This window comes from Dreissena polymorpha, chromosome 3 (assembly GCF_020536995.1).
Source record: "Dreissena polymorpha isolate Duluth1 chromosome 3, UMN_Dpol_1.0, whole genome shotgun sequence".
Taxonomy (NCBI): domain Eukaryota; kingdom Metazoa; phylum Mollusca; class Bivalvia; order Myida; family Dreissenidae; genus Dreissena; species Dreissena polymorpha.
Window position 1 is genome coordinate 76,785,072 of NC_068357.1, and position 144,179 is coordinate 76,929,250.

The following is a 144,179-nucleotide window of genomic DNA, read 5'->3' on the forward strand; positions in this document are numbered from 1 at the left end:
ATTTTTAATGCGTTTTTTTATTTTTTCAATGCGTAAATACGCAGATACGCCTTTTATCTAGAGCTCTGTTCATAGTGCAGTTTTTATTGACAATCGTACCAGAGGTGACATTGGTTTAAGCAGTCAAGATCACGCTAAACAAGGTGCGAAATTAGCTGTTTTATATCAGATAACTGTGCAACATGTGGCGAACGTCGTACGATCAGGCCATATACACTTCTCACGTCTTGATTATGTGACAGACTTTAATTATTCATGAAAAACACGATAATCATAAGAGCACGAATCGTCCTCGATATCTATTAATAGGAACATGTGAAACGGTCCCTCTGAGACTCGATTAGACATTGAATAACTGATGACGTTGTTTGCATTCAATTCGCCGAACCACGTGGCAGTAAGTCACCTGGATACGACGAGTGCAAATATCATGTACGTACGCCATATTTACATATAGATAAACCATGTACACGTAATCATGAATTCGTCAAGATGACTATATTTTCTTATTTGATTTGTCGGTAAAAAAGACACAGAATAAATATACGGAAAGTCACCGTATCTGCTTATTGGACAATATTAAGTCCCTATAAATATGTATTTATTTTTATATATCATCATCCAACTGTCTTACTTGTAATATATTAAACATTTTACCTATTTAAGTAAGTATTAAGACATCATTAATTGTTAAATTTATTTATATATTTAGTTTGTATCTAATTATTATTGCATTAACAATTACAAAATGTTTTTGTCCTGATTAGAATAGGCAATTTGGATAATGTTTTGCAGTATGGGTTATTGTTCAGAGGAAAGTAGGTTTTACACATTGAATAATGCTTTGTTGACCATGCGAATCATTCAAAACAACGCATGATCCTGTAGATGCGACTTTTAATGATGCAGAGTTTCTTGTTTTAGAAATAAAGCCGTTTTTATTCAAACAATTTTTATACCAAAGGTTTTCATTTGTGCTTTTTTTATACTGATATGTACAAACATACAAGGATAAATAGCACGCTAAAAGTGAAAATACTCATTTTCTATGACCTCGAGGGGATAAAACAATATACTTTTATTTTAGAAACCAACAACACATTTAGTTTGAGTCCGTTTTTGTTGACAATCTGGTTCATTGCTGTATTAATTCAAGAACCAGGGGAAGGGATCAGAAAATAAAAGTGATGTCAAAGGTTTAAATTATTTGTTAAAGTCCAAATGTTACATCAATGATAGTTATAAGCACGACAATAAATGATACAGTAATAAGTTACATATCTCTTTTTGAAACAACTTCTTGGGATAAATAATATAAAAGAAAATATATTACCCTGAACAAGCCATTTAAAAGGCACTTGACACAGTGAGGTTTTAAGCAACCATTTGTCGTAGATTTACAGAGACGATTAAATGATGATTCGGATAAATATCATCAATATCGCAGTCTGCTCCTCTGAGAGACGTCATCATTTTCGAGTTATTGAATGTTAACAATGGGTCATTATCGCTTTGTTCATAACGTATAACGGCAATACAAAATGGAACGTGAGTCCAAGAGAACCAGTCCAAGAGAACCAAGCTTATATGTGCTTTAAGATCATGTGCATGATTTCATTATAACTAGGTTATGTATATCGCTCATTTCAATTGCCACAGGTAAAACAGCTGGCCTAAATAGTGTGTTCTAGTACAATAACAAATAACATTATATGCGTTTCAAGCACTTTCGGTTAGTTCATGGAGGTTATATTCTTTGACGCTCGTGTGGTCAATGTATTGTCCATTAGTATAATAACTGTAAGTAAAACTTGATACGACAACGAATGGTTTGCATTTGCATCTTCTTGTACCACGATACCATCACACTTCCAATTTTATCTGTATTTATCAAAATAATGTATCTGTTAAAAAAACATAAATACATGTTTAGCGTTTAAGTGTGCATTTTCCTGAGTTGAGTAAAGCAAGTAGTTTTTAGAATATAAAGTACCGTAGTTATATTCATGCCATTGTAAAAAAGATAATATGGTGTATTGGATTGTGTGGACACAAATACATAAGGTTCGAAACCTTGTTAGTTTGTTTCAAATAATATTAATTATAAAGAGATGCCACACATTTTCATAAATCTAAAATTTGAAAAGACTAAGATAACGCTCGAATGTGATTTGTACATAAATATAAGAACAATTTTTAAGGTATGGAACACAGGTTGGTAGCAATGGTAAGCATGATTTCAATAAAAACGTTTGGTAAAGTAAGATTATATTTTATTCTTAACCATTATAACTAAAATAGTATAAATAGTATATTTTTATCTGAAAATCATGATTGAGTAGTTGTTCATTCAAAACACTTACCTCTGTGAGTGTCTTTATTTAAACAAAACTTTGCTATAGTATTGTTTCTTCATAAGGGCAAGTTATTTTGTACCACTAAAGGAAGTTTGTTTCTCTATTATGCAACGGTTTGATACTTTGATTATGTTAAAACGACATTTTAACTTAACCGATTGTGAAAAAATATGTATCATGGAAAAGTATACTATTAGAAATAACTTTACCGGACGAACGGCAATTTCGGAAAAGCCCATCTTCAAATATAATGCGACCTAAAGAATGGGATTTTAGTAATTGTAACTTTAGGTTGCGAATGTTTTATTCGATTTCGATATCTTTTTATAAAACTATAAACTAAAATGTGAACATGCAACTGTTGGGAAAAAATTACAATGGAAGAGAAAATGATTGATGGATAATCACACATCTGTTTGTTAACAACTCTCCGGCCTCTGAGATATATTTTGCTAATTTGTTCCTTGTCATGTCCATTTTAAATTGGTCATGAAGGCAAGAAACTACACTTTAGTATGCTGGACAAACGGATGTTCATATTGTTAAATGAGAACGCATTTGATCGGACATTCGAAAGATACATTCAGCAGGCTATAGATTACTCAGACCTTACAAACAATGTATGCATACCAATAGCCATTATTTCATGTTTATGTACATTTTTGAATATCCTGTTTAACTATTTGTATGTTTTTATAACCTGGAAGTCCATTGTCAGTATGAGTGAACTGTTTGAAATTTTATAAGCATGACTTGACAACAGAGATTGTGTACACAGTTAAAGTAGCCATTTATGTCAAAAAGACAATCGGTGTGGTACAATATTATTTCTGTAGCTGCAAATCTTTGCAGCTTCACTGTATTTGTCCGACATTAATAAATCATAGGCCTTCTTATTTGCAAAAAAGATTCCACAAACAGACTCACACAAGTTAAAATTATACAATATATTATTAAAAAATAAAGTTTTTTTAATAAACCAGCAGGATTAATTTGATACAATTATTTTTTTTACAAATCCATTTAAGAGTAACAATTAGTTAAAAGATCCTTCAAACTGGTTTTAAAAAGGGACTTGTGAATATATTTTTACATGGTGAGGTATGAAGTTAAATTCCCATAATTTTACAGATATCATCAAAATTGCTCCAGTGAAATAAAAATAAAACAATTAAATAATAGAAAAAGAAGTAAAACATTTAGATAATGTCGGGATTCCATGTACATAAGACCTTTGGTTAAGAAGGCTATCGCCGTAATCTCTCGGCCATCCGAACACTTTATTATTCAGAGGTTTCCCTCTTGTTTTTTTTTAAATGTCGGATAATGATAACTCATTACGAAAATGTAATTGCAGTTTGTGACTATGTCATTACTGAAATAAAACTCCCTAAAGTAAAGTTTTGTATTTTTATCTGCGGCATATAGTTGAACAAAATGTCATTTCGACAATCTATTCACAAGCCGCTTTATCAATTAATTGTGAGAGTGTGGAAGTACAATATTCAATCACGTCATAGATGCAGACAAATCCAGCGCGTGCGTTTTTTTGGGTTGCTTTTAAATACGATATTAACATTTGCATTAGAAAAATGACGTTTACTCCAGAATTCCGAGACGATTCTCACTGCAATGTGAAACTTGGGGTTTCTCAATTTCAAAGATTGCTTTATGCAGGACTATTGTTGTTCTGAAATAGTCTAGTTTGTTAAAAAAAATAAACATTCCGTCCGATACTAACTGCAAAACACATATCAGCATTCATTTCGACACCTGTTTTACCAGAACAGCTTCAAGTGCCTTTGCAACATTTAACACCTTCCCAAATGTAGCTAACAATTGCATACAGCTCTGGACAAACATAAGTCCATTTCATAAAGAATCTAAAGCCGTCACATTATGAAACAACGGTACCCTGGTAACGTAGTGTCCTGCATGGAATGTCGAGTGTTTTAATCGACGTCTCGATTGAATAGCAAACAGAACAACAGTCATATTTGAAACTAAGTCTTTCATTTATCACTATTAATCGCGGTCTTACGAATATCATGAACATAATAGCGCAAAACTCGTGGAATGTTACGTTGAGCATAAAAACGGAACGTGTTGTGAAATGCTGACGAGGACTGCTCAAGACTTGTTGCACTGATTAACTCCTATACAAAGTGTTCGTATGACGATTTTCCGGACTGGGAAAGGTTGCAATCAGATAAATGTGTATCTCTACAATGACAATTTGGAACAAATAAAATGCGGTCACAAGTTTTTATTCTAGAACATCCCAAAGGTGGTACAAAAAAGGACTGATCCTACTTAAATAATAAATCTATTGTAACAACAGCTGTACTGGATTTAGCTTGTTTAATCCGCGTGTGTTAGATTTGATCAATTGTCGCAGATGCTCTTTGTTTACCCGTAAGCAAGTTGATTTGATTTAATGTGATATGGTTAGTTCTTTGGGGCAAAGATATAAGTAGCAAATCATTATGTCGAATTAAATATTTGGATAAGATTTTTTTTTAACACACTGTCATTCTAGAGATACATAAAATTACACAATCAAGATACAACGTCAATATAAAAAACCACCTTACCCACCTTAATTATATCGGATATATTGCAGCCGTGGCAAGCCTAATACAATTCTTTACCATTTGCATTTCTTAATCATGTACAAAAATTATGTTGCTATCTTTATTTCTTCCTTTAATATGCATAATAAATCACACAGTGAATGTCGAAGTAGGATATTTATGGCGTTAACATTTATGGTACATGTAATAATATGCACCAATTTCGTGGTAATAACAGATTAGTGTTCAAAACATTAAATAATGTAACCCTTAAGGTTGCCATTGACACAGTTTCATATCGAATTTGCATAATGTAATGTTATTGGAAAGTTCGTACTGCCCACAATTGACGTAGCAGGTGCCATGGTGTTTTGTATCTAACAAGATATTATTGATCACCACCAAAGTTATATTCAGATTAATTAGTTAACTTGATTTTGCCACAAAAGTTAAACAGTTAAGCATATGTTCGTAGCTGTCGATAAAACATGTACGAAAATATTGAATATTTCTGGAAAACAAGTATGTGACCCGACGTCACCTATATCCAAAAACATGTAAGATCGTGGAACATGAAAGAGACTGTCGAAAATCTCAATGTCACCTAGCCCTAGGTCATACTCGATCAATATATATTATTAGGACGTATGCAAATGCATGCTCAGATCGTCAAACAGATTTAGATGTATAGTTATAATCATCTGTCAATAATAAATTTCTTCATCGATTTCGCACACTATACAATATCGACAAGGAAAAGTGCACACCGCTATTTGGCATTCTTGCCAATCAGTTATCAATTAAGCCGACATGATAGAGCACACACTTGGTAACGCCTGTACAAAGTTCATTGACCTTAGCCGGTTATAAACGCATGTGTCTCAAAACGGGTGCATGCTAGCAAATGTTTGTACTTAACCCATTTATGCCAAGTGGACTCTCCCATCCTTCTAAATTGGATCAATTTATTTTCAAAATTAGGGATGTGTAGTATACTTATTTCTATATTTTGAATATTTCTGACAGAAATTCCTTAAAGCAAACAGCGCAGACCCTGATGAGACGCCGCATCATGCGGCGTCTCATCTGGGTCTACGCTGTTTGCCAAGGCCTTTTTTCTAGACGCTAGGCATAAATGGGTTAAATAAGTTCATGGTCGTGAGAAAGAAAAACAAACGATGTTTCACAAAACAAATACTTTAGATAATTGTATTGTTTACCATACACTATTATAAAAAGAGTATAAACCTAGTCAGAAAATTCAATGCCCAGTGTATTATCCATATGTTACGTATGTTTTTATTCGTATGGTTTCTTTTTTAACTGTATGTTCTCTTATTTGATCAGATGGAATGCTTAATAGACTAATTTCATTTATACTCTTAATGGTATATTTACCTAAAAAACACCAAAATTACCGCATATCCAAACATATGTATATTTACCACAAATACATCACAAATAAACGCATATCCCAAAACACTACGATTATTAATCTACCAAATAGATAAACTTTTACCGATTGAGATGAATTTTAACATGGTGTTTTGATCGACTTTTTGCGGCAACGTATGTTGTACTTTTGGTAACATTTTACAGAACAAGCTCTTAACTTTATTATGAAATAAAAAGTTCAATGAGTTATCAGTTTCTTAATAAGCAACCTTCAGATCACGTGCTTCCAGACCACGCTGTCCTTCATCTGGTCTAAAGCGTGAATAGTGAATGATCCAGTTGTATAGGTCATGTGTATGTACATGTCTGTTTGCAGCGGTATGTGTTTATCTATCCAATCGGGACACCTCGGACAATTCCGCCATATCGGCGAGACGGTGTGGTGTAGCCCACTGTCCGATGCGTTCAGATTGTTTATCTATCCTTTTAGGGCTAATACTTAAACCGCTACTTTGTCAAAATGATGAAATAGTATTCGTACTATACATAATATTTAGGTTTATAAACACACAAAATATACAGATGTCATCGCACGCTTGAATATTGTAATGATATATTCGTGTTGATGATTTTTTTAAAAAACGAGAATAACATTCAAATATACCACAGGATTTATACAACGTGCACTTTCAGTCTATCTTCTTGAAAGGAAATGTCAAACAAGTACAAGAAAGCAAGTGCATTTTTCAACGAGGCATGTGCATAAATGACAAAAGTGGAAAGAAAAAAAATTAATTGTGTATTTTATGTCTATATTGATGCACGATAATGTGGCTTCGAGACGTACAGCCTCCACAGTGTATCCACCTGCATATCTTAAAGGGGCCTTTTCACAGATTGTGTCATGTATTGAAGTTCGTCATTAAATGCTTTATTATGATAAATATTAATATTGGACCCAAAAAACTCCCGTCATACAAACAAGCATACAATTTAAAAAAGAAAAAAATAACCCATGACTGGGCTCGAAACACTCACCCCTGGAGTCCTGGTGTAAAAGTCTTCCGCTTTGACCACTCGGCTATCCGTGCTCATGCTATGAGGGAATGTATTTTTTACTTTATATACGCAATCCTCTTCGTTTCAAAAAATATAACAACAACAACAGAATTTTCCAAATTATTTAATCGTTTCGCGTTGCAACGCTTTATAGTTTTCAGGTTTTCAAATCGTCAAAAGATACACATAATGGATATTTTAGAGAATGGTAAATGTTCAGTATTACTATTTCCTCGCAAATATCATAACAACAACGAAAATTTGCGAATCTGAAACAACGTTTCTTTATTTTTGTCAATTTATCAAAACGTAAAAAGGTCCATTTATTCAAAGAGCTGAAGGTATTTGCGTTATTCGCTTTTGCATAGCATTATACGCAACTCATTTTTTAATTGAATATATCGCTTTTTTAACCGCAAAGTTAAAATGATACAAATTTATTGTGATTGTGTCTTAACGCAAATGTCGCGATGTGTGTGCACTGTTTAGCAACCTATGGATGTAATAGAGATAACTTAGACAATATAACAGTAACATGTCACATTTAAGACTTTCTGAAAGATGGAGATTGTGATGAGTGTTTGGACCTGCAGAATACGGTGAACCTGTGGTTGGATATATGCTTCAACTCATAGACCACCTCTTTTTATGCACAAATGTGTTTATGGGTTTCAATTTAAGATTTTCTTACCTGTTGTGTAAATGTCGATCATCCATTTTCTTGTTTATGACAGAGAGACGGCCAAGAATGAGAGGCAGCATTTTGACAAAAAGGCCACCGATATGCATCTACAGCGTGAAAAGGAGGCATTTGTATATGTAAACATGTCATATGAAAGAAACAAAGATATTAAAATAAATAAAAAGTCAATATTTCTGGTAAACTGGTTCAACGATGGTATAAAACGATTTGACATTTATATAATTATAAAAAATACACATTGTACGTTAAGTGAAATGCAACGCTTATACAGCATAAATCCACTGGAAAAGTTTAATTATTATTCACTACTGCCTGTGATTCCCAAAGAATATCAAACATTATTGCGCACGCAAGGGATTAACACATTAACAATGTCGGAAGAAACTTTAGTTAGGTGATAGAGACAATTCAAGTACATACCCAAGGCGGTTAAAAGTTATATTTGCACAGTCGTTTTGGCCACAATATATCAGCCGCATTCCGTCGTAATGCGTCTTAGTAGAGTTCTGCTGAATATTTGTGTTGATTGTTCTTAAAGAAACGCAGGTCTTATTTGAAAATTATCTTTTTGAATAATCAAGCGAAAACACAAAACAAAAGATTACATTGATATCACGTCTGATTCTGCTTGATATTAATTCAAGACGCAAAATATGCAATTAATTTCAAATGAGGTTACACAATAATTATTCAAATGGTAAAACTTTCAGAGATATTTCAAAGCAGACGTCAATTAATCAAGAAAACACTATATTTCTAATCATTCATAAGTTGCTCCAAAAATACATTTGTTATACAGAGCGTAAAAGTAGCGTTGGTTAAAAGAATCTAGAGGACACCTCCCAAGTACGGCATGAGTTATGTTGCATCAGATTACTGTAAGGACCACCTAACGAATTGATTCTGTGACCGCACTCAATTATTCATGAAAAAACACAAACAGATCATAAGAGTACGAATATACCTCGTAGTGTATTAATGGGAACATATGAAGAAATGTCTCTCTGTAACTCGATAAGAAATGGAATAAATGAAGGCATTCTTTCCATTCATTACGACGAAACTAGAGGCAGTTACGCACCTTGATATGACAAGGTCTAACAGTAAGTGCCTATGCCTCGTTGACATATGGATTTACCTTTTCAAGGCAAATGCATTCGTCGGGATGAGTATAGGTCCTTTTTCAGAATTGTGCTGATTGTTAGATAAAATTAACTCAGAATAGATCTACAAAAGTCACATTTGATGCTTATTTGCCGTTTACATGTGCCTATAAATATTTAAGAATGTTCATACATCTTTAAATACCTCTTGCTGTGTACATGTATAACATTTTACTTATTGCATTCGTATCTAGTTATCATTCATTTTGAGAATATTTATTTCACATGCAACGATAATATATAAATAGTGATAAAATGCCAACTTATTTGGTCCTTATTAGAAAAGGCACAAAGGAGTAATGTCTTGCTTTATGAGTCAATGTTAAACGAAATATCGGTTTTATGCATAACCATAATGTGAAATTGAAAACCATTCAAACACTACACGTGATGCGGTAGATGCGATTTTAATATTTATTTGCATGTTCATATATATCATACAAAAAAATGAAGATGCCGACATATGCAGAATATATTGGTTTTAGCAATAACGGTATGTCAATTACAACAATGTGTATTCTATTTATTTATTTTTGTTTTATGTTGTTGTGTGTGTGTTTTTTGGAGGGGAAAACCAGAATATACTGAGATACAACGATAAAAAAGTAGGAATAAAAACACATGTTATCGTGGCCCAAGGTTCAACAAGAGACAAGAGTACTATGCTGTAAATAAGAACGTACTGACGTCAAAATAATTAATTTAATTTACAAAGTTTGAGTCCATTATTGTTGACAATGGTTTCATATTAAATTAAAGATCCGGGAAAGAGCCAGTAACAATTTAAGTATTGTTAACGGTAAAAAACATTCTGCTTAAGCAAATTAAATGACATATTTAAACTCAAGTATTTTTGCATACACACGACAGCAAATCATTAAATAATTAGTTTCATGTTTTTTTGCACGTAACAACTACCTGAAATGAGGAATTTATAAAACCCGTTTAAAGACAAATTGCACAGCCAGATTTTTAGTAACCACTTGACATTTATTTACAAAGACGATGAAATGATGGTTTAGATTAATTTCGCAGTCTGTACCTATAGTAGATGTCATCAAATACCAGTAATTGAATGTTAACGAATGGTCATTATCGCTTTGTTTATTATGTATAACCGAAATACCAGATGGAACGTGAGTCCAAGTGAACCAAACCTATACACATGTGCTTCAAGATTATGTGCATGATTCCATCATGACTAAAGTATGTAAAGTTATAATAGGAAATGCAACACGTAAAAAAGCTCGCCTGAATAATTGCTCCTAGTACAAGTACAAATTGAAAAAAAATGCGTTCAAATCGAATTTTGTGAGTTGGAGCCCTAGCTGATTATATTGTTTGGCGTTCATTTGACCAGTTTTTGTCGACAAGTATAGAGTGTGCGTCAAAAGAGAACAACAACAAATATATAATGATTATATATTCCTGTTTAAGTATGTGATTAAATATATGTTAAATGCTATAAAGAATAACAATCTTTAAAAAAATGCAAACATTTTTTAATGATATCTCTCTATCCTGGATGAATGCAAAGAAGTCAGAAAAAGTGTTTTGACTACTACTTAGGAGAGGTTTGTTTGAGCCAATATGATAAGTGTCGACGGGTGTGAGTAACGTTTCAGATGAGATTATTGAAAGCGACTTTTTACGATATTATTACTTCTTTAAACAGACACAACTCTAATTAATAAGTAAACTAGAAAAATAGTTCAAAATAAGTAGTTCCAGAAATTAAACCGAAGTACACTTCTATACACAAATGAAAAACAACAATATTAATATATGCACATTCGTTCATAGAACACATTAAGACTATTATTGAAAAAAAGTACCAGTAAACGCATTATTAAAGTCAACAATTGATTGACGGTTCCTTATAAAAATCATCGTTTATTAATTGTATATAATAACCTTTATTCATACTCATCTCTTTATTAAATAAAAAAGCATGTCGATATTAAAACGCATACACTCGCTTTCAAACATTTAAGAGAGGTATTGTGTCTTATATGATATCAAAGGAAATTCCAGTCACGTAATATTGCTGGAAAGAAATTCTTTGATACGTATCTGATTTGGATGACACTGCATAGCACAGAGCTGTGGAAGTTGTAGTTATTATCGTTGTGACTACTTGGTGAGGGAAAAGGGTCTGAAAGGTAATCAGGTGTAAATCATTTGACATTTAAAGGAAATTATAAGTCGTTGTTTTTTTGTATCTCGTCCCGACTAAGTATTCTTTTCTTTTTTTTACACGTGTGTATATATTGCAGAACTTTGTTGCATTATGTATAATTTAATTTGCGTTGTGTTTTGGTATTAATTTTTTGTGTGCGATTGTTTCCCAATATGAATTGACGAATAGAAATGTTAAGGACGTTTACGTTAAAAGCATTTTATAAATAAAACCATATTTCAAGTACTTCAGAAAAGTCTACGAATGGGCTAGGGTGGGCTACGATACAGAACTCGTTGTTTGCGTCTGGATAAATTAGGGGATAACCTGCGAACAAATGGCCGTCGATTCCGATTAAAATGGTTAAAATAGTTTACCTTAATGCCAAACGATCAAAAATTTAAGCGATCAAACTCTTTGGAAATATCACAGTAACTTTGCGAAATAGTCTGGGCTGAAATCTTAATTTACTCATTTTGCAGACCACAACCAAACGATGACACATCACTTAACAACTAAACATGTATCCTTAAGTAAAATAAACGCAAATCTAACTTCCATTATTATTCTAAGTGGAGAACTTAACTTAATATTTACTAGAAAATCTCAAGCTGCTCTCCGAGAAAATACCAAATATTAAACAAAGCCAAGAACTTCCTAATTTAGTAGATGACGATTCTCTCACACAAATCGCAAATAAACCTACACGTTGTGATACAATTCTTGATCTTGATCTTGATCTTACAAACTACCCTGCTATAATCGACAGCTTCGTAACAATACCGCCTATCGATGAATCTGACCATGATATTCCCTTTCTCGATCTTTCCACCTCCCTTAGAAGATGCAAACCTAAACTAAGAGAAATAAAAAGACTTCTCATTAACAGATTGGCTTAAAATTAAAACGGACCTACAAGAAACACAAATTAAATTATCAAATTAAACAAATGATGACCAAGACAAGGAACTATTTGGAATACAATTAAAAACACATTCTAACAAAAGTAATAAAAATACTTGTGTAGCTTAAGAATTAATGACAAAAATGAAAGCATATAAACGCAAATATCTTAAATCTCAACAACAAAACCGTAAAAGCAATAACCTAAAGAAACTAAAACAGAAACTAACAAGAAATGTGTTTGTCCGAAACACTATGTCCCCTTCTGCGCCGCTTTTAATTAGTTTGTTTGACCTTTGACCTTAAAGGATGACCTAGACCTTGACCTTTCACCACTCAAAATGTACAGACATGGCAAAAACAATATGTCGGGGACATAAACATGCAAATCCACATATAGCATCTCCAATCATATTGACAATACATTAAAAATCTCATATTTGACATCCCAATCTAAGAACAAGATAAACAAGCAAACTCCAAATTCCATTAAAAAAACTATTCTCATACATAAAGACTAAAACAACTGTAAGCCCGACCTAACCACCTCTTTAGGAAAATGTCCTCCTCAACATCGGAAACACAAAACAAAGCTAATAACCTCAACAGAAAATTCCAAGATGCCTACACACAAATCGCATCTGTGAAGATCTGAAGCTATTCCTGACAAAGGCCTCAGCCCACCTCCATCCATGCCACACATCAACATCACAAAATCTTAAAATCCATAAGGCCTGATAAAAAAACAATGCAGAGTACTAAAGGAATGCAGCATAGAAAGAACCCAATCCTGACTTCAATCTTGAAAATATTCCTATCTCTTGGACAATCTTGGAAAAATCCCATCTGATTTGAAGCATGAACATGTATGCCCAGTCTATAAAAGGGAAACACGCATAATGATATTGCCAATAAAAGATGACCCAAAATTGAATATTTAAAATATATATTAAAAATAAAAAATAAATTAAAACAACCATTAACATAATCCATACAAATTAAGAAATGTTTTTTACATATGCTCTGAGCGCATGAAATAGATAATGCATAACATATAATACGAATGTCAAATATTATAATCAAATAAATATCAACACCACTTATTTATAGAATACATAAAAACATATTTTTTTTACCTGAAATGATAACCCATTAAAACCATATACATATATATATCAAATAATCCGTGTAATAGAACAGCCAATTCAAATGCGATATATGTGGAACCAACATGTTTGCATTGAAATTACAAATTACATTTTATTAACGCTCTGAGCGCATGAAATAGATAATGCATAACATAAAATACGAATGTCAAATATTATAATCAAATAAATATCAACACCACTTATTTATAGAATACATAAAAACATATTTTTTTTACCTGAAATGATAACCCATTAAAACCATATACATATATATATCAAATAATCCGTGTAATAGAACAGCCAATTCAAATGCGATATATGTGGAACCAACATGTTTGCATTGAAATTACAAATTACATTTTATTAACAATGTGAAACAAACCAAACTATTAATTTAGATTGAAATTAAAGAAATAATTATATTTGGAGATTCAATAAATGATATTTATTTATAAATAAACATATTTATTATTATATTAATGCTTATCATGTAACGTGTAACTAATCGGGTACTCCGGGAATCATTGTATACGGTTCAGCACAATGAATAACAAAATAGTGAAATGCAAATATGTTTCGAACATCGATTTCTAAATAATACGCTATTTTTTCTTTAACCAACTGATTCCGTGTTGCGTGTTTATACTTACATATCACAAAACATGGGTATGTTATTGAAGTATGACAACATTATTTATTTTCTTTTTCTATATTTTTCTTTTCGAAGGACGGTCTGATAAAAACATCAATTCCAATATTTGATTAAAACGTGTGTGAGTGCGATTCATGCGTATACATTTGTCAACCAATACTGGATTACTTTTACAATGGCGGACGGGTCGACCGTAAAGGCCGCCGTGTATTGAACACCAGTAAGTACCGTGCGTTCAAATGTGTATTTAACAAGTCTTAAATCACACATTACGAACGTTTGCTCTGACATTAAATTCACTCGATCTAAATAGGCTTAACGTGTTTGTAACGAGTTGCACATGCATGTATAGCCACGATAAGCAGCCCAGTGTAGCCTACGTGAACCTGAACGGGCCGGTTTTCAAACATTTATGAACAAATCAAAGGCATTCTTCATATATTATGGCTGTTCGGTGAGATAAATGTGTCAGTTTGTAATCAGAGTCAAGAGTTGACGAGTCTGATACTGATCTTAACTGAAAAGAGAATTATTTAGTGTAACTTGAATCATGTTGAAATGTTGACTAACTTTCACTGAAAGAGGATCATTTTATATTGGTTAATTGATATTTGTTTTTATTTAACAGTGTTCTTACTCTTTAAATGTTAAATCATCAAATCACGACTAAATTTAAGAAACATGGTTTATTCGTTCATGTATTAAATTTTGACAATAATCCGTCGATAAATAAAGAGGAATTGGAACAAATATAGTTGTTGCTTTACACGTGTATTTAATTCATATAACCAATGCACATGTAAAAAAACATTTTCCCTAAACAAGATCATGATAAAGTGTGTTGATTTTCTTTCAATTTTGGAGAAAATTGCTAGTAGAAAACGTTATTATGCAGTGTTAGACGGCAGAAAAAAAGGGAAATACAAAGTAATAAAAAAACATTTCAACTAACACGTTTAAATAGAATACAACTAGTAGAATGTTATTACTATACAACATTATGTATTACAATAAACATTGGAAAACAAGCCATTTTAGTTAAAAGACGATACGTATGGACCTCAAAACTTACTATGAACCACAATAAGCGATAAGTGTAACGCACCAAACGAATGTAGAAAAGCAATTTTAAAATTATGAAGCCTTTGAAAGTCCATATACATGGAGGGCTGCATTGTTAATGGATGTCCCTCTCAACAAACAATTGAAAATACATACAATACTCGTTAACCTATTGATAAGGTTAGATCTCCAGTTCTAAACACCTAAACCTTCCTATGGTTTTAAATCATTATACTTGGACGATCGGAAAAATACGTCGTCCGCAAATCGGGTCTCTATTTGTGACTGATGTATTATTCTTTGTTTATCATCGGACGGCGGGCGGCTCTGACGTGTTCAGTCTTCCCGATATGCCTGGAGATCGAAAACATCGGTCGGCGATCGGATCATTTGTGACTGAGGCATTTGAGGCTGGAGAGTATGCGTTATAATATATAAATGCTCGTTAAACTATTGTTTTTATTGCCTATAATTATAATTGTTTTTCTCCTAAACATGGGCGAGCAAACGTGAAGAAAAGCCTATTTGTATTTCGTCATTATAATATGGTTAATGACGCGAGGATGGTCGCAAAACAAGAATGTTCGGTTGTTATATTTCCCCTATCAGTATATGATTGGACATTATTTAAATTATTTATGACTTTAAAAATGGGAAAGGACAACCGATTGCGATGTCTGTGACCAAAATAAGGCAAATCCCTGGCGGCCGGGGAAGAAAAATATTGCTAAATCTAGTTACCAAAGGAACGTTTCCTGTTCGTGGGTGGCTTTAGTTATAAATACCACCGTTACTTGACCAACAAGTAAACAAGGGCTACCAGTTGCATACATTTTAATGATTTAGTATTAAAAGGGCCTTTTCATGTTTTGGTAAATTGACAAAAAATAAAAAAAAGTTTCAGATTCGCAAGTTTCTTTGTAGATATGATATTCGCAAGGAAACAGTAATACTGAACATTTACCATGCTCTAAAATATCCATTAAATGCATATTTTGGCGATTTAAAAACCTGAAAATTATAAATCGTTGCAAAAATTCAAGGCGAAACAATTGAATAATTTGGAGAGTTCTGTTGTTGTCGTTATATTTAAGGATACTACGAGGATTGCTTATATAAAGTACGTATCTCATTGTATGAGCACGGATGGTCGAGAGGACAAAACGATAGACATTTACTCCAGGGGTCAGGGGCTCGAGCCCAGTTGAGGCTTACTTTTTTCTTTCTTAAATTTTATGCTAGTTTTTAACTGGAGATTATAAGATCAAATGTTCACATTCATCAATATAAAGCATTTAATTACAAACTTCAATACATGCCAAAATCTGTGAAAAGGTCCATTTGAGGTTAACAAAAACTAGAGCTTTGTCACAGACGTGACAAATAGTAACCTCCACATGCCGCATTGACACAGACTAGTTTGCATGTTGTCTTCACATAAAACAGCGGACACCCTGCTCAATGTTTAAAACGCACAAAGTGACCCCGTGTCCTAGTTTTTGACCCGGCATAACCCATATTTGAACTTGACCTAGACATCATCTAGATACAACATCTGACCAAGTTTGGTAAAGCTCGGATGAAAATAACTTGAATTAGACAGTGGACACTTAATACGGACCGACAGACAAGCTCATTCCTATATACCCCCTTAAACTTCCTTTGTGTGGGTATAAAAAGTTATTTCCAAGAACACCCCCACTAACACACACGCGAAGGTAAGGTAGGTCATTCAAAAGTTCATTCTGCGAATACGATGAAATGCAGCAAAATGATCTCCAGTTCAACATGGAATACAATTTGAAAGGACAGGCACCACATATTACAACCGGTTGAGTTACTAAGGAGATATCAGCTTTTTATTAAAGGTCTTATCTTCGACGACTGAACATGACAGTGTTGCATCTCCATATAATTTAAATATTGGATTTATAAAATTACCATAGCATTAGAATGAAATGGAGTGTACAAAAACGCAGAAATCGTTATGTCATAAACATTTTTGCAAACATGCGTACGTCAAATTTGTTACATAACAAATCAATTGGGTAACGATGTGGACCCAGGTGTTTTGAAGTTTATATCATAAAGACAGAAGAAAGTCGCGCCTTTTTAGCATACGGACGCCAATTCCTGTAAACGGCAGCTTATTTTCCGACTTTCTGTGGTTTCTTGGGGGCAGAATTATTCTTTATTTTGGATGGATATTTTACTGGACCTATGGGTTATAATTGACACATATCTACTGGATATATTTTTACTGTTTATTATACATCTTCCACAGCATAGACGTTTTACATTTAGGCCGTGCTCTGTGAAAAGATGTGCAGTCCACACATGCTAATCTGGGCGACACTTTCTACTTTTATAACAATTTTCTTTTAAAGAAAATGTCTTCATCGCAAATATCCAGTTTAGGCAAAAAGTGTCATCACTGATTAGCCATTGCCGACAGCACAGTCTAATCTGGTACGACACTTAACGCACATGCATTAAACCCTATTTTCAGAGAGCGCGACTAAATAATTTCGACATTTTCAGCACAGTTACCTTTGTGACAAATCAATATGACGATAACTCCAGGTTGCGCACCCAAATGGACAATTCATAACAGTATACAACATTTTCAATATTTCTCACATTCATTACCATTTAGATGTCAGAATCGACCTAAGTGCCTTGGCAATAATACAATAAAGGAATTCTACATGAATAGGATAGTTTTGGTAAAAGACAACCATGATAATAAGATTTTTTTCTTCGTCATATCACATGCTGCAAAGAAAATGTACCCCTTGAAGGGTATGATGAGCACTAAAATGCACAATCTATTCAACCACAATAACATGCATATCCCAAACACACATACATATAACACGCTTGCAGACACTCTTTACTTTCACTACGGTATGTTCATTGAAACTGGAAACATATGGTTCCAGGCATTTAATTTAACCCTTTCCCACTTAGAAGCAAACAAAAAATGGCTACGTGCAAACAGCATAAAACCAGAACAGCCTGCAAGTAACGCACAGTCTGATCAGGTTTTATGTTGTTTGCTGTTCATCAGTATCTAAGGGTTGAAAATGAATATAAAACTTGAATCTTCTAAGAAAGGTTTTTAATAAAATTTAACTTTCTAAGGGACTACACATGCGTCGAAATGTGTATCTTAGTGGTGAAGGGTTAATACATCACTATTAGTAAAATTTCAAATAATAACCATCACCCCATGTAATAATAAGCACTCATCTTTGGTACTTTACAAGGCCCCAATTTTCTGACATTCTTAAGCTATTTTTAGCTTAGCTTAACTAAGGTCATATTGTAGTAAAAATGAATAATTTCTTTAATGGAATGATACCAACAATAATTAATATATTATATGTTGTTACATTAATTTTAAAACACAGGGTTTTCACTGATGAAACGACAGTCTGAAACTGGATTTCAATAAGAACAGTAGAGAAATCAGAGCAAGATGAAATTACTGGCTTTATCGGACTGAATTTGAACAAACACACGATTGAACAGAAAAATATTACATACAAGAAAAATACACTCATAGATATTTCTTTTGAGATGACCTTCATTTAGATAAAAAGGCGTCATGTACATAAACTTAACCATATAAATCTGAAATATTGTATGAAAGATAAAAACTAGTTTAAATAAGTACCATGTCATTTAATAATGTAATGAAGATAAAAACTTTGTTTTCCATGTAACATAATAAAGCAGCAGATGTATTTTGTGCCAATGGCATAAAACTGATATTTTATTGTTTTTATTCCACATAAATTTCTCATATATCAGATACTAGTTGCAAAACAAATCAATTGAAAGAAGTGTTTTCTATGAACAGGGAAAACCCGTCTTTGGTAACACTATACTTTATATACTTAAATTACCAAAACAAAGCCAACATTCGTAAACCCTGCAGAAGTGCACATATCAAACGACCCATAACGAAGTTAGATCACTGTCATAAAATTCAAAAATAATTTTATATCATGATATTTTACACAAATTTTATCACTAAACATTATGTTATGAATAAAGTAAAAAGCAGTATTAGGACTGTGTTCAACACATGTAGTCTATTTAGCACAATGTGTTGTTGTTTTTTAGTTCACTTTTAGTAATGATAGCATACTTGATACATAAAGAAAAGTTTAAATGTAGACATACCAAAAGACAGAAAAAAACAGTCTAACAAAATGGTCCAAAAATCAATATAAACTACAAACACAATATACTCCAAAGTGCACCTGTACAACACAAATGAAAGATTTCAGTGAACAACAAATTAACTAATGAATACAACAAAATTCACACAAAAATCACACTTCCAACGCTGTTATGACTAAATAGCAATTTCTTATTTCACAACAACAACTGCTCAGTTCACACAGACAAAATTTGATCACACATCATTGGATATTACAATGGACATATCAAATTTATATGGTATTCATTTGTATTTATACATTATTTTTATTGTATGTATTTACCAAAACATTGTTTGCATACAAATCTACATACTTGTATATTTTGTTTATTATTCTACTCTTTTAAAATATTAAAATGTTAGGTAACTTTTGAGACAAAATGAAAATAATTTGATCTTTCTAAATATATTCACTTTCCACCAAAAATCATTTAAACAAAATCTCAAACTTGATTGTCACAATCCTGATTTTAATGTTGTAAAAACATGCTACTGGTTTCAATGTTAAAGTCTAAATGAAAGCTAATGAAATAGCTGTTTTTTTCAGCAACAACATAAGCAAAGGCATGTCCTGTGATATATATGCTAATGTAGCACTACACAAATTAGTATTAGTAATGCCCAGACATATGTTGGTCATATTTCATTTCACTATTTAAGTATTGGAAGAGAACAATTTGAAAGTTTAATATTTTATCCTTAATCCTGTTGTTCTACTCATTTCTAGAAACAGTTATTATGTCCTACAAATATCACATACTACAGGTCAATTATTCATAAACAGCTTTAAACTTCAATTGAGCACATGATTCTATAACAAACCTTAACATGGGCTGTTTGTAAAACATGCATGCCCCCCATATGGGCTCTAAGTTGTAGTGACAGCCATTTTGTAAATATGTTTTTTGTCACTGTGACCTTGACCTTTGACCTAGTGACCTGAAAATCAATAGGGGTCATCTGCGAGTCATGTTCAATGTACCTATTAAGTTTCATGATCGTAGCCATAAGCTTTCCTGAGTTATCATCAGGAAACCATTTTACTATTTCGGGTCACTGTGACCTTGACCTTTGACCTAGTGACCTGAAAATCAATAGGGGTCATCTGCCAGTCATGATCAATGTACCTATCAAGTTTCATGATCCTAAGCATAAGCATTCTTGAGTTATCATCCGGAAACCATTTTACTATTTCTGGTCACCGTGACCTTGACCTTTGACCTAGTGACCTGAAAATCAATAGGGGTCATCTGCTAGTCATGATCAATCTACCTATCAAGTTTCATGATCCTAGGCATAAGGGTTCTTGAATTATCATCCGGAAACCATTTTACTATTTCGGGTCACCGTGACCTTGACCTTTGACCTAGTGACCTGAAAATCAATAGGGGTCATCTGCTAGTCATGATCAATCTACCTATGAAGTTTCATGATCCTAGGCATAAGCTTTCTTGAATTATCATCCGGAAACCATTTTACTATTTCGGGTCACAGTGACCTTGACCTTTGACCTAGTGACCTCAAAATCAATAGGGGTCATCTGTGAGTCATGATCAATGTACCTATGAAGTTTCATGATCCTAGGCCTAAGCGTTCTTGAGTTATCGTCTGACAACCACCTGGTGGACGGACCGACCGACAGACCGACATGAGCAAAGCAATATACCCCCTCTTCTTCGAAGGGGGGCATAATTAGTTAGATCAATATACATTACAATACTGAGAAGACAAAACAAAAAAATAGCTGTATACACTAAGATTCAAAATAACAATATTTCCTAAATGGTGTAGCCAAATACACATATTTTATATGACATTAGATAAACAGATAATTAAATGTTAAAATGTAAGTTCTATAGATAATACCAAAATCTTCATTTAACATCATTTTCTCTCTCACATTACATTCTTTCACACATGGAATCCAGATATCGATGTTTGTAGGCTTTCAATGAAAACATGAACTATGATAATTTAATACTAAAATCTGTGGCAATATTGACCCCTGGCTTCCGTATAATGAGTTGCCCACTGGCAGAATTGAAAGACCATGCTAAGTAACTCTCAACACCTGCAAGAGAAGAAAATGGGAATAATTTAATAATTAAAACCATGACAACAAAATAAAAAGCCTCACAGCCTGCTATTTTATATTATTAATTTGTTATAAAACAGGGTGAAAAGTTAATCATTATGATTGGTCAATCAGGGGATGTAGCAATCAGGTCACGTTTTCTGTAAATAATAAATTAAGAGAGGTTGTGATTCAGCAAACAAGAAATAATTATTGACATTTGTCTGAACATAGTTGTGAAGAGAATTAATCTCACAATCATGTAGAAATAATGGAGGGAAGTTCAGAGTTGTTCTATCATTTATTTCATAAATAGTTGGTTTTTAAATGGCAAAGGTATATCTATAACATCAAAGCAATTTTATCATAGGGTATTACTTTTCCTTTTAGGAGCACTTAAGACAAAAAATGAAACAACCCTGATCTTTAACATTTTTAAATTCCTATCTCATATTATCTTTATAATGAACCCGATACAACAAAGTGATGTTTTCAGAACAAGGCAATGCATTTGTTAGTTTAAAATTATAAAAAGAGTTCACGGTCAGTGAGACAGACTCCAAAGTGACTTCATAAAAACCTACAAAATTGCTTTACAAAACTATGGTTATTTGATTAGTTGGATTTATCGCCATTTCTCTCCACCCACTGAGCTAGGCTGTCTGACTAAACAAGGAGCCTATTTAACAGTGACTCACCTTTAGATCGGAGTGTTACACTCTTAGGTTCTGCTTTGAGACCAACAATTATCACTTTCTCCACCCACTCTCGTGTTGCAGTCTTACCAAACTGATCACCCAATCTAAAACAGAGAAAGTACAGCTGCTTAAAAAGCTGTCCAATAAAAACATACATAAATAAAATATTGTATTATTTGATCTATAAATATATACAATTTTATAAATCCACAGTGTGGTAAGCGAACAAAATCATATTTAATATTCTCAAATTATTCAACTCTTTGATTCTCCCCCTTTACATGTTTAGTCTAACTTGAACTGTCACTTTCTTGATTGAGCTATCATATACCCCACACACACACACCTCAGCATGCCACTTTGCCAAAGGCCATTTGCAGTTTAGTTTCAAGATCTTGTTTCCGCAAGCCAGCTTTAAACCAATGAAGTTTCGCTTTGTTATCTCATATTATAGTCGAGATGTGCATTGGATATAATTTAAGAATTAAAATATCCAAGGACAATAACTGTGAAATTAGTTATGAAAGGTAGGACTTATTGCTCTTGAGCACTGAACTTCCAATCATTTAGATCTATCTATGCAATATAAATTTGATTTATCATATAGTTTGCACGATATTACCCATTTAAAATTTAAATGTTGATACATGAACAAAGGGCAATTATTCTAACAATATGGAATTAAGGGTAATGGTTCTTAAGCACCTCAACTTGTTTTCAAGATATGCTCCCTACAAGAAATCCAATGTCCTTAAAAACAGACCAACAGCTTGAAATTGGATACCTTTCCTCCTTACAATATTGCCGTCAGGGGAATATAAAACTATAACCAACAATATTACGTCTTGGTTCCACATTTAATACCAGGTGCGATTATACTGCCTTGGTAAATATATCTTCAGCTGAATATCACATCACATGTTCTGTCTAACTAGTCAATAACTTGCATGATATGTATAATATTGAAACACTTAGATAACTTAAATTAACCCTTTACCACTTATATATGTATTTTGACGCACTGAAGTCCTTTAGAAAATCATTTCTTAATATATTCAAGTTTGAGTTACTTGATGGCTGTTCTGGTTTTATGCTGTTTGCACATTTTCACTTTGCTTCTGAGTGGGAAAGGGTTTAATTATACTAGAATTTTAGAATAATAAACAATAAAAAGAATGTCATTTACCCCTTTTTGACTATGATTTAACTTCAACAAAATTGGGTTCACAATGACACCCCAATAATCTGCTGTATGTTAACAAACCCTAAAATATCATTGTATAAAAAGTAGGCAAATTCAGATGGATATAAATATAGTTTCATCACTCTAGCAGTGTTTTGCCTTGAGTAACCACTATAATTAATAACTAAACAACTATAATATAACATGAGCACCGCATAACGGATGCCACGCTCGGCTGCGAAAGCTTGTCAGAATTATTTTATATTTTTATTTTTTAGAGGTCACAGTGACCTTAACCTTTGACCTAGTTACCCAAAATGGGTGTGGCATGTAGAACTCATCAAGGTGCATCTACATATGAAGTTTTAAAGTTGTAGGTTGAAGCAATTTGATTTAAGAGCCAATGTTCAAAACCTTGACAAAATGTTAAGGTTTTAGCACGACGCGGACATCGGACGACGAGCTGTCTATGACAATACCTCGGGTTTTCTCTGAAAACACTGAGCTAAAAATTGTATACTTCAAAACTTTGAAAAGCAAAATGCTTTCAAACCAAATTCAATCTCTCAAAATTATTCACTTACTGGCTTAGTAATTCATTATGTTCAAAAGTGAAATATCTCAATATATATTCCCCCTTTCTATAGTTGAATGTGTGATAGTCGTCCACGTATAAACTGCCATTGGCAAAACCCTGAAAGAAAAAGAACAATAGATGTATATTACAAATAAATTGATAATTTGGTGTAATATTATTGCATCTGATGAACCATAATAAAAAAACTGATGAACACCAACATCACCAACAAATTTTTCAGTTAAAATTTTAAATTAATAACTAAAGTTTGTTTAAACACATTTATTTTAGCTTGATTGCATCCAAAGCATAAGGCTAATTGAAACACTGAGTTTGTTTCCTGGGAAGAACCACTATTTTTTTATTTGGTTAGATATAAAGAAGATTTCAACAGTTGGGATTGAACCTGTGATCTCCCATTCGCTAAGCTGACACCATATCCACTACACCATGGCAACCATAAGTTTGAAAGATGTACAACAGTTTCATACGCCACCCACACAAAATCCTGCACTGCTTGACAATCATGCCGTAGAACGGACAACTCATATGTGCATTAAAAAAAAAAAAAAATTTAAACATTCAATTCATACTTTCATATTGAAGCAGAGAGATGAATACACATAAATGAAACATGTACAACCAAGAAGAATACATTTTCACTTAAATTTATTATCAATGCAAACATTCAGTGAGAATGGATTCAGCTAACAAGATATCATAAGTTTACACTTAAATTTTTATTAAGGCAAACAACAAGTATGAATGGATTGTGAACCTTAAGCTAACAAGATATCATAAGTTTGCACTTACATTTTTATGAGGGCAAACAATACATGTGAATCGATTGTGAATTTTTAGCCAACAAGATATCATAAGTTTACACTTGCATTTCTATTAACGCAAACAACAAGTGTGAATGGATCGGGAACCTTTAGCTAACAAAATATCATAAGTATACACTTACATTTTTATTAAGACAAACAACAAGTGTGAATGGATCGTGCACCATTAGAGACGATGAGCGACGGATCCTCAACTTCCTTGGCACTATTGTACCTCCCCTCTGGAACACTGGAATCTGAAATTCAAATACAATGAACAGTGCGTGTTTTCATTCCCAATTGAAAAAAAGTAGTTTTTTTGCCAATTTGGGAGTAAAAAGATAATTTATCTCATCATTTAGCTAATTTCCCTTCCAGCTGTATAACTACAACCTTAGACAAGGGCTGTTTGTAAAACAGTTGTAGTGGCAGCCATTGTGTGATTATGTTTTTTGTCACTGTGACCTTGACCTTTGACCTAGTGACCTGAAAATCAATAGGGGTCATCTGCCAGTCATGATCAATGTACCTATGAAGTTTCATGATCCTAGGCGTAAGCATTCTTGAGTTATCATCCGGAAACCATTTTACTCTTTCGAGTCACTGCGACCTTGACCTTTGACCAAGTGACCTGAAAATCAATAGGGGTTATCTGCCAGTCATGATCAATGTACCTATGAAGTTTCATGATCCTAAGCGTAAGTATTGTTGAGTTATCATCCGGAAACCATTTTACTATTTAGAGTCACTGTGACCTTGACCTTTGACCTAGTGACCTGAAAATCAATAGGGGTCATCTGCCAGTCATGATCAATGTACCTATGAAGTTTCATGAACCTAGGAGTAAGCATTCTTGAGTTATCATCCGGAAACTGTTTTACTGTTTTGAGTCACTGTTACCTTGACCTTTGACCTAGTGACCTGAAAATCAATAGGGGTCACCTGCCATTCATGATCAATGCACCTAATAAGTTTCATTATCCTAGGCCTAGGCGTTCTTCAGTTATCATCAGGAAACCATCTGGTGGACGGACAGAGACCCCACGACACCAGTACATAATATAATCTGCAAATGTGGTCCTAAACTGCATCCGAGAACGAATCACTGTGTCATGATCAATGTACCTATGAAGTTTCATGATCCTAGGCATAAGCGTTCTTGAGTTATCATCCAGAAACCATCTGGTGGACGGACAGAGACCCCACGACACCAGTACATAATATAATCTGCAAATGTGGTCCTAAACTGCATCCAAGAACGAGTCACTGTGGTCTTGACCTTTGACCCAGTGACCTCAAAATCAATAGGGGTCATCTGCCAGTCATGATCAATGTACCTATGAAGTTTCATGATCCTAGGCATAAGCGTTCTTGAGTTATCATCCAGAAACCATCTGGTGGACGGACCGACGGACGGACGGACCGACCGACCGCCCGACAGACGGACCGACATGTGCAAAACAATATACCCCCTCTTCTTCGAAGGGGGGCATAAAAATATAATATTAAAAAAAACTTTTATTCTCCAAAGGGACGCCGCCCCATTCCCAAAGTGGTGAAAAAAAGCACTGACAAATAACCTGGATATGAGTAATTTCCAGTGACAAAGATTTCAGAGTTTGTCAACTTAGGCCAATAACGTGATGTATCCTAACACAAACATATTTGCTATTAACTTCAGCTTCAATTCCCTGTCACATGCGGTATTTGATGTCATATACTTCCTTTTTCTTAACATCATTAAGAGGCTTTCCGCCTTCTACTCAGGAAACCATGTGTTTTATACCCACCAAATAGGTCAGGCTCATTTTTTTTTAAATACTTGGAATTAAAAGAAATTGACCTAATATTTAATCAATTTTCCAGGCATTTGAAAAAACACTCCAAAACAAAAACGCAGATGTGAACACATAAAACATTGTTGTTGTATTTTCACAAACTTACACTGGTAGTTTTTGTTTCATCTCCAAACAAAATTGATGACAAATTAGCAAATCCAACTGATGTGAATGGGTCTATAACTGCAAATTTATGTTTAACTGAATAATATACACAGAATATCTGTGCAGACTTGCTGACAAATGAACCAAAATCAAAATGGTAGTTTTGAGACCTCAAAATTAATGAAGCAAGAATGGAAGCCATTACAGTTTTACAGAAAAATGCATTCCAAATGTAATGGTGGTATTTTAAGGTTGAACTTTTACAATTGACATTTTCCTTTATATATATTTCTTTCTAAAGTACCATCATGATAAGAATTCATATGTTAAAAAGTCAAGAACATCAAGATTATGAAATAATATATTAAAAGGTCAAGGACATCATGATTATTATAAGAGAATACTGAGAGGTCAAGGACATCATAATTATTTTAAGAGAATACTGAGAGGTCAAGGACATCATGATTATGAGAGAATACTGAGAGGTCAAGGACATCATGATTATGAGAGAATACTGAGAGATCAAGGACATCATATTATGAGAGAATACTGAGAGGTCAAGGACATCATGATTATGAGAGAATACTGAGAGGTCAAGGACATCATGATTATGAGAGAATACTGAGAGGTCAAGGACATCATGATTATGAGAGAATACTGAGAGGTCAAGGACATCATGATGATGAGAGAATACTGAGAGGTCAAGGACATCATGATTATGAGAGAATACTGAGAGGTCAAGGACATCATGATGATGAGAGAATACTGAGAGGTCAAGGACATCATGATTATGAGAGAATACTGAGAGGCCAAGGACATCATGATGATGAGAGAATATGTTGAAGGTCAAAAAGACAAATATCTGACTTTAAAAGACAAAAGACATGTATGTGTAATTGCATTTACATTTTGTGATATGATACAAACTGTTGCATCACTGACAGAACAGTTATTTTTCACTGCACAAGCATTTCTTGTAAAATAGAAATGTAGTTTACAAAAACTGAGAATTCACTTCTAAACATAGTAATAAGTAAAACAAACAAGAGCACCACAAAGCGGGTGCCAACGCTCAGCTGCAGGTGCAGTTTTAAATAAATGAAAGCTTGTAAGATTTTTTTTTTTTTAGAGGTCACAATGACCTTGACCTCTGACCTAGTGACCCAAGAATGGGTGTGGCTTGTAGAACTCAAGGCGGACGGCGGACGAGCTGGCTATGACAATACCTCGGGTTTTCTCCGAAAACAGCCGAGCTAAAAATCATTCATAAAACAAATGAGTATGGCAATATTCACAATCCAAAAAGCTGTTTGATATAACACATTAAATGTAGATGTTGACCTGTGATCAATGAATAGTTAGTTAATTGTTTTTTTTTATTTAGCATTATTAAGTGACAAAAAAATAAAGTAAAAATTAATACATTTTAAACAGGACCTAACATATACTTTGTAGACATAATAACTGCATTTACTATGTAATGCTAGGAATTGGGACAGAATATATGGGGAACTTCATCAAATATGCAGTGGGTTTTTGTTGGTTTTTGGTAGATTATAGATTTAACTCTTCACAAGTGTTCAGACAAATTCAATGAATTTATTTTCATGAGTGGTGCACCCTCCATAATCTTCCTAAACCAACACATTTTCTTTTAATGTAAAGCTTTTGTACCCTTGGAAAACCTTTATAAAAGGGTCAAACTGGAGAATTTCATATCATGATGTAATAAACCACTTTGTTTGACAATAAAACTGTGAAAACTGTATATAATTTTTAATATTTTTTTTCACTGTTTGAGACAGTAAATTATCAATTTAAAATCACTTTTATTTCACACTAAACCACAGAAAATAATTGAATATAATACATTATTCACATAATAAGTATATGTATTACAACATGCTTCACAAAATAAAAAGTATGGCCTTGTTATTTGAACTTACCTTGGATAAAGGCGCTTCTACGTAGGTAGACTGACCACCCTGGTAGGCTTTGTACGTATCTATATCATACCAGACCTGTAATCAAAACAATACTGGTCACAACATTTCTTTTCTCCTAGTTTTCCAGGAAAAATAATGTGTCACCATTGAATAATTACTGTCATTTTGAATTATTCAAAATTAATTTTGTAAAGTAGGAACTTGCTAATTAAATGTTGATGCAATGCTACCTTAGTCTGCAAGCATCTGTAGCATATCAGAGCTTGGGAAACTAATCTGTAAACCTATCAAGCATATGTTTTTGTTTTTTTTCAATTTGACATGATTTTTATACTATGCTTTTTGTTAAACAAAGTGCCATGATGAGCCCTCAAAGTGCCATGATGGCCCCTAAGTGCTCCTCGGAGTTTACAGACACAGATTGTTGATGACTTGACAAGCTGATCTTGTGTTTGACCAAATCTGACCAACATTCAAAAAATGATCTTCAAATTGTCAGGATAAACAGGACTGAGTCATTTAAGTGGCCTTAGCATGGAAACAAGTTTTTAAGATGTGCCCTGGCGACCTAGTTTTTAAATGCCACTGACCAAGATAAAATTTCGGACCAAGTTCATGAAGCTCAAGTCATAAATGTCGACCCTCGATAGGTAGGATTTTTTTTTTAAGAATTGATCTACTGCCCTAGTTTCTAGACGAAAGTTACCAGATTGAACTTGTTTAAGTTATTGTCAAGATAAACATTCTGAACAAGTTTCATAAAGGGTCATAAATAAGGCCTCTAGCGTGGTAACAAGAGTTTTGTAAGATTTGACTTGGTGACCCACATTCAAACTCAGCCTAGAAAATGTCAAGATAAACATTCCATCAAGTTTTATCAAGATTGAGTCAATAATACTTTTTTACAGAGGTAGCAAGGTTTCTTTCACTGAGGAGCATAAGAAAAGTACCGGTAAGCTACACTGCATCTTCTGATCATGCTGAAGTATAACTCTTGGTCCAATCAAAATCCTTGTCCGGCATTAAAAAGACACAAAAAATTGGTCTACCATAAAACCTGATCGGACATTACACCATTAAAAACTACCCGTGAAACACAGATGGACAGAGAGTGCAGTTACTTAATGCCCTCCTTTGGAGACTGGAATGCAATTTGGCCATGTTCTGAGAAAAGGGGGTTCAATGCATGTGCTTAAAGTGTCATACCTGATTTGCCTATGCAGTTCGCATAGGCTAATCAGGGATAATACTTTCGGCTTTTATAATATTTTTTTTTTAAAAGAAAGTCTCTTCTTAGCAAAAACTTAAGATAAGGCTGAAAGTGTAGTGCCTTATTAGCCTGTGCAGACTGCACAGGCTAATAATGCATGACAATTTATGCACATGCACTTAACTACCTTTTCACAGAGGGCAGCCCAATTATAACAAATAATAAAACATCTCCAAGAAAAGTGTACTGGTCAAGACAGGAAATGCTTGAAACCAGTCGTACCCCGTCCATATCCGGAAAGTAGACTTGTGTACCAGTCTGGCCTGGCTCCGTGATTGGCTTTACAAGCAGAGCTGAACCTGCAAGCAAATGAGTATAGATGTTATAAAAAACGACCCATGTTGTGTGCAAATGGGTATTATACCATATGAAGCAAGCGCAGCGTAAGACAAGCCTATGAGTTGTATTGGGCTGGTCTGGAGCTACTCTGTCCGCTATCATGTCGTGCAAGATGCAAGCTTTCGCAGTCTCAATAGTAGACTGAGAATACTAAGAGTATATGGAAGCAGGGGCATATCTTGAGCTGTTCAAATATGTCCCAAGACTGATGTTCCCACCATGCAGCTTATATAATAGGTAACAGACCTGATCACTCTCATTTTTACACTAATCATTTATAATGTAGTCCCAAACAAAAAACATTCTACAAACACATATTGAACCAAAGGCTTTAATGAATACAGAAAGATCAATATTCCCATATGAATGAAGAGACATGATTCCCAAAACTGATGCTTGCTTATGAAGCACGCTGGAACAATACACAAGAACAACGCCGCCTTATTTACAGACAAAGGGCAATAACACACATTCTATTGAGAACTATGCCATGCACTGTTGATTTCCTTGCAATCTCAACAGTGCAGGTTTTCACAAACATATGAGCCTTGTTCTGGGAAAATGGGGCTTAATACATATGCGTAAAGTATCGTCCAAGAATATCCTGTCCGCACTGGAAAATCAGGGACAACATTTCTGCCTAAACTGGATTTCCTAAGGAGAGACTTCCTTTAATAAACCCTTTACCACTTAGATACGTATTTTTACGCATTTGTAGTCCCTCAGATAGTTAAATTTTATTAAAGACCTTTCTTACTAGATTCAAGTTTTAAAGGCTTCATTTCCAACCCTTAGATACTGATGAGCAGCAAACAGTATAAAACCTGAACAGACTCTAGTTACTCACAGGCTGTTCTGGTTTTATGCTGTTTGCACATAACCATTATTACTTTGCTTCTGAGTGGGAAAGGGTTTAACAAAACATTCCATGAGAGCGTAAATTGTCGACCCTGATCCCTGATAGCCCGTGCGGACAGCATTTTAGGCACATGCATTAAGTCACATTTCCCCATATTGCCGCTAAAATAGTGATCTACATAGGAAGGGTTTAGAGCATCTTCTAAAATCTAGGTTAATTGTGGTTATTGTACTTTGCTGTAACACTCACCAAATTTGTGTATTAACTATATGCTTAATCATTTAATAGCATTCAATATAGCACTTACAAGGACATAAGGACTTTTTTAAACCCACAAAATTAATTTCACTGAAGTCATCTACACAGGAATGAACAAATACTGTATACCGAACCTTTCACCAATTGTTTTGGGAATCCATTAATAGTTCCAAGCAAAGAAAGCATATATAAGAAATTTTAATTTGAAGTTTAAATTAAGAATTATGATGATATAATAAACAATACCCTTAATATGAATTCAACTTAAACTTATACTAAATTCAAACCAAAAATTACAAGTTACCTAATAAATACTCATCGTCCATAGTAAACGTATTTGGGTCCTTTGGAAACTCCACCCATAAGGGCCTCATTGGTGGAACACCTTTCTGCTCTCCCTCATAGAAGAGCGTGTACCAGAAGGGCAGGTAGGAGTAACGGGCCCTGATTGCGTCTCGAATGATCTTCATGTTTTCCTCGGGCTGCACGAATGGTTCCCGGCGTTTGGTGTCTACATGGGCATGGGCTCGGAAGAACGGCTGATAGGCGCCGGCCTGGGGGAGAAAAACTTAACTTTGTTTACTTGAGTCACATTCTAGGAAAACTGGGCTTATTGGAGGTGCATACTGTGTCAAAGATTAGCCTGCGCAAGAGGTGCATACGGTGTCCTCACAGATGAGCCTTTGCAAGAGGTGCATACGGTGTCGTCACAGATTAGCCTTTGCAAGAGGTGCATACGGTGTCCTCACAGATTAGCCTTTGCAAGAGGTGCATACGGTGTCGTCACAGATTAGCCTTTGCAAGAGGTGCATACGGTGTCGTCACAGATTAGCCTGTGCAAGAGTTGCATATGGTGTAGTCAGAGATAAGCCTGCGATAGAGGTGCATATGGTGTTGTCAGATATTAGCCTGTGCAATTCGCACTTTCAGATTTTATGGGTTTTTTTGCTTAATTTTGGTCTCTCTTAAATGAAAATCCCTTGTAGGTGGAAAGTGTCATCCCTGATAAGCCTGTGTGGACTGCATGGGCCTATCTGGGATGACATTTAACGCACATGTGTGGACTGCACGGGCCAATCTGGGATGACATTTAACGCACATGTGTGGACTGCACGGGCCAATCTGGGACTGCACGGGCCAATCTGGGACTGCACGGGCTAATCTGGGATGACATTTAACGCACATGTGTGGACTGCACGGGCCAATCTGGGATGACATTTAACGCACATGAGTGGACTGCACGGGGCTATCTGGGATGACATTTAACGCACATGTGTGGACTGCACGGGCCATTCTGGGATGACATTTAACGCACGTGTGTGGACTGCACGGGCCAATATGGGATGACATTTAACGCACATGTGTGGACTGCATGGGCCAATCTGGGATGACATTTAACGCACATGTGTGGACTGCACGGGCCAATCTTGGATGACATTTAACGCACATGTGTGGACTGCACGGGCCAATCTGGGATGACACTTAACGCACATGTGTGGACTGCACAGGCCAATCTGGGATGACATTTAACACACATGTATGGACTGCACGGGCCAATCTGGGACTGCACGGGCCAATATGGGATGACATTTAACGCACATGTGTGGACTGCACGGGCCAATCTGGGATGACATTTAACGCACATGTGTGGACTGCACGGGCCAATCTGGGATGACATTTAACCCACATGTGTGGACTGCATGGGCCAATCTGGGATGACATTTAATGCACATGTGTGGACTGCACGGGCCAATCTGGGATGACATTTAACGCACATGTGTGGACTGCACGGGCCAATCTGGGACTGCAAGGGCCAATCTGGGATGACATTTAACGCACATGTGTGGACTGCACGGGCTAATCTGGGATGACATTTAACGCACATGTGTGGACTGCACGGGCCAATCTGGGATGACATTTAACGCACATGTGTGGACTGCATGGGTCAATCTGGGATGACATTTAACGCACATGTGTGGACTGCACAGGCCAATCTGGGATGACATTTAACGCACATGTGTCTACTGCACGGGCCAATCTGAGATGACATTTAACGCACATGTGTGGACTGCACGGGCCAATCTGGGAGGACATTTAACGCACATGTGTGGACTGCACAGGCCAATCTGGGATGACACTTAACGCACATGTGTGGACTGCACGGGCCAATCTGGGATGACATTTAACGCACATGTGTGGACTGCACTGGCCAATCTAGGACTGCAGGGGCAAATCTGGGATGACATTTAACCCACATGTGTGGACTGCACGGGCCAATCTGGGATGACATTTAACACACATGTGTGGACTCCACGGGCCAATCTGGGATGACATTTAACGCACATTCTATGAGCCCAATTTGCCCAGAATGAGGCTAATGCGGACTGTTTGCCTTCTTTAACAGTATTTCACAGTTTTATTTAACAGTATTTCACAGTTTTATTTAACAGTATTTCACAGTTTTATTTTACAGTATTTCACAGTTTTATTTAACAGTATTTCACAGTTTTATTTAACAGTATTTCACAGTTTTATTTTCCAGTATTTCACAGTTTTATTTAACAGTATTTAACAGTATTTCAAAGTTTTATTTAACAGCATTTCACAGTTTTATTTAACAGTATTTCACAGTTTTATTTAACAGTATTTCACAGTTTTATTAAACAGTATTTCACAGTTTTATTTTAACAGTCCATTCCCCTTTGAAAGTTTTTCCCAATTTGGCAATTTTCCCAAACAAAGAATTTTCCTTGCACATGTTAACTAAACACAAGAGCTTGTCACAGTAGTGCCAAATCCCCGCCAAAATGTGTTTGCTTGTATGACAACATTTGTTTAAGAGAGTAGAATAATATTTGTAAAACATGGCAGCTGTGTCATCTATTTATATATCAAGGATCTATAAGTTATAAAGTTTTGGAATTATGCGTATATTTCTTGTTTCAAGTAAATCCCTTCAGTAGATTTAAAGTTATGCTCGGGACAAAAATTTACTTTGAAATTAACTAAAGGGAGATAATTCAAAACCTAAGGTAGAAAGAGTTATGGTTCTTACTTCTCCTACTTGCCATCTGTTTATATTTAAAGTTTCAAGTAAATCCATTCAGTAGATATTGAGTTATGCTCTGGACAAAAAATAACTTTAAAATTAAATAAAGGGAGATAATTCAACAAGAGATGTGTTTGTCAGAAACACAATGCCCCCTATTGCGCATTTAAAGCCATAAATTTGACCTTTGACCTTGAAGGATGACCTTGACCTTTCACCACTCAAAATGTACAGCTCCGTGAGATACACATGCATGCCAAATATCAAGTTGCTATCTTCAATATTCAAAAGTAATGACAAAACTTTATCGAAGGTTAAAGTTTTAGGAAAGAAAAATACAATGTTTTTTTACCTTTGACCTTGAAGGATGACCGTGACCTTGACTCACCACCCAAAATGTGCAGCTCCATGAGATACACATGCATGCCAAATATCAAGTTGCTATCTTTAATATTAAACAAGTATGCAAAATATGAAAGCAATATGTCAAGGGACAATGAAAATAAATGGGGTAGTACGAAAAGTTAACATTTGCACGCTAACGGAAACGGCACGGAAACAGAACGCCAACGTGAGTAGGGTAGCTCCACATATATATATAATTCATATATAATACTCGAGCTAAAAAGACCATTGAAATCCAAAACTTACAAAGCCAAAGGCACCATTTGCAACCGATTAAGCAAATTAATAACAAATAAACACAAAAGTGTGACGGAAAGACGGACAGACGGACGGACTGTCCGAGCACTATATGCCCTCCTTCGGGGACATAAAAAAAGAGCTGTCACCATATGCCACCTATAAATGCTTTGATAGAAGTTATGAGCATTTATCCAAACCTAAACGCAGATTTCGAAACCTAAACACGGACCCTAAGTTCAAGTTGAAGGTCACAGGGTTAAAAATGTGTGTGCGTATGGAAAGGCCTCAGCATACCAAATATGAAGGTTATATCTCAAGGGACATAGAATATGAAGGTTATATCTCAAGGGACAAAGTTATGAGCATTTTTCGAAACTTAAACGCAGATTTCGGAATCTCAACGTGGACCCTAAGTTCAAAGTCAAGGTCACAGGGGTGAAAATTTGTGTGTGTATGGAATGGCCTTGTCCATATACACATGCATACCAAATATGAAGGTTATATCTCAAGGGACATAGAAGTTATGAGCATTTTTTCTAAACTTACACGCAGATTTCGAAACTTAAACGCGGACCTAAAGTACAAGGTCAAGGTCACAGGGGTGAAAATTTTTGTGCGTATGGAAAGGCCTCGTCCATATACAGATGCATACCAAATATGAAGGTTATATCTCGAGGGACATTATGAGCATTTTTCGAAACCTAAACGCAAAGTGAGACGGAAAGACAAACGGACAGACAGACAGACAGACAGACGGACAGACAGACAGACAGACGGACGGACGGACAGTCCGATCATAATATGCCCCCTTTCCTTCCAAAGGAGGCATAAAAAACTAAGGTAGATAGAGTTATGATTCTTAGTCACTGCACTTTTCCTACTGGCCATCTGTTTACATTTCAAGTTTCAAGTAAATCCCTTCAGTAGATTTAGAGTTATGCTCCAGACAAAAATTAACTTTGAAATTAAATAAAGGGAGATAATTCAAAAACTAAGGTAGAGTTATGGTTCTTAGTCACGGCACTTCTTCTACTTGCCATCTGTTTATATTTAAAGTTTCATGTAAATCCCTTCAGTACATTTAGAGTTATGCTTCAGACACAAATTTACTTTAAAATTAAATAAAGGGAGATATTTCAAAAACTAGGGTAGATAGAGTTATGGTTCTTAGTCACTGCACTTCTCCTACTGGCCATCTGATTGTATTTAAAGTTTCAAGTAATCCCTTAAGTAGTATTAGAGCTATGCTCCAGACATAAATTTACTTTGAAATTATATTTAAGGGGAGATAATTCAAAAACTAAGGTAGATAGAGTTATGGTTCTTGGTCACTGCACTTCTCCTAGTTGCCATCTGTTTATATTTCAAGTTTCAAGAAATTTCTTCAGTAGATTTAGAGTTATGCTCCGGACAAAAATTCAATTTGATATTATATAAAAGGGGAGATAATTCAAAAACTAAGGTAGATAGAGCTATGGTTCTTGGTCACTGCACTTCTCCTAGTTGCCATCTGTTTATATTCTAAGTTTGAAGTAAATCCATTGAATAGATTTGCAGTTATGCTATAGACGGACATACGGACGGGACCAATTACTATATCCCCTCTGAAACAAATTTCGGCGAGGATAATAAAAGCCTCTATGGATAAACTCATACATTATTTGCCTAACAATCATAATGCTTTTAGCAAGCTAAACATTACCATATCAATGTGCATGGGCTTTTTTCAAGTTCAGTCTATTTGCATAGAAAAAACAATTGGCAATATTACTGTTTGAATGATGTTAATTGCTAACATGGTCTGATTTATATATCAGTGGATCTCTGTATAGCAATATTCAAATTCATATCCATTATGTTTGTCACTTCATACATTCTTCTGTAATGGCATTAGGGCTTCTAATGCAACTTTTTTCCGTATAATAAAGTCCGGCCTTTTCCCAAAACGCAAAAAAATACAAATTACAACATGTGTATTTACCAAAATTTACCATACAATATAATTACTTACCAAAATTTACAATTCAGTATGTAACTTTACCTAAATTAACCATAAAGTACTTGCCTGGTACCACCTGGTAAGCAGTTCCGTGTCTGGGTTCTTGAAGAAGCCCCCAATATCTGCCCCTGAGTGTGTGATGCCCACGAGGTTGAGGGACAGCATCATGGGGTTGGACACCTTCAGGTGAGACCAGTCACCCATGTTATCACCCGTCCAGGCAGAACCTACAAGGGTATACACACACATCGCAGTTTATCATACCTTAAGATCTGAAGCAAAATAGAAGAGTGCCAAGACCAGTTCTTTTTATCAATCCCCCTAATGTCCCTCATCACTGCGGACTTTCAACACAAAAATGTGTTAAATTTTTGCTACACTACAATGGCAAATAAGACAACTTGGCTAAACAAGAGCACCGCATAACAGGTGCCACGCTCATCTACGGATGCAGTTTTGAATAAATGAAAGCTTGTCAGATTTTTTTTTTTTTTTAAGGTCACAGTTACCTTGACCTTTGACCTAGTGACCCAAAAATGGGTGTGGCATGTAGAACTCATCAAGGTGCATCTACATATTAAGTTTCAAAGTTGTAGGTGGAAGCAATTTGATTTTAGAGCCAATGTTCAAAACCTTAACAAAATGTTGAGGTTTTAGCACGACGCAGAGCGGACGACATGATGAGCTGGCTGACAATACCTTGGGTTTTCTCCGAAAACGCCGAGTTAAAAATAAAAAGCCTTTATCACAAGTGTCAAAGTAACTACAGGGGCACACACACACACACACACTCTTACATGAGATAAAGTGTCTTTTAAGCTTTATTTTTACAAATTATTTTACTAGACGGAATTAAACTGTTTTTAATAGATATCTTTGGATATTTGTGGACTGATTCCAGCAACATTTCTTTATAATATTCACTAGTACATTAAAAGTGGCTTTATGCAGTATCAGCTATTACCTGCTGAGATAATGCCACCAGATTCGCCTAGTCATGACCAAAATCAATAAAGACATACATCTTTCTTTTATGTACTTATTTTATTTATTTATTTATTTCCATAGATGATATTTAGGATTATTAACATTAACTTCCTTACTGTCAAATGTTCCACAAGTTATTTAAGACTTTTTATAATAAAACAACACTTAATACTGTACACCTAAACTTGCACATTGACATCCATTAGTACTTTGTAAGATGACAGAGCTTGTAGGAGAACAGTTATAGAGGCAATGAAAATGCCAATAAGCGTTCTAAAAATCCTACCCCATCTCTGTGATCCAGCAAAGAAGGCACGAGTAAGCACAAAGAAGCGCTCCTGATTGTTACTACGCAGTAACTGGCCCTCAGCAGTGGCTTGTTGCTGAAAAGATGACAAAGAATGTTATCTTCTTAAAAAACTGGGCTTAAAGCGGTCCGCACAGGCTAATCAGGGACAACACTTTCCGCTTTTATGACATTTTTTGTTTAAAGGAAGTCTCTTTTTAGCAAAAAATCCAATTCAGGCGGAAAGTGTTGTCCCTGATTAGCCTGTGCAGACCGTACAGGCTAATCAGGGACAACACTTTATGCACATGCATTATGCCCAGTTTTCTCAGAACATGACTGAAATCCCCTTCAACTCACCACATAGAAGCCATACATATTATGTAAGTCTCTGTTCTCAAAGCCGTCCATGTGTTTCACGTCCTTGTGGAAGGTGATCTCAGGCCCGTTGAACACGGACGGCTCATTCATGTCATTCCACGTGAACAGACTGGGTGTGCTGCCCTTGTACTCCTCAAATAGGAACTTCGAGGCCCACCACTTGCGTACCTCCGGGTTGGTGAAGTCAGGCCAGCTGGAGGAACCTGGCAGGGAAACAGAAGCAAGTTTAGTTAACCCTTTACCACTTAGATACGTATTTTACACTTTACCACTTAGATACATATTTTACACTTTACCACTTAGATACGTATTTTACACTTTACCACTTAGATACATATTTTACACTTTACCACTTAGATACGTATTTTACACTTTACCACTTAGATACATATTTTACACTTTACCACTTAGAAACGTATTTTGACGTATTTGAAGTCCCTCAGGGCAATAAGAGAAGACATGTTCCGCTTGTATGGAACTTTCGTTTAAAGAAAGTCTGTTCCTTACGAAAATCCAGTTTAGGAGGAAAGTTATGTCCCTGATTAGCCTGGACAGACTGCACTGGCTAATCTGGAACAACACTTTATGAACCTGCATTAAACCGGTTACACCTCACTCACCAGGCCAGCACCACCCGTCGTAGTCTCCCCCGTCCTTGTTCTTGACGTTGTACCCCTTGTCGCGGGCCTCCACGTACACCCCGTAGTTGGAGTCGCTCTTTAGGTGGGGGTCCACTATGGTCACCATCTTGCGGCCCTTGCTCGCCACGTTGTTAATCATCTCCTCAGAGTTTGGGAACTTGGCCGGGTCCCACGTGAAATACCTGACAAACGTAAATTCCTGAATGTTAATTGCTATTTTTGATATACCTGTCAACATACAATACTAAAAATTAAATACTGCTAGTTAATTACTATACAAGAAATACCTGTCAAACATTAAATACTGAACGTTAATAACTACAGTAGAAACCCTCTAAACCGGATCCTCTCTAAACCGGAATCCTCTCTAAACCGGACACATTGTCCGGTCCCAATTTTTTTCCTATAAAACCATGAGTAAAATATCTCCTCAAGACCAGAATCCCCTCAATTCCAAATACCAGTCATTCTTTGGATCAACATTAGGTTATTCCATACGTAATTGTACCTCTCTAAACTGCTCAGGGTTGGTTTATTGCACCTCAGACCTAGTGTCAACAAGTTGTGAATAGCGGATTAATGACGCGTGAAATTAATAAAGGTGGTCGAAAAATTTGGGAGCTGTAAAAATCGCAAAACAATTTAAACATACTTGCCCTGTGATGTTCATATTGATCAATAGAGATGTTAACACTGATTATAATTACTGATAACAAACAAGGAGTTCTTTAGTGTGTTTTGTTTTTGATGTAGGACGCCGTGCTAAATTTTAATAATCTTAATGCAATTTAATTTTGTGTTGTTTATTACAATTGCTAATTTAGTGTCATATAAAAAGGGTGATTAGGCTATGTAATTGGCCATCTGAAAGTACAATAGTCAATGTCCCCTCTAAACCGGAATCCCCTCTAAACCGGAATTTCCCCTCAGTCCCGGGGGGGTCCGGTTTAGAGGGGTTCTACTGTAGTTTGTGATATACCTGTCAATATACAATACTGAATGGGAATAACTATTTTATGATATACCTGGAAAACATTAAAGGGACTGTCAACCACGAATGACGGAAAAACAAAAGTTGTAAAATACCGTATTCTTTTACAATTATTTGTTTATATTGATTAAAATATCACGACTGGTACATTAAATTACTTGAAAAAAGTTCATATTTTCAGTATATTTGGTAATAAAATTTCGCGATATGAAATTGAAAGAACGTCGCGAAAATAGGTGACATAACGGTATACACACTATAAATAACGCAAGTAGATTGATCATTTTCTGTATTAGATATATACAATTAACTAGCATGCACAATTTGCATTCCTGGGTTTACCACATAACGATGATGATCAATCTACGGGCGTTATGTATAGTTAACTAATAAGTTACCTGGTAGACATACCCAGTAAAATTTATTACCAAATATACTGAATATTTTAAGACTTTTCAACTTTTTTCAAGTAATGTTATATACCACTCGTATAATTTTAATCAATATAAACTAATAATTGTAAAAAAATACGGTATTTTACAACTTTTCTTTTGTACGTCGTAGTGGTTGACAGTCCCTTTAAATACTGATGTTATGTTCATAATTAATTTCCAATATACCTGTCAACATTCTTTTAACCATATGAATAATTCTAATTTAAATGGATACATTTCACCATTTTGATTGCTAAATGCCCACCTTTTTCCATTTGTGTGCTCAATATCAAGCCATATAACATCATAAGGAATGTCATATACATCAAAGTTTGCATCGACACTGAAATAGAAATGATAACATTCACTACCAAATCAGAACTGGCAAATTTTAATATCAATACTTAAAGCGCAATATTTGAGTACTAGATGCCCATCAGACACATGTAAAGCCACTGGTCAATCATGCCTATAATTAACAATCTGCACCATGCAAATGTTAACCTTTGCCCTTAAATGAGTCTTGACATTTGAAAATGGGGCACTGGAGTTTTGTAAGTCAATTGTGTAGTCAATGAATTTACAGTCCACACAAACTGTTCTCTTATGAAACATATGACCTTTAAATGTTACCTTGACCTTTGAGCTAAGAGACAGGTCTTACAGGCCACAAACCATCTGCACATGGTGAATATTTGTGGTAAGTTATGTATAATATAGTGGTATTAAAATTTTCAATGATGAATGATTAAGTTTCTGTCTGGACCAGCTGTGTGATCTTGATAATGGAGATAGAAAAATGCCTTATAAAGATAAAAGATAAATGATAAAGTTACACTCTTAACATAAAGTTTTATGGTCAACTTTAACATTGACATTAAAGTAAGACCTTGACCTTTGAATAAGGGACACAGTTATTATAAGTGACAGGCTGCCTCCATATGCATAAACTTTGAAATATATTGTGTTATAAAGTACATCAAGAATCATGACATTGGAGTCCACACAAGCTGTTTAATGGTCAAATTAAATCTTTGACCTCTAAGTGTGACCTTGACCTTTAAGGTAGGTGGAAGGTTGTTACACATGACAAGGCGTCTACTCATGATGGTCTATGTGATAAGTTATTTTAAAATTTCATGGATATTGACAGAGTAACAGTCTGGGCAAGACTATTGCCAAGCAAAAAAAACAAGTCCTCTACCGGTGAAACCAGAATTCTTGACATAAAAACAAAATAAACGAAGTGACGTGCATAATCTCCATATTGCCATCTATCCATGTTTCAAGTTTCATAAAAAAAATATGAAGAACTTTTAAAGTTATCGCAGGATCCACCATTTTCAGAATTTTTTTAGTCTTTTTGTTGCCATAGCAACCAGAATTCTTTATGTAGGAACAAAATGAAATGATGCACATAATTTCCATATTGCCATCTGTCCATGTTACAAGTTTCATGAAAAAATATGAAGAACTTTTAAAGTTATTGCAGGATCTAGAAAAGTGTGACAGACTGACTGACAGACAGAGCGCAAACCATAAGCCCCCTTCGGTTTCACCAGTGGGGGACAACAAGCATTTGTATGGCAAAATTTTACCTTTGTCCACTTAATGACAACTTGACCTTTGACTGGTTAAACTTACCTACTGAATGACAAAGTTTCAGTCCAAACCAGCTCGGAAATACACACACATACAGAGCTCCAGATAAGGTTTTGTGAAATTCTTAATGTTACTACCAGATCTTCAAAAATAATTCTTAACTCTGAAATTTTATTTTTAACGTTACTACTAAGTTTTGGAAAATAATTCTTAACTTTTCCAAACGATCTAAAAATATATAATAATGGTTATTTTCATGCAAAAAATCAAAATAAACATACTAGCAACTTTATTTATACGAGTTCAACAGTGTCTAGTCAGTATTATACAATTTTATTTTTCAAATACCTTCATATGCCCAAACTGTGCTTAGATTGCATGCCTTCGATGAATTTTTACATATTTCACAATTAAAACGGGTCCCCCCTATCAATCTTTTCAACGATTAGCCACAGGAATTGTCCCTTCCACTAGTTCAATGTTTTTTTTGTTTAAGTTTGAACCCGTCGTGTCGCGTTTTTTTAGCTTTTTCCGACTGTGTCGGCAACTGAACATACAACATCGTATAAGATCTTTTCTATTATGTCTTTCTTAACATTCAACTTCGGCTCACTTTGCGTACAATATGTTAAAGCGTGTTTTTGCACGCTTTGCAGTTTTTTAGGACTCTCTCTGGGCGCCGCCATTGTTTTTGACAGAGAGACTGTACAAGCCGCTTTTATTGGAAAAAATGCGCTTTGTTAAACAAACCCCATAACCATTCTATAAAAGCACCGAAAAGATCTTTAATACGCGAAATTCTCTAAAAAAAAATCGAAACGAACCGATGTAAAAATAATATTCGTAACTTGATTTTGTAATTCCTAATGGTACGACAAGATTTTAAAATAAATACGTAACGGACTTGAAAATAATTCGTAATTACGAAAATACGACCCTTATCTGGAGCTCTGCATATGCTCCAATTCACACTAGACCATTATGACAGCTATAACAAACTTTATGCAAGAGAGCATGACTGATATCTGCAGCAAACAGCAGTTAATTATGAATATATTATGAGCCAAATCAGATAATGTCAAACAGTGACAGATTCAAAATAAATTACCTTTTAACATCGTCTTGATCATTGTAGTTCCATCTACATTGGTGATATGAAATTCCAAACAACTGAAACAGAACAAGACTTGTCACTGTTAATTGAACTCAAACAAATTTTGACCTAAGAAAATAGTGACAAATCTTTTTCAAAACACAATTTAAATTATTTGTTGTTTTATTGACCATTTACTTACAACCTCATGTGTTAAAAAAAAGCCATTAATTGAAGTGTTTGAACAGAATACATATAGTTTGACAGTCTCATTGAAACAATACTTCTTACCTAATTATCATTTAAGAGAAATAATCACATGCTATTAAATAATTAATGTTCCAAGCAAAAGGGTATTGACATAACACATTCATATAAACCTCATATGAAAAATAAGGCTTAATGCATCTAAAAAAGTGTCAACCCAGATACGCCTGTGCAGTCTGCACAGGCTAATTAGGGATGAAAAGTTCTGCTTTACTGGAGTTTCTGGTTTAAACGAAGTAGAATCTAAATGAACATGCAGTCACTGTTCATCCGAATTACAGATGATGTTTGTAAATACGCTTCTACGTCACAGCACGTCGTGTTCCATTTAATAAATAAATAATGTCTTTTCTTCTGGTAAGTATGTATTATTATCGTGTTTTTAACCTATTTCAAATCCATATTGTTAAATACATTGCGAAATAAACTTAAATTGTTCAATAAACGCATAGAAAAGCACAGACAGTCGTTTGTTATTCATTATACGGTGCATTGACAACAATCCACTCATAATATTCACTCACCGGTTACATTACATACTACATTGTGTACATTGGCACTGACGAGTATACTGACGAGAAACACGTACAAACGATTTAAAATATATTTTGTTGTTCTTGTTTATAAATGGATACATGCACATTATAATCATTCAGCATATAAACATAACCATACAGCATATAAACATAAACATACAGCATATAAACATAAGCATACAGCATATAAACCTACAGCATATAAACATAAACATACAACGTATACTCTGATACTTTCTCAACCATTCTTCAAGGTCGTAGAAGGCTTTGTAGTCGCTACATCCAGTGTCCTCGAGGAATCATCGTACTTCTTCTAGTGCTTTTCTTGCGTCACTGGCAGTTCCAGGGAGTCGTATGGGCCTGTTGGCGTCTTCTTCTTCGGCGTCTTCATTGTCGATGTTGATTTCTAGATGGTTCCTTCGTTCCTCTTCTTCTCGTAGAATGTCGCTGCATATGTCGTCATCTGTTGGCATCCCATGGCATTCCAGGTGGTCGTCGTGTTGAACACATTCTGCGAAGCTGATGGCGTTCATTGATTCCGGGGGTTCGGCAGTCTCCATTGGTTTCTCGGGCGCGGTCTCCATTGGTTTCTCGGGCGCGGTCCACTTTGTGAACCCTGCTTTAGCAAAGCAGTTCCGGATTGTGACTTCCGTTACACAGTTCCATGCCTTGGTCAGCATGTGCATGGCATCCAGCAGAGTAAGCTTCTTAGCGATTTCCGCTGCTGACATGGTGTTCTGGTCAATGTCTTCTATCATCTTCTTTACCACCTGTCGGCGATATAGGGACTTGAGGTTTCTAATGATACCCTGATCGCATGGCTGTATGAGGGATGTTGTGTTTGGTGGCAGAAAACTCAGTGTTACATTGCTGAGTATTGTGGCTGCGTCATGGGGAGGGGCTGAGCAGTTATCCATGAGGAGGATGACCTTCCTCTTCTGAATCCTCATGTCCTTGTTGAAGGCCGTCAGCCATTGTGTGAATATGGCCCCCGTCATCCACTCATTTCAGTTGCTGTCGTATACGACAGGCAATGACTTCTCCCCCGGAGGCAGCATGGTTGTGGGCTTTTTCTGATGATGAGTAGCTGCCGTTTGTTCGTACCCATCATGTTGCAGGCGACCATGGCAGTTATCCGGTCCTTTTTTTTTGCTTCCGGCCACCGCCTCTTCTTTGCTGACTAGCGTCCCGTCAAGTAAAGCCCTGTAGTATATGCCCGTCTTGTTCGCGTTGTATATATCGTCCTCCTCATAGTTCTTCAGGATGTCTGGAAGAACGTGTTTGATGTAGTGGTCAGCTTCTGATATCCGCATCTTTTTTCTCGCCATGTAGCTTTTTTAATACGATGTTATTTCGCTCTTTCCATCGAGATAACCACCCGCTAGACGGCTTGAATTCGGGCTTGTCCAGCGTCTTTGCCAGGTCACAGGCTTTTTCTTCGAGAACAGGCCCAGACACTGGGATGTCTCTTGACCTGGCATTTGTGAACCAGGTTGTGAGCGCTACTTCCACATCAGCCGCTTTCCCAGAATGATGACATTTTCGTTCCGGGTTAGCATTAGACTCATATTCCTCCATTATGTTGGCTCGATTGGAGGATATACGAGACACTTGACCTTGGGAGCATCCCATCTTCTGCGCTATTTGTGTCTGCGGCATTTTCTGGTCTAGCAGTTTGATGACTTCATTTTTGTCAGCAAGGCTGAGATCGTTGCGTTTTCGCTTGTTTGACATCATGTTTAGATATGATTTACTGTGACACAGTCGTGCAGGTTTATATACACGAACTGAGAATATAGTGTCACATTTCATCACCTTTTGCAAACTGTCGAGCAAGACACGTCAACAGTTTGTTTTCGGCAACACACTCTTTAATTGTTTCTAAGCAACAACAAACTGTTGAAATGTGTTACTCGACAGTTTGCATTCGAAAGTTGCGCCTGACTGCACACCGGAGACTCCAGTGTTTGCATTGTACATGCTCACATACTACATCTGTTAGTCATGTGACGCTAAACAGACGCTGCATACATGCATGGTGTGAAATGAAAACAAAGGCTGTCAATTGAGCGCGTCTGTCAAAATCATCAATACGATTCGTATCCTTGGAGATTTTATGACATTCTTTGCTGGATTATAGTGTACACTAGAAAATTGGCTATTCAATTAACCGAATTACGCCATATTTTCTATCAGAATATGTGGAATATTTACAACGGGAAGAGATGCAAATGGTTTGGTGTTTTCAATTTCTATTCAATTAACCGAATTATTTGATTATCCGATATTCAATTAATGCAGTGCCACTAAAGGTCCCTGCATGCTCTTTTATAGAATTTTCTGTCTAAAAGAAATCCCTTCAAAATGAAAATCAAGCCAAGGCAGGAAAAGTTGTCCAAGACTGCAAAGTCTAATCTGCTACGCTACTTTACAAACACAAATTTTTTAAGTAAAATTCATTTTAATTATTAAATACTTACCTGTTATCTCTAGCTAATCCCTTTCCAGGGAGTTAATTATCCGGAAAACTTTAAGCGCCGGGAATCATCCACCTCCAACAAAGAAAACCAAGTCAGGCTAAACATAGTACAATGTAACCTAACCGGAAAACAAGAACAACAACTCATCTTTCCTTTACAAAAACATAAAATGTCGATGAGCGGGGTGGGAGGTGGGACTAACCGATAACAGGTAAGTATTTAATAATTAAAATGAATTTACTTTTAAAATTTGTTTTAATATCATAAATAATTACCTGTTATCTCTAGCTGATTTTGCAGCTGCGGCGGGAAGATTCGCATATTTTTTCCCATCACAGCAGAACCCATATTTAGGGTTTTTCAGCCAGAGATAGTAGATCATGTCCTCAGATTATCTTCGTTAGTACCATATTGTACGTACTTAATTCTCGGATGGCCTAGAGTACTTACGCCATAGAAGAAATTACAGTTTGAGCCACAACAAGAGGACCCAACATATACAAATTGTCTTGTTGGCACTTAAGAGAACGAAGATAAAAAGAGGAGAAGGTGGTAGGATTCCTCCAGAAAGCAGCTTGAAGCACTTCAGACAGTGGGGTATAATTAATATAAGCCCACGAAGCCGAAAAAGCTCTTAATTCATGCGGTCTTATCTTAAACAGGGATAAATCACTGGATGAAAGAGAAGAATAAGCTTTCTTAATTGTCGAGGCTATCCAACGGGAAATAGAAGCCGCAGACACATCGCCCCCCCCTTTTAATGGAATGAAAAGTCTTTTACGAGAACCTCCAATAAACTTTACTCTCTTAAGGTAGAACTTCAAAGCCCTTACCGGGCAAAGGAGTCTATCATCATCTTCATGTCCACAAGTTCTAGAAAGACTTGGAACTTTGAAGGGTTTGGAAACCATAGAGGGAAGTTGATTTTTATCAAGAAATCCTGGCTGACATAATGAATTTCACTTCTCCGTTTGGACGAAGCCATAGTAAGAAGAAAAACGGTCTTCCAGGTTAGGAACTGTAAAGAAGCCTGATCAAGAGGTTCATAGGGAGCCTTAGTAAGCGAACCAAGTACACAAGCTAAATCCCATTTAGGAGCCAGTGTTCGAGATACAGGACGTTTAAGTTCCATAGCTCTAATCAGTTCCGAAATCGCTGGATCAGTGCAGATTTGTGATGACTTAGTAAAAACAAATGTATGCAAAATCATAGATCTGTATCCTTTGATAGAGCTAAGAGAAAGTTTCTTATCATCAAAAAGATAGATGAGAAAATCCGCTATGCGTCTAGCAGAGGGATTGAGGGGATCAATTTTCCCTCGAATACACCAATTAGAGAAGAGTTTCCAGTGAGCATCATAGACTGCTCTGGTGGATTTTCTCCTTGCAGAAGCAACAAGGGTTGAAGCCCTGACAGAAAAACATTTCTTCTGCAGAGATTGCCTGATAATGGCCAGACGTGTAAGTGGAACATTACTGGATCCGCATGTAGTCTGCCGCTTTGAGATAGAAGATCTGACCTGTGAGGAAGTTTCCTGGGATAATCGTACAGGAGACTGAGAAGATCGTTGAACCAAGATCTCCTGGGCCACCAAGGGGCAATCAGGAGTATCCGGCATGAGCTCACCCTGATTTTCACCAATATTTGGGGAATTAGAATGGGTGGGGGATAGGCGTAAGCTTCCAGTTGGTTCCAAGCGAACGAAAGCGCATCTATTGCCCACGCTGCTGGATAGTAAACTGGACTCACATACAGAGGTAGTCTGTAGTTGTGTCTGGTCGCAAATAGATCGACCAGGGGATAACCGAACTTGAAAAAGATCTGGTTGGTCACTTCTTGATGAAGTGTCCATTCCGATGGAAGTATCTGGTGTTTGCGAGACAACCCATCTGCCAGGGCGTTGAGGCGACCTGGTATGTATTTGGCCAGAATAAAAATGTTGAGTGTTTTGCAAAAAACAAGTAATTTCTTGGTTTCCAGATACAGGGATTGAGAATGTGTTCCCCCCTGTGCCTGGATGTAAGCCACCACCGATGTGTTGTCTGTTGACACCATCATACAAGAGTCTCGAAGATGTGACTGGAAATGAGATACAGCTAGAAATACTGCTAGCATTTCTAGATTGTTGATATGAAGGTGAGATTCCTGATGAGACCACAACCCTGAAACTATTAGACCGAGAGGTTCCAGGTGAGAACCCCATCCTTCCTTGCTCGCATCCGTGATTAGATGTAATGACGATTGCTGAGGAAGAAGTGGTACTCCTGCTAAGAGAGTCTCCTCGTCTAGCCACCACTGAAGATGAGACACTAGGGAAGGTTGGATTGGAATCTGTTTTAACAGATTGCCCGGAGACGATTTCCAACAAGCTGAGAGATAATGCTGAAGAGGTCGTAGGAATAGACGTCCCAACTGCACAAAGTCTGCTACTGAGCTCAGGATACCATTGAGAGATAGGAATTCTTGACCTGTTATATGAGATTGGGACAAAACCCAGTTGACCTTTACCAGAAGGTCTGATACACGTTGACATGACACTCTGACCCGATTGATGTGTGTCAAGAAATTCATTCCCACGAAAGTGACGTCCTGAGAAAGAATGAGGTCTGATTTGTCTGCATTGAGAAGGAGTCTTAAAGAGAGGAGTTCTTTCCAAGAGAATTCTAGGTTGGTCAGAAGTAAATGACGATCGAGCTGGTGTAAGAGCCAGTCGTCGAAATACTGAAGAAGAACAATCCCGTGAAATCGGAGGTGAGCTCCGACTGCAGCCATTAGTTTGGTAAAAACTCGTGGGGCAGTCGCCAACCCAAATGGCATGGCCCGGAACTGGTAGACTTGGCCATGAAAGGCGAATCGAAGGTACTTCCGAAAGTTGGGATGTATAGGAACATGGAAGTACGCATCTTCCAGATCCAAAGACACCCCCCAGTGCAGGGGTTTGATGGAGTTCCGTATGTAGGAAGGAGTCTCCATTTTGAAAGTTGGTTTGAGAAGGTACATGTTTAACACTTTTAAATCTATTACTGGTCTCCAGGAACCATTTTTCTTTTGAACAAGAAAAAGACGACTGTAGAATCCTGGAGAATAAGGATCTTGAACCCTTTCTACTGCCTGTTTTTCCAAGAGCCCGAGAATGGACTGTGGAATATGTGGATGCTGAGATACCAGTTCTATCGGAACGCGAAAAAGTGAAGGCCTTTTTTCGAATTGAAAAGTCAGGCCTTTTGTAACCAGAGAATGAACCCATGCGTAAGAAGTAATTTGAAGCCATTGGTTTGAAAAATGGAAAAGTCTGGCCCCGACTGGTATTTCCGGAGGTTGTGGAGGTAGAAAGGGTAGGGGCCTAGGGCTGATAAGGAGGCGGTACGCCCTTGCCAGCAGAAGGTTTGAAATTCCTCTGATCCAGCTTGGGTTTGTTCTTTTTCCCAGAATCTCTACCAGAAAACTTCTTAGAAAAAGAAGGTCTGTTATAGGAAGAAGGCCTGTTAGGACCCGACCGTGGATTAACAGCAGGTCTTTTAGAGAAAAGATTGTTTCCTTCTTGGGTGCTGGAACTGCTGGTGGCCTAAAAGAAGGCTGCTTAAAGGCTCCTTGGCATTGTCCATAATTGTTTCTAGCTAAAGAAGCATGAAGTTGGTCATCCTTGTCAGCTGTGATAGCTTCTTGTATCCTTCCACCAAAAAGGAAACCTGGTGTGAGAGGAGCTGTTCTGAGCGAGTTCATACCTGGTTCTAAGAGAAAATCTTTAGGTAAAGATGAAAGGATAAGATCTCTACGAATCCTTAACATCTCAGACATTGAACAGCAGCATTATGTGAAAGGGATAATGCTGTTCGTGATAGGTGGATCAATAAATCCAGAAGTTCTTCCGGAACTGAATCAGACCAATCACAAACCAAGTGTAACAAGGTTGCTAGCATTAAGTCTACCTGGTTGGATAGACCTAACGATCTTCGCTCTCTACTTTCCCAATGTTCTATCATGGAAAAAGGGACAGACACTGAAGTAGATGAACTAGGCATCGTAAGCAACAGCTTATTGATGTCTGGATCCTGCGATGGTAATTTAGAACAATCTAAACCGGAAGTCAGATCGGGTACTGGTGGTTTGTAGTTACGTTCCTGAAGTTTAGACTCCGCAAAATCCTTCGGTACTTTCCACATATCTCCTCGTTTAGGAATTGTTTTATACACTGATTCCAACGATTCAAAAACAGATAAGACAGTAGTACCAATCGAAAGGCGTGTATCCAAGCGGGAACGCGCCTTAGTAACCATGGTGGGATCAAATGTACGAACGAGTTGTTTAGTGATCGAGATTGTCGAATTAGAAGAAGTCTCCACAGGTCGTGGACACAACTCTTCACCCAGAGTCTGGAATATCAGCTCAGAAATTTGATTACTGGAAGCCAAAAATTTATCCGTATCAATGTCCGCATCCGATTCAGCTTCACTCTCTACAGGAACAGAGGTGGGTAGAGAAACAGCAGGAACAGGAATGAAACTATCTTGTGCCAGATTGTCTGGTAAAGATGAATGATAATCCACTACGTCAGCAATTTGATAATGCTTATCAGCATTGACCGGTACAAAATGACCAGACGCATTCTGTACCCATAGAACATAAGGATTCGAATGGGTAGCATTAGGGGGTATATGACTAGATACGGTCGAAGACACCCGTGGTGCTGATAGTGTAGCAGTAGGTGTTAGCTGCGCTCCTGAAGTTCCAACATGTGTGGCTATTAACATGGGAGCCGACACATGTGGTGAGGAAACATGTGATTCCATAAAGGAATAAGACGGTGTTAGACTATCCGAATGGTAGGTACGATGTCTACGTGAGGTTTGTCGACGTGCTCGTTTTCTGCTATGTCGCGATCTGGATCAGCTGCCATGTCAAGATGTAGATCGGCTGCGATGAGACCGGGATCTTCTGGAAAAGCGCCTCCGTGAACGACGACGTGATCGCTTAGGCGCGTAGCGGCGATGAGAATCACTCAACGAAGATGCGCTTGTCCGATGTCTACTCCTTGATGACGAAGATTCATTCGTCGATGAAGAGTTGGAAGAAGAGTAATCAGATGATGAAGATCGATGCCTTCTTCTGACTGTTGACCGGTGACCGGACCGGTGAAGGTGACCGGACCGGTCACCGATGACCAGACCGGAACGGTGACCGGACCGGACCAGTGACCAGACCGGACTGGTGACCGAACCGGTGACCGGGCCGGACCGGTGACCGGCCAGTCATATCATGACCGGACCGGACCGGTGACCGGCCAGTCATATCATGACCGGACCGGTGACCCGCCGGTCATATCATGACCGCTTACGTCACCGGCCAAAGACTGTAGAATGGTGGCTGCAATTTGGTCAGACATTGATTGACCCGTAGGTCCACGATCAATGTCGCCGGTATGTATGGTGGGAGTCATACGGTCAGATGATGACCGACAGACAACACCACCATCGTGCCCGGTATCCGGTGACTGAAATGTCAGCTGGTCATCCGTGACCAGTGAAGTCACCGGATAATCAACGTCCGTTAGAGGTTCGTGGCATTTGCGGCTGATCGACGTCCGACGGCGACCAGCTTGTGTCCATATGTCGTAAGACCATACGTCGCACACCGCACACTTTTTAAGTAGAGTACAACCGGTACATGCCAGGCAAGTGTCGTGAAAATCCCACCTTGCCTTGATGTGACCACACGAACCTCTCTTTGGTAAGTTCATTTCTGAAAACAAAAGAAACAGAAAGAGCCTACAACAGACAAAAACCAATTGTTAAATTTAAAGCACAATGTTCATAAACAAACGCTGTACAAATGCCCTCAATTATTTATTGAGGAAAAAGGCACGAAGTCCTCGTGGATTACCTATAGAAGGAAATGGAACGAAAACCTCGTGGTGCACATGCTCATGTACATGAGCACTATAAACAACGATACCCAGCAAAAGCAGAATTATAACAAAAAACTGCAATAAAAAGTATAAAAAAGTAAACCAAATAATATACAGAAAAGATAAATAAAATTTATCCCTCAAACTTCGAAAATAAACACGATTAAAAGAACGAAAAAGTCCTGAGCCAAAATAGGCGTGCCCTCGCGGTTATCCAGAAAGGAAAGATGAGTTGTTGTTCTTGTTTTCCGGTTAGGTTACATTGTACTATGTTTAGCCTGACTTGGTTTTCTTTGTTGGAGGTGGATGATTCCCGGCACTTAAAGTTTTCCGGATAATTAAATCCCTGGAAAGGGATTAGCTAGAGATAACAGGTAATTATTTATGATATTAAAATGCATTAAGCCCTATTTTCCAAGAGAGCAGATCATATGATTTTTATAAGTACCTAAACACCCTTCATATGAGCACGTTCATTATTTAATGGCATGTAATAATTTCCATTAAATTCAAATAATAATTAATATTTCAAAAAAAAGGGGGAAATTTAGAAAGATTATATTAAAGATTGCTGGATGCCCTACCGGTGGGAGGTTGGTGGTGCCGGTGAGCTGGGCGTACTGATAGAACACGTCCTGGGCGGTGGGGCCCAGCATGATGAACACGTCTACCACCCCGCTCTCAGAGATCCAGTGGGTGTCAGTCTGGGGCAGCTCCTTACTGCCACCACCCACCATGTCCGCTATCTTGGACAGGAAGTTCTGAAATAAAGTGAACGGCTGATGAGGCAGGGCTAAGTCAACAGATCTTGCTTTAAAGCTGCTTTTTTTTAAACGAGTTAAGAAATTTTTATGGTATGTGAGCCATTTGGCGTGGGTTTTTGTTATTTCCAAGACAATTTAAATGTGTAATAAAAAGCAGTAAAAATCTTTTTCTTTTTTTTTTTTAAAACAAAATCAAAGACGATTGCATGATGATATGATAATTTTAGAGATTGGTAATTCAAAGAATGAGTAACAGATTTAAAAAGCACATACCTTGTCAGCTGTGTTTGAGGAAATGTCGATCCACGTCTCAGCTGCATTGTGCCAGAATATGCCTACTGTGCGTTTCTCACTGTAATATGACTCAAGTTCTGAGAAAACTGGGCATAATGCATGTGCGTAAAGTGTCGTCCCAGATTAGCCTGTGCAGTCCGCACAGGCTAATCAGGGACGACACTTTCTGCCTCAATTGAATTTTTGCTAAGAAGAGACTTCATTTTAACAAAAAATTTCATAAAAGATTAAAGTGTTATCCCTGATTAGCCTGTACGGATTGCACAGGCTAATCTGGGACGACACTTTACGCACAGGCATTTAGCCCAGTTTTCTCACTATTATATTATCGCAAAGGGAGCGGTGGTTATTTTATTGCAATTTTTTTGTTTTTAACTATACAAGGCCTTAATACATGTATTGACAAATTCAAGGAATTTTAGGGCCCATTTTTGCAGTTTCAAATTCAAGGTTTTAAAACTTGCGCACATAATTCAAGGACTTTTCATCCAAAGTGCAAACCCTGTATACAGATACACATTTTACAAATGAACAGATAAGAAAATGCCATTTTCATGCTTCCTCGTTGGATGTCAGGGCCCATTGTTATTTAACATTAACCCATTTATGCCTAGTGGACTCTCCCTACCTTCTAAATGAGATCAATTTATTTCCAAAATTAGGGATGTCTAGTATACTTATTTTTATATTTAGAACAATTCTTACAGAAATTGCTTTAGGCAAACAGCGTAGACCCAGATGAGATGCCACATCATGTGGCATCTCATCTGGGTCTACGCTGTTTGCCAAGGCAATTTCTAGACGCTAGGCATAAATGGGTTAACAGGCATGTTTACATTGAAAAACAATTTTCAAACAAGCATTATATTCCAAGTATCATCATCTATGATTTCTCATTTCAGTGATTGTATTCCATTCCATGATAATCTTTTGCATCCATTATTTTTAGAAACATCTAGATCAAAAGCATTAATTTTTTAACAATGCGATTCAATTGATGAAGCAAAATACAATTTGTAAACCAGTTGCATACAATTTTTGAAACACACAATATTAAGTTGCTAGCATCACACTGGCCTACGACAAATTGTTATTCACAAATGAGAGCTTATTGCAACAGTTTTCTCGAAGGTCAATATTTTTTATAGGACAAAGCCCAGTTATAAACAAAGGCTGTTTGTAAGCCATGCATGCCCCCCATATGGGCTGTCAGTTGTAGTGGCACCCATTGTGTGAATACGTTTTTTGTCACTGTGACCTTGACCTTTGACCTAGTGACCTGAAAATCAATAGGGGTCATCTGCAAGTCCTGATAAATGTACCAATGAAGTTTCATGATCCTAGGCCTAAGTATTCTTGAGTTATCACCTGGAAACCATTTTACTGTTTCGAGTCACTGTGACCTGTTCCTTTGACCTAGTGACCTGAAAATCAATAGGGGTCATCTGCCAGTCATGATCAATGAACCTATGAAGTTTCATGATCCTAGGCATAAGCATTTTTGAGTTATCATCCGACAACCATTTTACTATTTCGGGTCACTATGACCTTGACCTTTGACCTAGTGACCTGAAAATCAATAGGGGTCATCTGCAAGTCATGATCAATGTACCTATGAAGTTTCATGATCCTAGGCATAAGCGTTCTTGAGTTATCATCCGGAAACCATTTTACTATTTCAGGTCACTGTGACCTTGACCTTTCACCTAGTAACCTGACAATCAATAGGGGTCATCTGCGAGTCATATCAATGTGCCTATGAAGTTTCATGATCCTAGGCATAAGCGTTCATGAGTTATCATCCGGAAACTATTTTACTATTTCGGGTCGCCATGACCTTGACCTTTGACCTAGGGATTTCAAAATCAATAGGGGTCATCTGCAAGTCATGATCAATGTACCTATGAAGTTTCATGATCCTAGGCCTAAGCGCTCTTGAGTTATCATCCGGAAGCCATCTGGTGGACGGACATACGGACGGACATACGGACCGACATGTGCAAAACAATATACCCCCTCTTCTTCAAAGGGGGGCATAAATATAAAACCAATCTCACACTTTGCATTAACCTTTACTGCTTATACATGTACTCACTCATGATGTGTTTGTAGTCCCTTAGAAAATCAAATATAACCTTGCTTCCTAGATTCAAGATTTAAAGCCTTAATTTCCAACCCTATGATACCAATGAGCAGCAAACAGCATAAAACCTGAACAGCCTGTGAGTTACTAACAGGCTGTCCTGGTTTTATGCTGGTTGAATATATAGCAATTTTTACTTCGCTTCTGAGCAGAAAAGGGTAAAGACTCACTTGTGGGCCAGCATGACTGGAACGGATCCATACAGGGCCATGGGGTTATAGAGCTCATACTCAAACACGTCCAAGTTGAACAGGCGGTAAGGATCTCCACTCCTGTAACAGGGCGCCAGCGCATAAGGGTGCAAAGGCGTAGAGTAAACAGCAGAAAAATATATTTGAGCGCCACTCAGGGAAAACATGGCTTTATTCCTGTGTGTTTGTTGCCCCTTATAAGCTTGTGCAGTCTGCACAGGCTTTTTTAGGGACGACACCTTCACCTACATTGGATTTTGCTATGAAGAGGGCCATTCTTCATCTACCTCTGTAAGTAGGTCACTTTTCACAAATATACGTAGCTTTCTTTCGCTAAACTTGCTTTATGCAACTTAAGGCTGTTAACCCTTTACCACTAAGATACGTATTTTGACGCATTTGCTGTCCCTTAGAAAGTAAAATTTTATTATATAAGTCCTTTCTTACAAAATTCAAGTTTTAAAGGCTTCATTTCCAACCCTCATATACTGATGAGCAGCAAACAGCAAAAACAAAAAACCTGAACAGACTGCAAGTTACTTGAAGGCTGTTCTGGTTTTATGTTGTTTGCACATGGCCATTTTCAATTTGCTTCTGAGTAGGAAAGGATTAAATAAACAAACGCAAAATACTGTCATAAAAGGTGAAAAAGGTGAAAATGCAAATAAGCAAAAACAAATTAATGCCCTTACTTGGTGGTTTTAAGGGCCATAGAATCTGCATGCTCTGGGATTCCATAGACATGTTCAAACCCTGGAAATGAGATGTCTATACCGACGGAAGATGGACCTACAAAGTAGTACTCTATAAATATCATGTTACTTTTAAGATTTAAAAACATCATATATGGAGTCATAGAAATATCATATGTTTTAATACAGTATGGTTTTAATCATGGAAATACATACATGTACGATATAGAGACAGGGAATTTTGACAGATTTAAATGCAAACTTAAGAAGTGTAACTACACTATGGTTTGGAATCATGGACATTTCAAATGATTTCAAAGAACTGAGAGACTTTCTGGTAGGTTTAGAATCACAGAAAAATTTCAAAAGGTTTTCTAACCTATGGTTTCGGTTTGGAATCATATAAATATTTGAATGATAGAAATTTTACAAAATTAAGAATCAGGGAAGTTTTAGTTCACTACCATGTGGTTTGGAATCATGGAAATGTAATAAGGTATTTCATAACAATGGACATGTTAGAAGGTTAAATATTAAATGGTATCAACTAATGGTATCTTTGTAAAGTTAAGAAACATGGAAATTGCGTAAGTTTTAAAACCATAATTCTTTGGTTTAGTTTCACATATATTTAAGAAACTTTCTATCATGGAAATTTTTACTACCATATGGTTTGGAATCATGGAAATTCGATAAGGGATTTAAGAACCATGGACATATTAGAAGGCTTAATACCATATGGTTTGGAATCATGAATATTTTCAAAGTTTTTTTTAAGAACCATGTAAATATAAGAAGGTTTAATACCATGTGGTTTTGAATTATGAAATTTAAATGAGGTATTTTTTAACCAAATAAGTATATTTGAACCATTGAAGTATTAGAAATGTTAGAAGGTTAAATACCGTATGGTTTAGAGTCATGGAAGTTCTTGAATGTCTCCTCCCACATGCCAGGCTCCTCCTCCTCCTTTGGGGGCATGTCCTGCTTCTTCTCCCCCGCCTCTCCACCCTCACCAGCCTATCACATACAAAATACTTGAGCCTTGCTCTGGGAAAACAGGCTTAATGTGCATATGCGTCAAGCAGTCCGCACAGGCTAATCAAGGACAACACTTTCCGCTTGTATTGCATTTTTGGTTTAAAGGAAGTCTATTAGCAAAACAAGAGGGCCATGATGGCCCTGAATTGCTCACCTGACTAACCTTGCTACATCAACTGAAATTCTATCAGACCCATATACAACCCCAAGCCAGATTTCATCAATTAATACATTCTGACAAAATTTCATTAAGACGTGATGAAAACTGTGACCTCTTTCATCTACACAAGGTTTTACTAGAATTGACCCGGTGACCTAAGTTTTGACCCCAGATGACCCATATACGATCCAAAATCAGATATTATCAAGATAAACATTCGGACCATATTTCATTAAGATCAGATGAAAACTATGACCTCTATTGTCTACACAAGGTTTTTCTATTATTTGACCTAGTAGCCTAGTTGTTGACCCCAGATGACCCAAATACAATCCCAACCCAGATTTCATCAAGATTAACATTCTGGCCAAATTTCAAAAAGATTGAATGAAAACTGTGTCCTATATTGTCAACAATAGGTTTTTCTATTATTTGACCTAGTGACCTAGTTTTTGACCCCAGATGACCCAAATACAATCCCAGATTTCATCAAGATATTCATTCTGACCAAATTTCATTAAGATTGGATGAAAACTGTGATCTCTACTGTCTACACAAACAAATTGTTGACGGACACACGCACACACGCACACACAACGGACGCCACACGGTCACATAAGCTCACCATGTCACTTCGTGACAGGTGAGCTAAAAAACAATTTAGGCGGAAAGTGTTGTCCCTGATTAGCCTTTTCAGACTGCACAAGCTAATCTGGGACAACAGATTTCGCACCTGAATTAAACCAGATTTTCCCATAGCCATAAGGCCCACTTTTTATACACAAGCTGACTATTCCATGCAAATGCAATCCAAAACATTGCATAAAAATCTTAACATGTTATAATTGTATTGAAGCCGAAAATCAGTCTCAAACACTTCTTAATTACCTTTTCATTAACAATATACAGGCTTTTTCACCAAAATGAAGATGGTATTCATACAAAACCTTGCGCATTTCAATGTCATGTACAGCATTGAAGTCATGTGACACTTAGATCCATAAAGCTTTAAACAAAATATGTCTATTCCATACTCAAAGCCGCCGTTTCATTATTTCAGAATTTGCCAAAAAATCCTTATTTATATTCCCAAACAGATATTTGAGTCTGCAATTTAATTATATTGATCATGTAGGTGCTTTTTTGTATATTTCAAAGGTTTCCACCATGGCAGCCGACATCACATATTTTGGTTTAAGCCTAAATAATTTTGTCACGCCATTCTTAAAACACAAGTAAAAACGTCTTATTATAAAAAATTCCATGAACACCATTACCAAAATGGCATTTTCCCCTTTGAAGCCTTTTGTTGAGTGATGAAAACAACATTGATAGTAGCAAATTTAAAGTCAGACTGTCATGATATGATCGTAATGTTGAAAGCGGCATAACTTAAAATCCAACCAACCAACCAAATGGTTCTTAAAGAGTTCAGTTTTCATTAAATTGAACTTATTTAATACTATCCAAATATTTGCCATATTGAATGAAAAATTTAAAATTGAGAATTAAGTTATACATTTGCTGTTTAGATATTTTGCATTAATTATTTACCATTAACAAATTATTTTTAAATCCATTACACACAACTATAAATGTTTTGTTTAATTCTCAAATGAGCATAATGAAATTTGTAATCAGAAACAGGCTTCCGAATTTGAATGTTAATGCGACATTAAGAATTCTATCTTCAACTAAACAGTGCTTATGTATTTTGTGTATTTCATGCTGTTCTATTGTCTCAATAAAAAGCACGTGAAAATTATGCAGACGAACAAAGTCGTACGGAAAGTGTGCATGTATTTATTGTTTTATAAAAAAGGATACAGCAAATCAGGCGATTACACATGTTCAGTGAGAAAATCCCTGTCCCGATTCAATGTTATTTCATCAAATCTTTGAATAGCCACATGTGCCAAAATTCATTTAATACTTCAGAAAACTGGCATATGTTTGTGTTTTTTAAAGCACTTTTATCCTCAATATTTTCCAGAATTTGCCCCCTATTGCACCGCTTTGAAATAAAATTTCAATAAATCATTTGGCAGGTTTAGAAATTATTACCCTTTTGAAGCTTATTACTTCCCTTGGATTGTATTTTTTTACTTTTGACATTGAAGGATGACCTTGACCTTTCACAACTCAAAATGTGCAGCTCCATGATATACACATGCATGCCAAGTATCAAGTTGCTATCTTCAATATCGCAAAAGTTATGGCCAATATCGCAAAAGTTATGGCCAATGTTAAAGTTTTCAGACGGACTGACAGACGGACAGACAAACAGTTCAAAAGCTATATGCCACCCTACGGGTGGCATAAAAATGGAATATACTAGATAATCAGTAATTGATAGTCATGCAGGTTCATATGTATGTATTGGAGAATCGATCCAGTTAGGTCTCAAATTTTTTTTATCAATGAGACTTTATAGCTGTTTTTCTGGTGAAGAGTCATAACGCACCAATTAACGTCATAAATAAATGAAAACAAAAACTAACTTATGGCGGTGTCTGCCCTCCCTAACCCAAATAGCCCCGGGGCGTCTGAAAAAATTCCTGTGGAAAGCACTGGTCCACTGCAACCTGGACCTTGACACGAGTGATATAGTTGACTATGCAACACATTTTCTTGGTATCATGATCATTTGTGTACATTTATCTTGGAATCCCATCATGAAATTTTCCACACAAACAAAGAAAGGCGGACAGAGGTAACACTGTATGCCCTTCCGCCATTTTCTTTGCAGGGGCATACAAATTATCACCCCATTATAGATACAAAACATGAGCTGTAATTTTTACACTATACATTATTTGTTTCACTTTGACACTTTACAAATATAATACAAAAGATTAAAAAATTCACAAAATGCTACCTCCACTTACCATCTTTTTAATTTCCATTTCAACCACGTCACCATTCGCTTGTTCCTCTGGTTTCTCGTCCTGATTTTCTTCGGCTGGTCTGAAACGGTTGGAAAACCATGAGCTAAGCCCTTCTATCCAGCCCCTACAAGAGGAACACACCACACCCTAGCTAGGCTACACTCTACTAAATTACAGCTGAACCTAATAATCTCAAAATTGCAAAAATTGAAACTTATTTTGATATAGGAGCCTGACATATCTTAATAATACTGAATTAAACTATACAATTCAATACCACATTAAATAAAGTTGAGAAGCTCTGAGTTTGACCCTTTCAAGGCATCACTTAATAAAACTTGCCAGTTCTCACAGACTGGACCTATCACTAAATATATTAGCAATTTCATTTGTATCATCCTAAATTGTTACAGGTTACAAAATCAATTTATGGGCAAGTGCTATAAATATATAGTATTTTACTTTGACCTTTGATCTCAATGCATAACCTTGAACTTTGAGAAGAGCAGGTCTTGCATTACATACTGTTTATTCGTGGATAATGTTAATTGTTTGCGAAGGTATTTTCAAATCGTCTCATAGATGGAGAAGTGCACAATTTTTATAATGTTCCATTAACCTTTTACCACTCAGAAACGCACTTTGGCGCATAAAAAGTCCTTTAAAAAATCAAATTAAATTAAAGTCCTTACTTAATATATTCAAGTTTGAAAGGCTTCATTTCCAACTCTAAGATACTGATGAGCATCAAACAGCATAAAACCTTAACAGACTGTGAGTTACTCGCAGGCTGTTCTGCTGTTTGCACATAGCCATTTTAATTTTACTTCTGAGTGGGAAAGGGTTAAAGTGGGACTATGGTTCAGCTTTCAACTGTCATCCTCAGTTGATTTCTGTTGTTCAGATTGTCAATAGAATATATTAAAATGCTGTTTGGCAACTTGTGGTTGGTTACATTTTACCTCTTTTCATGCAAGCATTTGAATTTTGAATTCCTAGGGTTAGGGTTACCAAATTCCACAGCCATTGATTGGCAAAAGTTGTTAAATTGTTCAAACATCATATATCTTCAGAAAACAAGATGTGATCATGAAATACTATGTCACCCCAATATATAACGACCTTTGACCTTGAAGGATGACCTTGACCTTTCACCACTCAAAATGTGCAGCTCCATGAGATACACATGCATGCCAAATATAAAATTGCTATAATCTTACAGACAGACTGACATACACTCGAACTTTCTTCACAGAGCATCACAAGAAAGTGATTCCATTAAGCAACCAATTAGACATGGTAGAGGTGGTATAAGCGAAAAATAAAACGTGCAAATCATTCCTGAATATAAAAATACTTTGATATCTGGATAAAGTAGTACTAAGATTATAGTAAGAATGGCATTGAAATGTGAGTATTTGACATGACCAGAAATATGCAATATAAAGCAACTTCAAGATAACAAAGTTCAGCTGTATGTCTACATGAATATGAGCTGCGCTGTAAGAAAATGGGGGCTTAATTAATGTGCGTAACAAGTCGTCCCAGATTAGCCTGTGCAGTCTGCACAGGCTAATCAGGAACAAAACTATATGCCTTAACTTGATTTTTGCTAAGAAGAAACTTGCTTTTAAAATATCATAAAAGCAGAAAGTGTCATCCCTGATTAGCCTGTGCAGACTGCACAGGCTAATCGGGGATGACACTTTATGCTCAAGCATTAAACCCCTTTTTCACAGAGCATGGCCCATATCTTAACTAGATATCAGGGTATAACATGAACTTAATTTAACTAAACAGCAAGCATTGCTGTTTTCTAAATTCATAAAATGGCACGAAAAGTGTGTTAGAATCATATAGAAATCAATGAAAGCAGGGTGGGTGGTGGATACACTGCAGATAAAGCATGGAAGGGTAAAGCTGGAAAACACAACCATAATTACAAATACAGTTCACCAGGCTAGTTAAGAGCAAGTTTGAGTCATGTACATAATTAAACTTAAATTAATACAAATACGTTTTTGACATATGAAAGCAAATCTTCAACTACAGTGATACAAGAAATCTATACAGATTGAAAACAAACATTGGTTATCGTTTAAATGTAAATGTTTGAATTCTTTGAATTTACTCTTTGACTTGAGATACTGTGAAACCATTTATTTTCGCCAGCACGAACTTTCGTCATTTTTTAAAAAATGACGTTTTCGTCAGCACTTAAATTCAGCAATTCCTGACTTGGAAAAAAATATTTCAGTCAATAACTGATTTGTTTGTAAAACATGTCCGAAATATATCACAGTTGCGGTAAATCGTAGTGGTGAAAGAGGAAGGACACTTGAGAGTCACTTGCAGAAGGTGGGGCCTGTTTGTCACATGCCAATATACTAGTCTCTTGATATCAGGTGATCAGTAATGGGCCCCCATTAGTGTATCATTATTATGATTAGCGGATTAGTGGGACCGAATAACCGTTAACGAGTGTTTAAAACAGAGAAGCCATTTGCAAATGATCTTATTCATTCATTTTCATGGCCAAACTGATAAAAATCTTACCTTTATCAGCGCAAATTAGAGAAGGTGCGAACATTATTGGTTTTAATTACCAGTAGTGTTAGCAGAACAGAACAGAACATATTTTATTCACGTAAACTTTACAGTTTTTTTTGTTATATATATATGCATACATATGATAATTAATATAACAGGATTATACAATGAAGTATGGGTCATTAGTTATCACATCTGTTTAACAGGATGAACTTATGTACAATCTATATTCATGCTTATTTGGTACTATGATTTATTTCATAAGGTAATAAATATGTATTGTTGGAACAAAATATATTATGATGAAATTATAATCTTACCTGATAATAATTTAATCTTATATCAAAGTATAAGATAATTGAATCTAATCTAATAATTTAGCAAACTATTTGGTAAGTTTTCAATAAAGTTTCGAGAGTTTTGCATCGTAAATATTTAATCCCTTTAAAGTAACAATCACGCTAAAAAATATCGAATATTTTGTAAAATAAAACTAACCCATACAAAAATCATTGTTCTTTCTAGCAAAATGCAAAATTTCAACGTTAGATATTGTCTGGTAATATTGATTTAACGAGATACAAAATGCTTGTTTTTATTTTTTTGTGTCACATATAATCCCATTTTTATTTCCCACGAAATATCCGAACATTTACGGGCGAACGCGAGATTGGATTCGCTCAGCGTCGGAAGCATGACGGCAGCAGATTTGTGGGAAAGCTTGTATAAATTATGCAAATGAACGCAACCCGAATGAATCCGAAAGAAAAACGTGTTTCCCGGGGATTTCCTGAAAATCGGGCGAAAATGAAAGTGAATTTCTGTTAACAATTACCGTACGTTTGGATGGAACTTATCGTCGTGATTGCTGATTTCTCTTTATCTGTTACGTTTTCAATTGCTACAAATAACAATGATTTGAAACATATATTGTATAACTTGTCAAATCTGTCAATGATTAAAAAGATCGATAGCCCCAGACGAAACACAAGCTATATTCACCCCTGTATTATAGTTTAAAGCAAACAACCAAACACAAATCAATATGTTCTGTATTAATTTGTAATCAATGGGGATATGCATATCAGTCAGGTGTTGATCACACATCATCATCTTTTAATTTCGTTTATTGTCTTTGATCCGGATCCGCTGCATTGAGGCTGTATACTATGCAACAACACTGAAAGACATAATACACACAATGGGTTACAAAGTTGTTAACAATTAGCGCTAATAATAACTTTTCTACCTAAACGAAGTCAACGCAGTCGATACAGCTGTCCTGCACTCGCGTTTTACAGCTATGTCACGTGTCAGTTAAGTACACTGTGAAATCTTCATCCCTTTGTGTCAAAACCAGATTTATCTTGATTACGAAACAGACTGAGTATGCGTGGGTTAAGTACGTTTGATTTGAATGCCTCATGCCTTCGGTAATTCAGTCTTAATTTTGTTCAAATATGGGAAATAATTGTTTGTTAGGATCTTGAAATCGTCAATCGGTTGACTGATGAAATACGCGAAAATTAATGTCTGACGATTAATAATGGTTTCACAGTATTCAGTATAAACTTTACTAAAAAAACCTGCTTCAGATTTTATATATAAATACATCATAATGCTATAAATAATGATTTATGTCATTCATAAAATATTAATTAATAAATTCTTAAAAATGAAATAAGTTTTTTTTGTGCTTAAAGAATAAAACAGTTAAAGAACAATTGACCTTAAGTGAAAGAAATGATTTGTGAACCCAGGCAATGGTTATTTCTTCTTCCTTAAGTCTCATACTACAAACGCAATCTAACACAAGACAATCCAAGGGACAGCTAAATCCCCTGCCAAGATTTTTTTCATTTTGAAGTGGTGACCTTGAGTTTGAGCCACCATAACTTACTCATACCTTCTTCATATTGCCCTAATGACCTTAACATTTAATCATAACTTACTCATACCTTCTGCATATTGCCCTAATGACCTTAACATTTAATCATAACTTACTCATACCTTCTGCATATTGCCCTAATGACTTAAACATTGCATCATAACTTACTCATACCTTCTTCATATTGCCCTAATGACTTAAACATTGCATCATAACTTACTCATACCTTCTGCATATTGCCCTAACAACCTTAACAATGAACCATAACTTACCCATACCTTCTGCATATTGCACTAATGACCTTAACATTGCACCATAACTTACTCATACCTTCTTCATATTGCCCTAACAACCTTAACATTGCACCATAACTTACTCATACCCTTTGCATATTGCCCTAATGACCTTAACATTGCACCATAACTTACTCATACCTTCTGCATATTGCCCTAATGACCTTAACATTGCACCATAACTTACTCATACCTTCTGCATATTGCCCTAATGACCTTAACATTGCACCATAACTTACTCATACCTTCTGCATATTGCCCTAATGACCTTAACTTTGCACCATAACTTACCCATACCTTCTGCATATTGCCCTAATGACCTTAACTTTGCACCATAACTTACCCATACCTTCTGCATATTGCACTAATGACCTTAACATTGCACCATAACTTACTCATACCTTCTGCATATTGCCCGAATGACCTTAACATTGCACCATAACTTTCTCATACCTTCTGCATATTGCCCTAATGACCTTAGCATTGTGGCAAAACTTGCTGCAAATCCTTCAATTGGTAAAGGAGAAATGAACCAGGCAAGATAGATTAGCTAAAATATTTGACTTTAAAGTATGCCATTTAACTCGAGCAAACATGATCCAATCAAGCCTTCTGCACTTTGTCTAAATGGCCTTAAAATTGTAGCTAAGTTTCCTGAAAATCATTAAAAGGATATAGGAGATATGGACCAGACACGAAAATAGAGGATCAAACTTTTGAATTTGAGTATGATAACGACCTTGAGAAGGCGTGACTGACTAATGCCTCCTGTACATTGTCTCAATGACGTAAACATTGTTGCCAAGTTTCATGAAAATCCTTCAAAGAAATAGTATGTATGGACCAGAACCAAAATATAGACTCAAATATCTAACCTGACTTTGAGCAGGCAGGACTGACAAATGCCTCCTGCACATTGTCATGATGACCTAAGCATTTCAGCCGAATTTCACAATAATCCTTCAAAGGATTTAAAAGATAAGGTGCGGACCTGATAAAAAAAGTCTTAAACCTTTGACCTGGAAGTATGACCTTGACATTCAGCCAGCGTGACTGACTCATGCCTTCTGTGCATTGTCTTATTGACCTTAATATTTGAGGCAAGTTTCATAACAAGGGCTGTTTGTAAAACATGCATGCCCCCCATATGGCTGTCAGTTGTAGTGGCAGCCATTGCGTAAATATGTTTTTTGTCACTGTGACCTTGACCTTTGACCTAGTGACCGGAAAATCAATAGGGGTCATCTGCCAGTCATGATCAATGTTCCTATGAAGTTTCATGATCATGGGCATAAGCATTCTTGAGTTATCATCCGGAAACCATTTTACTGTTTCGAGTCACTGTGTCAATGACCTTTGACCTAGTGACCTGAAAATCAATAGGGGTCATCTGCCAGTCATGATCAATGTACCTATAAAGTTTCATGATCCTAGGCGTAAGCATTCTTGAGTTATCATCCGGAAACCATTTTACTGTTTCGAGTCACTGTGACCTTGACCTTTGACCTAGTGACCTGAAAATCAATAGGGGCCATTTGCCAGTCACGATCAATGTACCTATGAAGTTTCATGATCCTAGGCGTAAGCATTCTTGAGTTATCATCCGGAAACCATTTTATTGTTTCGAGTCACAGTGACCTTGACCTTTAACCTAGTGAACTAAAAATCAATATGGGTCATCTGCCAGTCATGATCAATGTACCTATGAAGTTTCATGATCCTAGGCCTAAGCATTCTTGAGTCATCATCCAGAAACCATTTTACTATTTGGAGTCACTGTGACCTTGACCTTTGACCTAGTGACCTGAAAATCAATAGGGGTCATCTGCCAGTCATGATCAATGTACCTATGAAGTTTTATGATCCTAGGCCTAAGCGTTCTTGAGTTATCATCCGAAAACCATCTGGTGGACGGACGGACCAACCGACGGACCGACATGTGCAAAACAATAGACCACCTCTTCTTCGAAGGGGGGCATACAAATCTTTCCAAATGTTTTAAAGTTATGAAGTGGACACAAAAATGGAGACTGAAACCTTTGACCAAGAAGTACAACCTTGACCTTGAGCCGATATGACTTACTCATGCCTCTGCACATTGTCTCAATTTTTTCAACAATTTAAGCAAGTTTCATGATACCCATCAAAGGATATAGGAGAAATGGAGCGGACACAAAAAAAAATGGAGGCTGAAACAGTTGACCAAGAAGTACAAACTTGACCTTGAGTCCATATGGCTAACTTGTTCCTTCTGCATATCATCTCAATACCCTCATTTTCATTAAAATCATCCAAAAGATATAAAAGGTACAGAGAAGGCACCAAAGAATAAAAAACAGAATGACAAAGGGCAATTCTTTAATTCCCCTACTGCTTTGCAGCGAGGGATTAGTAATCCATTGACCCACATGTTGCATTGCTTGATGCACAGCCACGTATTAATTGACGTTTACACTCTACAAATCTTGTACTCAGTCCTATACCCTAGCTAAGCCCTCCTCACAATTCTTTTGAATGGATTTTTAAGCTGTGATCACATGGGATTAATGGCAACACATGTCGCAAGATTAACCTGATAATCAATTTCTTCCACAACAAAGCCCTCATTATAAATTTACAACACTGGATATATAGACGGTTTTTACTTGTTCTACAGACTGCTGAAAAATTGATTTTAATAATCCAATACTAATCTCAAAAATCAATGTTTTAACCGATTTCTAAAGCGGCCTTTATAACCCAGTTTACTTAAAAGGAAAAACCTCGCGAGTCGGTTCCAGTAAATAAAATGTTCAATAATTTAAACGAATAAAAAGAATTCATCAACTTTTATACTGCCAATAGAAATTCTACCATCAAGAACAAAGGGAATCACAAATACAAAGTTTCTTTTAAAACACAATTTCATATACATTATAACAACATTAAGATACTGATCTAAAAATTCCTAAATTATGAACATTTTATCAAAACAATCATCCAATTACATCACAATCATGCCAAAGTCATACCACTGAAAACTGCATGTTGTTAGTAATTGATATAAATATGTTATAACAAATATGTGATATTAGCAATAGAAAAGTAAAATTAAAAACAAAAAAGTTGTTAATTAAAGATGCAAAAAGGTGATTTATTAACAAATACAATCACCAGAAAAAGGAAAACAAGGGTGGCAAATTCATTTATATAGATGGAACACTTTTTGTAATTATTACTTTTGTGCATGACACTTTAATTGACCTAACATAGTTGTGTAATAAAACTCAAATATATAAGGAAAATAGTGGTTTTTAATATAACAGACGTGTTTCTTAGAGTTGGCTTTAAATACAATCTATTTAACACAAATTTCTTTTATAAAACCTTCAAAAAGATGTCTTATTAAAAATTGATTTAATTGTAGTGTCTTTATTTGGGTAATATTGATTCACGTCAGTTTTTTTCACTAAAACTGACAGCTGGTTTCTATTTGTAAACAAGACTATTGCCAAGCAATATATGTCCCCTACTGGCTCCACCATTGTCAGAAATTCCACCATTGTCAGATTTTTTTGATTTTTTATTTGTTGCCATAGCAACCAGAATTTTTGACGTAGGAACAAAATGAAATGACGTGCATAATGTCCAAATTGCCATCTATCCATGTTTCAAGTTTCATTTTTTAAAGTTATCGCAGGATCCAGAAAACCACCATTTTCAGCAGTATTTCTAGTCTATTTGTTGCCATAGCAACCAGAATGTTTGACGTAGGAACAAAATGAAATGACATGCATAATGTCCATATTGCCATCTATCAATGTTTAGTTTCATGAAAAAATATTAAGAAACTGTTAAAGTTATCGCAGGATCCAGAAAAGTGTGACAGACAGACAGACAGACGCACAGAGTGAAAACCATAAGTCCCCTTAAGATAAGTATGATGTGGTTATTCTTCCAATTTGATGGTATCATGTACATTTGCAGTCAATGACCTAAAATAATGACCCAAAAGATAAAATTGCAGTTTTAATTGAATGTTTAAAGTATTTAAAATGTATGTAAACAAAAAAGTTTACCTTAAAGGGGTACATTTTTGCAATGTTAGAGTTATGTGCCTTTGTCAGTGACCACCAATGACGATGACATGAATTTATTCTGATAAATTGCAAGTCACTGCTTTAGGTCTTGGTCAGGGAATATTTATAAAGATACTTAACGCGTTAGTAGTTTTATTGGAATACCTTAAGTACATATAGAGATACAGAGTTCCAAGTAGTAGATATAGCAAAACGGGAAGCAACACAGTCAGGGTACATTGTAATTATTCCCTAACCCTGCACATCCCTTGTGATAAAATGATATGCACTAATAACAGAATCAATTTACAACACATTAGGTTATCACTAAAAAGCTAAAAAAAAGTAAGCCATAAAACCACTACCACTGTATACCATAAATATATATTCCTTTATAAACGCCCCCAGAAGCCTTCAACATTCTTGAGGGGACTGATTAGACTGATAAGAGTGAGCATCTCATGGCAACACTTCAGTCAAAGATAATGTTAAGCATAAATTTTGTATCGAATGTTGAAGAAGAATAACACATTAATCAGGCATTTAATTTTTTGTTGAAAAAAACATTTTGTTTAATTCGCCAGTTAGGCATTGCAGTTTGTGAGTTATGGAAGGAGAGGGCATTTATAAGGGAATATATGTGTCTTGTTCTGAGAAAACTGGGCAAAATGCATATGCGTAAAGTGTCGTCCCAGATTAGCCTGTGCAGTCCACACAGGCTAATCAGGGACGACACTTTCCGCTTTAATAATATTTTTCGTTAAAATAAAGTCTCTTCTTATCAAAAATCCAATTTAGGCGGAAAGTGTCGTCCCTGATTAGCCTGTGCGGACTGCACAGACGACACTTTACGCACATGCATTATGCCCAGATTTCACAGAACAAGACACATACGATAAATAGGAAATTTTAAAATCCTTACGGCTGTTGCGGAGACTTTTCTCGGAAGTGTTCAAACTTGAAGAGACCCTGGCTGTTGATGCTGATAACGGGCTCCTCATTTGAGATAAAATCAATACGGAATGGAGCTCCAGTGATGCGAATCTTGTTCTGCTCAAAGCCCAAAGTGATGCTTGCATCCGTACGTTCTAGAACTTTGAGGCTGAAAACAGTTAATGAGAGAAATGTAAATGTAACAGTATTAATATATGCAATAAATAAACAATATTTTATATTTAAATTAATGTTATTACAATAAAGCATTTCTAAGCACTGTGAAAAGCTCAACATACTTATTTATTGTAAAAAAAGATAAGTATTTATGCAAAACAAATCTTTGACAGCTCTGTTTAATTTCTTTACACCAGCATTTTCATACATGATGATATCAAAATAAAAGTTTGCAAATGAAAGATCCATGGGCATATTTGGGGGCATGCAAAAGATCTTTTTCATAATGATCAAACACCAGTAAAAGTACTGGCGCTTTCCGGATGAAAATCAGAAGTGTCTCCAAAAAGTCAAACATATTGATAGAACGAAAAAGTCAAATTTATTGTCAACACCAAAAAAGTCAAACATATTGACGACACCAAAAAAAAGTCAAACATATTCACAGCATAAAGTTTTTTAAAGTTCTAAACCTAAAAACATAGCTACTCACTCCTGCTGTTTTGGTTCTCCAACAAGTGCATCCCCCACTGGAATCTCGTAGCGTTTCCGTATCGGATTAAGCTCGTTGATTTTAAATCTTGCGCTGTTAAATTTGAGCGCAGTAACTTGCAAGAGAAGCCGGACATTATTTTTGGTGTTGTGGACTTGCACCTCCATTGTTGTGGGTTGAATCTTTAGAGTGTCCATCAGTACCACATAGGGACTGGCCCCTGGCTGCATGGCTCGATGACGTCTGTAGGTTAGTGTGAACTTGGGTCAACTAATCAACTAATGAATCAATGGCATAGCTAACTGCGCTATGATATTTCAAAGCTGAACTGTTGAATAATTGCAATTGAATTAAAAACGTACGAAAATGGATTAACACGAGTCTAATATTAACTTAAACTAGAACAAAACCTTAGTTTGGTACTTTCTTTCAAATAAAAGTGTGATATTTAAGATACTTTTCTTTACTTATTGGCTTTTGACAATTAAACTGGGTTTGCTATTATACTGAAAGCGTTAACAATCTTTCAATTGATACCTGAATAAAGCAGTAAAAGCGACTTGTTCACAGATTGTAGCGTGGTTGGAAATTTATCATAAAATGCATTAAATTGATAAATGTTAACATCAAAACTAACAAGATGTGTTTGTGAAACACAATGTCCCCCTATATGACGTTTGACCTTGAAGGATGACCTTGACCTTGTCCCTTCACCACTCAAAATGTGCAGCTTCATGAGATACACATGCATGACAAATATAAAATTGCTAGCTTCAATATTGCAAAAGTTACATAACATGAGCAATTTTGACCCATATATTTGACCTAGAAGGATGACCTTGACCTTTCACCACTCAAAATGTGCAGCTCCATGAGATACACATGCATGCCAAATATCAAGTTGCTATCTTCAATATTGCAAAAGTATTCATAAAATAAGCGATTTGGGCCATTGACCTCTGACCTTGAAGGATGACCTTGACCTTGACCTTTCACCACTCAATATGTGCAGCTCTATGAGATACACATGCATGCCAAATATCAAGTTGCTATCACCAATATTGCAAAAGTATTAGTAAAATAAGCAATTTGGGCCACAAATATTTGACCTCTGACCTTGAAGGATGACCTTGACCTTTCACCACTAAAAATGTGCAGCTCCATGAGATACACATGCATGCAGAATATCAAGTTGCTATCTTAAATATTGCAAAAGTATTCATAAAATGAGCGATTTTGGCCACATATATTTGACCTCTGACCTTGAAGGATGACCTTGACCTTTCACCACTCAAAATGTGCAGCTCCATGAGATACACATGCATGCCAAATATCAAGTTACTATATTCAATATAGCAAAAGTTATTGCAAAATGTTAAAGTTGGCGCAAACCAACCAACAGACCAACAGACCAACCAACCAACAGACAGGGCAAAAACAATATGTCCCCCACTACTATAGTGGGGGACATAAAAAGCTCCAGTATAAAACAAGAGCTGTCTTCAGAGGATGACACATGCCCCCAAAAAACGCTTTGATAGAAGTAATATGAGCATTTTTTGAAACTTAAGCGCAGATTTCGAAACCTAAACGCGGACCCTAAGTTCAAGGTCACAGGGGTCAAAATGTGTGTGCGTATGATTGAATAATTTGGAGAGTTCTGTTGTTGTCGTTATATTTTGTGACACTACGAGGATTGCTTATATAAGATACAACATACAACGTTCATTGTATGAGCACAGATGGCCAAGTTGTCAAGCGACAGTCTTTTACTCCAGGGGTCGGTGGTTCAAGCCCAGTTGAGGGTTACTTATTTTTCTTTCTTTAATTGTATTCTTGTTTTAACTTAAGCTTTTTAGATCCAATGTTTACATTTATCAATATAAAGCATTTAATGACAAACTTCAATACATTCCAAAATATGTGACAAGGTCCCTTTAAAGTTTTTAAATCATCAAAAAATACATACAAATAATGGATATTTTAGAGCATGAAAAAAGTTCAGTATTATTGTTTGCTTGCAAATATCTGCAACGAAAGTTGGCAAATCTAAAAAAAAAATCATTTTTGTCAATTTCCCAAACCATGAACAGGTCTCTTTAACATTAGATGCAAATATTAATCTACTGGTGGCTCTAAAACAAAATGGAAAAGAATTTAAGTCATACTTGCAGAATCCACTCTGGTCACACGTCTTGAAATTGTCTTTACTGACTGCACTTGCAAGATGTGTCAACATCAGACCAAGGAGAAGGGCAGATAATTGGGGCATCCTGGTATTCCTACAGCACAGAATGAATGACATCAGTGGGAGGCACATTTCAGTCTAGGCAGGCTATGGGGCTCCAGGAGAATGCCAAAACAGCGATTTTGATTTACTTAGCTACCCTTGTGCATGTTGAAGGCCACTTCAATGTTTAAACATGAAATAATCTGAATCCTCATTGAAATATTGCTAGTTCAATAATAACACTAGAAATGGCGCGGCAGAGGCCGACTCGTATCCCCACGCCGAATGTTTGACCTAGGTGTGCCCCAGGGTTGGTAATGGGGCCATGCATAGCTGAGATTGACCGTATTGTCATAAGAGAAGTTCATCATCAATTAGAAGTGAATTGGTGTAGAAATGAAGAAGTTATAGTAAAAGGCAATTTTGGGTGGGTGTGACATATGTGGGCAGGGCGCCCCAGGGTTGGTAATTGTGCCATGCATAGTTGAGATTGACCGTATTGTCATAAAAGAAGTTCAGTATCAATTTGAAGTGAATCGGTGTAGAAATGAAGAAATTATAGTAAAAGGCAATTTTGGGCGGGTGTGGTCTATGTGGGCGGGGCCCCAGGGTTGGTAATGGGGCCATGCATAGTTGAGATTGACCGTATTGTCATAAGAGAGGTTCAGTATCAATTTGAATTGAATCGGTGTAGAAATGAAGAAATTATAGTAAAAGGCAATTTTGGGTGGGTGTGGTCTATGTGGGCGGGGCGCCCCAGGGTTGGTAATGGGGCCATGCATAGTTGAGATTGACTGTATTGTCATAAGAGAAGTTCAATATCAATTTGACGTGAATCGGTGTAGAAATGAAGAAATTATAGTAAAGGCAATTTTGGGTGGGTGTGGTCTATGTGGGCGGGGCCCCAGGGTTGGTTATGGGGCCATGCATAGTTGAGATTGACCCTAATGTCATAAGAGAAGTTCAGTATCAATTTGAAGTGAATCCGTGTAGAAATGAAAAAATTATAGTAAATGGAATTTTTTGGTGGGTGTGGCCTATGTGGGCGGGCGCCCCAGGGTTGGGATTGGGGTCATGCATAGTTGAGATTGACCCTAATGTCATAAAAAAAGTTCAGTATCAATTTGAAGTGAATCCGTGTAGAAATGAAAAAATTATAGTAAATGGAAATTTTTGGTGGGTGTAGCCTATGTGGGCGGGGCGCCCCAGGGTTTGGAATGGGGCCATGCATGGTTAAGATTGACCGTATTGTCATAAGAGAGGTCCAGTATCAATTTGAAGTGAATCGGTGTAGAAATAAAGAAGTAAATGTAAAATAACCTAAAACAAGGGACAAAATTGTCACAAAACCAGGTTTTCATTGTGAAAAAAAATCTGATAAAGGGAGACAACTCAAACTGAACTTTTTAAATGAACAAACAAAATAAACACCCTTTGTAAGTTTGTTTTAAAATAAATCTATTTTTAGTCGTGGCGACCTTGACATTGGAGATATTGACGTGATTCTTTTGTGCAACACACCGTCCCATGATGGTGAACAAATGTGCCAAATGATTTTAAAATATCATAATGAATGACATAGTTATAGCCCAGACAAGCTCATTTATGGCTATTTTTTACCTTTGAACTCAAAGTGTGACCTTGACCTTGGAGATATCGACGTAATTATTTCGCGCGACACACCGTCCAATGATGGTGAACAAATGTGCCAAATGATTTTAAAATCTGACAATGAACGACATAGTTATGGCTCGGACAAGCTCATTTATGGCCATTTTTGACCTTTGAACTCAAAGTGTGACCTTGACCTTGGAGATATAGACGTAATTATTTCGCGCGACACACCGTCCAATGATGGTGAACAAATGTGCCAAATGATTTTAAAATCTGACAATGAACGACATAGTTATGGCCCGGACAAGCTTGTTCCGCCAGCCCGCCAGCCAGCCAGCCCGCCCGCATTCGCCAATCTAATAACCAGTTTTTTCCTTCGGAAAACCTGGTTAAAAATGAGTGATAATTTCTGACGCGGCCCCACCCCAACCGCTATAACTTTTGACCCAGGGGTCAGATCAAAATTCCAAATAGTGCAGGGTCGCACATATGCTCATAGCTACCATGTGTGTAAGTTTCAAGGTTCTAGTGCTTTTAGTGTAGGAGGAGATAGTGGCCAGGACGGACAGACAGACGGACGGACGGCGGAGATAACCACAATATCCCCACCTTTTTTTCAAAAAGCGTGGGGATAATTATAGAGTTTTAACATCCATACATGCAAGAGTATAGCTTTTGGTCATACAAAATAAAACATGCAATCCATCAAGAAGTAACAATGGAAAAACCTGATCTCGGATTAAAGTAACATGTGGTTGCATTCATTCAATTATTGTGTATGACCAAGGTTCGACACTAAGGCACGTCCGACAGACATTGTCAAGTAAGATCCGTGGTCGGGCTAGTAAAACTGCGGGCTAGCTTGTCTGACTGGTAGTACATAAAAAAATCTATACTGATTTATAGAACTATAACTAAGTGCTGTTAAAACATTTTTTCTTAATGTGTAAAATTACTCTCGTATCTGTTATTTACATCAGAACAAAACTAGCCTATATAAACAAAGGCTGTTTGTAAAACATGCATGCCCCACATATGGGCTCTCAGTTGTAGTGACAGCCATTGTGTGAATATGTTTTTTGTCACTGTGACCTTGACCTTTGACCTAGTGACCTGAAAATCAATAGGGTCATCTGCCAGTCATGATCAATGTACCTATGAAGTTTCATGATCCTTGGCATAAGCGTTCTTGAGTTATCATCTGGAAACCATTTTACTATTTCCGGTCACAATGACCTTGTTCTTTGACCTAGAGACCTGAAAATCAATAGGGGTCATCTGTGAGTCATGATCAATCTACCTATCAAGTTTCATGATCCTAGGCCTAAGCGTTCTTGAGTTATCATCCTGAAACCATTTTACTATTTCGGGTCATCGTGACCTTGACCTTTGACCTAGTGACCTGAAAATCTCTAGGGGTCATCTGTAAGTCATAATCAATCTACCTATCAAGTTTCATGATCCTAGGCATAAGCGTTTTTGAGTTATCATCCAGAAACCATTTTACTATTTCGGGTCACCGTGACCTTGACCTTTGACCTAGTGACCTGAAAATCAATAGGGGTCATCTGCGAGTCATGGTCAATCTACCTATCAAGTTTCATGATTCTAGGCATAAGCGTTCTTGAGTTATCATCCGGAAACCATTTTACTATTTCGGGTCACCGTGACCTTGGACCTAGTGGCCTGAAAATCAATAGGGGTCAACTGCGAGTCATGATCAATCTACCTATCAAGTTTCATGATCCTAGGCATAAGTGTTCTTGAGTTATCATCCGGAAACCATTTTACTATTTCGGGTCACCGTGACCTTGACCTTTGACCTAGTGACCTGAAAATCAATAGGGGTCATCTGTGAGTCATGATCAATCTACCTATCAAGTTTCATGATCCTAGGCATAAGCGTTCTTGAGTTAACATCCGGAAACCATTTTACTATTTCGGGTCACTGTGACCTTGACCTTTGACCTAGTGACCTGAAAATCTCTAGGGATCATCTGCGAGTCATGATCAATGTACCTATGAAGTTTCATGATCCTAGCCCCAAGCGTTCTTGAGTTATCATCCGGAAACCACCTGGTGGACGGACCGACAGACCGACCGACCGACATGTGCAAAGCAATATACCCCCTCTTCTTCGAAGGGGGGCATAATAAACGGGGAGTATGCACATGATTCATCGCTATTTTTAGACGTGTAGGAGGGCTTCCCGCAGAAATTGCTTTTTTCCATTGGTCAAGTTGTCATGAATATTAATGATTTTCTGCAGTGTCGTAAAACTTAACAGCATTTTTGTACGGCTTCTATCGAAAATCAGTATCGTTAATGCAAACATTTTGGCGTAGCAGACAAGAGATTGTAATTTAAAGAATGGCTTTGTTCAAGTTCGGATTTTCGTCCGACAAATCAGTTAATAAAGAAGAATCCGACGGTAAAACTGACAGGAAACGTAAATATGAAGAAAAACAAAAATGTCAATTTTATCCTAAATGGAAAATCGAGTTCCCATGGCTTGAACTTGACGAAGAAGAGCAAAAACGTTTTACTCTTTTCATCAAAATAACTTTCTGGTGTTCACTGATTATTTACTGATAAATCCTGATTAAACAGTTACATAACACAATAGTGCTTATTTGTCCTGTCATTTATGGTCTAGTAGACATCAGATTCGGGCTAGTACATTTTAAGAGGAGCTGGCCCAATGGTCTTGCTGTAAAAAAAGTTAATGTCGAACCCTGATGACTGCAAAAGGTGTGATTCATTAAACAATTGCTTCAAATATAGTGGTACCTGAACATGGCCCCAACTGTATTCATTTGATTTCTGCAGTATCACTGTAATCATGGAAATATGTTGCATAATCAGAGCTCCAGATAAGGTTTTGTGAAATTCTTAACGTTACTACCAGATTTTCAAAAATAATTCTTAACTCTGAAATTTCATTCTTAGCGTTACTACTAAGTTTTGGAAAATAATTCTTATCTTTTCTAAATGACCTAAAAATAAATAATAATGGTTATTTTCATGTAAAAAATCAATAGAAACATACCGTATTTTTCGGGGTATAAGTCGCGACTTTTTTACAGGCAAAAGTAACATGCGTCGTATGCTCCGGAGCGTCTTATGTATGTACAAAATCATTTTTTCCAAAGTCAGAATGTCAAATTTTTAAGTCAGAATTGCATAAATCCGCGAGTTTGATAACCATTTCCGGTATTTTGTTATCGCTGTTTTTGTAACCTTATATTATTTTACACCGAGTCGGTTACACACTACTAGCGATACTATTGGGGTACTATAGGTAGCAGTACACGGTAGGAAGCAGAAATATGCGAATTGGCCCCGGTCAAAAAGTGAAATATTGGGAAAGGGTAGGTTTCCATGTCAAATTTGAGGGTAATAGGTCTTATTGTATCCCCAAATTGCATTAAATCCTGAGAAAATGACCATTTTCAAATGCGAAACTGTGGGGTCATGACCTCTTGTTGTTGTTGTGTTCTTTGTTACTCAGGAAGGAAAACTGGGGTAGGCATATTGTATTTTGGGTTCTTTTTAAGCTGGAATCGCTAGTAGGATCACGCTGTGAAGTATTGCGCGAAAACCACCTGGTTACGTGGTATTTATTCATGGTTTGATGGGTTGTGCTATGTTTTGCGTGTAAAAATATCATTCCAAAAGCAGGCTATCATTTCCATTTCATTCGTCCCCAGCCACTTTCGTACATGGTAAAACGTTTATTTTGAAGCCACTGTTTGCGGCCTTGCAATTCTTTCACTTTTGTCAATAGTATCACCTGTACAGGTTCCATATGCTCTTTTTTTTTATCTTAAATGTAAGTTTCAGACTACTTGTGTGCAGTGAATGTGTTTTTATGATTGCAGGTTCATTGTTTTCTGAATTGAGCGTGGTGGAGATCAAGAAGGCGTCCGCGGCTCCGAGACAGTGTGTGTCTACCGTGGTCTGCTACCTATACAGTACTGTAACATAAATTAAACAACGCAACAAAAAAGTAGTCGTCTGCTAAATTTACTAATTGGCACCCGAAATCATTTAGGATTAACATGTTTAATGTGAAATTCTTCGTGTCTAACTGATAACGCGGCCCGTATCAGCGTTGATTGCGCAATGCAATATACACACTCCAAGAAAGGCCCCGAACTGTTGTTTGTCAATGGGGTGTCAATTAACGACTTAAATTGACTGGCGAATAATAAGTTTCTGTGATCACATTATGAACAGCAATTAAAATGTGTGAATTGCTCAAATTGCGCAATGCAATATACACACTCTAAAAGGGGCCCAAACTGTTGTTTGTCAATTAGGTGCCAATTTAGGGCTTCAATTAACTGGCGAATAATAATTTAGTTTTTGTGATCACAGTTTGAACAGACATTGAACTGTGTGAATTACTCATAATACTAAGACTTAATAAATAAGGAATATTTTATTGTAAAAATGAATCAGATTCATCAAACCAAACAATTTGATATTGGTTAGCCTGTTACACCACACGTCTGCACAAGATTATCACGATACAAATATTTAGCCCTTCTCATAACAGACCTCATTTTAAAGCGAGATTATACGATTTTGTCAAATATTTATTAATTTATATAAAATGTGTAAAAAAACTTATTAAACATATATTGCAATTTAAATTAAAATAAAAGTTAAGAAGAGCATGTGAATCTAAATTTAGTTTAACGGATCATTTTACTTTTCTTTGTTCTGTTAGAAAAGCGCGCGAAAGTTAGCGTGGGTCTATACACTGTTGAAGAAAAAGCAGTGTAGCAAAGAGAATGCTGTATCTTTGACGTTACGCTCATTTAGGTAGTTTATTATTGAAACAGGTAATGTTCTGTGTACTGATTTACAGGAAAATCTGGTCAAGACTGGATTTAATTTTGGCTATTGTGAAATATGATCAGCAGTGTTTAGACTGCGATAAATGGCAAAACGGTTACAAAATGTGCGAATGCAACGGCTTGCGGATATGGTCAATTATTACCGGTAATACATTGTTTTGAATGACGTTTTTGTTTAAACTAATGCTTTCAAATAAATTTAACGGAGAAAATATATAAAGACAATGAACATGTGAGAGGACAAATGAAAGCATCGTTTTAAGATGAATCTTCTTTCTGAAATAAAACACGAAAGAGGATTAAACATTTAATGGATTAACATGAATGAATGCATATTTGGGAATATTTCATGATGATTTATGTGCGTCGTGTACGCCGGAGCGTCTTATGTATGGAAAAAAATAAAAAAATGTTAAAAAATAGGGGGTGCGTCTTACATTCCGGTGCGACATATACCCCGAAAAATAAGGTACAAGCAACTTTACTTATACGAGTTCAACAGTGTCTATTCAGTATTATACAATTTTATTTTTCAAATACCTTCATATGCCCAAACTGTGCTTAGATTGCATGCCTTCGATGAATTTTTACATATTTCACAATTAAAACGGGTCTCCCCTGCAATCTTTTCAACGATTAGCCATGAGCATTGTCCCTTCCACTCGTTCAATGTTTTTTTGTTTAAGTTTGGACCCGTCCTGTCGCGTTTTTTAGCTTTTCCGACTGTGTTGGTAACTGAACATACAACATCGTATAAGATCTTTTCTATAATGTCTTTCTAAACATTCAACTTCGGCTCACTTTGCGTACAATATGTTAAAAGCGTGTTTTTGCACGCTTTGCAGTTTTTAGGACGCGCTTTGGGCGCCGCCATTGTTTTTTGACAGATAAACTGTACACGCCGCTTTTATTGGAAAAAATGTGCTTTGTTAAACAAACACGAAAACCATTCTATATAAGCACAGAAAAGATCTTTAATACACGAAAAGAACTCAATAAAAATCGATACGAACCGATGTAAAAATAATATTCGAAACTTGATTTTGTAATTCTTAATGGTACGACAAAATTTTAAAATAAATATGAAAGGGACATAAAAATAATTCGTAATTACGACAATACGACCCTTATCTGGAGCTCTGATAATGACTTCCGTAAAGTGGCTGGTAAACAAAGCGCCTGATGTCATTTGAAGGAAATACTGAGCAGATAAAATGTAGATTATTGTTTAAATCCCAATTTGCGAAAAGTTGTCACTTCAATATTTTATTAGTTACGATTGGAGACAATGGCGATCAACAGCGAGAACCCTGGTTGTGGGAAATAAATAACTATTGAAATGTGTGTATTTTATGATTAAACGATAAAATTGGGCATTGTTATAGAAACCAATTATGCAGTTAATTGTTGTCATACTAAAACTCAAATATAATTATGTTTACCGTCAAAAAGCAAAAAAGACAATGAACATTGCAAGACAACCAATCCGCTATGTTCCCGTATTAACTGAGGGCTTTGTCTCTGTGCCTTAGCAAAACTCATGTAAGGTGGAGGCATGAGCGCCATGCACATTTGCAATACATATGTGAGACTCATGTGTGATAAATGAGTATAATTTGGAATGGTAAAATACAATTTGACATTCCATTGACTTTTTCCAGAAATGTTATTTTGTTATCTTAGGAACTGCTATCCAACATGGCAGGGATATGGTAGTTTCTTGTTGAGTCGTGGTTTCTTTTTGAGTCGTGGTTATAGAGATCGCGTGAAATTACGTGATTACACGTTTCAAAATTATGCTATATGCTGGTTGAGTCGTGGGTAATTTTCATAAAGTGGTAACATCACACATATTATATAAACTTAAGACAATGAATCATTATAAACGTAATTATTAACCTTTGTTCTTTATATTTGTTGCGTTTTTTCCAAAAGTTTATCATCAGAAATAAAAATAAATAATCGACTGTCTTGATAGTGTCAAACTGCCATCTTGAAAATGTTGTCTTGTTGAGCCGTGTATTCTGATTGGCTATTCCAATATCAAGATCTTTTATGGAAAATAATTGTAAATAAACGATTTTGTGTTACTTAGGAACACTATAAGAACAATTTATAAAAGAGGACATATTTGATAAGAGCTCTGATGATTTACAATAACGACCTGTATTTGTCGCATTTTTGATAAGAAAAACGATGTTGACCTAGTCAAAACTATTTTTCTTATAACTGCATAATTTTGGAACGTGTAATCACGTAATTTCACGCGATCTCTATAACCACGACTCTAAAAGAAACCACGACTCAACAATAAACTACAGTTCGTTGCCCTGTTCCGACAGAATTTTGACATCGACAGGCCAAATTGTATCAAAACATTCAATGATAAAGAATGTTTATGCTGGGATAGGTCGACCAATTACTTGCCTAAATTATCACAAAAGATTAACCTGAAGTTCAAAATAGTATTTCTCAGATTTATAAATATTTACATCGCACTATGTTGCCCTGTTCCGGTGCCTCTTTTCAGTTCCGACGGTTCACCGTTATTTTTTACTAACCCGTAAAAATCACTTAAAGAGGTAAATTAGGGGAATGCAAAACTTCTTAATATGCTGCAGAAATAATATTTGGACAACTATTGGGAAATAGGCACCATGTTTAGGTACGAAATTGAAGATAGCGTTATGAAAGGCTATCACCAATTCAAAATAAGGCCTCCAATGCATACCGAGTTAAATGTGGACTTGGAATATACAAATCTACATGATGAAAATGCAGCATTAGTGTGGATTCCACCTATTGAGGACTTTCCTCCAGAAATGAGACAGAATGTAACAGACCAAAGTCGTTTCTTAATATTGTGTGACATTGCAGGATTGCCCATAGGCCGTGTGCCAAGAGGACTAGCTGGTGCATTCAGAAATATCATAGAATTGGAGGGTAAAATCACTGCTTTAGACACTGGAGAGCCCTGCCCTAGCTTTGCGCCCTGGCCAGCCCCGGAAGCAACAGGTGGGGGTGTGGTCATTCCATGTGACTACATCATAACCTGTGCAGATAATGATTTTAATATCATCTGTGATGCCATAGATAGTATGCCCGAGAAGGAGGCAATGAAGATACAAGAGATGTAAAAAAATGACGCAAAACAAAAGTACATTTGTACATATAATTATGTGCATTGTCCTTCAATAATAAAACATATGAACCATTACTATGACTTTATGTTGGTTTTTTTCGTTATTACAATTATTACATGTAGCTACATTATACAAAGTAGGCTCATTTCTGATACAAGCACTCCAGCTGAAAATTTAACACAACTATGGACACACATTAACAATATCTTAAGCATACAAGACTTGGTGTATATTGTACAATGTCACCGTAAACTATTCCAGCAAAGTTACAACAGTGCATATTTTATTTAATTGACAAACAAATGGCAAAATAATTATACTCCTTCAGAGGTTAAAGCAGTCTTATCATAGTCATGGTCTTCGGGAATACAAGAAACATGGATCCAACTGTCGCATATATCACATTGAACCCAACCATCTGGATCCTCTGAAACTTTCTGACAAATCATGGTTCCTATCCTACCTTTTCCTACATCTTCTATGGCCTCTTTCACTCTAATCAATATACCAGGTGATTCTCTGTATCCCCTCTTATATGTCAAAGTTATTTTTGTAGCTTTTTTACTGTGCTGGGCTCAAATGTTGAGCTTGCTTCCGGGAAGTGCATTTACTATTACGTGGAGTCCTGCAGTCAGACCCACGGTTATAAAGCCTAATTTGTCCCAAGTTCATGTTGAAGAAAAAGAGAATACATTTATTAAAAGAGAAACAGAAAATGATTGAAAAAGCATGGTGATATCGGATGTCAATGCCTGCTTACAGTCAATATTTAGTGTTTGGGCCATAGGAGTCTATATCAACATGTATACCGCCATGTGTTGGAAATATTTCAATAATCTCTTTCATATCAAAATATGGACAGACAGACAGACGAACATAAATGGGTTACTGAAATGTAACCGGAGTCTGAGCATCTGACAATACAACAAAAACTAGTTAAAAAAATTATCAAAAACTGTAAAATTGCAGGAATTTGCTCATTGTCCCTGAGGAGCCTCACCACTCAATGTTACGTCAAATCCATCGGAACTGGCCAAAAGTTATCCATTTATTTTTGTTATAATTTCATTCAGATAACAGATATTGATTTACATCATATTTTTAACATATGTTGTCTGTACCTGTGCAATAACTTCTGCACTATAAAATATGCCCTGCCATGCCCAAGAAAAATTTGACATGAAACTCATTATTCAAAACGTCATTTTTCCGATTTTCAACCAAGTAAAAACATTAACCTGCCATAAAGTATTTGGGATTTTGTTACCTAAGATAAAGATTTCATCAATCATGTACTGCTTGTTCAACAATGGCACGTGTGAGTGTAAAACGAAACAACTTTCGCTTTGTGGCCGCCGCTATTTACTGAAAGTACATTCGGATTCCATCGGAACCGGTGAAACGTCCGAACAGGGCAACGAACTGTACCATAGGGGAATTACAGAAGCATGGTGGGTATGAAGTTGGAGATGTCTTTATAACTTTAAGTTTGAAGTACACCTTAACTTTAAAAAAAGTGTGTTTTGTGCTGTTCATACCTGATGCTATTTTTATTTGACGAACGAGTTCTGAGTAAATAAAAATTGTAATAAAAGGTTAACAAACATTGACTGTGTGTAGCCTACCACACACAAACTGTGACAAAGTGACAGTTTGAGAACACTAATTAACAACAAATTTGATAAAAACGAATACCCTAATGATGTGAATTCAACACAAAATAAAAAATTACGATTAGAAATGTTCACCGTGTGTCTCGTAAGGTATGACAAATAGATATTAAACAACAATAAAATGATTTTTACCGGCGACGAAATACTTCTGCGGACAGCGCCATCTTAACGATGACATTACGTGTACATCCGTAGATGCGCATTATTAGCCACTATATGCATGTATTACTGATTAATACATTTAGAATAAATATCATACTTACATTAATGAAATAAAAGTAATTTGACATTACATTTATTTTCTCACTTTAAATCATTTTATATTATTCGAAAGTATAAATTAAGGTCAAAGGTTACAAACCACTAATAACAATCTCCACGCATTGATATGACTGGTACGTTTCGAATTGCGCAGGGTACAACTTTTGCGCAATCATATTCGCTGACATATTCGCGTCGTCTTAAATTTGTGCAATATCAATTTTGACGAAAACCGTTATATCAAATATGTTCCTGTATTCTATTATGTGCCAAATCGTCGCCTTATTTAACAGGTTCGTACAACACTACAGAACATACCCGCGTACACGAACAGATGGTAAAAGTCATGCTTAGCAAACATGCGCATTTGGGCCCGATATGGGCTATATCAATGCATCTGCCAAATAGATGACTGTACATTACAGTGTTTTACATGTTTTACTTGATGGTATTTATTTTTGTTTTGCAGTTTTAACGTATTTAAGTCAAATCAGTTTTTAATTTGTGACATTATGTTGCAATATGGTGCATTGACTTGGTAGACATGTGCTCCACTGTGTAAATATAAGTGGTGCAATTTATTATTTTGAGATATCCGGAAAAGCTCTATGTTATAAAATATTCAAATTGTATTCTGTTCTTAAAATGAAAAACAGCAGATATCAAAAATGTCAAATTTTATTAAGAAGCAACATTTGAGCCACGTGGGGATTGAGTGATGTGATTATTTGCCATGATTTTCACATCTGTCTTCTGCTTGCCGTCTTGGGCTTGTTGTCAACCGGCATGTTCAATCTATATTATTTAGTCCATTTCGTGTTTCCTTTTAACAAAAGAACTTAAACAATCCCAAAGAGATGGTCATTTTGTGTATTTAAAAAAAAAACAGGTCATGACGGACTTTCTACTAAACTGGCCTCCCTTTGTAACACGTGCTTCGTGGACACTTACGCCATTTTGCTGATACAGTCGAGCACGGCCGTTTATCACCACACGCACGTTGAATTGTATATCTCGCCTGCGTATTTTATCGTAAATAAATCACAATCGTCCTTTTTATACCTTTGCTTGAATATATTACCACATATACTTTCGTACTTTTATTTTCATATCAACCAAGGACGAATACAAAAAAATAGGTCCTTGTATCAACTGATCTTGATTATTCACTAAATTAATTTAAATAAAACCACAATTTACTTAATATATAATGTTAACAGGAGATTTGGAAGATATCTGCATTTCAAGACATGAATAATCAGGGAATCGTATATAAACATCGCAAACGAAAAAAATGTTTCAGCCGACGTAGCTTCCCGTTTTGGCTGTGTAAGTGGAATCTAATGATTCGTTTATTCCTTACGTATATAGTCCACAAGTTGTTCTAGTTGTATCGGCTTCGATATTACTTCAAAAGATTCTCGGGCAGCGAATCCTGATGAAAGCAATATCTTTATGGTGACTTTTTCTATTATAATAATGTAACACTGTTTATTCCAAATAATATATCGATCTTCTTGTAAGTAATACAATTGTATGAACAATATACGAAACTACGAAAAACTGGGAACAATTAAATCCCTATTTTAAGACGCCGTTTTAACAGCCCCGATGCTCTAGTTAAGTTTAACCCTATTTATTTTAGCCCAATTGCATCGAAAGCCTCAAGCTTCGTGTAACCTCTCAAATCCGTCTCCTGGGCCAAGCTAGAAACAGTACTTGGTGTCTTTGGGGGAGATCTAAAGAACGCCCCCGCAGTGGGGATCGAACCCGTGACCTCCCGGGCGCTAGGCCATATCCATTACCCCACGGCGACCTTGGCCCCGATGCTCTGCGTACCGCGAAAAATTGCTTCTTTCGGGGAAAGTTCAGAATCAAAAGTGAGAGAAAAAATTAAATGGAAAACGTGTATTTTTTTCTTTTTATTCTGAGCACGAGACACGGAATCGTCTTAGATCGTCACGAGTTTTTCGAGACCCTGATGATTTTTGACTTTCGTAAAGTTCATTGTATTATTTGGCAAGTTAGACGCTCAAACACATTTTTTTCTGAAAATTGAGCCATGTTGATGTGGTGCAGCATTCTGGATCAGCAGTTGATTGATTGCATAAAACACCTTTCTCGCGGAGCATTCCGAAGATAGTTGATGTATGTATTGGTGATGCAGCGCTAAAGGTTTCTACGAACAAGGTAATGAGTTTCCCAAGAACGACTTTACTGCCGTACAGTACGGTAATTCGGATCTTGGCCAAAAGCACCTAGAAGTAATATTCAATGTGTGCATTTCCTGTCAACATGTATTTCACTGATAAATAAATGCGTCATTTCATACATTTTAAACGGGTGGATCTACAAAAATAAACACTGTAGAACGGCTTTTTTGCAAGTTTTAGATTTTCTTATCGAAATTCGCCTTGAACCTGTTCACTTATTTTTTTGTTAAAACATTGACCAGATATGAGCACAACGTGGGGTTAAAGGGTAACGCTCAATGCGTGACATTAAATGCGAAAAATGACCATAATAAAAATACATGTAGTTAAGTCAGAAGCTACATAATTTACCAAGCAAGTTTTAAAACACTTGCCACCAAAAACATGATTTGGAGACTGTCGTATATTTATATAGACGATGTTAACATTTATATGCATACCTCTATTTGATAGAGTTTTAGCCAGTCTGCTTTCAAAGTCGATGTCTTTGAGAAGCTCATATAAACTTTGTACGTATTCAAAGCGTCAAGTAACGCTGATTGTATTCAATAGATACAAGATTCAGAGTCGAGTGCAAGCAGACGAGACATTCGACCAGTTTGTCACCAATTTGCATACATTGGTTAGGGACTGTGCATATCCTAATCCGGACGAAATGGTTAGGGACCGCATCGTTTTGGGGCTCAAGAGCAACAAAGCCAGAGAAAAGTTCATTTGTGTTGGCTCAGTTTTAACTCTTACTAAGACGGTTGATATTGTCAGATCCTATGAAATAGCGAAGACACAATCACAGACAATGCAAAGTGCATCACAGACAATGCAAAGTGTGTCAAAAGCAGCAGTATCCATGAATGCCATTTCGGAAAAAAGGATGAACTTTAAACCAAAATATGAAAAACATGACAAATATGAAAAACGTGATAAATATGAAAAAAACAAAGCTTGCACTAGATGTGGAAAATCACAGGGTCATTCTTCAAATGAAAATTGCACAGCAATTAGTCAGAAATGCAACAAATGTGGTAAGATGGATCATAATGCTAGGAAATGTAGAACTAAAATTCATGAACAACCATATAAGAAGAAATACGGGAAAGGTGTTCATCAGCTAGATTATACATCACAATCTTCCGATTCAGATGCAATGTATGTCGGTATGGTAATCGAGCTAAGTGAAGAGACTTACAATATAAATTCCATGAATTCAGATTGGCTGGTTGATGCAGAGATAAACACGAGACCAATAAAATTACAACTAGATACAGGGGCCAAGTGTAACGTTATGTCAGAAGAAACATTTAACAAAGTAGGCCTTGGGTACAAAGTGAAAGTCAACAAAACCGTGCTGAAATCCTACAGTGGACCCATTTTAAAAACTATCGGGCAGGTACATTACCGGTAAAAAGTAAAAAATGAATAGCACAATGTAAAATTTCAAGTGGTACAAATGAAAAATGCTGAAACAATACTGGGAGCAGAGTAATGTTCTGAATTGAATCTCGTGCAGCGGATCAATACAGTAAATCAGAAGAAATCGGTACTAAAGGACATAGAACATAATTTTCCAAAAATATTTGAAGGTTTGGGATGTTTGCCAGGAAAACATCACAAAACAGTTGATCCTAGTGTTGAACCAAAAGTCCACCCACCAAGAAAAGTGACGGTAGCTATTAAAGAGAAAGTAAAACAAGAATTACTATCCATGGAAAAACAAGGAGTGATTGTTCAACAGAAAGAACCAACTGATTGGGTAAATTCTATGAAAAAGAGTCTTTTGAAGCATTAAAATATGCTGTGAGTACAATGCCAGTACTTCGATACTTTGATCCTCAAGAGGAAATCATATTATCTGTAGACGCACCATCAAAAGGAGTTGGTGCAGTACTTCTTCAGAACAATCAGCCTATAGCATATTGATCCAGAGCTTTAACTACAGCACAGCAAAATTATGCGCAAATTGAAAAAGAGGCTCTCGCGATTTCATATGGCTGTACCAAGTTCCACCAATATGTATTTGGACAAAACATAAGAGTTGAAAGTGATCATAAACCACTACAGGCAATCTTCAAAAAACCGCTACATCAAGCTCCACCGCGTTTACAAAGAATTGTAATGGCTTTTCAAAGATAAGACATTGAGGTTGTCTACAAACCAGGGGCGGAAATGTTCATTTCGGATTGCTTAAGTAGGGCTTTCTTGAATGAAACAATAGAAGACTTGAATTCTGAAGAGTTAACGTTAAATCTAATATCATATTTGCCTGTCTCAAAAGAGAAAATGGAAACATTTCAAACAGAAACACACAATGATTCAGCCATGAAAGCATGAAAAGATGTTGTATTGACTGGTTGGCCAACCAGTAAAAAACTGTTAGATTATAGAGTACAACCGTACTGGAACTTTCGCGACGAAATTTCGGTAGTTGACAATTTGTTGTTTAAAACTCACAAACTGATAGTGCCTGAATCATTGAGACCAAACATGTTGGACAAAATACATGAAGCACATCTTGGAATCACCAAATGCATCAGCAGAGCTAGGGAAACGTTGTTTTGGCCGGGAATGTCCACTGAAATTGAAAATAAGGTAGCCGCATGTGAGAAATGTGCAGAAAACCAAAATAGAAATCCAATAGAACCATTAGTCATTACAGAAGTTCCAGAAAGGCCGTGGTCAAAAAATAAGCGTGGATTTATTCCAATTCAAGGGACAAAACTACTTGCTTTTTGTTGATCGATTCAGTTCATGGCCTGAAATCGCGAAACTAGACGACTTGTCGAGTGAGAATACCATAATGTATTTAAAGAGCCAATTTTCAAGATATGGCATACCAGATGAAATCTATTCAAATAATGGACCGCAGTTTTCCAGTGCTTGTTTTACCAAATTTGCCAAAAATTACGGTTTTGTGCATGTGACTAGTTCTCCAATGTACCCAAAATCTATTGGACAAGTTGAACGAGGGGTACAGACAATAAAAATCTGTTAAAGAAAGCCAGTGATTTATATTTGTCCATCTTGATCTATAGAGACACTAATATAGAAGGAATAGATAAATCGCCAGCACAATTATTCCTCGGTAGACGACTAAAAACGAAACTACCAATAACAAAGCCGCTTTTGCAGAAACGACTACCAACAACATAGTTAAGAAAAAACGTTTTCTGCAGAAAAAGAACAAAAGCCAATTTGATAAACACTGTTCGAAAGAACAGGTTAAGTTACAAGCTGGGCAACACATCATCATGAAACGAAAAGAAAATTCAAAATGGGAACCGGCGACAGTAGTTCAAAAACATGAATCTCCAAGATCTAACATTGTTCGTAACAAAAAAAAATGGGGAATTATATCGCCGCAATCGTACACACCTTCGTCCAACAAAGGCGTGTTTTACACCACATGGGGACGACCGAGAAGATGTTCCTTATCTACATCCGGAGGATAACCACCAATCAGAAAATAACCACCAACCTCCAGCTGATATTCCATTACCAGTACCAACAACAGAGGGAACAGAACAGATATCAAAAATGTCAAATTTTATTAAAAAGCAACATTTGAGCCACGTGGGGATTGAGTGATGTGATTATTTGCCATGATTTTCACATCTGTCTTCTGCTTGCCGTCTTGGGCTTGTTGTCAACCGGCATGTTCATTTCTATATTATTTAGTCCATTTCGTGTTTCCTTTTAACAAAAGAACTTAAACAATCCCAAAGAGATGGTCATTTTGTGTATTTAAAAAAAAAACAGGTCATGACGGACTTTCTACTAAACTGGCCTCCCTTTGTAACACGTGCTTCGTGGACACTTACGCCATTTTGCTGATACAGTCGAGCACGGCCGTTTATCGCTACACGCACGTTGAATTGTATATCTCGCCTGCGTATTTTATCGTAAACAAATCACAATCGTCCTTTTTATACCTTTGCTTGAATATATTACCACATATACTTTCGTACTTTTATTTTCATATCAACCAAGGACGAATACAAAAAAATAGGTCCTTGTAACAACTGATCTTGATTATTCACTAAATTAATTTAAATAAAACCACAATTTACTTAATATATAATGTTAACAGGAGATTTGGAAGATATCTGCATTTCAAGACATGACTAATCAGGGAATCGTATATAAACATCGCAAACGAAAAAAATGTTTCAGCCGACGTAGCTTCCCGTTTTGGCTGTGTAAGTGGAATCTAATGATTCGTTTATTCCTTACGTATATAGTCCACAAGTTGTTCTAGTTGTATCGGCTTCGATATTACTTCAAAAGATTCTCGGGCAGCGAATCCTGATGAAAGCAATATCTTTATGGTGACTTTTTCTATTATAATAATGTAACACTGTTTATTCCAAATAATATATCGATCTTCTTGTAAGTAATACAATTGTATGAACAATATACGAAACTACGAAAAACTGGGAACAATTAAATCCCTATTTTAAGACGTCGTTTTATCAGCCCCGATGCTCTAGTTAAGTTTAACCCTATTTATTTTAGCCCAATTGCATCGAAAGCCTCAAGCTTCGTGTAACCTCTCAAATCCGTCTCCTGGGCCAAGCTAGAAACAGTACTTGGTGTCTTTGGGGGAGATCTAAAGAACGCCCCCGCAGTGGGGATCGAACCCGTGACCTCCCGGGCGCTAGGCCATATCCATTACCCCACGGCGACCTTGGCCCCGATGCTCTGCGTACCGCAAAAAATTGCTTCTTTCGGGGAAAGTTCAGAATCAAAAGTGAGAGAAAAAATTAAATGGAAAACGTGTATTTTTTTCTTTTTATTCTGAGCGCGAGACACGGAATTGTCTTAGATCGTCACGAGTTTTTCGAGACCCTGATGATTTTTGACTTTCGTAAAGTTCATTGTATTATTTGGCAAGTTAGACGCTCAAACACATTTTTTTCTGAAAATTGAGCCATGTTGATTGTGGTGCAGCATTCTGGATCAGCAGTTGATTGATTGCATAAAACACCTTTCTCGCGGAGCATTCCGAAGATAGTTGATGTATGTATTGGTGATGCAGCGCTAAAGGTTTCTACGAACAAGGTAATGAGTTTCCCATGAACGACTTTACTGCCGTACAGTACGGTAATGCGGATCTTGGCCAAAAGCACCTAGAAGTAATATTCAATATGTGCATTTCCTGTCAACATGTATTTCACTGATAAATAAATGCGTCATTTCATACATTTTAAACGGGTGGATCTACAAAAATAAACACTGAAGAACGGCTTTTTTTGCAAGTTTTAGATTTTCTTATCGAAATTCGCCTTGAACCTGTTCACTTATTTTTTTGTTAAAACATTGACCAGATATGAGCACAACGTGGGGTTAAAGGGTAACGCTCAATGCGTGACATTAAATGCGAAAAATGACCATAACAAAAATACATGTAGTTAAGTCAGTAGCTACATAATTTACCAAGCAAGTTTTAAAACACTTGCCACCAAAAACATGATTTGGAGACTGTCGTATATTTATATAGACGATGTTAACATTTATATGCATACCTCTATTTGATAGAGTTTTAGCCAGTCTGCTTTCAAAGTCGATGTCTTTGAGAAGCTCATATAAACTTTGTACGTATTCAAAGCGTCAAGTAACGCTGATTGTATTCAATAGATACAAGATTCAGAGTCGAGTGCAAGCAGACGAGACATTCGACCAGTTTGTCACCAATTTGCATACATTGGTTAGGGACTGTGCATATCCTAATCCGGACGAAATGGTTAGGGACCGCATCGTTTTGGGGCTCAAGAGCAAGAAAGCCAGAGAAAAGTTCATTTGTGTTGGCTCAGTTTTAACTCTTACTAAGACGGTTGATATTGTCAGATCCTATGAAATAGCGAAGACACAATCACAGACAATGCAAAGTGCATCACAGACAATGCAAAGTGTGTCAAAAGCAGCAGTATCCATGAATGCCATTTCGGAAAAAAGGATGAACTTTAAACCAAAATATGAAAAACATGACAAATATCAAAAACGTGATTAATATGAAAAAAAAACAAAGCGTGCACTAGATGTGGAAAATCACAGGGTCATTCTTCAAATGAAAATTGCACAGCAATTAGTCAGAAATGCAACAAATGTGGTAAGATGGATCATAATGCTAGGAAATGTAGAAGTAAAACATGAACAACCATATAAGAAGAAATACGGGAAAGGTGTTCATCAGCTAGATTATACATCACAATCTTCCGATTCAGATGCAATGTATGTCGGTATGGTAATCGAGCTAAGTGAAGAGACTTACAATATAAATTCCATGAATTCAGATTGGCTGGTTGATGCAGAGATAAACACGAGACCAATAAAATTACAACTAGATACAGGGGCCAAGTGTAACGTTATGTCAGAAGAAACATTTAACAAAGTAGGCCTTGGGTACAAAGTGAAAGTCAACAAAACCGTGCTGAAATCCTACAGTGGACCCATTTTAAAAACTATCGGGCAGGTACATTACCGGTAAAAAGTAAAAAATGAATAGCACAATGTAAAATTTCAAGTGGTACAAATGAAAAATGCTGAAACAATACTGGGAGCAGAGTAATGTTCTGAATTGAATCTCGTGCAGCGGATCAATACAGTAAATCAGAAGAAATCGGTACTAAAGGACATAGAACATAATTTTCCAAAAATATTTGAAGGTTTGGGATGTTTGCCAGGAAAACATCACATAACAGTTGATCCTAGCGTTGAACCAAAAGTCCACCCACCAAGAAAAGTGACGGTAGCTATTAAAGAGAAAGTAAAACAAGAATTACTATCCATGGAAAAACAAGGAGTGATTGTTCAACAGAAAGAACCAACTGATTGGGTAAATTCTATGAAAAAGAGTCTTTTGAAGCATTAAAATATGCTGTGAGTACAATGCCAGTACTTCGATACTTTGATCCTCAAAAGGAAATCATATTATCTGTAGACGCACCATCAAAAGGAGTTGGTGCAGTACTTCTTCAGAACAATCAGCCTATAGCATATTGATCCAGAGCTTTAACTACAGCACAGCAAAATTATGCGCAAATTGAAAAAGAGGCTCTCGCGATTTCATATGGCTGTACCAAGTTCCACCAATATGTATTTGGACAAAACATAAGAGTTGAAAGTGATCATAAACCACTACAGGCAATCTTCAAAAAACCGCTACATCAAGCTCCACCGCGTTTACAAAGAATTGTGTTGGCTTTTCAAAGATAAGACATTGAGGTTGTCTACAAACCAGTGGCGGAAATGTTTCTTTTCGGTTTGCTTAAGTAGGGCTTTCTTGAATGAAACAATAGAAGACTTGAATTCTGAAGAGTTAACGTTAAATCTAATATCATATTTGCCTGTCTCAAAAGAGAAAATGGAAACATTTCAAACAGAAACACACAATAATTCAGCCATGAAAGCATGAAAAGATGTTGTATTGACTGGTTGGCCAACCAGTAAAAAAACTGTTAGATTATAGAGTACAACCGTACTGGAACTTTCGCGACGAAATTTCGGTAGTTGACAATTTGTTGTTTAAAACTCACAAACTGATAGTGCCTGAATCATTGAGACCAGACATGTTGGACAAAATACATGAAGCACATCTTGGAATCACCAAATGCATCAGCAGAGCTAGGGAAACGTTGTTTTGGCAGGGAATGTCCACTGAAATTGAAAATAAGGTGGCCGCATGTGAGAAATGTGCAGAAAACCAAAATAGAAATCCAATAGAACCATTAGTCATTACAGAAGTTCCAGAAAGGCCGTGGTCAAAAAATAAGCGTGGATTTATTCCAATTCAAGGGACAAAACTACTTGCTTTCTGTTGATCGATTCAGTTCATGGCCTGAAATCGCGAAACTAGACGACTTGTCGAGTGAGAATACCATAATGTATTTAAAGAGCCAATTTTCAAGATATGGCATACCAGATGAACTCTATTCAGACAATGGACCGCAGTTTTCCAGTGCTTGTTTTACCAAATTTGCCAAGTTTTGTGCATGTGACTAGTTCTCCAATGTACCCACAATCTATTGGACTGGTTGAACGAGGGGTACAGACAATAAAAATCTGTTAAAGAAAGCCAGTGATTTATATTTGTCCATCTTGATCTATAGAGACACTAATATAGAAGGAATAGATAAATCGCCAGCACAATTATTCCTCGGTAGACGACTAAAAACGAAACTACAAATAACAAAGCCGCTTTTGCAGAAACGACTACCATCAACATAGTTAAGAAAAAACGTTTTCTGCAGAAAAAGAACAAAAGCCAATTTGATAAACACTGTTCGAAAGAACAGGTTAAGTTACAAGCTGGGCAACAAATAATCATGAAACGAAAAGAAAATTCAAAATGGGAACCGGCGACAGTAGTTCAAAAACATGAATCTCCAAGATCTAACATTGTTCGTAACAAAAAAAATGGGGAATTATATCGCCGCAATCGTACACACCTTCGTCCAACAAAGGCGTGTTTTACACCACATGGGGACGACCGAGAAGATGTTCCTTATCTACATCCGGAGGATAACCACCAATCAGAAAATAACCACCCACCACCAGCTGATATTCCATTACCAGTACCAACAACAGAGGGAACAACCGCCCGTTCAGGTCGAAACGTTAAGATGCCACCAAAATACAGTGATTTTGTGATGACAAAGTGATCTGTAGTGTTAATAGGCATAATAAACCCCAAAATACAGTGATTTTGTGATGACAAAGTGATCTGTAGTGTTAATGGGCATAATAAACCCTTGCAGTCACTTGTCAAGATATTTAGCTGAGTTGCATAAATAACAAATAATTAAGAAACTTCATTTTAATTTGCTGCTAAGACAATAGGTGTTAATAACAGTTCATAGCTCTAGTCAAGTGTTATACATTTTATTATGTTTTTTTTTTTTTTCTCTTCATTTTAAAGAAATAACTTCTGAAAATTTAATTAAGCATTACATGTACATGATGATGATACAATATAAACATTCGGAACATTCCACCAAGAAACATTCCAGAAGTCCAAACAGTTGGGACATTCCATCAACAAGAAGTTCAGTGATCATTTTGTTTAAGTAATATATATTAATGTACTGTATGTTTTCAAAGACTTCAACTGCATGTTTCAAAGTTTCTCTGTTATATTTAGGACTGCGTTCGAAGCCTACCTTAAAACATAGAAATTATTGGGGAAAAAAGGGGAGATGTCGTATATTTATATAGACGATGTTAACATTTATATGCATACCTCTATTCGATAGAGTTTTAGCAAGTCTGCTTTCTAAGTCGAGGTCTTTGAAAAGCTCATATAAACTATGTACGTATTCAAAGCGAAGTAACGCTGATTGATTAAAACGTCATCAAATGGAATCGAGCATGTTCGTGATTATATTACAGAGACGACGTGTCGCAAGCAGTACCGGGGCCAAGGTAACAAGTTCATGTCTAAGCATACGTGGTCACTCAAATTTTCCGGAGTGTAACTCTGTCTTTGAATTTCTTTAAATAAATAGCCACACATGATCAGCGTTTTGAAGCGATGCGAAATGCGTAGCACCGAGATATCGAACGTCATATAGACGTATCGCCGGATCGTACATAATGTCTTTATTTATGCATTTTAAAAACCCATGCCGCATGGCTGGACGGTGAGCTTATTCTTCCACCGAGTTCTCCGATTTTCCTACAGAGCACAAGAACACAACAGAAATTGATTTTTTTTCATAATTATATGGTTGGACCTTACAGCTAAAGATCTAAATCTGTCTATCGTAACTGAAGTAATTAAATTATGTAGGAGCTGGGACACAATCCATGTTTTCAAATTATGGAGCATCTGGTGCAGAGGAACGCCTTAAACTTCGAAATACACACAACTATGTACCACTTGAAATCGAAGCGCTTCGGCGAAATATAATTTTATTGATTTCTCAGAATGACGCATTTTGCCGTGCATTTATAATTGCCACATTAGCTCATTGTGTTCAGACGGTGTGAGATATGCAAAAAACGGTGTCTCTAGCTCAATTGTCAATGTAAAAGGCACCAGTACATCATGCCATCTACGGCTAATTATGCAAAAACAACCGTACCGATTGCCCCACATTTAGAAATTCAATACACCGTTCAAGAAGGTGTGCAGAAGCGTAAGAAGGGTAGAGTTATAAAATTACACTCCACAAGTATTGGACAAACTTGCATGCGTTATAAACATAATTAAAGTTTAAAAAAGATCATATCTGGGATTTATTTTGATTAACTAGGATCAAAGTATAAAGCGATAATTATGTATTGTTTGTCTGTAACAGAAAAACAATATAAATTAAAAATGAAAAATATCAATAGAAAAAAACTGCTATTTTATATAATTAAATAACGGTCTAAAATCTCAAACATTCATTAATCTATATCCATGCGTTATCAATTAATTAACCTAACTTCACTTATTTCAAAATTCCACGTTGCTTTAGTACGCGGTCCAATTGTCGTCATTTATCAAAATGTTTTCAGCTAAAGGGACATCACTTATATGTCGCAACGATGAGGGATACGCTGTAACGGCTTTAAGACCTTTGCGTCCTATGGTCGTCATCGCTGTGGCCCAAGGCTCGTCAATGTGTTCGTTTAGTCGGCAGCGTGCACTGTTCGAACAATTTTAATACAAAATTGTTTGGCGAATACCCGGGTAGCCGGGGTAAATTTGGCCTACTTTGGCTCAAATTAAATCTTTTCCCCTGAAAGGTCACAGGTGCAGGTCGGGCTGCAAAGACCTCGTGAAGAGGCAAGTAGGACCTGTAAATAAACTCTGATATACACACAACCTGAGAATATCTCGTGAAGCATCTGTGTCAGCACACATGACTTTGTAATGTGGCTAGAATACTTCGTCATGCTATCTCTTATCAATGGATTATTTATTACCCCATGGAAGTTTATGGTGATTACGAGTTGAAAAAGTTACATAGTGCTCCTTTAAAGCGTGTGTGTAATTCAGAAGTTTATTTTAAAATCATCACTGATTCTTCACGACTACATTATGTGCAGACTTTCCCCTGTGATCTTTCAGGAGAAACTATTAAATTTTGAACCAAAGTAGGTCAAATTTACCTTGGCTGCACGAGTATTCGCCAACGAAATAACTTTGATCCAAATAGACGAGTGCACGCTGGCAATTTAAATTGACAATTAAAAAAAGACTTTCTTCTCGCTCTTTGCACGCTGCGCCGCTTTTATGGCCCCTCTAAACGCCACAAGCCGTCGACCCGAACCCCAGAACGGTTTCCCCAAAACGTTTAGAGTACTGAGAACCGCCGTCCTGGGACACTCCCACTATCTCATAGGGCCGCACCTTAGAAATCCTGGCCTGTTTCTCTACACGAGGTCCGCCCCGTCCGTCCTCTAAATTCACACCTCAGCTGCTCCCGTACCTCTTCCGGCGATGTAGTGAAACCACTATCCACGTACGGACAATTACAATTCGCCTTTGCGATCCTTCCAAGTTCTTGGAGTCAGCGTAGTCAGCGGGAGTGGACGTTCGAGTCGAGGTATGACGGTACTCGCTTGATTAACAGAGCCGCCCGCAGAAGTTCCCATATCCGACCCTCCTCAGACGATGTAGTGAAACCACTATCCGCCTACGGACAATAACCATTTCGCTTGCCGAATCTTCTGAGTCTTCAAGAAAATCTTCTGCGGATGACTCTTGCTCCGGTCGCGACGTGCACGCTCCAGCTGTTGACCGAGCTCTTTTAAACTAGAGAATATTATTACATTTAAAGAGTAACCTTGATTTTTTTTAAATCGCAATTTTCTTTTACATTTTCACCTTTAATGAGGGACCTATACAAACACCCTAATTTTCGATTTATGCAAATAAAATGTGCACCACACGATGCATTAAAATTTAACATTTGTAAAAATACGAACATGTAGAGCATAGAGCCTGTAATGACCGAGCTTATTAAAAATAGCTGCGGGAATGGTTTATCGGACTGAAGGTGGTTAAACTATTAAAATATGTCAAAGATTTTTCTTTCAGCTTATACAAAGTTATGAACATTCAAAAAAGGCAAATTAAATGTGCACCACACAATTCATCAAAATGTAGCATTTGTAAAAATGACAACATACAGAGTATAGAGCTTGTAGTTACAGAACCTTTTGAAAAATGCTGTGACGTATGTTCATCGGATTTAAGGAAGTGACTTTTTCCTCATATTTGACATTATTAATACGCAATATTTACATAAAAATGGCACATACAATGTTAAATGGATGGCAAGGAAATGAATTTTGTATCATGCCAAACTTATAAATAAATATTGCTATTTTTGACGCCTTTAAGTTTATGAAGACTCTGATCATTATTACGAAATAACGACTGCAGCAAGCATTTGTTGCTTCAAGATGTTAATAAAATTTTGTTTCACACTTTTATTTTCAATCTTGTGTCTTACTCTTATAAACATTTGACATCATAATGGCACTATCTATGTCAAAATACGTTCATACGAACAAATATTTTAATAATCACTGGTATTTTATGATTTAACGGTTACCCTAGCAACCGTTATTTTTATTAGTTATTAAAAAATAGTCATGCAAGACTATCAGTAAAAAGTGGCAAATTCAAAAACCTTTTAAATTAGTTAGAAAAGTACGGTTTAAATGATTAAATTAAACCAAAAGGGTGGTGCGGTGGTCGAGTGGTAACACTCTGGTCAACCATTCCAGAGGTCCCCGGTTCAAATCCCGACCGGGGCACTGGAAATTTCAGCAATGCTTCAAGTGTTTCCCACCCAACTAGAAATGTACTGGTATGAAACCCAGGTAATTCTCGCGTGTATCGGTGCTATACACTGAGCACGTAAAAGAACCAAGGTATCTATTCGCAAAGAGCTAGGGTATCGCACCCGGATTCCTTGTATCCCAATACTGTCTCTTCTGCTTGCTGTCTCTTCAGCAAAACCAAAGGACCCCATTGGAAATAAGTGCTTGCACTTTCATGGGTTATCCTTGACCGCAAGGTCAAAATAAATACAATACATACATACAAAAGGTTTAAACTGTTTTTGTGGTTTTTGTCATTTGTTAGTCGCATATTCACCGTATGAAGTGTGTGTAATTAATTGCACGTGTATTAAAACCATATGTAAATGTTCGTTAATAAAAATTATACTACGAGGGATAAAATCATTTGTGTTCTCACATTGCTTATTATGAGTTTATTTTTTCACCATCGAATGAAACATCTTAGAAAAATAATTTTCGATATTAAATTGAAGTCAAACTGTGTTATTTTGTAGCAAACTTAAAAATTTCGGTAGCCTATTCAGTCTTTCAAGAACGATTTCCATACCGACTGAACGAGTACTGCAAACATTTGCGGTTAGATAATGAAACGATTTGCGTCTTATCATGACACTATATTATTTTTCTCATCTTGAAAGCAATGCTGTGTTATAATCGATAGCCCATTATGTCTTCCCCGGACGATTTAGTGACCGAGGACCGAGTCAAAATGCGAATTACCATTTAAACACATTCCACACTGTGTCACGTAGTCTTTAAAACACAATGGACGTACACAACTGAATTTCAGTGTTCATAGCGGTTTATTTCTATTGATTTGATCATAACACAACGTTTTCCCCAATCTCCACGCAGAGTTGTCGTTCCTTGCTCTCACATACAACTCTGCGAAAGGCTCAGCACGCCATTTTGTCTATAAAATAGCTAAAACCGAACAAACGCATTCAATGTATATTTGATTGGATATTTAAGATCGCATGCATTAAATTAAGAAATATGACTTTTAAATGTACGATAAATCGTGCAAATACTTGCGAGTTTTAATGCAACTCTTTGGAACTATTGTATTGCCCATTTGCGCAGATAGAATCATTCCACGCACTTTACATATGTAAATAATTGAACATAATGTTTATTGAGTGACGTTAAGAATTGCTTCGACGTGTGTATGTTTGTTGGTTTCTTAACAACAAAAAACCATATCAATTTTATAATAATGAATTAAGACTGATATAAGATATCATGGTATGAGATGGTTTTCTTTAATGCAGTGAATGCAATGTAACCGTCGTGCAAGAGATTGTTTAGTATACTGTAACCTCAATGATGAACGCTTGGTATGATCATGACATGAATGAGACGCTTTCATAACAATAGTCCGTTCTGAGCCCAACACAGAGGTGAATGTAATATAACCGTCGTGCAAGAGATTGCGTTTTCCCATGTTCGTAAAATATTCTGAACTACAATCATAACGTAGTGGCATATCGGCCCCATGACATTAACAAATTGTGTGACCGCAATACCCTGACATGTGCGTAGTACTCCTCTCTACTGAAGAACAATACATTGATATTGATTGGAACACCCAATGGTGACGTGTACAATTTCCGACGGGAATGTGTGCAAAACCACGTGCCCAAAGGTAGCGACGTAACATAATATATGCAACGGAATTATATTACCAATGAAATGGACTTTATATGCAAATGATTTTTCTTTAAATATTTTTTATTTTGCTTTACACAATGAAATAATTGTTTTATTGATGACTAAGTAAAATAATATTAGATTTTTCCGTTTTTCTCCCGTTGAACAGATAAAGAATTTTGTTCATTTAAAAGAGTACATTTAGAAGCCCTGCTGCGTCTTTGTGAATGCATTTACCTGCCCCTGTGACCTTTAAGGAGAGCTGTGTTACGCTATTATAACGTATCACGCAATGGACTATTTCATAAGGCAAAAATGTTATCTAAAGTATACTCTTCCGCTCCGCGACTTCTTTCTCAATTTGACTGGCATAATGCACTACTTTTAATTAAGTAAACTATACCTCCGCAAACTATTTCTCGGCGCGGATCGCCTTCATTCCTCGATTTTTGAGTGATTTGGTGAACGGTAGTGGTCTGGGTACCGATTTTCAAAACGCCACTATTAAACTTAGTTGTTCTTAGGAACAACTAAAAATGTTATATTCACCTTTAGATACTTGCTTATCTAGTCACTCCAATTTTTATCACAGAGATATACGGGTCAATTGGTTTGTAACGAAGTGTCTTATCCCGATCTCGTCATCTTCAAAGCTGCGTACAAAGTTTAAACGAACTTCCCAGGCGATGCAAACGTTGATGATGGTTTCATAAACATATAATAAAACGTTCGACATGCTTTTTATCGTTATTTTCTTTCTTTGTTGTATATCGAACAAGAATAAGTAGCAAACGTGTAAGTGCACACCTTGCACCAGAAGGTATTTCTGCGCTCAGCTGCGTAGCCTGTAAAGGCATTTGTGTCGATCAATGGGTATATAAATCACCTAACTAAAGTTTCATTTAAAACAGAGATTGCTAAATCGCTAAACCTTTGTAATAAAGGACATGCATACGTTCAGATTTTAACTATTGATCAGTTGATAAGGGAAAATATTAAATAATATGCCGGTACGTTATGTATATAACTAAAGTGGTATGTATTGGTTTATCCCGATTGATTGGCAAAACTAGAAAATGTGTCATATAAACGGAACGTTCCACATTACCATATACATGTATTTTTATGCAGGTGCTGTGCCCTTGTATTGGTGTACATAAGTAAACGAAAACCATAGACTTTAGCGCTTAACAGAGCTTCTGTGTAGCCGTATTAATTTGTGTAATGCCCGCTGAACGTTTGCAACAAGGCAGTGATTTATTAAATAGAACAAATGGAAACTTCCAATCAGAATTCGTGTCTTCTGAAAGCAGCATTTGGCTAATTAAATCACAGATGAAATGTAGAAACGACAACAAAAAGATACACATTCCTTTTTTTAGATAAATAATTTAAGCGCATGTGATGATGCTATACGTATGTGCATACTGGCATGCTGTTGTAAAGGTAATTTGAGTAACACTTGTTACAAGAATGTCTCCTGATTTTTCTGGATTTTTCATTATTTGAGAATTAAACAATAATTCTTACCCGAAACAATGGGCTCCATTTGAAAATATGTTCAGTCAAATCTTTAAGAGATGACCGTCTACAATTTTGTTTGAAATTATTATGTACGCTCTTACAAGCAGGTAAGAGATCCGGCTTGAATTCGGACTCTTATGTTATTCATGCGAACAAAATTAACCCTAAGAGTTATATGCATATTCTTTTTTGATAATATTTGTAATTTATAAGAATATATATTGATATAATTTATTCGTTGCAGCTTTATCAAATGAATGTCACCATGCCGTAAATTCACTCGTTTTATCAAAAAGTAAGGAACGTGTGCATGTCAAAGTTTGTGTAGTCCTTTCGCACATGAGTATGCATTATGTGAGGAACCTCACAACTTACTAATAAAATTAGTAGACTCACGCAGGTTGTGACAAGTTTGGAATTATAGCTGCAATGCCCAGCTGTTTTCTTTTTACTGAAAGATATCCTGTTTTTGTGTGATCATGTGCTGTCCTTGAAAGTCGCAGTACCTTGAGGAAACGCCACCTGTCCGGTCTGAGAACCAACAATCTAGATAATGTGCGCCGTTAGCCGGCATATTGAACCCTAGTCGCAAAGGTAAGAGTCACCTGAAAAACCATTGCGATAACCGGAGAGAAGAGAAGATTTCGTTGAACGTATAACATTAGCTTTTAAATAGCGACTTTGGATATATTACCCGTCGTACGATCGAGAGGTTCTGGGCTCGAAATACACTCAATGAGCATTCTCGATATCTTGGAGATGGTTGTTTAAGTAACTGTGTGGAGGTCATATAAAGCTTACGGTCATTCACCTTCATTGTAAATTAAACATCATGTAACCGCATCCTTGGGTAGCCGATATACCGCGCCTATAGTACCAGATTGTTTGCATGACACCTGTAATTATAGTATACTCATAATATGAATAATATAAAGTGTAATCTGCGTGAGTGCATGGATAAAACCGTTGGTAAATTAATTGCGCCCTCTGCAAAAAGAACGTACAAAAAGAACGTACAGCCGCGGAACGGCTACAGCTCAATATGGGGGGGGGGGCGGCGCCCGCGATGATGGTTTCGACGCCTTAGAGTTTTTTACGATTACAAGTTTTTTTGTACAGTAAAACCCGATTAATAAAAAAAACACGTCATGTATACTGAAAAGTGTGGCCATACATCGTAATATGTTTCGTCAATTAAGTTCGTAAAGTGTATATACTTAAATAATTAACAGTTAAATACGTATCTTATTTTATGTTTTGCATGTCAATTCATTCATTAAAAACATAAATTATTTAGCATTTAGCAATTCAGAATACACGAACAACGCTGTTAGGGTGTTCATAAAAGCAAACATTACTCGACAGAAAAAACAAGCTTAACGAATGACGCACTGTTATCAGATGCAACACAAACATCAAATATCTTTGTCAATATTTACAATCCCATAGTGATAAGAAAGGAACTCAAATCGCTCTTTAAAATTTGTAAATCTCTTATCACAACTCGAATTGTTTAACAATCCTATTACACGGCCGTTAATCACGGGCTCAAACTAGTTTTCGCCGACGCATAACATATTTCGCATTATTTTAAAAATCGGCCCATGTAGTGCGATTCAGATTTATTCATCAACAAATGTACAGAAACATATAATAAAAACCCATTTAGAAACGGAGTGACCTTTATAAGTTATGGCATGCTGTAGTTTTTGAAAGCAAATCCATGCCTTTTTCCTGTGTGACGAGCCAATCTCCACCCGCGGTGGTGCCCGTGATTAACGGCCGTGTATCAGGCACTCCACTTTTTGCTTTTATTTTCTGATTAAGTCCGGGTTACTGAAACACAAAAAACTGTTTGGATTAATAGAAAGTAACTCTATTCCACCAATCTAAATATAAACGTATTATCATAAAAAATGGACCATTTGTATTGCTAAACATGCATCATGCAAATCATTTTGCCAGCTCATCGCAAATATGATAAAAATGCCCGCATGTTTAACATATTCAGTCTTTTTAGCATGACTAATAGCATGGGTGATATATACAGGTTATTTTGCATATTAACCTCTTAAGCATAATAAAACAATATGATCATAATTTATATGAACCTATTGACTTTGCTATGAATCAAGCGTAAAACCTTTAATCGCTAGGTCAAATATAAAATACTCATTTTATCTCGTGCGCTCCCTACCTTGCAAGTTCGGATAAACCAAGGTATCACGTGACCTTACATGTATACAGTTGGCACAGCAAATCGTTTGGTAGATGCAATCTTTTTAAACCCATTGAAGAAAGTCTGTGTTTCGTTGTGAGGTATTCTGTTGTCAGACTGTGTAAAGTCAGCGAAAATTTGAAGTACTTCATATTTTTTATTGAAACTGTTTTAAAAACTGTGATGCTAAATGGAGAATCATCGAAAATCGTCTTTTGGTGCAATTGGTAGAACCTTTCTTTGTATATCGTGCAAAGAAAGGGATAGATTGGAACTTGCACAATGTTACTGTGAAACGTGTGTGAAGTTTTATTGTGGGCAATGTGCTTTCCACCATGATCAATTGTTTAATAAACATATAAAGTATGGAAGGCAAGAAAGTATGAACTGGCCGGTTTCAAATGATTTGAAGTCTTTTATGGATTTATTACAACTATGTGAAAAACACACAAATAAACGACTTCGCTTTTTTTGCGATGATCATACTCAGCTGTGCTGCTCTACGTGTGTTATCTCAAGTCACAGGTATTTCGATATTAATTGTTTTACGAAGTTTTTCTCTGGTTTTTGAAAGCAAATACGCATTACACAAACAATGAATTGACCAACTGTATAAAAAATAGCTGAAACTTATCCTATTTAGTATTTGCTCAACGCTTTAAAGGTTTTTAATAGTTGTGTTGTAGCCGGCAAGCTTGAGTAAAAGAATCTGCAGAAAAGACTTATGACAGTTGAATACTTTTGACAGTTATAGACCTATGATTATCAGAAACTTTGTTCATAGTCAAATTCAAAATGATCAAAAGTATTAATATATTGTCATTTGAGTCATATATGTTTACCATTAACTGTAAACGTAGCATTAGCTGAGTAGTATTAGTAGTAGTAGTAGTAGTAGTAGTAGAAGAAGTAGTAGCAGCAGTAACAGTAGCATCATCATCAGCAGTAGAAGTAGCAGCAGTAACAGTAGCAGCAGCAACAGAAGGGGAAGCTGTAGCAGAAGCAGTAACAGTAGCAGCAGCAGACGCAGTAGCAGTAGCAGCAACAGTAGCAGTAGCAAAAGCAGCAGCAGTAGCATAAGCAGCAGCAGTAGCAGCAGCAGTATCAGCAGCAGTTGCATCAGTTGCAGCATCAGTAGCAGCAGCAGACGCAGAAGCAGTAGAAGCAGCAATAGCAAAAGCAGTGGCATTAGCAGTAGCATTAGCAGCAGCAGCAGTAGCAGCAGTAGAAGCTGCAGTAGCAGCAGCAGCAGTAGAGGTATCATTAGCATCAGCAGTAGCATTAGCAGAAGCACCAGCAGTAGCAGCAGCAGTTGCAGCAGCAGTAGCAGCATCAGTAGCAGTAACAGCAGCAGTAGCACTAGCATCAAAAAAGGCAGTAGCAACGGCAGTAGCAACGGCAGTAAAAGTAGCAAAAGCAGCAGCAGTAACAGTAGCAGCAGCAGTAGCAGTAGCAGCCATAGAAGCAGTAGCAGCAGCAGTAGCAGCAGAAGAAGCAGTAGCAGCAGTAGCAGCAGTATCAGTAGCAGAAGAAGTAACAGTAGCAACAGCAGTAGAAGCAACAGTAACAGAAGCAGCAGCAGTAGCAGCAACAGTAGCAGTGGCAGTAAAAGCAACAGCAAAAGTAGCAGTGGCAGCAGCAGCACTAGCAGTAGTAGCAGTCGTAGCAGCAAAAGTAGCAGCAACAGAAGGAGCAGCAATAGCAGCAGCAAAAGCAGCAGTACCAGCAGCAGTAGAAGCAGCAGTAGCAGACGCAGAAGTAGCAGTTACATTAGCAGTAGCAGCAGCAGTAGCAGCAGCAGCAGACGCATTAGCAGTAGGAACATCTATAGCAGAAGCAGTAGCAGCAGCAGTAGTAGCAGCAGCAGTTGCAGCAGCAGCAGTAAAAGTATCAGTAGCATCAGCAGTAGCAGCAGTAGTAGCAAAAGCAGCAGCAGTAACAGCGGCAGTAGCAGCAGCAGCGGCAGTAGCAGCGGCAGTAGCAGCAGCAGTAACAGTAGTAGAAGCAGCAGTAGCTTAGCAGCAGTAACAGCAGCAGTTACAGCAGCATTGGCAGTAGCAGCATCAGAAGCAGCAGCAGTAGCAGCAGCTGAAGCAGTAGCAGCAGCAATAGCAGCAGCAGTAGTAAAAGCAGCAGCAGTAGCAGTAGCAGCAGCAGGGGTTGTAGCAGCAGCATTAGCAACAGCATTAGCAGTTGCAGCAGCGGCAGTAGCAGTTACAGTAGCAGCAGCAGCATAAGTAGCTGCAGAAGCAGTAGCAGTAGCAATTGAAGAAGCAGCGGCAGTAGCAGTAGCTGCAACGGTAGCACAAGAAGCAGCAGCAGCATTAGCAGCAGCAGCAGTAGAATTAGCAGAAGCAGTAGCAGCGGCAGTAGTGGTAAAAGAAGCAGCAGAAGCAGTTGCAGAAGAAGTAGCAGCAGCAGCAGCAGTAGCAACAGCAGCAGCAGCAGCAGTAGCAGCAGCAGTAGCACTAGCAGCAGCAGCAGCATCAGTAGCAGTTGCATCAGAAGCAGCAGTAGCAGCAGCAGTAGCAGTAGCAGCAGCAGTAGCAGCATTTTGACTCAGACCAAAGATTCTGATAATCATAGGTTTACAATATTTTGGGAAACAACATTATTTGTTCTACTTTTAGAACTTTTGTATTAGATTTTTGCCATGGCCACAGTCACCATTATTGGCAACACCAATAATCACTTAAAATAAAATTGACAAATTCATGGCAATACATAAACGGTTATCCTCTCACAATATAACATAACATAAATAATATTTAAAATAAACCTCATGATCATCATGACAAGGAGCAACGACCTTATAGATAATCGAAATCGAGACGTTCATATTCTTGATTTAAGATGTACCTTGACAACAAGTTGTTCTATTATAAATGCGCGGAATATTTGGATATACCACTTAAAATCACACTGACCAATAAAGAAAGAGCGCGCAAAATATTTTATGACATTCTATGTTGCCAATACAAATTCTATTGATATTCAATACAAATACGTTTTTCAAACTGTGTATTGATGTCATGGTATTGCAGGTTTTGTCATTAATAAGAATATTGATTTCCCTTTCTAGACAATAAGATAAGATAAGTAAGATAAGATTTATTTTGAGTCGGCAAGAGTGAATAAAACAGCAAACATAAGCTCAGGCAGCTTGTACAACCGACTATAAAACATGATGAATAAGGATAACAAGTCAATAAAAGCTGAAAAACTAGAACCAATTTGTAATTAAATAAGGCAAATATACATAAAATATATAGAATGATATTTTAACATCAGATATGGTAATTAAAAAAGTTTAGATTTGTCTGCTTAAAAGTCAGATAATTTAAGAAAAAATAATAAAATATCCATTAAATTTCTTGTAAATAAAAAGAGAAGTAAACAAATATTTCAAGTACAAAAAATATATAATACAGCGTTGTTACTAGACATATAACATTTGATAAGCATATAAACGTAAAACAGCACATTTAGTCAACAAATAGACGATGCACAGTATCTTGGATTTCTAAAACACATGTACATGTTAAGCACATAAAATAAGGCAGAAGCTAGCACATTTAATTTACAGAGCATACAAAGCAGCACCTTTAGTCACTAATAAACAATACACACTATCTTGGGTTTCTAAGACACATATAAATAATACAGAGACACAGCAAACATAAAAAACAGAAGCTTACAGAATTTAGTATACACAGCATACACAGACAGTAGCAACTAAGCTAAGCAGATACTTACAACATGTAACATTGAGCGGCAACTAAGCTAAGCAGATAATAACAACATATAACATTGAGCGGCAACTAAGCTAAGCAGATACTAACACCATATACCATTAAAGTGGAAAATAACCCACGTTTACACAAGTAAAACTATAAAACTAAATGATGTGATGCTCCCTTGCTGTGGAGATGCCACTCAATCTACAACTTTTGCACTTACAGATTTTGCCATTCCATGATCCAATTACAGTTTTAAATAGCGAAAAATTAGTACGTTTTCTAAATACTTCCGGTAGGGAGTTCTACAGCGAGGGGGCATCATGTCTGAAGGAATTCTTACCATATGTTGATGTGCGTACCTGTGGTATCTGTAAAATATTGGTATTTCTAAAATTTATGGTTGACTGTCTTTTAACAACTAAAGCATTTAACAAAGGTGGAGAAATGTCATATATGATTTTAAATGTTTCGATAGCCATTGATCTTATACGTCTTATTTGCAAGGACGGAAGGCCTACCCGTTGTAAAAGATCACTATATGGAGTGCTATAGTTATGGTATATAAAACGAATTGCCCTTTCCCGAAGTTTTCCCATCTTCTTTTTAATATTATTGAACAGAAATGCCAGGTCATTGGGCAAAAAATAAAATTTGATAAAACAAAAGTATGGAAAATTAAAAGCTTGTTTGCTACCCTTAAATGTCTTCAAACTCATCTTTAAGATGTTTATCTGAGTGGCTGCCTTCTTACATAATCCTTGTATATGGGTATCAAAATAAAGTTTATAATCTATGTCGATACCAAGTAGTTTAACATCTTTTTCACAAGTAATATCGGCACCATCTATCTTAAATGAGTTGTTTTTTTTACTAGAAGTCGATTTGCCTATTGCAAAAGATTGAAATTTGTCAGGGTTAACTTGCATCTTGTTAAAATGAAACCAATCAATAAGAATGTTACTTTCTTGTTGTAAGACACTTATAAGTTCATCAAAGTTTGGTGTGTAAAATGAAAGAGTATTATCATCTGCATAATTAAATACGGTAGACTTGTTTATAATATAAAAAATATCATTAATAAAGACGTTGAACAGTTGGGGCCCAGGATAGACCCCTTTTGTTATACTGTCCCATGTACTTACGGTATCTCCTATTTTAATTTGCTGTTTTCTGTTAGAAAGGAAAGACTGGAGGAGTCTGGATGCAGGCTCTGACATACCATATGCTGGCAGTTTTGACAAAATAATAGGTTTTAATAGGGTGGTCCGGCAGTCATGTCCCTTCCTAAAAGCATATAAAAATATTATTATTTTTTATCAAAATGAGAGTTAAGTTGTTAAGCAACTACTTTCTCAAATTTTTGAGAGGGCATTGTTAAGGCACTTACTGGTCTATAATTAGATTTGCAGAAAGGGTCAATTTTATTGTATAAGGGTGTGACTTGTGCCAATAATTAAAATCAAACTTTGAAAAGAAAGTTTTTTAATAGTTTGCACTTTCAAATTAGCAACGGAAATTACATGTTAAAATGAATTGTGTTGGTACATCAATATTGGATAATTATAACACGAATGTTCCAAATACTATTATCTAAAGCTTTTATTTCTTTCGTTAACTTTATTTCAATATTTGGGTTGCGTTTTATCTTTAAACGCCCTTGACTTCATTGAGTACTGACTGAGCACAAAACTAAAACACGACCATTTTACTGCTTCAGTAAAGTTCAGTAGCATTTAGTAAACATTTTTTTTATCCATTCTCGATCAGGCATGGTTGGCTTGATCTGAAAAAAAATAGAATATATAGCTCAGTGCAAACTTGTGCTTGTTTGCTTGCATTTGACGTGAGTATAACATTAAACAGACCAATCGATAAGTATAGATAATCAGCAGCTGTTTCCCAAGATATTTTCAACTGAAAAATCAAACTAAGTTGCCGACCGTTTCACAATTCTGAAGACATTCTTTCATATACCTTTTAAGTTTTAACACATACGCACGCTTAACTAACTTATCATCTCAAATAAAGTCACATAAGTATCATTCAGAAAGATTCATTTACAAACCTTATTTAGGGGAGCGCGTTCGACCAACATGTCTGTATATTTGTATATTTCAACCTTTTACAAGCTTTCAAATAAATATGTGTCTTATCTAATTATATATCAAAATCCTAAATGTTATAAGTGTTGTATCATATGTATATTGGATTATAAATCCATGTTTCTTTCAGAAAATGCGTAAGAGTTAGTCTAAACTCAGTCGAGCAACCATTGGTCGACGTGACGCAACTATTTGTGAAGCTTCGGACTATTCCGGTAAAACTGAAGGAGCTTCATACATACTGTGAGTCCAGCCTCAAGGATCTGAAGTTTTTATTCCATCAACAAGAAAAGAAGGTTTGGGAAATGCATACAAAAATATATACCACTTTAAACAAAATTGAAAAGCGCACTTTGAATAAAACGCCTCAAAATATGACAGACATGGTAAAACATATGCACCGGGAAATACGTTCTGCTTTAGACAAGATTGAGGAAATCACTTTGAAAGAAACAAAAGAGACACTGTCAAACCTTCAAGTTTCTCTCAATACATATGCTGATACATGCATCAGGATTCATATTGAATTGAAACACCTACATGAAGCTTTAGAATACAGCAATATTATAAACCAGACGAAACTCAGCTTTATAACCAGATGGAAATGCACGGAGATAATAAAACAGGTTGAATCAGACTTAAACGAGAATTTAGTTAAACTTGAAAGTTCATTATTAAACCAAACTATAAAGGACACTCAGCAGCACCTCTACAAGTTATCGCGTCTATGGAGATCGGTAGAGAATGTCGAGGCAGAAAGAAACCAGTATAACAGCGACATTTACCAGTACTTGTCTAGACTGTCGGGACTAGGTAGTATTGTACTCAATAACTATGCTTTCTCTGTGAAAGGTAAGTCTGAGTACAATATGAGAAAATCACGTGATTTAGACAGATGCTGGATTAGTGGCATCTGTACTCTGCCTAATGGACACACCCTGGTTGCAGACTGGACTAATAATAAAGTGAAACTGCTGGATCAGCATTGCAAAGTCTTGAGTTACTGTTCAGTGGCTAATTTTCCACGGGACATTTGTCCGATCACAGTCAGTAAAACTGTTGTAACTGTGAATGACGATGACAGAAACAGGCACGATGCCCAGTTTATAAAAGTCAAAAAGGGGAAACTGATGACAGGGAGAAAAATTCAATTACAGCATGTATGTAAAGGAATAGCCCACCATCAGGGAGACCTGTTTATTACGTCTGATACTGCAGTATATAAATACACATTGGACGGGAACCTTGTCAGTAAATTGTACGAAGATACATCAGATAGTCGTACAGGTATGAAGATGTATTAACATTTTGCATATATAGTTCACAGCTAGATATCAACGTACATAAATAACAAATGTGTAAATTCATTTTTAAAGGACAAATGCAATCAACTGCATTCGCACACCTGCGTGTAGTGCCATAACTTGTAAAAAGAGAATTTACTATTACACACCCCAATACCGTGTTCCAAAATAAAAAGGTACTCTTAAATGATAACATAAATATTGTTTTCAGAATACATGTATAAAGGAAAACATGATAGTAACATTTAATTAAAATAGATATTGATAGGTTTTTTTTCTATTTAATCTTTTCAATGTAATAATAATTGCATGATTACATTTGTATTGCAATGACGAAATGATAATTAAATATAAGAATGAATTGATGAAACTTAACATTTGTACGAGTTAATGTCTTTTTCCAGACTACCTACTCAAAATGACAGACAATGCTGGAACTATATCACTTATGATTCAAAAATAGGAATGATAAAAACATATGAAGACCGACTCTCTCATTACTTATCCATATTTCAGTGTCGACATAATGATTTCGTACACATACTCAATATCAGAGTTCTAAAGGTTAAATATAATTTCAATCTTGTTTGGGACCATCATGCTCGGTTACTGACAAATGGTCATTACTTTGACCTGACATTTAGCAGAATTGTGCCACTTTTGCCTTAAGAATATGGAGCTTTACATTTACCTGCAATAAATCTACATTTCCCAGAACCGCCGCGCCGCCGCAGATGATCTAACAGAGCCCTGGCTGTGTCTCCCTTATGTGCATATTTGGGGTTTAAAAATTGGACTACGTAGAATCTATTATTTATGAACAGTTTGCAAACCATTTAGCGTAAACCAATTTGGTTGAAAACTTCTACTTCTACTACCACTGTACTTAGTTTATACAGTTAAAACGTTCAATATATGCAAAGCAGTATGAAACAAAAACACTTACTTTGAACAGATTCAATGTCATATATATCGAAATTCGATAGTTGCCATCGTCTATCGATAAAAGTATTTGTCATGGAACTTGCCTACCATTATACCAAATTTTTTATTTATAGGGTTAACATTTTACGTAATAAAAATGAATTTAACAATAGTGATAAAACACGAATTGAGCAAGTATTTGTCATATGTTATCATTATCAAAATTCCCATGTGAATTCAGCCTCAATTTATTAATTTTAATACATGCAAGCTAAGATAATTTGCGTAATTAATGTCAAATTGCTTCTGTCGAAAATGCGAAAACTGCATTTTGCAATAAAATAATGTAACATTACGTTTATAAACACATTATTAGTTGTCTCAATAAAATAAACCTAGAATAATAACTTATACATCCCTTACATGACGTGACAATTATTCTACCATATAGTCACATTTAACATCAAGCAAAGTTTATATTCTATGCGTTCTGGCTCTAAAATCTCTTTCTTTACACTTTAACATAGAGGCATTTTGTTTTGAGTCCTGTCGCTTAATATGCATACGGCAATTATATTTAGTGATGTTACATGTATTTATATCACAGAAATTCCGAAAATTCATAAACGAAACTTTGTTAAATTTAAGGCCGATGAATGCGTTTCTATATTGAAAAGAACATATATGCCAACAATTATATCTTTATATTTTTTATCAAAGTATCTTTAGAAAGATTATATACAAACAAGAGGGTCAAAATGGCCCTTGTTCGCTCACCTGAGAGGAGTCGGTTCATTCAATCTTTATAAAAAATATGACCTATAGTGATCAAGTGTTTACCGATTACTCATCGGTCTTTGTCCGTCGTCCGTCCGTCCGTCGTCCGTCCGTCCACATTTGGTTTGTTAACACTTTAGAGGCCACATTTCTTGTCCGATCTTCATGAAACGTGGTCAGAAGATTTTTTCCCAGTGATACCCCGATCGAGTTCGAAACTGGGTCATGCTGGGTCAAAAACCAAGTCACTAGGTAAAAAAAAAAGAAAAACCTTGTAAACACTATAGAAGTCACATTTCATGCCTAATCTTGATGTTACTTTGTCAAAATATTTGTCTTCATGATATGTTGAGTTCAAAAGTGGTTCCGGTCCGTTGAAAAACATGGCCGCCAGTGGGCGGGGCAGTTTTCCTTATTTGGCTATAGAGAAACCTTGCAAACACTCTAGAAGTCACAATTTATGCCCATGAAACTTGGTGAAAAAAGGTAACGCCAGGGTGGGGGGGGTAGGGCAGTTTTCCTTATATGACTATAAAGAAACCTTGTGAACACTCTAGAAGTCACATGTTTTGCCTAATCATCGTGAAACTTAGTCAATACATTGGTTTTACTTATATCTCAAACAAGTTGCCAAAGGCTCAGATCGGTGAAAAAACACACACTTTTAAGCTCACCTGATTGCTCAGGTGAGGTTTAAGGATCGGTCATTGTCCGTCGTTCGTCCGTCCGTCCACATTTGGTTTGTAAAAACTCTAGCATTCTCATTTCTCAAGGATTTTTTATCAAAGTTGCTGAGAAGCTATATGGCCACAAGATCTGTGTCAAGTTTGATAATGAGCAAAATCGCATAATAAATGCCAGAATTATTGCCCTTCGATTTAAAAATTTTCATTAAATTATAACAAATCCTTGTGAACACTCAAGAGGTCAGATTTTTGTTTCAAATTTTATGAATCTTAGTGATAATATTTACGTTTGTAAGCAAAGTTTGATGTTTGGACATGAGGGGTCAAAATATAGGTCAGCAGGTCAAATCTTACAAAAACCTCGTTAACACTCCATACGTAAGAGTTTTGGTTCAATAATTATGAAACTTGACCAGGATGTTTGTATGGACAATATCTAGGTCAAGTTTGACATTTGGTAATGTGGGGACAAAATCTTGGTCACGAGGTCCAAATCTTACGAAAACCTTGTAAACACACTAGAGGCCATAGTTTTGGTCCAATTATGATGATACTTGACCAGGATGTTTTTCTTGATGATATCTAGGCAAAGTTTGACATTGGGTCATGTGGGGTCAAGATCTTGGTCACGAGGTCCAAATCCTTCAAAAACCTTGTAAACACTCAAGTGCCCATAATGTTTTATTCAATAATGATGATACTTTAGAAGGAAGTTTGTTAGGGAAATTTAGGCAAAGTTTAACTTTTGGGTCATGTGGGGTCAAAATCTAGGTCACCAGATCAAAGCTTGAAAACCTTGTTAACATAAATGATGCCACATTTGTCACTCTATTGTGATGAAATCTTGGGTCATGTATGATTAAAAAATCTAAATCTCCAGATGAAATATTATAAAAAGAAAACTTAATAACACAATTAACGTTGTTTTTTTTTTGTTAAAATTGTTTCACACATGGTTTCACAAATAGTATATGTACATCATTGATTAAAGCGATTTGTCAAATTTATGATTCAGTTCATAGTTCCTAAAACCGGTACCTTAATGATATCGCTTTTGCAGTACCCTCAAAATCTATTATTGACATACCATCATAATATCGCAGAATATCTTTATTTAGTATCTTTCTGATCAAAATAAACTTTAAGTTCACATAGTTTACGAGATAGCGTTTATATAACGTTTTCTTTAACTGACCGAAAACTGACCTTGATACCTTGCGGGTTGGAATGCAATGCATTAAAGTGAGGAAGCAATTCCACTGCTGAAACGACGGCTTGTTTAAAGCTTTAAACAATACGTGTTCAACGGTCAATTTCGAAAACAATTTTAAGTATTTTCGTCAAAGCGTATATCAGGTAACTGAACAACAATACTGATATGATCTAAAATTAATGTGTGCACATAATACAATATCGTAGTAATTACCAAATATGAGAACACAGCTTTTAAGTACAAACGTTCTGGCGCCGACATTCTTCTGAATATTAAGGGGCACACACTCTGTATTGATGTCGAGAATTTAGTGTGAAACTGCTCTATCTCTCAACAGTTATCATAGGAGATACAATTGTTTCATGCTGAATACGCAGTTTACATTGTTGCTAAACGAACTGTAGTATCCCTTTTCATACCCTATACTTCCCAAAAATAGAAAGTCGATGGAATAACATATTAATGTTAATGTGAAATATGTTTGTAGATTGCACGTTTCCTACTGCGAAAAGTTTCAAGCCTACCGGCAGGAAATTTTTTATTCAAATTGATTGGTCGCTTACAAAGGTCAGGCTAAGGTGAAAAGCTGGCGTATACAGCTACGCCGAAAAAAAAACAGTCATGTATATGATTGTCTATAAACCGAGTTTGTTCACATTTCCTCAAGTCTACATTGCAAATTCTGCATCAGTTTGTTATTTAATATCAGAATAGACCCTTTTCACGCCAAAATTGATAAGAGGGCGAAGTCACGTGACTCGCAGAAATCCAGAACGAGGCTTAACGTATATCAAATGCTAATAGTGCCACGCAACGCCGCATCTGATTTCAAACATTCACTCTTTAAAACACGTTCAGCCTCGTTCTGAAATTCGACGCCTCACGTGATATCTAAAAACAGCAATAGTAAATTGAAACTGGTCTATTATGATCTGCAGACTGCGTCACGCGTTTTGGTATTGCTGTATGATTTAAGTGATGTGTTGTTAACTTTAATAGCCGCAATTAAGTATGACACACTGGCCTGATGTCAATCCTTAAACGTTTATAAAAACAAATTAAATGTTTATATAATTTGAGTTAAAAGTTAATTTAATAAATAATGTGTTGCCTACTGGCTGGATAGAATGTACGTATAGCCTGTTGTCAAGAATACCATTCTACTGTTGTTTGTATTACCAAAGACCTATAAAATACATGTTTTCAGGAAGTCAAAAGTTTAAATGTAATGAAGCTTGATGATTTATTTGCATGATACTCCCGCATAGTTGCATTTCAAAATGTAAATCTTTATGGCAATAAACCTTTTATTACCATTGAATGGTTCTATAGAAATATGTATTTTTATTGACTTTATGAAAATATTTTACCGATGAGGACCCATTTACACATAATATTACATAAATGCCACACTATCACAGCAGTAAGTTTTTTAAGAATATTTGAAATGTCCAGTATCTGAGTTTAATTCTATTTTGCAGTGTTCAAATGTGCTGTGAGTCCCAAAGGGGACATATTGTATATTACAAACTACCATCAGGACAAACTCCTCACTCTGGCAAAAGATGGAACATTCCTGGCTACCTTCAGTGACCCTGAACTACGACAACCACGTGGTGTACACGTTACACCTGCAGGTCAGGTATTGGTTTGTGGAATGGGGTCCCACACTATCATACAGGTGGACAGTCAGGGCAAAAGAAAGCTTGCTACTTTAGCTACCATGAAGGATGAACTTTTGGGCCCATACTCAGTCTGCTTTAACAGCAATACATCCACAATCATTGTGGGTCAGTATAATTGCGATGGATGCAACAATATCATTGTATTCTATGTGCAATAATTTATATTAACAGGTTATAAACATGTAATTAAATTTACATTTGTTGTGCATCAAAAGTGTTTTGTGTGTTATCTTACACAGCACGAATATTGTTGTAATAAAAGATACAAGTACAGTTTGCTTTTAAACCGTAACGTTTTTTTTCATGTGAATTATGACTAATAATATCATATTATGTACATAGTCACAGATATATATGGTACTTATTATAGCATATGTTTCTAATTAAATGTGTAACTGTACACTTACAGTATTATATTTTTCTACATAAATACATTTATATTTTATAACTACTTGAAACGGCGATCATATTTTGTAATATAATTAGAAGTTTTAATTGTAATGAATGGTTTAATTTTCTTTTTTTGTGAATCCAAAGTGTTTTGTGTGATATCTTTCACTGCACGAATGCCATGCGGCTACACAATAAAAGACAAAATTACATCGATACATTTTTAAACGATATTGCCTGAATTGTTATATATATGCATTTAGTTTCGACATGCTATAGTAAGACTCTGTGAAACCAGGTTAATTTGAGCGCTGTTGATGAGGTTGCGAAGAGAATTTGATTGTCAGCCTATCATACAAAAAAGCTTGAGTTCGTCGTAGGGACTTGTTCACGGATTTTAGCATGTTTCGAAGTTTGAAATTAAATGTTTTAAATTGATAAATATAAACAGTGGAATTAAAGAGCGCCAGTATAAAACAAAACTAAAAATAAAGAAAGTAATCGACAACTGGGCTCGAACCACTGACTCTTGGAGTTAAAGTCTAGCACTTAAACCACTCGGCCATCCGTGCTGTTTTAATCACAGACTGAGGTATTTTATACCAAATATAAACAATACTTGTAATGTTACATATACAACGAAAACAACATAACTCTCCAAATTATCCAATCGTTTCGCGTTTGTAACTCTTTATAATTTTCCGATTTTTAAATCGTCAAAAGATGCATATAATACATATTTTAGAGCACACTTAATGTTCAATATTACAATTTCCTTTAAAAAAAAAACATAATTTTAACTAAAATTTGGAAATCTGAAACCTTTTTTCTTCATTTTTTTTCAAGTTATCAAAACGAGAACACAGTTCCCTTTAAAAACGTTATGTAAACCAAAGCAAAGATAATACGCGATTGATGTTTTCATAATATTGTTGGTAGGTAATCCCCCAGGGGGATAATCCATTAAATTGTGAATAACTTTTACTGGTAGTAATTATGTTTTATATTTTTTGTAAGTAAAAAGATTTATTTTAGCTTCCTTTGATTGGCTCACCTTTAAAGATAGATAAACTACACCTTGACATAAGTCTGCTGGGTATTCAGATAAGTTTGTGTTATTGCTTATTTATAACTAAATCGGTGCTTTTATGTTGAAGGATGATTTAATTGATTTTGCACTTTTATTATTTTGGCCACGAGATTTTTTTATTTGTTCTGATGTTAAATGGCGGGGTTTATTTTGTTGTTGGTAAATTCATACTTTATATCGGCATACATTGTTTCAGCTAACTGTTTATTTTATTTGCGTGATTTGTTCACTTAATAGAATATTTAAATTTGTATAAAGGTTATCATGTCAGTTTGTAATCACTTTTAAAACGCCTGAATAGATTTCCTAAATTGATTATGATTTTATTTTGCCGTAATTTTTAAGTTAAATCAAGAGCCCTCGGACAGGTTGTAATTTGCTTTGCTTTCTTTCTTGTAGAATTGTAAAGCGCTCACATTTTTAACAAACTGATTTTTTTCATCTGTTAAACCTTTATTTAACGACCCAGTGTGATGTCTTTGTGTTTGTGTGACAATCCCTATCAAACCATTTGGTGAGTGTTTTTTTTCTTTTTAATTTGTATTTTGTTTACGTTTGTTGTTGTTTTTCTGAATATTTGTGAGAATGGTCATATATGAAATTAGAAATACATCTTACACATTATTTTCCGCAGCTTATTTGTCTATATAATCGAGATGTGCACGTTTTTCAATGGTATGCAAGGGAATTACACGCTTATCTTCAAGTCTCTACTAGGGACTTACAAGCTTATTTTAAGGTGTATATTTAGGAGAAAACTTGACCAGCTTCAAGTACTTGAGTGCAACACTGTCCAAGGATAGTACCAGCACCGCTGAGGCCCAATAAGAATTGTCATGGCGACGGCAGCGATGGCCAGACTGAGCAGGTTTTGGACAAGCAGTTCCATCACGCTGATAATGCTGATAATGCGGATACTTTGATAACAGACGGACACTTCGATAACAAAGAACAACAAAAGCCACGCGCGAGAGGTACGTTCCCGAGTTTTCTTTAAGGTTATATCCTAAAGATTAGTTTTTAAGACTTTCGAAATATCCCAGCTACCGAACATAATCCACATAAGTACAAAACAAATACGAGTTTATCAACTTACAACACAGATTTGTCCATTTTGTTTCCGTTCTAACGTCGAAATCGCTGTAAATCGGGAACCTTGTATATGTATATATACAGATATATATTATATCAGAAAAAATGTTTGCTCACAATGATGTTTTTATGACATATTGATAGTGTTAAAATGACTTGGCCACGCGCCCACACCTGTGCACCAGAAGAATCATTATTTACATTTACAATGGTTCCTGGCCCGTAAGCTAGGCATTGGTTCCTGGCTAAGACGAAAAATAATTTTGCCGCTTCCACGGCTTGAAGATTACGGACTTTGCAACTGTGCAAATGTCAACTTGTAACCTTGCAAGATGTTAAGATACGCGATGACTAATCTAGACGTGTTTACATGTTCACATCGGAAATCGGCAGTTCGTTAAAGTTACTGTTGCAAATTTGTATTCTGTAGCATTCACTTTTGTAAAGAAGCGTTAGAGTTGTGACGATTGTGCGTTGTGTATGCGATTTAAAAATAAAGTAAATGTATATTTTACATTTTGAACATTTAATATTTTATTCATTGAACAGTTTTAATTGGACAATGCACAAGATGAACATTTGAGATGTATCAACCTTGAAAATTAACATTGTTGAAAATTGAAACATTAAATATCAAAAATTGTTTATTTTAACAGGTATTATTTGATATGTATGTATAATCGATAATAGCAACATAGAACATATAAGCTGAATACTCAACACGTGCAACATTTCTGGTGATAAGTAACATTTGCGGCCCTTCCCTTCCATATAAATGTGCATCGAATTAAGTGCGATTTCGGTACGAGTGTTGTGTCTGTAAAGTATTCAATAAAAAGTATTCAATAGAAAGCAGTAAATGTATCAAGTAGGAAAAGAAAACGGTTCTTTGCATAATAGAACATTTTACTTGGTAAAATAATCGCACTTTAACCAGCGAAGGAAATGGGGGCACCTAAAAAGGAAAGAGCTAGATGACTGTTAGATCCTCTGCAATTTGATGGGGTATGAGTGTGCTTTAGCCTGTTTGCAACCATGACCTCACGCGCCTCAGATTTACCGAAGGTAACACAAATGATAGTAAATAGTGTTTTGAATCTGACAGACTTTGCAATTTGCATCTGCACTATTGAACAAAATGTTGTTTCGGTACATAATCAAACAAGTAGCTATATAACAATATTTCATCCTTGCTAAAAGATCTTAATCACACTATAAACACAACTGTCTACAATGAATATACCCTCACAATTATGCCTACATGATAATACTAAATAACTATCAAAACAGAATTTCATTTATTTTCTAGATTGAAAGGCAATGAAAAACAGTTAATTATATTTTTATTGTATTTAATTGTTTAATGAATGAAATAAATGTTTTTAATAACTGGTGTTACAAGTCATACAAAAAAGCATATGTTTGCTAGGATGGAGGAGGAATATAATAAAAAAGCATTTAAAAAAATGAACATCGGCAAAAAAGATTATGGTTGAACGTGGTAGCCAAGCACCTCCAGATGTATACATATTACTTAAGCTCGATTGGTCATGGTCGGCCCGGGTACTACTTAAATGTACCCCGGGTACTCTTAAGTATACTTAAATTCACCGCGGGTACGGAAATATACTTACACGTACCCGGCCAATTTAGATTGTACCCGTGTTTAATTCCCGCCCAAAATTATATGTAAAAACGGCTAACCCTAACCAAAACACAACCCCTAACCCTACCCCTTACCCTAACCCTCTAACCGCCCCATGCGCATTACAATACCATGCCTCGCTCGTTGCCGTTGCCCTCTTCCCGCGCTAACGGAATACAAAACCAAATTCTCTTTGAACAAGACCTGCATCGACATGCTTTTTTGAGTAATGCTGTCGATAATATAGATACCACTTCATAAAATATTGACATAAACATGAACATAATTAATTTGAAAAAAATGATAACGTCCAATTTAGCGCTAGAATTGCCGGGTAAGTTTCAGTATATTTTCCGTACCCGGGGTACATTTAAGTATACTTTAGAGTACCAGGGGTACATTTAAGTAGTATCCGAGCTGACCAATCGAGCATTACTTAATGCACTGTGCACTGACTGGTAGTCAACAATTAATTGCAAAATGGGACCAACATCACATTGAAAATGCAAGTCCTCTAAATGTAAATAACAAACAAAATTGATACTTTTAAGTCAGTCGTGTAAAATTATGTTACTTGTAGCCATTGTTTACTTTTCCTGTCAAGTAAAAATATGTTGATACTAATGGAACAATACACCAGTGACCGCCTGCTTAAACAATTCAATTGTGAAATTTTTCATTCAAGGAGGAGGTGTGGTTCCAATGAAAGTATTAATATTTTTTTATCATTAAATACGATATCATTGGCACTAATCTTCTGACCAAATTTCATGATGATCGGAACTAGAGTCGAGTGTAAACAAGGCAAATGCTGACGCCGTGCGACGGACAAAAGCCTGAAAAGGCGATCACAAAAGCTCACCATGAGCAAACAATTGTGCTCAGGTTAGCTAAAAAGTTTCATGACTGTTGATATGAAAAATTTGAGTTAATCGAATTGTATGCTCTTTTCGCAGAAGAAGGGTTATACTGTTTTGCTGAATGTCGGGTCTAACCGGATAAACTTTCTCGATCTCGGCACCAACCATGTATTCGATTTATCCTGCTTCACGTTAACTTATGTCGTTGCAGGGACCTATACAATTGTTTGTATAGGTCCCTGGCCGTTAACACACTTTATCAAACACATATGATTAATTGACATAAAATAATTATTTTGGTCGGGCCTCCTACATCACATGTACGCAGCATTCCTGACGAATAACTACCGATTGTGTCACGTAAAAAATAGTTTCACATTAAACTGTTACTTTAAATACTTTCCTATTGAAAATATGAGATAAAATTAAAAAACGAATCGAGAATGTAATACTTTTCTTGGTAGAAAATGAAAAAAATGCAACAGCATAACAAAAACTCAATTTTATTTACCTCAATCATCAATGACAACTTTAATCCAATGCTTAAACAATAAAAAAAATATGCAATAAGATAATTGATGAAAATAAATAAAAAATAAATCTGCGAGCAATACTTTTTACTCACGAGTTAGGTAGTCATAAAGACAGCCATGTTGATCCGTACTTTGTTGTTTATGCATTACTTGTTACCCTAGCAATTCACACGGTGACAACAACTCTGACCTAAACATAGGTACAGGGACCTACACAAAAAAATTATTTGTTTGTATAGGTCCCTGATAGGTATAAAGCACTTATGCGATTTTTTGCCGAAGCTGTATTACCCAGCTTTTCACCTTAAATGACTTTTACATAACGCCAGCAGACACGCATGGATATTTCGATTATCTCAGAAGGCTGAAACCTATGAACTTTGGCTACATCACTGTGTCTGTCTTCAGCGCAATGGATGTAGCACTGTTCAGTTTAAGGAATTCCGGAGTACATGTACTCTCTGTATGTTCAAACGACACAAATTGTGGCCCAATTACAAAATGTAACGCGTGAAAATTCATCTTAAAGAATTTCAAGGCCAGTACTCGTTCACCAAATCGTCCGGGAATATATAATTGACTATCGGTTAACACAGTTTTTGCTTTCAATATGAGAAAACAAACATTACCGAAATACTATAGTGTCACGATAAGAGAAAAATCGTTCAATTATCCAACCACAATGTTTGCCGTACTCGGTCAGCACGTCTGGAAATCGTTCCTGAACGCCTGGATAAGCTGCCCTTATTTACAAGTTTGCTATTTTGAAATCAAGTTTGTATCGAAAAGCATTGGGCTAAAATGTGCCATTTACAACTCCCATCATGCGAAAATGGTTCTTATTCCATATGCGCCCATCATGTTTATAGCCCACTCAGCCTGCGCATCTCTCCGTCCGGTCAGGAGATACATATTGAGACCATAACGCATTGAGTGATTTTATAGCGAACAGTATCGCCTCCGACCAGACTGCGCAAATGCACGTGTTGGGTTTAAGATACGCTAGCCGTAACGCATAAGACCCATTTTCGCTTGACGCGGCTATGAAAGTGTGATTTAAATGTGTCGAAAGAAAATTGCGTTTAAATCAAATATTAACATACGATATATTTCGATAGTGAAGAAATATACTAATTATAAGGCATGTGAGGACACATATGATGTGCACTCCCGTAGTATAAAGTGTAAAGGGCAGAGGGTGGATCGTACGCAAGTAACTGGCGTGGCGTAAGTGAGAAAAATAGCAACTGTTGTTCAAAATGGCCGTTAACCTATGACTTTTGAATGCTTTCGTCGGCATTTTTGAAAGATTTGTTCATTTACCATACTTATTCGGCATTATACTTACGCGCAGGATGACCTAATGATATCCAGTTAACCTCGGTATAAATCCTGTTGATTCATTATCAATATTTAAAAAGTTATTTGAAGACTTAATACGCAAGTGCAGCGTTGTTTACGTTTGACACGGTTCACTGTATGTGCTTTTTAGACTGTATATAAGGTTTTCTCAGCAGTTTTCAAGGAACGGAGGACTCAAGAATCATCATAGTTTACCTTGCATGCGAACCGGGATGCTTCTAACAGACAATCGCAATATATGCATCATGCAAAAGTAACAAAGATATGGACCAAACACACAATTGTGGACAGACAGTGTAAAAACTATATGCCTCCCTTCGCGAGAATTATTAACAGTATTTTGATTTAAGTGTGTTTTTTTTTTATTTCTCTTTTTGCTACAAACATTAATGTTTCAGAAACCATGAGTTTGACGTAAGGACTCCGCACAAAGGAAAGTAAGGAACGATCGGCAACCTCGGCGGAGTTCCCAATGGCGTTCAGTCCATTCGGGAATACTACAACGTTAATGAAGCAAAACTACTACATTCTTTAAGACTTAGCATTACATCAAATGATTAAAACGAACTCAAGTTAGAAAGCGAACACGGCCCTTTTTAAAATACATGATTTAAAGTGACTTTGACATTTAAATGGGATTCATATTGATTCATATTCATGTTTTTATTATAAATTAATGATACAATGTAAGCAAATGATAAGTTATGCAACAGAGATCATTTCATGTTAGCAGTATTCGAAAATAAAATTATGAAATTTTATGATTTTAACACTTTACCCTTTTTTGAATTGATAATATTCTTTATAACCGTACTAAGTTTATAAATCATTGTCTTGTAGTGATATATGTATTTGTTATGGTACTGTCTAATGTCATGTAATAAATATTAATGATAAATAAAAAAATTGTTAGTTGACTAAATGCCCAGGGTTTAAACACGAGTGCAAAGATAAAGTGATTTTATAACAGCACAACTATACGTATTGCATACAAATGGAAACATTGTTCAATATCGTTTTGCGCGGATCAGATATGAAATTTTACTGGTTTAAAATCATGAACAATCCCGTTACATAAGTCTTAGACTTACGCACATATTTTTAAATAATTGAATTTCATTTATTTCAGATAGAGGCAAACTAATTTTTTACTTAGAATGTAACATTATATTATGAATTTCATTTCATTTCATTTCAAACAAACCAAATTTTAATGCATCAAGAATTTGAAGGAAATAGACTGAATTTAAAAATTGTGCTTAAGTCTATTAATTGCGTAAGTAGCTTAGTAAAACGGTACCCTAAAGCATACCAATTTATTTATTTTTTCTTAAATTGGAAAATGCGTATCTTGCTATTTAAAACGAGTTAGGACATGTATATGTTATACATTACAATATCAGTGTCTAGACAATATGAGCTAATAAAAACACAAGTATTGGTATTTGCTTATTAAGAAAGTATAGTTTATTCCTTATATTGTTATATCTATGAATACACTTTAGATGTCCAAGATGTCAGAATATTGATCAGTACGATATTTAAAGTAACTAATACTTGTTTGACGCAGTAAAAGTTGTTTAATCCATTTTGCGGCTTTGTGTTTTACATGAATGCATGACTATGTATAATATTCAATACATTAACTGTTCCAATATCATCCATTTAAACATTTGACACTTTCGGAGCATCGTTTTTATTCATATGCTGTTTCAACAGCCATCCTGTCTTAAATGTTTTGGTGCATGTTGCACATGTAACCTTTATTTATTCAAGGTCCGGAAGGCTGCATTTGTTCATTTCAAGAATCAATGGGCTTTGTACGACTTCGAACATCTTTCACAGGTGTATATTTTTCATCAGAATGTGTACTTAAATGTTGTTGAAGAGCGTATCTTGGCTGACATGGCTTCGCACACAGTTTACACGAATACTTCGATGCATTGCCTAGATGAAGCTCATAATCATTCTTGTTTAAACAATACGTCATAGTGAACACCTTCCCACACTGACTACACACTTTTAGACTATCGATGTGGGAACGGGTGTGACGCTGCAGTGAATTTTTACAATTAAAGTAAATGGTTTCCACGCCTTAGAAAATTGCACACGTAGGTGGATCCACTTAGAAGCTGCATGTGACGCTTTAAAGAGCATGCGAACGATGAAGCAACACCGCACTCTTCGCATGTAAGTCGTCTCCGTTTGACGATGACATCTGAAATAAGACACTTACGCCACGCCAGTTACTTGCGTACGATCCACACCCTGATTGAATTCCGGTCATTAGTTGCCGAAAAGTAGCCCGGACAAGCATTGCACTATATGTACAGTTAATGGGAAATTTCAAAGGGCCATAACTCTGTGAAAAATCATCCAACCAGAACCCGCTGATAATATACACATCTCCTCTTGGTAGTGAAGCTTCCCATAAAGAATCATTGAATTCCGGTCATTAGTTGCTGAGAAATAGCCCGGACAAGAATTGCACTATATGTACAGTTAATGGAAAATTTCAAAGGACCATAACTGCACGGACGGACACACGGACGGACAGACGAAGCGGCGACTATATTTCCCCCCCCCCCCAATTTTTTTGGGGAGCATAAAAAAGTCAATCAAATCCCAGTAAAGTTGTTTTTTGTCCAGAAAGTTTCTTTACTTTCTTACTTATGTTAAATTTATTTTTGGGGGGCATAATGTACACCTTAGACTTAGCCATCGACAGTTTGAACTAGTAGATAGGTGGCTCGTACAATTAATATTATACTCGGCATTTTTATCCAGTTCAACGGCGACACTAATTTGCATGTTAATTTTTATATTTTAACGTAATCAATACCAACAAGTTAATGCAGATTTATACCCATCGTACGCACACCGGCGACATTTCACATCCTGATGTAAATGTTGTTGAAATATAAAATTCCTAAAATCATCAGTGAGGCAATGACTTATTTATGGAAGCATATTTGTGCCACCACTTAACAACTTAAAATAACATGAAAATAATGGAGGAGTTCGCGAAAAAGAAATTCTTTTCGCGAAAACAGATAAATTTTCACGTAAATAAATATATTTTGTTAACACGAATTTATGCATGTTAGTGCTCTAAACTGCCAACACATACAGATAAAATGTTCATAAAAATAATGGAAGATTTCGCAAAACAAATAACTTTTCTCGAAATCAGATAACTTCATGAAATTATTAATATTAATTCGCGAAAGATGCAAGTTATATAAAAATAGATGCTCTTCAATTGGTGAACATTGTCTTTATCCTACAGACCAAGAACTGGAGTGTACGTGCATACTATAGCAAGTAGTAAGTTTCCTTTTATTGTTTTATTTTTTATGTAAATGCATCTTTGTTGACGAAAATACATGAAGCTGTTTTTACATATTTATTTTCAGACACACAAATGGAATTACTGGGTGAGAAATGGATGTGCGATTTTTCTGTATTCATTAATGCACCAGTCTATACAGTGTCAATGTCACATTTAGAGTTCAAAGGTCGAAAACGGTACAGTACCAATTTCCCCTTTGGAAAGCCACCTGTTAGACCATTGGATTTTTTATTTGAATAATAGATCTCTAATTTTCTTTATGGTAATTCCAGATCATGCCCGCATACGATATTCAGGACGCCGATCTTCGGGGTATGTCATCATCACAGCTTATTGTTTTGTATCGTCAGAGAGATTATTCTATACGTGAAATTCTTGGAGTTATGGCCATACGACATGGAACAATAACAAGCGAACGATCAATTTTCCGAGTCTTGAGACGTTACCGCCTGACTAGAGGCCAAAGTCAGCACAGTCTCGACGAAATTATTCAAGAAATATTGCTTGAGTTATCAGCTTCCGGTGAAAATGCTGGTTACCGGCAAATGCGTCAAAGACTCCTGATTAATCATGGACTTGCAGCTACATTTGAGATGGTTCGTCTTTTTTTAGGACTCATTGATTTACAAGGTGCTGCCGATGTACATATCTAGCTTTTATTTAGATTACATTAGGGAAATTGATGGCATTCCAGTTCGGGTTTACGGTGACGCGGTATAGAAAATTCTATTGTCCGTGATGTGCAAATGGCATTACGATGGACAGACGCAGATCAGTACCAGGGGATGCAAAGCTTCGTCTATGTTTCATCTAACAGAAATGTCTGAATTGAGAGGTTTTGGCGAAGTCTTAGAGAAATGTGTGGAAATGTCTGGATGAACCATTTTAAAGATATGAGTGATTTCGGATTACTGGACACATCTGATAGTGTGCACTTAGAATGCATTAGATATTGTTTTCTTCTTGTCATTAGTAAAGACCTCAATGAAGTTTGCAATATTTGGAATACTCATTGTGTTCGTCGAAATAACCGAATTTCATGTACTGCAGGAAAACCTGAGGTGTTGTTCTTTCAGCCAGAAGTACATGGCGCAAGAGATTGTAAAATATCACTGGTTGACCAAAGGGAATTAAATGATGTGGAACGGGAGTATTCTCAACGCCCTCCAGAACTTGGTGTATCACAAGAGTTCCTGACAATTGCAAGAGCAGCTGTCGGAGATTTGAATCTTCAATACCCACCTAGAAACAGAGAAGAAGGAACAGAGCTTTTTGCTGCAATAATCATGTACATTGAACGCCTCGTTTAACACGGAAATGAAACAAAAATGAACTTAATGATACTTCCTTACAAGCTGGCTAACTTGTGCATTGGTTGACAAAATGTCAATTAATTGATATAGTTGTGTCTGAAAGAAGAGCAAGTACTAGTTTTATACAAGCTGTTGGCTTTGTATGCACTGTCATTGCCATGTATGATTGTGTGTAAATAAAACAATACATATTTTGTCAGTTTCGCTTTAAAATATCTTTTAAATATGTGGCCAAAATGCTAGGTTTATTTATTATGAACACCCTGAAATTAAAAAAAACACAAACCAGGTTAAGGTGTATATGGAATTAATACCGTCAAGGGGGAAGTAGTGTTACACGAAGGGTAGAGTGTCTGGAAATATAATTTCTGGATCACTGCACTGTTTACGTAACAATTCCAAATTTCATATGAACGGTGGAATGCTTCTGTTCTGCCCATGTGTAGCAATCGCCCTTATACTGCCAAATAGTTATAAAAAAATTGGACAAACGGTATGAACAAGGTAACACAAGGTGCGCCTTGAGACGGTTCTGTAAAGACTAAAGATAAACGAGAGAAACTGACTCATGACGACTGTCAAATTTGATATCATTGTGTCTTGCAGTCGTGTCAGAGGGCTGTCAGGTGTCATTTTCTCGTGTTACCTTGAATGCAGGGGTTGTCATAAGGCACTTCTCGTCTTGCCTTGTTCCGCCAATGTGGGGTGAGAATAACAGTTTTATGCCATGCAATAAGAGTGTATCATATCCAAACGAATTTTCATTATGCAGTAGTCTACATGTGACCTTGACCTTTGAGTAACATACCTCAAACACACAAGTATATATGGATAAATAGATCAAGAGTTATGTACAGCTAACTATTTGTTAAGGTACAACTACACCGAGTATGTGAAAGTGCAAAGGTAAGTCAGAGGTGGCTGTATTAGTTGAATTTGTTTGATGGTAATCAAGATGATATTTAAACAAGAACCGTTCGACATCCACACACTCGACTTTTCTCAGGGCACTGCTAGATTATTATTATAAAATGAAAATCTAAGTGAAAAAATATACGTTGAACATGGGGCATAATTCTGCCAAAATATTTTTTGGATTATCTGTCTTGCAAGTTTGTGTTCTCCTTTTGATAGTTAACAACAGCCCATTGTATAAAACTTGGATATCTTATCCGCCGGTTATCTTTGTCCACTGCTTAAATTTGTCCAAATTGGTTAAGACCTTGGTTAACTTTAACAACAACAAAAAACAATATCCAAAGCATGTGATGGTCTCGTTTATCTTTTTATACAATTGGAATCCAAATTAAATTATCCAAAATATTGAAAAGATAACTAATGATAACTTTTATCAAAGTTTACACAACTGGCTGCAAGTGTTCAAAGTTAGAAGTGGAAACCATTGATAGTTGTTGAAAAACGGACACCAGTCACACACTTAAACAAGACTGATGTCCTCAACTACAATGGTCAAACAACAATAATTCAACATGCGTCGAAAAGTAGAGCTAAAACACATTAACATGATTAAGTCAAGCAAGGGCAAATAAAATTAATAATGACACTGTTTATTTTAGAAATTATTTATTTAAAATAAGACTTTTTGTCATGTCACAGCATAGCAATCAATGTGAAATCAGTGTTATCAAAAAGTTAAGAAAATAAGAAAAAACAACAAAAAAACAAGAACTCCGCGGACGAAATTGTGCTACGGACGCAGGCAGGACATGAAGCATTGTACCATTAATAGAGATTTAACCTATAAGTCTTAGTTTGACCTTGACCTTGGGGGTAGGGACCTGGCTGTTCAGCATGACACATTGGACAATGATGTTGAACATTTGTGCAGAGTTAAATTAAATTCACTTGAAAGATGACGAAGTTATGCTCCAGACACGAATGAGACATGAAACTGTATCATATATGGAGATTTGATCTATAAGTGTGACCTTGACATTATAGGTAGGTATACCTTGTTGTTTAACGCGACACATCGTCTCATGATGGGGAACATAAGTACCAAGTTAAATGAAATGCGCTTAATAAATGACAAAGTTATGCTCCGGACACGAAACATTGTACCATATAATCATATATGGACACCTATAAGAGTGACCTTGACCTTGGAGGTAGGGACCTTGGTGTTAAGAGCGACACATAGTCTGATGACGAGGAACATTAGAACCAAGTTAAATGAAATGCGCTTAATTAATGACGAAGTTATGCTCCAGACACAAAACATTGTACCATATAATCATATATGGACATTTGACCTATATGAGTGACCTTGATCTTGGAGGTAGGGACCTGGGTGTTAAAAGCAACATATAATCTAATGATGGGAAACATTTGTGCCAAGTTAAATGAAATTTTACATTAGACATTTGACCTATAAGTGTGACCTTGACCTTGAAAGCTAAATGAAATTCGCTTGATAAATGACGAAAGTAAGCTCCGGACACGAAAAACTATCATATTGTCATATATGGACATTTGACCTATACGTGTGACCTTGACCTTGGAGGTAGGAACCTGGGTGTTATTTTACTCTTTTCGTGAAAATGTATTATTTCCAAGGTTTCATGAAAAGTTATCTGTTTTCGAAAAAAGTTATTTATTTTCGTGAAAACTTTAATTTATCTTTATGTGGTGGCAGTTTAGAGCACTAACAGGGAAAAATTCGTGTTAACATAATATATTTTCTTTTCGTGAAAATTTATCTGTTATCGAGAAAAAAAATTCGCGAAATCCGCCATTATTTTCACGTTATTTCATTTGGTAAGTAGTGGCACAAATATGCTTCCATAGGAATGTATACAAGAAGCATGCGATACGATATACGAAGTCTCCAGTGTGTGTTGTTTGTAACTATGATACAATCTACTAGTACTTAAGAATTTTAAACTTACATACAATATTTATATTTTTCGATGTCTGATAAATTAAAGATAACAAACATTACAAATATCATACTAAGACTAATTGATGTTATGATTGCAAATACTGTCATATTTTAAATTCTAAATACTCGTGATTGGATGTGTATTGGCGTCTTCAAAAATCGTTTCATTATATGGAATGAGTGCTATATTGGACGTCATCTATTGATGACGTTCAATTGAACGAATGATAATGGGGGCTAAGTTTCGTTAAGTCGAGGCATATAGCCGCGATTTGAGCTTCTTGAAAACTGGCCCAACACGTTTGCTGAAATTTGATATATGGACCAGAATGCGATCTACCCGTTGGCGTAGGCGTCATATTTGCGAAAAATCTAGTTTTCTAGTATTTTGTGTTTAAATATTTTTTTTATGGGAAACCACACGCGCTAAGATAAACATTGTGACGTCACGTCATGAAAAGCGCTTAGACTAGCTTCCATCTTGCTACGAAACAAAGAAACTAAGTTACGCGTTATTAATTCTAGTAGTAGTACTAGAAGTAAAAGTAGTAGTAGTAGTAGTAGTAGTCAGGGGCGTACCTAGGCATACGGCAGTACGCCCGTGCGTATAATTCAGTTTTAAACTTTAAAACACGAAAACTCTTAAAATTCAAAAAATGCTATAAAAATTGAGGGCTAAGGGGGGGTTAGGGGTATAAATATGTAAACAAGCAAACTAGACGTCCACTTTTAGAAAATAACAGTGGGTACAAAACACAACGCAGTCTTAACTCCAAACATACGAAGTAAAGTCTTTTTCACTGATGAGGGGTTCACTGTGTAATCACTGGACAGACTTAACTCGTTATACGACTATGTTGTCGCCCTTCAATTATTTTTTTGAACCAATATTCGGACACGGGTTCTAGATTATGTTAACATGGCGCAAATTTTCAAAATGTCGGAGAACACTCCGTTTTATCCAGATATTTTTAGAGATAGCGTCAGCGAAACATGTTCATTAGATGATGCTCAGAAGCTAGCTCTTTTGACAGATAAGTGGAAAAATGTTCACAGCTTTACATTTCCCTTAAGGTTTGTCGAATGATAGATCTACGAGTTAAATAAAAGTTAAGTATGCTCGATCAAGACTCATCAACGAATTTAATTTTCAGTTTACGAAATACCCTAAATCAAATCAGTTTCAGACGAAAATAATGACGGGCTTAGTTTTTGGTGCCGTGTCGCATCGGTTTGACGACTCGTCTAAACAAATACACACGCTGTGGGCGTGGTACAACATTTTTACAGAGTCGCAACAAAAACACGGACATGGGAAATGTTTCCATGGAAAATCCTTTACTTTTTTAGAGGAAGAAATTGAGGAATAAAATTGCCAAATGTCGCTGAAAGATAACAAAAAACAAACGCTCCTTCTGCAATGAAATCCAAAATTTTCTGGAGGAGGAAGCAAGAGTCAAACATTGCCTCACATTTACAAACCCATTCCCTCGCAGTCATAGGCTTCTTGATTTAAAGCCTTGACACTCAAACTTAACAGATTATGGTCAAAAGTATATTTGCAGTTGGCATTGTTCATTAAAAATATTTATTTTTCTCATTTTTTTCAAGCTAAAATTCTAGGATAAACATTGCCAAAATATTCCTGAAATGCAACACTAAATTACACCATTTGCAAAGAAATTAAAACAAAATTCTAGGGGAGGACCCCATACTCCCGCCAGCAATAGAGTTGAACACCCTCGCACACCTATGCAACTACGGATCCATTCTCCATCGCAATAAGGCTTATTGATTTATAAGCATTGACACTTAAACGTAGCAAAAAAATTATGGTCGAAAGTATATTTACTGTTGACAATGTTTAATATAATATTTCCTTTTATCTGTCTTTTAAAGTAAGTAATTGAGGATTAAAATTGCCAAAACGTGGCTGAAAGATAACACCAAAACGGACCATCTGCTATGAATTTTTCCAAACTTTTCGGGGGGGGGGCCCAAACCTCCCCAGCAGGACCTACCCCCACTCGCAGCTTCGCTGCTCGATCTTGCGTATAGCTGAAATAGCCTCAGAAACGCCCCTGGTAGTAATAGTAGTAGTAGTAGTTGTATTATTATTATTAGTAGTAGTAGTAGTAGTAGTAGTAGTAGTAGTAGTAGTAGTAGTAGTAGTAGTAGTAGTAGTAGTAGTAGTAGTAGTAGTAGTAGTAGTAGTAGCAGCAGCAGTAGCAGTAGCAGCAGGTTTAAAGGTTTAGACACGCATATTTAAAACTTTGAAAGCGTTGAGCAGGTCCTAAATATTGTTATCCCAATTATAGTGTTCTATCGCTTCCCTCTATCATCATGTAATGGAGGGTTGGGTAACACTATCGCGATACTTTCATTTTGAGTAGTTGTAGTACTAGAAGTAGTAGTAGTAGTAGTAGCAAAAGTAGTAGTAGTAGTAGTAGTAGGAGTAGAAGTAGTAGTAGTAGTTGTTGTTGTTGTTGTTGTTGTTGTTGTTGTAGTAGTGGTAGTAGTAGTAGTAGTAGTAGTAGTAGTAGTAGTAGTAGTAGTAGTAGTAGTAGTAGTAGTAGAAGTAGTAGTAGTAGTAGCAGTAGCAGCAGCAGTAGTAGTAGTAGTAGTAGTAGTAGTGGTAGTGGTAGTAGTAGTAGTAGTAGTAGTAGTAGTAGTAGTAGTAGTAGTAGTAGTAGTAGTAGTAGTAATAGTAGTAGTAGTAGTAGTAGTAGAAGTAGTAGCAGTAGCAGTAGCAGTAGTAATAGTAGTAGTAGTAGTAGTAGTAGTAGTAGTAGTAGTAGTAGTAGTTGTACTAGTAGTAGTTGTAGTAGCAGTAGAAATTGTAGTAGTAGTAATAGAGCGAAACAAAATGCGAAAATACTTTGGCGCAAAACGTCCACAAATCTTTAACATAACAGTTAAGCAACTCCAAATGGAGTTATTGTTCTGCGCTTCGCAACAGTGAAAATAAGATCTATGATCACTCATGGGCAAGACTGAACTTTAACTGTACGCAGTTGTTTACCACTATCAACAAAGCAGGGCTTTAGGGGCAGAAGGCTATTAGCCCCCGATACTAAGGAATTATTTAGGATAAAAAGGGTTATTAGGTGTTGCATGCTTAGCAACGACAAAAGTATACGCTTTTCCATTCTTTTTTTACTTACCGGTTAATTTCAATCGTCCCCACTCATGAAATAAAATGATGAGCTACCCTGGTCCATATAAACGTACTCCCAGAGCCTTTGATGATTTTTGCTATGGCGGCTTTAGGTTATACAGCTGAGAGTTGAATTATTGCAACTAATGCTACCCAAACCAACAAATATCCAGACATAGTATCAGCCATAAGTAACACTGTTAGCCATATATTTGAAATGATGGTCATCAAAATATTCAGTGACCTATTTATCAGACCTATTCACACACCCATGTTCATTGTCACTTTAAATATGTGCCAACACTATTATTCATATAATCATTAATTCAATTTATTAAAACAAAACTCACTTCTTATGTTGCTCTATGGATTCAATCGTACGGACAATGATGTTAGCAAGTTCTTCCATCCTCGGATGTTCGGTGCACATTCTCCTAACATTCAGCAACAACGAATTAAGGGTAAGGAGAGAGTCGTTCAAAACATTCCTACTTTGATCACCAAGTAGAATTCTACCGCATGATAAAATAATTTCTTTAGCTCTCTGAACGAATTGCGCCGCCATTTTCTTCGAATATAGCATTTACTGCGGGGTCAATATTTCTTTTTTCAAATTAGTTTACTTAATAAAATCATTTAAGGGCAAAAACATAAGAACAAACACATGAATAAGCTCATTAACTATCTTTATTCGTCCGTATTGATTTTATTTAAATTTATTGTTAAATATTTAATTATTTTCTTTAAAAAAAATATCGGTTTGTTGCGGCAAAAATGATTGGTTGAAAAATGACCCAAACAAATAAATGTAACAGCAGATATAAAATATACCAACAGTCATAATTTGTCAACGCTGTGACAAAATTGTAACCGCAGTGACAAAATATATAACACCGCAGTGATAAACTTATTACCGCAGTGACAAAAATGTCACCGCTGTGACAATTTTGTCACCGCTGTGATATCTATTTTTAGCTATTGGCGTATCTGTACTTTTGACCCAAAAAGTACGTCATAAAACATTGTTTTAATAATATGATAATTTAATATCAATTAAATATGTCTGAATATAACATGTTCTCAAAATATCTACCATGGTTAAATATGCATCTCCCGCTTCCATTTATACAAGTTCATAGGTTTAAACACACGTCGATGTAGAAGTTTTCAGAGCTTTGAATCTGCACACATAAGTACGCAAATATATTTATTTCCGGTGCATACATATTTTCCTGCGCAGTGGTCGATAGTAGTCAGTGCACGTTTAACCTATGAACATGGCGTCTTATTTTTACATGTTTATATCGCTTAATGCTCATCTATTGTGCGTTAATGGAAACAAGTTGGAGTCGTGCAACGATTTTAATCCAATGTGTTGCAAAACGAATAATAATTCTTTGAAATGCGTCAATAATTTTCCAGAAGGTATAGAATCTGAAATACTAAATGTTGAAATTGGCTGCTTCAATAATGATCTCAGCATCACGAAAAAAACATTCTCGAATGAAAGTTGGCGGAATATCCAGACATTGAGAATTTATAATGAGATCAATCAGGGTGGGGTAACGCTTCAAAACAATTGTTTTGTGAACTTAAAAAGTTTGAAAGAATTAAAAATCAACATTCCAAGTTCAGCTTTCGATTACGGATCACTGAATGGTCTGGATGTGGTCTCTTTATTGGACGTGTCCTACTGCACACGAGCAGATCCTGATATATTCTTAAATATTCTTTTAAACAGTTCATTGCTACAACTAAAAAGCCTCGCTTTGTCTACTTTTGGAAGAGACTTAGGCAATGAAGCGTTTCACCTGACTGATACCTTCTGGCAATTCGTGAAGAACAGAAGCGTAGCATCGTTGAATCTTAGCTACGTTATGTTTAAGGACTTTAACAGAAGAGCATTCAATGAGAACTGTGACAGTTTAACGGATATATCGCTTAGAGGAAGTTATTTGTTTGGGTTTTCTGGTGACAGGGCTCCATCACCTAAACCTTGTAAAAGCCTTCGGTTTTTGGACGTGAGTGGTATTATCTTGCCACACATTCAGGTCATATGTCAACTAAAAATCCCTTTTGAGAATTACAGCAACGTGTCTATTAATATGAAACAAATCATTGATTTCTGGGACGCAGAAACGGTATTGTTTAACCAATTTTGCAACGGACAAAGTACACTTATTTTAAAGAACATTACAAAGTTGCACACAAATATTGATTGTAACATTAAATGGAAGACCTTGTCGTTAAACGGTATGGGACTCAAAGTACTCGACGTTCAAACGGAAGGTACTTTATGCTTTCTCATGAATCTTGAAGTTCTATCAATTAATGATAATAAAATGGAATTCATCCACCCCGATTTCGTGCAATCTATGCGAAAACTTAGAACGGTGGATGTGTCGTACAACAATTTAGCATTCATGAAGACAAATAATGCAACTTTGTTTGAAAAGTTATTTCAATCCAAAACACTTAAAAATATAAATCTAAGTTATAACAAGATAACACACTTGTCGCATAGTATGTTTTTGCAATGTATAAATCTTCAAACGTTAAATCTGTCAGGAAATTATCTTGAAGACATAGACTTTAACATTAATCAGACCCGAACATTGCAGATATTGGACCTGTCGTATAATCAGATCAAAGGTTTAAGTACGGAAACGATGCAAATGTTAAATTTAGTACAATGGTCAAATGAAACAAAATACGGACTGAATTTGAGTGGTAACCCTCTACGATGTTCGTTGTGTTCACATTTTGAATACATACAGTGGTTATTAAGTTGTCCATATGTCAATGTGAGTGATTTACGTTGCACCAACGACGATGGTGTATTATCTGTAGTCAATCAACAAGTTTCCAAACATCTTGAAAATCTTTGTGAACAGGAGGCACGCAAAACATGGGTGGTTCTGTTGTCCTCATTTCTCCCAACAATAATTGTTGTTTTTATAATTGTTTCTATAATCGGATTTGTGCGATACAGGCGAATAAGAAATTCTGAAAACAATCGAGTAAATGTTCTTCGTCGTCTAAGAGCTGGCGATTGTGGCTGTGAATTTGCAGTTTTCTTTGCCTTTAGCAACAAAGATGATTCTTTTGTAAGTGAACACGTAGTCGAACCTTTTCGTGACCATTTGAAAAGGGCAGTTAAGACAGATCGCAATTTACTTTGTGTCGGAGATGAAAACTTTCGTTTCGGACGTAGCATTCACGATGAGGCAATTTCATGTCTTCGGCGCTCGATGTTGTTAGTTGTCCTATTGTCCAATGACTACTTGAACAGTGGTTACTGTAAACTGGAGTTTGACTTGGCATTACAACTGGGTAAACCGGTCATTTTGATGATCAAAGAGCAAGTAAATGAAGAACTAATGTCACCCTCTATGTCGATGCTTTATAGGACGAACACAAGAATCCTGTGGACCCGACGTGGCGATAATTACGTCCTAAAATCTACTTGGGACATCGTGGTGAAATCCATCATTGACACCATATCAAATAAAGAGTTTGTAAAACGAGCAAACTATGCCACATTTTAGTAAAACTGCGTTTTTTATAACCTGCATTGATAAATATATATATTTATTTGTGAATATAATACATGTTTATTTTAGAATAGTTAGTACCAATGTTTACTTCATCATGTTTATTATTATTTAGCTTACGGTTTTAGAACTGTAATATGAAATTTGTTTTTCTTTTTATACTTCGTATATTGCCTTTTCCAATTACCGAACAATTAAGGATTCTCAGATATTCCCAGTTGCCAACGCACAATATCCCTCACCGTTTTTTTTCCATAAATATTGTATTACAAATTTTACTCTTGCACATAACTAGAGATGTGTTTGTCAGAAACACAATTCCCCCTACTGCGCCGATTTGAAGCCTTATATTTGACCTTTGACATTGATAGATGACCTTGACCTTTCACCACTCAAAATGTGCAGCGTCATGAGATACACATGCATGTCAAATATCAAGTTGCTATATTCAATATTGTATAATCAGTATAAAATGAAAATTGGAATTATGGAAGACAAACTAGTTAATATGGTATATGGCATTAACCCCTATACATTGGCAAGAGACGCATGGACCCCGACAATATTTGTCAGACCAAGTGTTCACATGTTAGGAAGTTAAACACTTGTTTCAGAACCCTTTTGACACATTTTCCTTATTATAATTTAAGACTTTATTAGCTCGTCTGTTTTCGGAGAAAACCCGAGGTATTGTCATAGGCAGCTCGTCGTGTCCTAAAATCTTAACATTTTGTTAACCTTTGTTTACCTTTTGAACATTGGTTCTAAAATGAAAGTGCTTCCACCTACAACATTGAAACTTCATATGTAGCTGCACCTTGATGAGTTCTACACGCCAAATCCACTTTTGGGCCACTAGGTCAAAGGAAACAAGAAAATATACAATTGTTAATGCATGGTGCGGCTCCAGGAATACTGTTTCATTTATTAAAAGACGACAAATTACAAAAAAAGAACATTTGTGATTGATAATCACATTTTATCATAATTATGTTGCGAACAATTACAATATAAATAGCAACATCAACACATAAATAAAAATTGTATCTAATTTAAATTTTGTTACAATTTAAGGACACTTTTTTAAGTTTATCTTAACACATTGATATTTGACCAAGAAGTGGCACGCCTACTCCACCTGGTTAACACTGTTGGTAATGTGTTGATTACATGGTGCCTGATAAAGTTAAAGTATGGACAAGCTGTTTCAAGGATAAAATTAAACGTTGATCTTTATTTGTTGCCTAGACTGTGTACATGTATGCCGTGACGCTTGTGTAACATGGTACAGTCCTAACAAACGGATCGTTTGTTGTAAATAATTTTCAAATCGAACTTAATAAAAAGTCCCATACCGAACAAGCTGTTTGTGGCCAAATTAAACATTTAACAATAAGTGTGCCCTTCACCTTTAAGGTAGGGAGACGGGTATTACACGCAACACAACGTCTCCTCATGGTTGTTATTTTCGGGAAGTTATTTTGAGATTGTATGATGAATGACAAAGTTACTGTCGGGATACGTGGTTTTATAGTAAAATGTAATATTTGACCCCTTAGTTTGAAACAAAAGCTACACGCGACACGCCGTATTCTCATGTTTGTCAGTCTTGGTAAGTTAATTCAAAATTGCATGATAAGTGACAAAGTTACAGTCCGGAAAAGCTGTTGTATGGGAAATTTGAAATGTTGGCTCCATGATGAGTGTTTGTGTTCCCGTAATGCTCATCGGTAAAATGCATCATGCATAAACATTTGATTTTGGGGCACTCTAGAGGCCATAATAATTACCAAATCTACAAGAAACTTGGTCAGAACATTTATGCAGTTTACATATCGACTGAGTTTGCAACTGGTTTAAATGAGGTCAAAATCCAGGTCAGCCGGTCAAATAAAAAAAACGCTTGTGAACCCTCTAGAGGCAACATTAATTGTACAATCTTCATCTAAATTGGTAAAGAACAATCTTCTCATTGACATTTCGGATGAGTTCAAAACATTCACGGTGTTTCAAAGCTTCAAATACAAAGCATGTGAAAACTCCAAACGCGGCATTTTAGCCCAATCTTCATAAAACTTGGCCCAAAGTTAAAACTTATCTTAAAAAAATTAGTTTAAACCTATTTATTTTAGCTCGATTGCATCGAAAGCCTAGGGCTTATATAAATGCTCTCGAGTCCGTTTCCTGGGCCTAGAACCAGTACTTGGTGTCTTTGGAGGAGATCTAAAGAACGCTTCCATGGTGGGGATCGAACCCGTGACCTCCCGGTCGCTAGGCGGACACCATATCCATTACACCACGGCGACCTTAAAACATTGTTACCAGTTCACATTAAAATAAACATGTGAACACTCTAGAAATCATGTCTGTTTGCGCAATACTGTATCATAAATTTTGCTGTAAACATGTGTTATAATAATATCTCATATTCGTGAGATATAGTTACATGCCATTTAAAAACATGACCGCCTTGAGGCGGAGCAGCTTTTGTTTTGGCTTGGCTTTGCTATAACATGATAAGTTGTCTTGTTATTCAAATACATCGCAGCCAGGTTTCAATGCAATTTTCCTTACGTCTATTGTTAAACCTTGTGAACATCACATGCTCAGAACTGTTTTGTTTTTGGCGTCTCCGATAAACGCCCAAAGACCTTTGGTCCTCTTATAATTTAACATTAACCCTTTGCAGACTGCTGAAGGAAGTTTTGTTAAGTTGTTAATACAAAGCGTTTTGGGGCACATCTCAATCAGAACTTGAGAACTGTCGTATTCTTGGTATCAAGGAAGATAATAGACGAGTGGTTTATTGAAAACTAGAAGTGTTGTGGCATGACCATGCACTTGAATAAGTTTTAAATTTTCTTCCTGTAACAAACCCTGTCCGGTTTGATAGACGACTCAATATGTACCAGTTCACCTCCCCCTCCCTCTACACACAAACACGCACACACACACACAACACACACACACACACACACACACACACACACACACACACACACACACACACACACACACACACACACACACACACACACACAACACACACACACACACACACACACACACACACACACACACACACACACACACACACACACACACACACACACACACACACACACACACACACACACACACACACACACACACACACACACACACACACACACACACACACACACACACACAAACAATATGCTAAACAACGTCTTTAACAATGACAGATATTTCTATTTAGTCATAAACGATCATTAAACATTAATGAGTATTGCCACCTTAATGACAATGCAGCTGCATATTGCGTTATCTTTATATAATAAACATTAAGTAATTTCCAACCTAGTAAATTAATTACCCATTTTTCATTTATTTCTGGATTAATCAAATAAAAATAACTAATTAATATATAAATGTGGTGCCATCAAGTATGTGAGTATAGGTCAAGTGAAGAAACTAATCATGCCGATAGCAAACTCCCAATGAGGCCAAATATAAACAATATTGCTGTGTGTAATGTCATGACCTGGATTTCAGGTTTGAGATTAAGTTCGTCAATCATCAATGGATCCTCAAATATTTTGGCTTGCTGAGACGTAGTGTGGTATGCAAGAACCAGGCCCAGGCCCATATGCCATTGATCACGGTTCACGGCATTAAATATAATATATTTAATCCGTTGGCTTCATATAACTTTCACTGCGGGGAATCACGTGATCACAAAAGTACATGGTACGCACAAAATGGCGGAAAAAGCTCTCGCTTAATGACGAAAATCAAGGTATTGTCATATTTTATAATGTCAAAATAAATGATAACTATGCGCAGAGTACCAGCTTAGTCGCCTTATGTACTCTGGTAAGTGTCGTTTTTCTTAGATTTTTGTAGTTTTCTCAAACATTCAGGAACAATAAACAATGAAAATTGTACATCGTCTGAACTTTATTTTGACGTGTTTGCTATTCAAGACGACAAACAACGAAATAAATACAGCATATTTTGCTTGATAACACGCTTAGAAATAGTACATCGTCTGAACAAATTGTTGTTTGAGTACATCGTCTGAACGGTTTTGAGTACATCATCTGAACTGCTTCTGTTTTTACTTTTAATGCGATGTTTATCATAATAAAATTGTAATAACAACTGTGATTAGCCAATAACTTTATTTATAAGGCTAGTATTCTTTAAATTTTACTACAAAAATTAATAGGCAAAGAAATCCTTCATGCCCATCTGTGAATGTGTGTTTATTCAATATGTTAAAAAAATAATTTGCTGTTATATTGTCAACTGTATGCTATTATATTTAAATTTCAGAACTGAGATCAGATTGTACTTCACAAGGTCAAAGAAGACTTTACCATATATGCCAACAGCAAATCGAATCCGGTAATGTTCTCTCTACATATCGATGGGCAAATAAATTAAGCACCTCAATATGAACTGGACAAATTATACTGGATTGGTTTTTATTGTTTCATATTGAGAAATAAACAACAGTGAACGGAATGAAACAAGCTTGAGTAAGGGCAATTTTATAGCTGCACTACAATGACCACGAATATTTGTGCTTAGGTACAGCTGGCTTGGTTTTGGAAACGTCACCAGGCACAAATATCTGTGCAAGACTGTTATCCAGGGCACGTTATAGGGAGGTCGGCGCCGAGGCCCTCAGAAGAAAAGCTGGATGGATAATTTAAGAGTGGACATCCCTTTCCATGGAGGAATTACTCTAAAGCAGCACACAACAGACCTGACTGGGGGAGGATTTCTGTATTGTTGCCCCTCATTTCCCCCCAACAGCCGAACCGGTCAAGGGATTGATGACAAAATTATCACCGTGATATGACTTTAATAAATCTTGAGAATGACTGTGATAAAGAATTTATTTATTCTAACAGCCATATATTTGAATTTGTGAACATGCCAATGTATGCACTGTATATGAGCATAATCGTTACCTCTCTGACTATGACATAACCAATACAAAGTACTGGAAATTTAGTTAAATGCAAATCAAATAAAAATTACATTTGTTACATAAAACATATA

The 144,179-nt window shown here is 36.2% G+C and overlaps 2 protein-coding genes across 5 annotated transcripts; one reads left to right on the forward strand and one right to left on the reverse strand.

Moving 5' to 3' along the window:
• Positions 1-17,444: 17,444 nt before the first annotated feature.
• LOC127874831 (neutral alpha-glucosidase AB-like) lies at positions 17,445-85,051 on the reverse strand. Of its 4 annotated transcripts, none has more exons than XR_008047125.1 (24): positions 84,915-85,051; positions 73,426-73,539; positions 71,258-71,500; positions 70,577-70,756; positions 60,866-60,989; positions 57,682-57,796; positions 56,777-56,873; positions 56,064-56,165; positions 53,730-53,808; positions 53,277-53,453; positions 43,520-43,581; positions 41,075-41,152; positions 39,364-39,566; positions 38,723-38,946; positions 38,363-38,459; positions 37,156-37,316; positions 31,701-31,950; positions 30,163-30,239; positions 28,671-28,745; positions 24,925-25,038; positions 23,965-24,074; positions 22,198-22,301; positions 20,779-21,496; positions 17,445-20,488 (listed from the first exon to the last, which is right to left on the reverse strand). XR_008047125.1 is itself a non-coding variant. In XM_052419464.1 (23 exons), the coding sequence occupies exons 1-23, from the start codon at positions 84,983-84,985 to the stop codon at positions 21,390-21,392; spliced, it is 2,919 nt and encodes a 972-aa protein (XP_052275424.1). In that variant the 5' UTR covers positions 84,986-85,051; the 3' UTR covers positions 17,445-21,389. The 4 variants fall into 4 exon arrangements, 2 of the variants coding, with proteins under 2 accessions (XP_052275424.1, XP_052275423.1); XR_008047124.1 differs by having other exon boundaries at positions 17,445-20,633; XM_052419464.1 differs by having other exon boundaries at positions 17,445-21,496; positions 60,866-60,944.
• Positions 85,052-105,458: 20,407 nt separating this feature from the next.
• On the forward strand, positions 105,459-119,978 carry LOC127874835 (uncharacterized). The gene is made up of 3 exons (XM_052419472.1): positions 105,459-105,968; positions 111,416-112,572; positions 117,671-119,978. Exons 1-3 carry the CDS (start codon positions 105,634-105,636, stop codon positions 118,030-118,032), a joined length of 1,854 nt encoding a protein of 617 aa, XP_052275432.1. The 5' UTR covers positions 105,459-105,633; the 3' UTR covers positions 118,033-119,978.
• Positions 119,979-144,179: the final 24,201 nt, after the last annotated feature.

Excerpts from the sequence above, each read along its gene's own strand:
- LOC127874835 (XM_052419472.1), top strand. The coding sequence starts at position 105,634 with ATGGAGAATCATCGAAAATCGTCTTTTGGTGCAATTGGTAGAACCTTT. Across the intron at positions 105,969-111,415 it reads TGTGTTATCTCAAGTCACAG|AAAATGCGTAAGAGTTAGTC; the intron begins GTATTTCGATAT and ends TGTTTCTTTCAG. Across the intron at positions 112,573-117,670 it reads TACATCAGATAGTCGTACAG|TGTTCAAATGTGCTGTGAGT; the intron begins GTATGAAGATGT and ends TCTATTTTGCAG.
- LOC127874831 (XM_052419463.1), bottom strand. The coding sequence starts at position 84,985 with ATGCGCATCTACGGATGTACACGTAATGTCATCGTTAAGATGGCGCTG. Across the intron at positions 71,501-73,425 it reads GACCAGAGTGGATTCTGCAA|ACGTCATCGAGCCATGCAGC; the intron begins GTATGACTTAAA and ends ACTAACCTACAG. Across the intron at positions 56,874-57,681 it reads CCATGACTCTAAACCATACG|GTCCATCTTCCGTCGGTATA; the intron begins GTATTTAACCTT and ends ACTACTTTGTAG.